General features: G+C 41.0%; 8 protein-coding genes across 8 annotated transcripts in view; 4 read left to right on the forward strand and 4 right to left on the reverse strand.

Moving 5' to 3' along the window:
* Positions 1-1,095: 1,095 nt before the first annotated feature.
* sfrp2 (secreted frizzled-related protein 2) lies at positions 1,096-3,781 on the reverse strand. The gene is made up of 3 exons (XM_086297560.1): positions 3,196-3,781; positions 2,914-2,994; positions 1,096-2,706 (listed from the first exon to the last, which is right to left on the reverse strand). Exons 1-3 carry the CDS (start codon positions 3,695-3,697, stop codon positions 2,402-2,404), a joined length of 888 nt encoding a protein of 295 aa, XP_086153686.1. The 5' UTR covers positions 3,698-3,781; the 3' UTR covers positions 1,096-2,401.
* Positions 3,782-19,913: 16,132 nt separating this feature from the next.
* LOC147327572 (uncharacterized) lies at positions 19,914-61,414 on the forward strand. Its single transcript, XM_086295265.1, has 6 exons — positions 19,914-20,017; positions 22,899-23,032; positions 59,953-60,067; positions 60,169-60,369; positions 60,598-60,803; positions 61,241-61,414. The coding sequence occupies exons 4-6, from the start codon at positions 60,170-60,172 to the stop codon at positions 61,318-61,320; spliced, it is 486 nt and encodes a 161-aa protein (XP_086151391.1). The 5' UTR covers positions 19,914-20,017; positions 22,899-23,032; positions 59,953-60,067; position 60,169; the 3' UTR covers positions 61,321-61,414.
* On the reverse strand, positions 27,942-57,516 carry dchs2 (dachsous cadherin-related 2). Its single transcript, XM_086295262.1, has 20 exons — positions 55,531-57,516; positions 53,009-53,200; positions 52,690-52,921; positions 51,809-52,045; positions 49,032-50,054; positions 48,755-48,942; positions 47,739-47,838; positions 46,931-47,088; positions 45,773-46,616; positions 45,340-45,579; positions 42,957-43,091; positions 39,925-40,134; positions 38,522-39,382; positions 38,328-38,441; positions 37,544-37,755; positions 37,306-37,457; positions 34,934-35,064; positions 34,499-34,785; positions 34,015-34,156; positions 27,942-31,467 (listed from the first exon to the last, which is right to left on the reverse strand). The coding sequence occupies exons 1-20, from the start codon at positions 57,259-57,261 to the stop codon at positions 28,871-28,873; spliced, it is 9,786 nt and encodes a 3,261-aa protein (XP_086151388.1). The 5' UTR covers positions 57,262-57,516; the 3' UTR covers positions 27,942-28,870.
* An 8-nt stretch (positions 61,415-61,422) lies between the features above and the next one.
* plrg1 (pleiotropic regulator 1) lies at positions 61,423-67,288 on the reverse strand. The gene is made up of 15 exons (XM_086295264.1): positions 67,151-67,288; positions 66,839-66,945; positions 65,796-65,932; positions 65,524-65,577; positions 65,346-65,439; positions 65,118-65,208; positions 64,934-65,032; positions 64,730-64,822; positions 64,282-64,431; positions 63,886-63,987; positions 63,074-63,176; positions 62,851-62,959; positions 62,317-62,456; positions 62,024-62,217; positions 61,423-61,929 (listed from the first exon to the last, which is right to left on the reverse strand). Exons 1-15 carry the CDS (start codon positions 67,157-67,159, stop codon positions 61,870-61,872), a joined length of 1,542 nt encoding a protein of 513 aa, XP_086151390.1. The 5' UTR covers positions 67,160-67,288; the 3' UTR covers positions 61,423-61,869.
* An 11,756-nt stretch (positions 67,289-79,044) lies between these two features.
* Positions 79,045-82,394, reverse strand: fgg (fibrinogen gamma chain). The gene is made up of 9 exons (XM_086295266.1): positions 82,172-82,394; positions 82,040-82,087; positions 81,732-81,918; positions 81,526-81,610; positions 80,962-81,092; positions 80,554-80,687; positions 79,958-80,142; positions 79,515-79,792; positions 79,045-79,415 (listed from the first exon to the last, which is right to left on the reverse strand). The coding sequence occupies exons 1-9, from the start codon at positions 82,232-82,234 to the stop codon at positions 79,231-79,233; spliced, it is 1,296 nt and encodes a 431-aa protein (XP_086151392.1). The 5' UTR covers positions 82,235-82,394; the 3' UTR covers positions 79,045-79,230.
* A 6,116-nt stretch (positions 82,395-88,510) lies between these two features.
* Positions 88,511-89,723, forward strand: lrata (lecithin retinol acyltransferase a). The gene is made up of 2 exons (XM_086297561.1): positions 88,511-89,242; positions 89,348-89,723. The coding sequence occupies exons 1-2, from the start codon at positions 88,511-88,513 to the stop codon at positions 89,498-89,500; spliced, it is 885 nt and encodes a 294-aa protein (XP_086153687.1). The 3' UTR covers positions 89,501-89,723.
* An 863-nt stretch (positions 89,724-90,586) lies between these two features.
* On the forward strand, positions 90,587-93,755 carry LOC147327577 (lecithin retinol acyltransferase). The gene is made up of 2 exons (XM_086297562.1): positions 90,587-91,076; positions 92,684-93,755. Exons 1-2 carry the CDS (start codon positions 90,591-90,593, stop codon positions 92,837-92,839), a joined length of 642 nt encoding a protein of 213 aa, XP_086153688.1. The 5' UTR covers positions 90,587-90,590; the 3' UTR covers positions 92,840-93,755.
* Positions 93,756-112,876: 19,121 nt separating this feature from the next.
* npy2r (neuropeptide Y receptor Y2) overlaps positions 112,877-114,380 on the forward strand; it is a 2,208-nt gene continuing 704 nt past the window's right edge. Inside the window, exon 1 of the mRNA XM_086297563.1 lies at positions 112,877-114,380. This exon is cut by the window's right edge and continues 704 nt beyond it. Within this exon, the coding sequence (XP_086153689.1) occupies positions 112,877-113,986 (1,110 nt within the window). The 3' untranslated portion in view covers positions 113,987-114,380.

The following is a 114,380-nucleotide window of genomic DNA, read 5'->3' on the forward strand; positions in this document are numbered from 1 at the left end:
CATCGTTACACTTGCTGGTCACTGTATTAGGTACAGCTTGCTAGTATCTGGTTGGACCCCTTTTTGCCCCCAGAAATGCTTTAATTCTTCATGACGCGGATTCAACAAGGTGCTGGAAACATTCCTTAGAGATATCAGCCCATATTGACGTGATAGCATTGCTGCAGATTTGTCGGCTGCACACTGAGACTATGATCCGGTGACCGTGGAGACCATTTGAGTACAGTGTACAGTGTGAGAACATGACATTGTATGTGGCATAGTTATTCTGCTGGGAGCAGCCATCAAAAGATACTTAAGTAGGCTGTGGCCCAAAGTGTGCCAAGAAAATGCACACCACCACTACACAAGCAGCAGCCTCAACCATTGTTTTCATGCTTTCATTATGTTTATGCTAAATCTGGATCCTATCAGCCGAATGTTGCAAAGGAAATTAAAACTCATCATACCAGGCGACCTTTTTCCAGTCTTCTGTTGCCAGTTTTGGTGAGCCTGGTCAAATTGTAGTCTCAGTTTCCTGTTTTTAGTTGACAGAAGTGGTTCCCACTTCTGCTGATGCAGCCCACCACAGGTGTACATTTGATATGTTGTGCATTCAGAGATGTTCTTCTGTGTACTTTGGTTCTAACAAGTTGCTATTATTTTTGCTGGATATTTTCTCTTTTTTGGACCATTCTCTGTAAAACCCAGTGATGGCTGTTTTGGAAAACCCCAGCAGATCAGCAGCTTCTGAAATATTCACAAATGCCATGTTCAAACACGCTTAAATCACCTTTCTTCCTCATTCTGATGCTCGGTTTGAACTTCACCAGGTCATCTTGACCATGCCTATGTGCCTAAATACGCTAACGTGCTGCCACGTGATTGGCTGATGAGATGTTTGCATAGAGGAGAATCTGAACAGGTGTACCTAACAAAGTGGCCGGTGAGTGCATATCCAGTGATCTATGATCAGATTTTTAACAGTGAATTCCGCTAGATGGCAGTGTTAAATCAGTATGTTTCTCTATCCTATAGCTGTGGGATCAAGATTATTTTAAAGTAGGAAAACGACCTCTCTCCTGTGCACAGCAATGGACCGGCTCATTTCAAATATTAACTTTGTATCTTTTAATTGCTGCAAACTTTACACAAGAATAAATGACAGTATTTGATATTTACACTGTAATACATCCAAAATGACTTATGTTTCAAGCACACACACACAGACACACAGTTACTTGCATTTACCAAACTACCTGCTCATCAAAACCGTCCAATCATCAATACCAAGAAGCAGTTTGCGTCACTCAGAATGAAGATGCAAAGTTGAATGTTTACATGACACATGAGTGTCTAGGAGTAAAAAAATATTTTTATCATATGGTGGTAGAAAATTATGCAGTTGCTCAAGTACAAAACGTTTACCAAGAATTATTAAAATACTGAACGGGAAGAGAATATAGCCAGCTATCTCTCATTTGAGGAAATGGTAGGAATACAAAACTACAAATATTTGCTGTATGCTTCGCGCTAGGCACCCCTGGATCACAGCTTTAATCGCTGGGCACTGTGTAAAATGAATCCGCGTTAGCATCTGAGGCAGAAGTGACTTTCTATAAGATGAGAATACATTGTTAACTTAATCCAAGCAGTACATCACCAGATCTGTTGCTGCAGATCTCAAAGCTGTCCAGGTCTGCGTGTTGTTGTTGATTTTAAATGGGGCTTTTATAGAAATGACGGCTAAAAAAACCAATAATGTTAAAAGATTTAACACCTGATTTGACCTCCTGGAAAAGATGAGAAAAACGCCCTAAAAGTCTGACGAGCTCACTCTGTGAGCTTTACCAGGATGACACATCTGCCAGTGATAAGTAGAGTCAGTCATTTTCAAATCCTGGACTCAAAGCTTTGCTAGTTTTCACTCTCTCCGTGTAAGTTGTGATTGCTCTGGACCTTGGACAGCAGCTGAGTGCAATTAACTGTAACTGATGGGGCCGCAGCAAAGACCATTCGCTGGGGAGGGACGCACAGTTTGAAATTGGCAGCTAGGGGGCACCAATGTTACCGGTGCGTACAAACTGAATGGAAGTCTGTCTGGAAGTCTGATTTTCACAATAAAAACCACAGTTATAGTTTTAGAGTCAAATAAAAGATTTTTGGTTTATTCAAGCGTGTTTATCTATACTTTATACCCCATTTCAACTTCTTCTTCTTTTTAAACATTATCTGTATTCAATGATAAACCAATGAGAGAAACAGTAAGCTGTGCGTCCTCTGGGGCCAGGCAAACGTCTTTGCTGCGCTCTAGAGCAGAAAAACCAGAACTGCGACCACAAAAGAAGGACTCCCTCAACAAAACTTGACCTTCAACCTTAACATGCAGGTACCCACCCCACCTCTTCCTCCCCCCTCTTCCCTAGCACTGTAACTTGCGGACGCTGCGTGAAATCCTTTTAAACTCGCGCTGTCCCTTCTGCCAGCGCTTCAGAGAGGTGATGACCAGATGGCCATCCATCTTCTGGCCCATGACGAGGTATGCGGCGTTGATGTCGTCCATCTCCTCGCAGATACACTGCAGCCCGTCCTTCAGCCACAGCGCCGTCTTCCTGAGGTCTCGCTCCGTCACGCCGTTCACCATGTAGATTGCCTTGCTCTTCGTGTCCGGCACTATTTTGGTGTCGCCGTTGATGTAGGCGATCTCCTTCACTTTGATTTTCAGAGCTTTAGTGCATGCAGAACGAAGAAAGAGAGCGAGAGATGAAGGAAATGCTCACTTATGAAAGACGTGGGAAATCCATGCAGGGGTGGAGGCCTAACTGATTCTCCTCTTCATGCTGCCCTGAGACAACTCGGCGAGCTCTCAGGGGCCCCTAAGCTATGCTGACCTTGATGTACTAATGCTCTGATGCATGGGTTGGGGAGACTTACCAAAGTCATTTTTGCAGAGGTTCTCAACAATTTCGTTGTCATTTTCATCAGTTTCCTTGCAAGCATCGCACACCCTGGGCGCTGAAACGGGAATCAAATGAGGCAAATATTAAAAAATGATTTGTGCATTTACTAAATATACATGACTAGAACACATGCGTCGATTTTAATTTTTTTGTTTAACTTTTTTTTTTTTAATGAAGCTGCAAATATGTGTGAATTTTGAGCCAGTGTGCCTCAAAGTGAATTTGGGATTCATGCAGAATGTTTGCGCCTGGTTACCCTCTTTGGTGGCTGGCGCAAAGCTGTCGATGCTTGCAGGCGGTATGCACAGGTCATTGTCGAGTGGGAAGCGCTCGCAGTCCAGCATCTTTGGCCACGGAAAGCCAAAGGCGGACATCACGGGCGCGCAGCCGCGCTTGACGTTTTCACAGAGAGACCTGCACGGCTGTATGGGCTCGTCCAAATCGTCCAGACAGACCGGAGCGAAAAGAGAGCAGAGGAACTTTCTCGTGTCCGGGTGACACTGTTTCTGGACCAGCGGGATCCAAGACGACGCTTGCTGCAGTACTTCGTTCATGGTTTCGTGTCCGAGCAGGTTCGGGAGGCGCATCTCCGTGTACTCTATATCGTGGCAAAGCAGGAGATTTGCAGGGATTGCCTTGCAGTTGTTCTTCTTGTAGAATAGTTCATGCTGGCCGAAGTTATACAGTCCGTGGATTGCTTGCAGGCAGGGCATTGTTATCACCCACAGCACCGCCACGGTCGGAGTCAAAGCTCTCATGCTGTCTGGTGTATGTGAAAGTTTCAGGCTTTGGACGGAGCTTCTGTCAGTGGCAGGCTTCTACTGTGACAGGAGGTTTTCTTCCCGGCATGTCTGGGAGGAGTCTGTATAATATGCGCAAAGACCTCTTCATTCAGCACATTTGGTTTTCCTCCTATCAGGTGAACCATGTGGACAAATTTGTCTTCTCGGTCAAAGATCCCCCCTCCCCGCGAAATTCTTACTCCTTTGGGGCGTAGAGGCATTTTTGATTTCTAATTATGGCTCGTAGTATTTTATCACCAGTCGCTTTCTTGACAGCTTCCCTCCCCCGAGTTAATCTCTGGCTCTCCGTGGAAATTAAAACAAATGCGTCTGACAGGTTCCCCTCATTACGCCCAAATCAACAGACATTCATCCTGAGTGATCCCCCGTTTTCTTTTCTTTTTCTTTTTTTTGCAAATAGTTTAGAAATGTCAGTAGGGGCATTTAGCTCAGTTCACTGGAGCGTTAATTTTCCATCATTAGGAGTGGTGAAATCCTCCGGGCAGGTCTGCAGGTTCCATACCACATGGTGAAATATTGTTTGCCCTGGTGTGAGAAGCAGACCTGCACAAAGCACACCCAGGGGTGAAACCAAATCTGCCTCCTCCGGCACTGCAGCTCTGGCTCATGTCCACTCGCAGGCCCCCATGAGCTACAGTCACGTCTGCAGAGAGCAGCGTGGTTATTCTCAGGCTTGAACTTCCTCTTCACATTCACTTGAATGGAGCTGAAATGAATTAGGACTTTGGCCTTTGGATCAGTTCAGCAAAATCACAGAAACATATTTTCCTCCTTAGGCTACTCCCCCGTGGAGATATGCACATGCTTTTGGCTTTTACTTACCCAAATCCAGATATCTGTTGTGAGATGCCTGCTGCCTGAGAGCCCTGCAGCAACGTGGCTTTTGTTTCCAGTGGCGAAGACCTGAGGAGCATTAATTAAGTGCCACACACTGATTCCTGTGTTGTCAGTGCTCCTTTATATTCCTTCGATCATTCCAAAAGGTTATGAGTCACTTGTTCTAAGTAATAGTCAAAAAGGTATTTGAACTGAAAACAGTTGTAGTTTATTTGCTCTGAATTAAACATGTCATTAAAGTTTATGGGTCCACGTGTGCCAGTTTTGAAAGGGCTCGCTTTGCTGTTTTTCTTTCCATAAGAAAACAAGACAGAATATATAAATGATTTGGTGAACCTGGCACATCTAAAGAGTATCTTAAGAACAGTTTTGCACACTTACATGAAGTGTTAAACCGTTTACCTCCTGCAGATACAGCCGCAGTTATTTCCAAGAATCGTTAGAGGACAGCAGCAGTGGTAGCGAATTCATGTCCCAATGGTGTATTTCCTGTATTTGAAATAAAATAATTTTCTTTATAATAATTATAGAAAAAAATAGAACAGGGTTGCAATGTTGCATGCCCTCAAAATTAAAGGTGAAATCTAAGGATTTATGTTTTTCTTATTTGGAATAAATCTCCTCCCAAGCCACACTGAAATTCCTCCACTAGTAAGTGTTGCTTAGTAGCTTATGTCACAAAGTGCCATAGACGTCCACTGTTGTCCAGAACTAAGAAAAAACTTTGCGATGCGTCCAGCAGATAACTGAAGCATTCATTCAAAAGTGGAGAGAAGCATCAGCATGATAGTTCCTCTGGGGTGATGAACTTTTCATTATCCATTTGAATTTTCAGCATCATGTCATTTGCTTCTTAGGAAACAGCTGTTTCACTATGCTGGTTAATTTCTTTTTTTACATCTTGATTTATGCTTTTGATTAAAAGTAAGTCAAACAATTTCTGCAATTTCAACACTCTTTTTTTAAAACAATGAAACAAAACCTTTGCAGTGGCACATGTTACATATTGCCTCCGTGGCCCAATGACAGCTGCAGCTGCGCAGTGCTGTGGGGGTTGAGGATTACACTTTCACCAGTTTAATAGCACTATGATGGATACATTTAACATTCATCCAGTGCCTGTTTGTTCTCATGCAATTCACCTATTCTTCATAGACAATATCCCACTTAGAGTAAGTGACCTAAATGCTATGTCATTTTTGTAATTTGGTTGAACTAACAAAGCAGGGAGACTTTTGACTTTGAAATTGAACACGATTATTAGCATAAATTCCAGAGACTTGTTTCGTAACCTGTTTCAGATTCTTCTATTTTTAATTTTCTCTTATCACCAGCAAATTCAATTCAATTCCAGTTTATGTATATATCAAATCGCAACAAGAGTCACCTCAAGGCGCTTTATATTGTAAGGTAAAGACTACAATAATGCAGTAATAATACAGCCCCGCCATGCACAGACACCCCCTTCAGCAAGCACTTTGCAAAAGTGGGAAGGAAAAACTCCCTTTTAACAGGAAGTGACCTATGGAAACACATTAACTTAAAGCCCAAGTGTGATAAGTATGGGTTTGCCCTGTGCTGATAGTAAATTTCAGTTGCAGACGTTAGTAAATCAGTTTGTGCACTTGATTTAAAATTTCTCCTCCCTTTTATTGCACCTTGGGAAAGGAACTCCCAGAAACACATATGCATCAGGGTCAGTTGTAGTTCCCAGCTCTTATACACACTCTTGTCACTGCGCTCTCTTTGTAAGTATTGACAGCACTTTTTTTTCACCAAAGTGCAGTTTGCGATGGCGCAACGCGTTACTAAATCTACCCCCAGGGCCACTAAACAAGATCAGATTTAAGCAGGCCTCATATGCAAACCGTTATGGGAGATATGCTGCAGAATCGCATATGTAAAATATGTGGGCGAACAGACAGAGGAGTGCATCGTCAGGGCTTCATCTCAGCTTTGGAAATTACAAGAACCAAAGTCTTAAATCAAAGATTAACCAGATCCAAAGGGTGGGGGATGGCCTGGATCAAGTCTAACAGTGTTTAAGGGTTTATCTCTCCAAACACAAAGCCTCTATTACAAATGCACTTTCACAGACATTTAAGTTTGGGGGCTCAGCGGAGACGTGAGCTGAGCGTTACCCCAGCAGGTTCTCATTACAACTCTGTGTAAAATCGAGAAGCAGCTCGTCATCCCATCTTTAGCTCAGTAACCTCGCCCCCATGCTTTGACTGTTTTTACTTAACAATGCTCCTCTCATTTCTTTCATTCTTTTTCTTTCATAAAGACTCAAACTACTGACAGATATGATCACAGACTGGGGCAAAGCTCAAAACAAAGTTGGACCCTAGGGGCAAATGTTTCGAGACATCAATTTATTGACTGTTTATAAGACTTGTCTTAGTGTGAGGAGCATCAGCAAACTATGATGCAAACGCAGGCCTGCTGTTTTTCATTTGGTATGTTTTGTTTTACCATTTCCACGCAGACAGGCTCATACAGCTTCATACATTAGCTTTCAGTAAATGAAAGGACAGGTCTGCTAATCATTTATATATTTTTGATTGTCAACAAATCTCATTAAAAAGCCATAAACAAAAACAAATTGATCCAAGAATGAAATTTGCAGCCAAAGGCAAATCAAGTTTCCTTCACTGTGTCACTGACATCCATTACTGTCAGTCTGAAACAGGAAACACATGAATGAGGCACAGCGCTGCACCAGGTGACATGTTTTTCATTATAATGAACAGTGGCTCCATGGTGTAAGTCTCCCCCACATATCCAGCTATAGTCAATGCTCACTGATACACCAACTGTGTGTTGAGTTGAGGAAAAAAGTAGTCCATGTCATGCACGCACGCACGCACGCACGCACGCACGCACACACACACACACACACACACACACACGCTCCTGCCTTTATAGCAGAGCTACTGTGACCTTATAACAGCAATCTGATCTTCTGATTAGGGGCTCCTAACTGTTCCACTCTCATTTTTTAAAACCAAAGGCAACAACGCTTTTGAGGTTGGAGCACTTAAACTTTCAAACTTCCTCAGCCTATCAGATCAGCTCAATCTGTATGTTTTTATTTAATGACTGCAGAAAACTCATTTTTATAGTTTAGTGTTTCTTTGATCTTTCTCCTGTTAATTTTGACCATAATCTGTATCTAATGTGTGTAAGTTGTGCTGCACTGCATGTGTCTGTATTTAATGTGTGGCTTTTTTTTTTTGCTTTTTTTTTTGTGATGCACTTTGTAACCACGGGATTTAAAAAGTACTATACAAATAAAGTTATTATTAATAATAATGATAATGAATAATTTTGCAAGCTGGAGTCAAAATTCTTTACTCATTTTTACCGAGATGGTTTTACTTGGTGTTAACTGTGAAACTACAAAATATGCTTAGTCCACTACAAAGCCTTGACTGATAACCTTTACTTATATTCAGAGGCACCAAACTGAGAATCAACTGTACGGCTCTGAACATTGTCTTGAAATGCACTAATGAGCGTGTCAACTTGAATCACTCTTTTTCTACACAAACATTTGGGAAGGTATTCATCCCATCCAAGAGGAATTAATCTCGTTAGAGCCCCTTGAGTTATATAGATCGTGCCTGCTTGGCGTAATTGATGTTCCTATTGTACAGGTCTAATTGACTCAGTATGGGGTTTCAGTGCAGCAGCTGGGACACAAATACCAGGCTTTGGCATAACCAAATCCATATTACAGATGCATGCATTGCACAGAGAAATGGGCAAATACGTGGAGGGTAAGAATATTCATTTGTATTTGTGTGATTTGACCAGTCGTTGTAGGGTGATTAAAGACAGCAATAACTCCACCATTTATGGAAATACATCTGTTTTTATCACAATGTCAAATTAGTGTGTATGTGTATCCTACTCTTATGTCTGTAGAGTATCACCCAGCAACAGGTGTTAGCTGAGTTCAGCTAACCATAAGCTCTGTTCAAAGGTTCAGAGTCTAAAAGCTTGAGGTTGAAGCTGTTGATTAGGAGCAGTACCTTGAAATAGCAAAAAAAAAAAAAAAAGGAATTACTACCATAGTCGTTGTTATTCCTTTACAGATTAAATAATCTAAATTTAAAAAAAGTTGCTTTCAGCTGTTTCTTTATTCATAAGGCATCAACCACAGCAGGTAGCAACACATGCTATATTTGTCAGATTCTTATGCCAGATGTGTGGCCTTCCTGACGCAACCTCACAAATGAGTGAAATGTCAAAATGTTTAACTACTGCTCTACTGAGGACTAGTATAGAGTCATGTAATTAGTACTACTCACATGCTGGGTAAGAAATAATAACAGTAATAACAACAAAATGTTTATTTTTTACAACCAAAAGCACACAAAATATATATTTCTGGATCAGCACGGAGAGCAGGTCTATCTGTAGGGTCTCTCTCTTTGACCGCTGACTCATACTGAAACTGGAAGACTCACACCGTGAAGGGCTCTGATGGAATATTTACAACTTTGCGGTGACAGAACTGCAGTCACTAAAGTGCTTTCTAAATTACATGTACAGAATTTCCATCCATATGGTGGAAAGCATCATAAAGTCCTGCCACTCTCCAAATCACTCATTCCACAAAAGTTAAACCCCCTCAAAACTTCACTTTTTTACTCACAAAACTTGAGTGCAAAATAATTTTTTTCTTATCTTATCTTATCAAAAGCCACCATTTACTTGTCAAATCGGTTACAACGACAAAAGAAAGGAATGAGGTAATTTTAAATAGTGGAAATAATAATGCTTATTATTTTGTCCTTCACAGTTTGAGTCAAATAAGAAATACATCAGCAGCTGACTTTTTTGGGTCTAGCTTCCTAAAGCACCTTGCATAAGAATAATACTGTATTGCAGCTTTTTCTGAAATCGAGGCCTTTAAATTGTCATTGTGCTATTGTAGAAAGAAATCGCCTCCAAACAAGTGGTGACCACAGGGCATAGTGTTGCAGAAATGAGTGATAGCCTTCTTTGTTCAGCATCTTTTATGCAATGATGTTTTAAATCTTCAGCACTTTCTCTCTGCACTTCACAAAGTTCATTTTAATTTCCCGTGACCGTGCTTTTTAAAAATCTTAGCACATTTAGCTCGCTCTTCAGTACTGTGCCCCAACCTGACTCTAGGTAGCCGCCTGTTGCTTGATAAAAACATCTCAATGAAGAACTTTTTTGTTCCTTAGCTTTTTATTGTGAGCACTTTTTTAAATATGTAAAGTGTTTCCGAATGCATATATGTTTAATTGAATTCAATATTTTGATAAAATTACATAATTATAGGATGTTAAGTTGCTTCCTACAGTTCTCCAGTACACAAACTAATTAGTATGCTGGTACAAGTCACTGATCATTTGCCATTTGACAGTTTGGGTTGTAAAATATAACCTCACATACATTCATCACAGGACTTTGAGAGGCGGAAAACAGACATTTTAGTGATGGTGGCAGTAGGTTAGCAGCTGACCCACACTGACCTCCGGAATACCAGACATGGGCTCAAGTGTAAATAAAGGTATGGCATTCATTCACAGTTGTGACACCACAACAAGGACACATTTCATAGCTGAGAAAAATGAGATTTTACCCAGAATGAGCCTCAGCAGGACTTAAAAATAGCACCTTCTTAGATCTTAAGGATTAGAGAAAGTAAGAAGCAGGCAGAGGCTGCTAATGAAACACTCTTGATTAGCTGATCATCAGTGACTGTGAACACCTTTATAAAAGTATTCAGCGAGTATTCAAACCCTCCTAGAATGAAAAAGACTGTTAACAACATACAAGACAGCTGCCATGGTCTTCCCAGGAGAACTTCAGTCAACATGTTAAACTTGATAAACATTAAAATTCATGACAGTACGAAAAAAAAAAGTATGGTTTGTTTGGAAGGGTTGCCAGGAGAAAGCCTCTTGTCTTTAAAAAGAACATGGCAGCAGAGCTTAAATTTGCAATGATTTATCTGAACAAACCACAAGACTTTTGGAACAATGTCTTTTAGACAGATAAAAAAAATGGAGATGTTTGGCCATAATGCAACAAATACAGCATAGCAGCAAGCACAGAGTCAAGCACAGTGGTAGAGGTGAGTCACTGAATCAACTTTTCTGTATACCAAAGTATTCTGGAGTCAAATGTACGGCCATTTGTCTGAAAGCTAATCTACAACAGAATAGCTGAAAAAGTATCAAGGTTTTTGCAATGGTCCAGTCCAGACCTCAACCTGATTGAAATGCTGTAGTGGGACCTCGAGAGAGCTGTGCATTAATGAATGCCTGCAAACCTCAATGAACTGAAGCAACGCTGTAAAGAAGAGTGGGTCAAAAGTCTTCCACAATGACGTGAGAGACTGATAAATTGATTACTTTAAGTTCTTACATCTAAAGGTAGTTCTACAAGCTACTGAGCTACTCTGTGTACACACCGCTTCTACACTTTAGATTCATTTTTGTTAAATGAATAGTGATACGGTGGAACATGACATGTGCTGTTATTCATCTCAGTATTTAAGTAATTTTCAAACTTGGTAATGACCAGATGTCCTTTTTATTTTGTCCTGATACATAAAACATTACAAGTAAAAAGAGGGTTTACTTTCTTTTTCACGTAACTGTATTTTAATAGTTTTAAAACAAATAAAAGATTAAATATGTTAAATATGTCTATTTTTAAGCTTATGTATCAGCGATCCTCTATGCCTAAAAGTGGCTCAAAACCATGAAACAGGATTGGACTTGCTATTTGCTCTTGCAGTTTGAATACAGGGACAAAACCATTAAATTATAAAGATGTGTTAGAAAAACATACATTGTGCCAACATCCGCCCAACTTTTTTTCCCTGCCAAAAACTACAGGGAGTATAAACAAATGATATACATACGAATGTGCTGTAGAATAACAATTAAAAGCAAAACCACGTGAAGCACTTTGGCTGATATTGGTTTGTTTAGTTGATTTTTTAAATTAGTTTTAATATCGACATAATATTCAAACAAACTGTTACTAGAAGTGTGATGGAAAAGTGACTCGGTAACTCAGGTATGTTGGAAAATAAAGGTACCACCTGTAACGCTTTTATTCTATGAATATGTAAGTGCTGTATAAATGGGAAATGGTTCGCAAGACATTTTACACAACACATAAAATAGTATCAGTGAAAAATGTGACAAAGTAATGGCAGGTTTAACAGTGACGCTATGGCACAAGCATCAGGGAAGCAGTCATGCATTGTGTCTGTTTTCTTAATAAATGAAGATTTAGATAAGGAGCTTTTCCCTCCTTTGGCATCCAGGTTTTTAAATTATACATTGTAGCCCTCAGTTTCAATGATGGTAGAAAAAATGTAAACATAAAGACCATAAATAGAGAATGAAGAATGCAAACAGAACTTAACAACCTAAATATCTTATGTTAACAATTCATTTCGATTTTAACCATGTTTTCCTCAATTCCACCAACAGTAGACAAATTAAAAAAAAAAAAGTAATAATGAGTTAAGCAACTGAAAAATGTAAGAGTAAATACACTTAAAATAAAAAAATAAAGAAAATTAATATACATAAAAAGGCCAGTAGAGGCTAACTAACCTTATTAGTGTGACGCACATGTACTGTGTGTGAAATACTGATCAACTGCTCAATAATTATGTGTCTGCGTGTAGTTTAATAATTACATTGAATGGCTTTTTTTTATTTATTTATTTTTACTTTTATTGCCAAAAATAACAAGGCAATTCACATCAACAACATGACCTGAGACCAAATCTGCAGCATATAATGGTGAGGGTTATTCAAAAACTTAATTTAAAAGAAAAAACATATATACACATATACATAAACATACATACCAATACCTAAGCACAGACGTTAAGGCTTGAGTGTCCTTTCAAGATATTCTATAATTAGTCTCCATTTTTTCTCAAAGGTTGGCACTTTTAGTTGTAGTTGAGCTGTTATCCGTTCCATCGTATAGACATGTCTAGTTTTCAGAAGCCACTGGGCAACCATGGGTGTTTCTGGTTTGAGCCAGTGAATTGTTATCATTTTTCTTGCAGTCATGAGGAGGAGATGCAGGAGAAAGTGCTGCTCATAGGAGAAACCATCAGGAAAGATATCCAACAAAAAGATCAGAGGATCCTTTGGGAGGTTGACTGACAATATGTTTTGTATAATGTTCTTGACATCCATCCAGTACTTTTGTATGTAAACACACACATATGCGTCTGGTCCCCCACAAACCCACACCCTCTCCAACATTTATCACTGACACTACTTTTGGATAGAAAGGTTTTCAGTGGAGTTCAAAAAAATCTTAATTTAGTAGTCAAATTCCTTCCACATTTGACTACCCACCCCTCTATGGCAGCCACAACAGACACTCTCCCGTGTGACATCATCCAACATTATATTGAGCTCCATTTCCCATTGTTGTTTTATATGATAGGTATTATCAGACATGTCAATCAGTAGTTTCTGGCAGATCAAAGACACTTGGTTTTTCAATGTCCCTGACTTTTCAAGCAGTTTTATAAAATGGTTTTCCAACCCGATTGGTTCTCTTCTAATATTGTCCCAGTCTTTATGCCCTTAACTGTAAGTATCTATAATGGTCCCCTGGGGATAAAGCATATTTAGCCCTTAGCTGGGCAAAACTTTTAAGAGTATTCTTTTCAAACAGCTGATTGACTGCAATCAATCCTTTCTCCGCCCACCTCTCAAAACTCCGATCTGACAACGATGGAAGGAACTCAACACTTCCATTTATGGGAACCGCTCGAGACATCGTCAAATTCCCTTTTAACATTTTTAACACTTGGTTCCAAATCTTTACGGTGACCCATGGGTTAGTTATTTTAATCTTTTTCCGTGATTGTGGGTTGAGAAATGGGAGACTCCGAAGGGAGATACCTGGTAATGAATACTCTTCCATAGATACTGCATTTCTGAATCATGAATAATCCAGGCAGCCATTGATTTTAATTGAACTGCCCAATAGTACATTCTGAAGTTAGGCAACTTGTGGCCCCCTTTTTCCTTTCCAGACATTAGCATTTTGAGTCTGACCCTTGGTCGTTTATTCTGCCAGATAAATTTAGATGTAGAATGGCTTTTTTTTAAAACTGAAAATGTTAGCCTATCCTCAGAGGTCAGCTGTTTTATATTTCCATCTCCTGGTAATTGTTCATGGTTAATAGCCTCAAAGTGACCATGTCCATTTCACATTTTGGAGAGACAAATCATGAAATGGACATGGTGGACAGGGGTCTATTACACGTTTTGCCGTGGTACCGGGTTGGGATACCAAATGACTCCAGTAGAGTTTTGATCGTATCTTAATATTAAAACAATAATCTACTAAAAATAGTTTATTTTTGAAAATCGAATATCTTTATAAAACAGTTAAATATATCTCATATGTGTCTGACGGAGGTGCACTGAATACTCACAAGGTCACAACACAGCAGCTACACTACTATATCAGCTGCTAACCAAGCTACGACAGCTGAAACTTGTGATCACATCCATATAATGCCGTCTTCTAATTTACAAACATGTCTAAGCAATTATTAAAGTGTAGATGGATGTAAAATTTTTGGTTTTCTGGGTTTTTTTTTGGTTTTTTATCGTTGTTTTTTTAAATCGTTTTTATCGTTAACTCTGTTTCCCCGGGTCTTTCCTTGTGTGTTATGAGTAAATCTTCTTGTTTTGGTACCGCCACTGGTTTTATTTTGTTCTATTTATCCGCGACACCTTAAAGGCTAGTCCGTGAAAATATTGTTGGACATAAACTGGTCCGTGGCGCTAAAAAGGTTGGGGACCGCTGCACTAGGACACATAGCCAGAGAAAGACTGGATGAACTTCATTATGCATTTAATAATTTAATAGCTCATGTTAAAGGTTTTCTATCAAATAAAGTCTAGTGCTCTTATTTTACAGTTCTGCAAGTTTATTTTGGAGACCCTTTCCAAAAGTAGACGTTTTCTCCTATATGGACGTAATCTGTAAAAGTCCCAGTCTTGAGTAGTCCAACAGACCCACCAGACAGAATCACCAGGCTGTTTATTTTTCCTCAGTGCACTCCCAGAAGAGAGCATGTTAGCCCTGACTTAGAGTAGCACCCCTACCTTGTGTCCATGTATGTGTGTGTGTTTCAGACTAATGGTGTAAGGAGGCAGATGGAACAAGCCTGAGGCGGTGCATAATAAACCTGCAGAGCCCTGCTGAGACGAAGAGGAAAAGACCCAGAGTTAGCCGAAAATGGGGAGACACACCACTGCACACATTTAAAGACTGGCCTCACATTTGCTAAATGATTGCACCCCTTTAAGGCTGAGGGCTTTTCCAACCTCAAACATCCAGTGAAACAGCCTCCTCATAAGTTCTGCTCCATTTGTTCGACATTCTGGTTGTTTTGTGTTTTCTGCAGTATCACCACTGCACCAAAAGATGCTACGTGACCAGAGAGAAACCATAGTCATTCCTGTTTTTCACTGTGATTTATACTTAAATGCTCTCCACATAATTTCTTGACAGTCCTGGCTAAATTATGGCAATGGCTTCCAGCGTTGCTGCCAAAACATTTCCTTGGCTCTGCCTCATTCTGCCAGAAGTTACGTATGCCCTATCAGATGACACATTCAGCCTATACAAGACTGAAAATAACATTTATTCTAATCTATTCCATGCATAATGTCTACAGCTAAAACTGCAAGCCAAAAGTGACAAACTTGCTCAGCATCAAGATAATAGTAGTGTTTTGATTGCCCCATTTCTGGAAATAAATGTTATTTTCTGTTGCTTCATCCAGGAATCAGAAAACAAGATATCCAACGGCTTAGGCTCTCCAAATATGCACAATTGCATACAAGTTCAAGTCTTTCAGCATTTAGGAAACCGCCATCTTTATGGACTGCACACAGTCGAATCTATCAGCCAGCATTAGTCTAGTATAATGGCTTGAAACAAAGAGAAACTACATTCACATTTTACTGAGATTTTAAACCTTGGCTTGAAATAATTCCTTCCACTATCAATTTAACTATCAAAAACCTCACTCTATGGCTGTGTTTTGTCAGGTCTGCTTTGCTTTTTTGCATCACTCCTGCATTAAAACAGTGCAACGGTGGAATAACAGATAATATCTTCGTTATTTCACTGTATACAGATAGATGAAAAAATGTGGCTGTTAATGAACACCGGCTACTGGAATAATTAACAACACTCACAAACACTCAAAATAAAAAATAGAGTTTTTACGCAGTCCTAATGCTCATCAAAAATATCTTCAGCTTAACTACATTAAATTATCTGCCCTTAAGCTAATTGTCTATGATATCTAAGACTTTTATTTGTAATTATTTGCTCTTTATTTAAAGGCGACTTGAGCAAAATTCCATCGTGGTTACAAATTTTGGCGACCGTTAAGTTATATAGAGGCAATTTACTTTGCACATAGCGTGTGAGACAGACTCAAACAGCGAATGTAACATCGCACTGTGATGAAGAAACAAATCCAATATACATTAAAAACAAGAGAATTGTAATTTAAAATCTTTTTAAACAAACATATATATATGTGAGGCAATGTGCGCACAAAGTTTCCTTGAGAGTGGCCGACCTGTTATGGAGGAGATGTATAAATCCTGTTTGGTTCCTATTCTTGCACTTTTGTACTACATCTTCCTTCTATGTAAAGGCTGCACACACACAGTACGTATGTCTTTGTTCGTGTGCTGTATACTAAAATAAAAACACACAGAGTCGCATTCCTTGTACATGCCAGTCAACTAAACATGTTTAACTGCACAGATGCATTATGCTTCTACACTCTCCGTATTATCCGCAAAGTAAAGGGATAAAATGAACTCCACATGGAACATTGTTCCTTCTCTTGTACAGCGCTGGCTACCCCAAAACTCCCACCCCTTCCCCCACCTCATCCACACACACACACACACACACACACACACACACACACACACACACACACACACACACACACACACATGTACTGATTCATTTCCTCTGTCTCACATATCTGTGTCTTTGGGTTTTATTATTTAATACCTCTGCCATTCAGACGTCTCTATGCGGCACAGACACTTATAAGCCCAACAACAAAAACTGACGGGGTCTCTGATTCAGTTATCCTGAGCTAACCAATGAGTAGTTCTGTAGTCAGAGAATGAACTCATGGTACTTACCACCTGTGTTTATTTCACATGTTTGTTGTGGCTGGATTGTGCGTGTGAGTGTGTATAGAGGATGGTAAAGTGACCCAGAAAACAACTTGGGTAATGCCCACCACAGGGTAAGAAAAAAATCTTTGGCTGTGTTTGTTCCAGTCCTTAATTTATGAACGCTCTGGAGGAAGGATATAGACAAAAAATCCCTCACATCGGCTATCCTTTTTTGAGCTCTACTGACATAAGAAAACAAAACTGGCACCACAAGAGATTGATGTTTGTGCCTGTGTCATTTGCTACCTGTATTATTTTTAAGTTTATCTTCATGTCACTGGGTGAAGGACACCCAGTGAAAAAAGAATATGGCCCAGTTGGAAAAAACTTGACCCTTAACATTGTTTGATCCCGTTCATCCTCTTGATGTCTGCAAAGACAAAAATGGACCGACTCTTTTTGGACAAGAAGGAAGGAAAGCTGTCATTGCCGCCTCGTCTACACACCGTCAGACACTGCCATTTGAACCTGAGGCTGGGACATAAATCTCCACCCTCGGGCCAACCTTGACATTCTTTTCCCAGATGGTGCCTCCCCTGCTGTGGACTCTGCTCCATAGGGTCCTGGCATCTCAGATAGATCCATCCATCACAGGACAACCAGACTCTTATACTGGGAACAGGGGCGCACCAGGGAGCACCTGCCCTTAGGTTTTCACCTTGTGGCTAAAACCACCCCCAACGGTCCCAGGCGTCCCCCTTCCCCCACTGTTTTCCTGAGAGGTTAGAGGTCATTTGAGGGTGTGAGACAACTTCGCATGTCCAGAGACACTCTTTTAATGTGACATTCACACTTAAGTCTGTGGCACAATTATGGGCACGTTAGAAGCTGAGATTTTATTAATGTTAACAGACGGCCACACAGGCTACAGAAGAAACAGAACCTGAAAGATAATCACTGCTGGAGTCAAACTGACTGCATGCAAGGAGACAAAAAACACACATGAATATAAAAAAAACAACATGGAAAAGCAGATAACATTTAATTAAATATAAAGGAAAGCTGAAAAGTGCAGGTCATTTTTCTTTAGAAAGAAAAAGAATGCTATTTTTTTTTCACTCCAAACAGCTTTTGCAACAAAAGAATCATACTCCCACTTTTTGTCCATCTGTTTTATATATCATAGCCAAAAAACATCACTGATTTGATTGGACCCAAATGTGACGCTTGAGGCTCCTTCATACATCCAAAGTCTGACCCTCCCAACAAAGCTCCTTTTCCCTCTCCCCACTGGTCTTGTTCAAGGGGCTCCAATCCTAAATCTGTGTGTGTGTGTGTGTGTGTGTGTGTGTGTGTGTGTGTGTGTGTGTGTGTGTGACACAACTTCTGTCACAACTCCTGCAGTGACAGCCTGTGCAATGTTAAAGTCATCCAAAAACTTCTGGTACTAGTTGCAAATACTCCTGAAAAGTTGGCTTTGAAAATCTTAGTCTAAGGTAGATTCACATATAGACATTTTATACACATTGCACCGAAAGAACAAAACTAGCAGTGGAGCCAAATAGCAAAACTCCATACTTACACTCTCTATGTTGAGTGCATTAATGTTTACACTCTATAGACACTCATCAAGCTACAACAAACAAGAGAAATAAACACAGGTGGTTAGTAGAATGACAAAAATCAGAAATCCAAACAGTTTTTTGATCTGTACTGACAAGAAGCTATATGCTTCAAGCTAACCTTTGTTTTCAGGCAGTGATGTTTACGTGCAGGAAACGGTTTTCACTGTTAACAGAATTATTGTGTGGGGATATTTTCAAAAAGCTGCAAATGATCACAACTAGCAGAGCAATTCTGATGGCTATAGATCCAAACGGGACACAAAAAAAAAAAAAAAAAAAAAAAAAAAAAAAATTGAAAAAAATTGTATTGTTCGATACATATGCGTACCGAACCGAAAGCACTGTATCGAACGGTTCAATATCGATACGAATATCGTTGCACCCCTAATATATATATATATATATATATATATATATTTAAATACACACACACACACACACACACACATACATATACATATATCACTAACTTTCAGCTTGTTGTGTTTGTGGATATATGACTGACTTTAATTATTAAACATTCGCACATAAATAAGTGACGTCATATTCAGTAGTTTTGACAGTTCACTCTTCGGCCGCTCCATCTTATTAGGGAAATTCCATATATATAAATGTAAATTTCAAAACTCAACCCCATCATTTAATTTGTTTTTGATTGAAATTGAATATTACTTAAACTCTCTTAAATTAATTTCCAATAAAAAAGGTTTATCATTGATTGAAGTTCATTCAGAAATGTTTAAGGTATGAGCTGTCACAGCTTTCAAGTACAAAGTTGTTATGAAGTCTGTCACATCCCCCCCCAAAATTATCCACACCCACCGCCGCGCTATGAATTGTGGGATATATGGGACACGAAGCGTGCACCGGACCACGCTTGATATTTGGGGAACTCGACGGCGCATTTGGAGTATGCATTTGAAGTACACTTCGCATTGGGACAGCCGTCGTCGTGTGGCGGTGACGTAACCGCACTTGAAATGCGTACTTCAAGCGTGCAGTCTCTTAATTGGGACACAGCTTCATTGTGGTGCTCAAGAAGTTTTGAAGATGATCGAACCTTTATGGCTTTTATGAATCAATGTAAACTAAATTTCTTTACCAAATGTCTTATGGACATTTCTATATATACTATTTTAGGCTGTAACTGGAAACAGACTGTACTAGAGAAGGTGATTGGAGTCCTCATAACAATCAATGCAAAGTGCAACATTTTCCTCTTAAATAGCATAGAGTAAAACTATCACTTATATTTGAATGGAGAATAGTGCTGCTGTTTGTAAGGAACCATTTCGTATATTTAAGAGATATGGATGTTTTCTCTAAATTAAGTTTACTCAGTTCTCCATGCAATCCTGTGGAAACTCCCTTCTTAACATGAATGTGCAGAACAGTTCTAGTCTGTTTCTGCAGTTCTGCAGCGTGAACCCCATTTTCAACCTCTTGTTCCTGGCTCTGCTCAGCTATCTCACATCATGTCTGTATGAATTTTCATCAGGAGCAGGCACAGCAAGGCACTCTGGTGTATATCGTCCCGCACACTTGTCAAACATCTGAAAAGCATCGAAAGGATGTTCCACATGTTTCCGATAAAAACTGAGGTAAATATGGGTACAGAGTGCAGCTTACTTGTTCTGTGATTAATCCTGTAGGTAAATAGCATTGCTATCATTTGTTAAGATTATAAATGTCTGTGGGTAAAGTCTCTGTATTATAAATAAATACTAAACGGCCCTCATTAATAATTAATCACGATGATTAACTTTTCTTTTGTCACCTATCAAATGCGTTGAAGCCTGTAAATTAATCACAGAACGTGCACTCAGTGTGACAATGTTTATATAATCTTTCAGCAGCACAGCATGGATGAGCTTATAGATTTGTGGAGAAATATATATTGTAGCTCTCTTCACGACAACACAGACACAGGTCGGTTCTTTGAAACGGGCGTTTATTACTTGGGCCTTCTCTCCTCAGCTTCACCATCACCAGTACGCCGATACGCCATTACGCCGTGAGAACTGGTCACGAGCGAACAGTACAAACCAATTGGCAACTTTACAGTACACATATTAAGTCCAAACACAAATAAAAAAAACATTTCTCAAATGACAAATACCTCGTTGGCTGCTTGTCCTGAAAAGAGGTCCTTAAGTCCTTGTATTGCCTTTTCTTTTAGCAAACTTTTAGCTTAAAATCGCTTCATGAGAGACATCTGCTCACTCGCAGTCCATGAAAAGTCTTGTGTACTCTCGTTAAGGGTATTCTCACGAGACACTAGCTCTTACACTTTACACATGTACATTTCAAATAAAGACATTTCAACACAAACTATATATATTCATGAAATTATGTAACTTATTATAAATCAGTCATCTACATCATGAAATCTACACAGAACATTTTAACAGCATTTACATATACAGTGGGGCAAAAAAGGATTTAGTCAGCCACCGATTGTGCAAGTTCCCCCACCTAAAATGATGACAGAGGTCAGTAATTTGCACCAGAGGTACACTTCAACTGTGAGAGACAGAATGTGAAAAAAAAAATCCATGAATTCACATGGTAGGATTTGTAAAGAATTTATTCGTAAATTAGGGTGGAAAATAAGTATTTGGTCACCTCAAATAAGGAAAATCTCTGGCTCTCACAGACCTGTAACGTCTTCTGTAAGAAGCTTTTCTGTCCCCCACTCGTTACCTGTATGAATGGCACCTGTTTGAACTCATCATCTGTATAAAAGACACCTGTCCACAGCCTCAAACAGTCAGACTCCAAACTCCGCCATGGCCAAGACCAAAGAGCTTTCGAAGGACACCAGGAAAAGTATTGTAGACCTGCACCAGACTGGGAAGAGTGAATCTACAATAGGCAAGCAGCTTGGTGTGAAAAAATCAACTGTGGGAGCAATCATCAGAAAATGGAAGACATACAAGACCACTGATAATCTCCCTCGATCTGGGGCTCCACGCAAGATCTCATCCCGTGGGGTCAAAATGATCATGAGAACGGTGAGCAAAGATCCCAGAACCACACGGGGGGACCTGGTGAATGACCTGCAGAGAGCTGGGACCAAAGTAACAAAGGTCACCATCAGTAACACACTACAACGGCAGGGAATCAAATCCCGCAGTGCCAGACGTGTCCCGCTGCTGAAGCCAGTGCATGTCCAGGCCCGTCTGAAGTTTGCCAGAGAGCACATGGATGATACAGCAGAGGATTGGGAGAATGTCATGTGGTCAGATGAAACCAAAGTAGAACTTTTTGGTATAAACTCAACTCGTCGTGTTTGGAGGAAGAAGAATACTGAGTTGCATCCCAAGAACACCATACCTACTGTGAAGCATGGGGGTGGAAACATCATGCTATGGGGCTGTTTTTCTGCCAAGGGGACAGGACGACTGATCCGTGTTAAGGACAGAATGAATGGGGCCATGTATCGTGAGATTTTGAGCCAAAACCTCCTTCCATCAGTGAGAACTTTGAAGATGAAACGAGGCTGGGTCTTCCAACATGACAATGATCCAAAACACACCGCCCGGGCAACAAAGGAGTGGCTCCGTAAGAAGCATTTGAAAGTCCTGGAGTGGCCTAGCCAGTCTCCAGACCTCAACCCCATAGAAAATCTGTGGCGGGAGTTGAAAGTCCGTGTTGCTCGGCGACAGCCCCAAAACATCACTGCTCTCGAGAAGATCTGCATGGAGGAATGGGGCAAAATACCAGCTACTGTGTGTGCAAACCTGGTAAAGACCTATAGTAAACGTTTGACCTCTGTTATTGCCAACAAAGGTTATGTTACAAAGTATTGAGTTGTATTTTTGTTATTGACCAAATACTTATTTTCCACCCTGATTTACGAATAAATTCTTTACAAATCCTACCATGTGAATTCATGGATTTTTTTTTCACATTCTGTCTCTCACAGTTGAAGTGTACCTCTGGTGCAAATTACTGACCTCTGTCATCATTTTAGGTGGGGGAACTTGCACAATCGGTGGCTGACTAAATACTTTTTTGCCCCACTGTATAATAGATGCTGCACACATGTTAATTGTCTGAATTTAGTGTCCCAGTGTGATTGATGATAGTGAGGACGATGATGTCTATTTTCTTTGGCACAATGTTGACAAAGTCCAAACAAAATCCATGACAAAAACACGTCCTCTCTGCTGCTTTGAGCTTATTATAGCTCCTAGTAACCAGCAGGGTCAACAATTATAACCATTCTGCAAAAAAAGTTTAATCAGTCCCTCCCCAAAGATTATAATACACTAGTGCATCTAGAAAAAAATAGAATATCGTGAAAACGTTTTTATTTTTCATTTTTTAACTGAAAAAGTAAACTTTCATATCCTCTATATAAATGTTTAGTGAAATATTTAAAGCCTTGGCTTTATTCTTGTAATAGCTTATGAAAATCACAAACAGCAGTTTGAGTTAAATATTATTTAAACAGTGTAAATATTGTGTGTCTCTCAGTCTAGTTCAGTACACAACTGCAGTCATGGGGAACACTGCTGACTTGACAGCTGGACAGATGACCATCACTGACATCCTCCACAAGGAGGCCATAGAAGGTCATCGCTGAAAAGGCTGGCTGTTTGGAGAGTACTGTAAGTCATATTAATGGAATTCTAACTGCAAGAAAAAGTGTGGTAGGAACAGTAACAAGCTTCACACGCAGTGCATTAAGACAGTTTCAGAAAACGGAGGTAACACCGTCACATCACAAATAGCACAGCAAAGCCACTCCAACAGCAGGAGCATCCTAGCTTGGTTAAAAGTGGACTAGTGGTCACGGGTCCAAAGCTTTCAGATGAAGATAAGTTTTGCATGCTAAAGCTGCCACCAAAGAAATCTGGGCATCAAGAACATCTTAGCCGTTCCCAATGAGCTGGCCACACATGCTCTCCATGCCACCCCACACTGTTCACCACGAGTGAACTTACTTTTATAAAGATTGATGTTTCTGCATTGTAGATAATTTTTGGATTAGTCTGTGAAAATACTCGAATAACTTTGTTAGTAGCTTTAAATTAGGAGGAAATTAAGAGATTTGGGGATAGCCAGAACAACAATATTTATTCATTCAAAATCTCCGTTTCATATGATATGACTGTGGCAAACAGGCACAAACTGGACGGGACTGTCGCAAATGCTGGAAAAAACACTGATAGACAACAAACCTTGTTCAGATAAACTGTATCATCGTGCCATGTATTGTGCTAATGGAGAACACTCTCTTTATTGTGATTTTGAGCTAATGCTCTCAGATTGATGTTACAGATGCTTCTCAGTAGTAAACACATGTATTAGGGATCATTTGTGCCAAGTGCAAGTAATGGATATAGTCTATATTTGTGTATTATAAAATTACTGTTTCACAATATGTACTAGTATCAGCAGGTGAACTAGCATTACAAACTTTGTATTTTTTTTCTTTAAATCCAATGTGTATGGCTAATAATATAAAGTATCAGAACCCTATGATTGCATTAAACTGGTCCTTGCTCAAACTTCCTGATTAGCTAAACACAAACACAAACATATGTGTGAGGTAAAACACACAAATATGCCTCGCAGCATCCTGTATAGTGTCCTATATACTTGTCCATTAAATCGTGATTGTTTTGCCAAAAGGAGAAAAAAAAACCCCTAACAGTCATCAACACCTTTAATGATGAGTATGTAAACAGTTTAATTATAACCTCAGCTGTATTCCTGATTGCTCCTCGACGTGAAACAGTTTCTCAGCCAAGTTGAAGTAACCTAAATTCTTTCAGTGCATCATAGGGCCTCAAGCCCCCTGTGATATGAGCCAGAAACCACAATGCAAAACTTGTTTAGAGGCCAGCATATATCTCAACAGAATGCAAAGAGAGATAAATATGAAATCCAATCCAGGAGGAGAACACAGCTGGGTTTTATTTGTCAGTGCCTCTTCTTCCAGTTGATCAGGCCGAACGAGCGTTTTTCTTCTTTTCTTCCTTTTTGGTAGGAAAACCTGGTTCAGGAGGAATAGTATTAGCTCGACCTGATCCGACAATAGAGGATCCAGTATAAGCTCATAGTCTTATATAAGTTGCCTTGCGTTGGTAGTTGTGGTGATGCATTTGTCAAAATATATAAACGACAAAAAAACCCTCTATATAATAAAAAACAAAGAGCTTTGTCTCAGGTCCTGAGCTCAAATAAAATTAACCGCACAAAAAGTTTCCTACCCAAAACACAGCTCAAGTTTCTCATAATCACGTATCCAGAGGAGCGCATCAGAATTAGGAACATTTTATGCCACCCTTAAATCATCTTGTAATGAGCAATAAAATGTACTGTGCTTTGCCTTCAGTCTCACCCAAAATACACAATAAACAGACTTTTCTCTTTGTGCACACCAGGAAACATGTCTGTTTCTGTAGCTGTTGGCAATATATATATATGTTGTTTTTACATGAGGCGATAGGCTTTTAATTTACACTTCAACCATCTGCACGTTACAGTAAAAATGAAAGAGTCACTCATTGAGCTGAATGCATACGTCTGACTTGTAAGAAGGTAAAGTTTGCAGAATTACCACCTTTGTTCAGGGAGCAATGCTCCTGGATCCCAAGACCCAAACATCCACCGTTCAAAACGTGTCAAACGGTGTGACGGGACAAGACGATCGGCTCTTTGAAGGCGAAACTGTTTAGTGCTGCTCTCAGTGACTATGCTTCAAGATGTGCTAAATGTTTGTTGCGAAGGAGTGAGCTCAGATGTGTACATAAGAGAAGTGTCTGAAGTGGTTGTGGAGTAGAAGAGAGGAGGAGGTTTTAGAGGCAGCTGTGGCTTTTCTTTGTTTAAAACAGACTGCCTTCGTTTCCAGACCTCTCGATGGCCGAATCTTTGGAATTTTCAAATAGATCGAGTACTGCGCTTAATGACGCACAGCAGGAAGAAGTCAAGAAGAATCTAATGGTTGTAAAACATATGGCTCTTAAATCAGCCTATAGCAAGTCTTCAATTAACATGTCAAAAGCTGACTTACTTGCCTGACAAACTGCTACTACAGCTTCTATGGGTTATGGTATAACAAAGTCTCCTCTCAAACATAAAACAATAGGTTATTGCACAGTCAGTCTGGCCTTTGAAGTTAAACAGAATGAGACTATCATTGCGTCAGAATCTGACTTTCAGGCTTCCAGTTCAGTAAGACGATGTCCCGTTTTCTATACTTTCTAAATTCTCGCTGTCATAACTAATGGCTGTGAAAATAGCAGCACTATTTATCACTGTCTTTTGCTGCTTACCATGACTATGGTAAATATGACATGAAGTGACACAGGGTGGCTGTAGCTCAGGGGATAGAGCGGGACATGCCAAAAATCCTTGGGAAAGATACTAACCCCAAGTTGCTCTCTCCTAACAAATCCATCGTTAGATAGAAAGCACTTACATAGAAAAAAAATGCTTGTATGAATGTGTGAATGAGGCGAGTTGTGTAAAGTGCCTTAAGTGCGCAGATAAAATAGAAACGTGCTGCATAAGGACCAGTTTACCCAAGTATCACAAAAAATGTGATGCTCAAAAAGAGTCGTAGTGACGTAAGCCCGCTGAAACTCAAAGAGTGTTACCAGACCGCACAGACGCTAGATAACAATAATAGCAGATAACATGATAAAAATAGACTTTGGCGTATGCTTATTGGAATGCTTTAGCGAGCGAGTTAAACCAAGTAGATTTGTCTTTCACATGCTGGACGCCAAACTTCTAGCCTGCAGTTTGTGAGATATTTCTGATTTTTTAGACCACCTTTTCAGCAGGACACCCCGCATTGTAGCACACAGTCATAGTCTATGTGCCTCACATTTACTTTGTTGGGATGTGGTCCCCCTGTGTCCACATAAACATTTATGTAATATTTTAGCACACGGTGGATAAACAATCTGAACAATCTGGTCATGCTGATGATTTAAGCCAGCCTAATATGACGTTAACATTTCTCAAGCATGTGTTCAACATTATTCACAAACCTCTCTTTCTTTCGTGTAAGTACTGAAACATTTTAGTGTGGTTGAGACTTCTTGACCCTTCTTTGTAAACGTACTCATACCTGACTGCCTGAGTGATGGGCAGCGTTTTATAAAGATCCACCGAATAACTCTTAACATTGGTGCAGGGACTGCTGAGCTATGTGCTGAGACACACAAGCTTGCTTTGCCAGATCACCTGATATAGTTAGAGATATCTTTCATCACTGTGGTCCTGAGGCCAGAGACCCACTGAAATCACAAATACAGAAGAGTGGAAAGCTTGTCAAAGCCCTGCGATGTGCAGTAGAGAAGCTGGCTAAGTCAATAAATACTTAAACATCTCTCAGTGGCTACATGCAGGGCACACTTGGCCAGTATAGTTCAAGGCTCGACTGTTTATTATCTTCTGTGAAACTATCTGATAAAGACTTTAGCTCTTCTGCTTCCTCGGCTCATATGTTGCCCAAAGGCAGCACACTTGGATTAACAGCAGACCACGTGGAGCCATGTTGAACCACTTTCAGATCATTTAAACAAGACAGGAGAGATGTGAGGTCTCGAAAACTTGAAATAAAAGGGGGAAACATAACAACAATAACTCATTATTAGGATTATAATCCATCAGTAAGTACTAGGTTGAAATATACTAGTGATGATATTGGCTTTCCTCTATTTTAATCAGTTTGTTTCATAACCTGAATTAATGTTCACATTAGAAAAGCCAGACTCTGATGTTTTGATGTTTAATTACCAGGCAAAGATTTGCTGCTGCTGTATATTTGTAAACCCTGGAAATGGTTGTGTGGACAATTGAAATACTAAAGGACTGGCAAAGTAACTTCAATCATCATTCTGATGCTCAGTTTGAACTCAGCAGGTCATCTTGACCATGTCTATGTGCCTAAATGGACTGATTTGCTGCCCTTTGATTGGCTGATAGACACATATTTGCATTAAAAAACACTTTAACAGGTGTACCTAACAAAGTGGTTCGAGAGTGTACACATATTATAGTGTTGGTCTATAAAAAGCATTTACACAGGATGTAAATGTTTACATCAGGATCCTAAAAGTGAAGAATAAGAACAGAATCTGTGATAGCGCTGCACACCACCACAAGTGTTCACATAGTTTGAAAAGCTTTATCCCATTTTTCTTATGTAAAGTATTATCAAAGAATTTAACCTCTTGTTGCTGTTCAGATGCAAAATATTGAAGCTGACCATGTGAAAGACCAGATTCATGAAAAGAAAACCGTCTGAAGCGTAAAATGCAATATCCTGGGAAAACACATCATAAAAGTTTAATGTATTTGTTGCAAAAATGCCTTTAAAGAGCTGTTTTATTATTGCCCCACCACAAGAATCCTGTCTTTATTACTGGTTCATGTCACTAATTCTCAGTTACAGTGACGAAAAAACATTTTTATCACTGGAAATGAGGAAATACGTACACATGCAAATCAAATTATCCTAAAGAAACTCGGTAGCACAAAAAAGCCCAAGAGAAACTTTTTTATTACAAATTATTTACTTACAAATGTTTTAGATTAGATTATACATTTCTCTGAAAATTATACCTAAAGTTCTGTTTATTAACAGGGTGGCCAAAGTTTACAGACAGCACACAGAAACAATCATGAATATATATCATGAGAAAATGACAAAAATCTGGAGCTGGTTCAGGAATAGAGACAGCAGAAACAGTACAATCTGTATAAACTTCGTACCAGTGAGGAATTCCTGAACTGCATTTTGGTTTTGAGAGATAGCTGCACTAACCCAGTCTTTCTTTTAGCTTCAAAAGTATTAAAGTATTAAATTGAAGGAATAAAATGTATTCTGTTTCTCACTGGGATTTATTGAGAGATTATATGAAAAGGGGAGGCAAAAAGGCCTGGATTCAAAATACCATTTTTTATTATTCCAGGAAGCAGCTAACATAGCTAACCGCAGAAAAATATTGCCTTTCTTTGGTTATTAAAGTTAAATCAACCATGAAAAAGTTTCCATTTAGAAGCTGCAACCAACTGCAATAACAAAGTGTTTCATTTTCTGCTCATATACATGTTTACAATAAAACATTCGGTAATTAATTGCTGACTAGAACATCTGCTCTTTTTCAGACATGTACATAACAAGGATATAATGCAAGACAGGTTTCAGTCCGGGTTTTCCAGATATTAATTTAGTATTTTTACTGAAGTGAGTTACGATTTCGCCCGGAATGCAAACCACTACAATAACTTCAATAGGATATTATTGTGTTGTATTACTGTATCACCCCTTAAAACCCTACAAGTGGACAATGAGACTATTATGGAAATGATACCAGGAATATATCTGAATATCAGCAAAATCACAACCAAACTGTGCAGTGTCTCCCAAAAAAATCTTCAAAAGGTGAATCGTAAATGAAAGTGATGTCACTTAAAATCTTTGGCTATACCTGTATTTCTGCCTCTAAAAGGCTAGCAGTGAGGGGTCCTGATTCAAGTCTGATCCCCCCAACTCCAGTGTCTGAGACAACTGGTGAGGCACTGGGGGTCCTTATAGTGAGCGAAGACAGTGATGGGGAGAAATTAGGTGTCATAGCTGAAGGGGTAAGTCCAGTGTTCCTGGCTAAGGGGGAATAAGCATATTTCCGGTAAGAGGGTCGTCTGACGATGCTTGGCACACGCCCTGGCTTTCGTGGAGGAACGGTCCTTATGCCCTGCTGTGCTACCCCTGTTATAAGAGGTGGTGGGTACATGAGACAACTCGATTCTGCTGCTAAGTCCTCACGGCCACCTTCAAGTTCCTCATCAGGGAGCATCCCAATATCAGTAAATACGGAGGCTAGAGTCTGGAAACGGGGTTCCCAGTCCAAAAGGTAGTCCCAGCAGTAGCTACCTTGCAACTCCTCGTCTAGAAACACCAGCGAGGAGAGAGAATCTGCAGAAGCCTGGGCTTCAGAAAGGGGGGCGAACCCTTTTATCCCCATGTTCTCCTTTAAATCTCTCATCCTGAGTATTCCAGGAAGTAGTCCCTCGCCGCCTCCTTCCTCTTTGAAGTGGTAGAGACTTTCTGTGCTGGCTATCCCTGAGACTAAACATTTATTGACTGATAAGATGTGCTCTGGTCCTACATCGATGGAACTGCAAGAGATATTATCTCCTAGTAAGGCAGAGTCTGGGATCTCTGTGGACTTCTGGGCAGATTCGTTTCTTTTACGGCAGGGGTATTCGTTGATCCACTTGATCTCCTGGTCCTCGGCTGTCTCGCCTTCCGCTGAACCTCGCCCGCTCGAGTCTGATGGATTATATGGCTTTGAGATGTCCATTTTAGTCACCATGATGCTTGGGCGTGTAATGTCATGCAAAGACATGGAACTTTGTGTTTGGTTATTATGTCTCGTGAGCGAGCTTGTGCCATGGCTCAAGTGCGTAGCAATGGCAGCAGCCTTTCTGATGGCTGCATCTTTGAGCTTACATCTGAGAACCAAGCTCACAAAAAGGATAAGCAGAAAGAGAAACATGATTAATGAAACAGTCAAACTGAGCATATGAGTATCCAGGGGGACTCCAGTTAGTGCTTCAGCTGAACTAGAGATATTGACAAAAACCAGGCAGGTTGTAGTCCTGGAGCCTAATCTAGGACTAGCTGCAGAAACAACCAGTTCTACCATGTCCTGGCTGCCTGCCCTATGATACACAGGACCAGAAACAAAGATAGCCCCAATTGTTCTGTTAATGGAGAAAAAAGGTGATGAATTCACAAGTGAGTACTCCACCACCCCGTCCACACCTCCATCATGGTCCATTGCCATCACGTAACCGACCGTATCACCAGGCTTGATGTTTTCTGGCAACAGAAAGTGATACTGCTTCTGGGTAAAGACCGGACTAAATTCATCCACTCCCTTGATATTTACTTGGACTCTCACTGTAGCAGCTTTGTCACCTTTATCTCTGGCTTCCACTATAAAACAGTACTCGCTTTCTCGTTCGTAGTCAAAGGTTTGTCTGGTGTGAATGTCGCCTGTCAGGGGATCGATGGCAAAGGCCTCCTTCCTCTCTGGGTTACCGCTGCCATAGTTCATGAAGCAGGAGGACATAACAGAGTAGGTGAGCTGCCCATAAGGGCCTAAGTCATTGTCAACAGCGTGAACAGAACATACATGGGTAAATGCAGGGAGGTTCTCCAGCACAGAACAGTTAACTGTAGGAAACATGAAATATGGGGTATTGTCATTCTCATCCAACACCGCGATGAAGACAATCGTAAATGCCACTTTATGGTTTTCAGATGATTTGCCACCATCCGATGCTCTGATGGTGAGGATGTATTTCGAGTCTTTTTCATAGTCGAGAGAGTTGTTGACTACTAAGAGGCCAGACTGAGGATCAAGCTTAAGGTGACCTTTACTGTTCCCAGAAATTATATCATACCGCACCAGGCCATTGGTTCCGAGGTCGGGATCGTGGGCACTGACCTGGACCAGTTTGGTACCTAACTGGCTGTTTTCACTTACTTGTGCATGGTACTCTGTGCTGGAAAACACAGGGACATTGTCATTGCAGTCTGTTACAGTCACCATGACGACGGTAGAGCTGTTCAGTGGAGGCATTCCTCGATCAGAAACGCTCACTGTTAATGCATAGCTCTCAGTAGTTTCACGGTCTAAAGCGTTGCAAAGAACAAGCTTTCCAACATTTTTAATCTGATTCTCAATCTGAACCATTTTTACTTCCAGACAGAATCTTTTCTCCTCATTTCCTCCGGTGATGGTATAGTCCAAATAGGTATTTTCAGGGCTCCAGTCTTGGTCCTCTGCAGAAAGAGTCAGCAGGGTAGTGTCTATAGGCGTGTCCTCCGGGACGGTGAGTGTGTATATGTCCTGGTAAAACGAAGGTTCGTGGTCGTTGGTGTCCAAAATCAGCACGTCTATGGAGGTAACGGTGGAGTGCATAGGATCTCCTCCATCTCTTGCTTCAACCAGAAGATGGATCAGGTTGCTGTTTGTGATGGCCTTTAAGGGCTTGTTAGTAAAAATAGACCCTGCAAAATAGAATATATTCCCATCAGTTAATGAGTTGCTTTAAAGGACCAGTTGATATTGTTGTATTGATAATGGTTCTAACATTCATGACTGTTACTAAAGGCAGTAACAGTCACAAACAGGACTATTAGCATATAATCATAGGCTTAAAATAAAGGCTAAATTAATATAAAGGCTTTATTCACATCTTTGTTTTTCAACAAGGGGAAATAATTTTTTTTTTTTTTTTTACAATACATGCCAAATATTGCAAAACTCTTTAACTCTTTGGAAGTTTAGCCCATAGTTTAGTACTTTGGTTTTGGTTTGGCCTGCAGTCTTCCCAGCTATGACCATCTATGACAGAAATACATTGCTGCATCTAATAATAAGTTTTAATATATATACTGGCAAGCACGGGAACAAAGATAAAACTTCAGGTAGTCAGTAACATGATTCAAAATGTTGTGGATCCGAATGTCTGAAACCACATGTAAAAACATGACCAACAAATCTGGTAATAATCAGATATTTTGACAACCCTTAAAACAGAACATAGTAAAACAAGAACACTGAGAGCACAACTCCACCGAAGGCCAGGGGCTAAACTAAAACTTAGATGTTTTTATTACAACATGCTGACGTCAGCCTGCTTTCATTACAATATGACGACATCAGCCTGTTACGGTGTCTTTGTGACATCATAAGGCGTTACATTGAAAACCTAAAGAGTAAGTTGTACAGCTCCCTCCATGCCCTTTCATACGATATATTACTCAAAATGGTTACTTGAAATTATTTTTCCAAGGTCAACTTTGATCTTTGGCGCTAACAACAAAGGTCAAATGTTTAGCCAACCAAGGCAGTCATGCCACCCGAGGTCTAATATGAGGTTGTGGAATTTGAAGACGATCTATAAAAAAATGTGGGTAAAATAAAGTTTTACTGACTTTAGTGTGACCATGAGTTGGAGCTGTTTTTGGTATCTACCCCTCCTCCTCTCGGTAGGGAGAACAATAGAATATTTTTGTAAAGCAAGATTTGTTAGACGAAAAGTAATCAGAAGATCACTACATCAAGCCCGACGGACAGAAAACTTCATCACAGATATAGAAATGACTAAATCAAGTGTAATCTGTAAAGCACCCATAGTGATTTCTAAACAAACTGTTCTTCTCTCAGCTTATGGTAGCAACCGAAATGTGTATACAAGAAAACAAAGACTAGAGATAATGACTCTGCCATGGAAGAAAAATCCACAGTGCAACATGCTGGTGGGAACTTTCAAGGGTTTTTTTTGGTTATTTTGGAGTTGGTCACTTTCCCTGAATGGACTTCATCTGACCCAGGAGGAGCAGCACAACACCAGATGCTTCATTTTTCTTTGTGAAGATGGATTAACAGACTCAATGCAGCAGAATAATGATCCCAATGCACACTGGATATTTCAAGAAGCACTCGGAGACTAAGAAAGGTGGACAATCCTGATATGAAAAGAAGCTCATATCAGGAAGCAAATAAATACATGGTTATATGGTCATTTAGACCAAAATATTCTTCACTGAATTCAAAGACCTGGCCTTCAGTTTAAGAAATATACAGTTGAAGGATTTGCTCCTCTTAAGATCAGTGTATTGTAACAATCTATCAATTTATTAAGGGTTAAATCAAAACTACCGTGGTCATTAGACACAGCATTGCAACATTATTTCCATGTGCTGACTGGAAGGGCAATTTTCTTGGTGAAATGCAACAAAGTGTCTGTTCATCTAATTTATTATTCCACTTCAGTGCCACTTAAGGTTTTCTACAGGACGATTGCATTCACTCTGAGGCTCTACTCTAACAGAGACACACCGTACCACAGAAAACACCATACTCGGCAACATTGCTGCAAATTTCCATTAGTGCATCTCACCACAAAACAGGGCAAATGCATTTCTCTGATATTAAATTTGGGGTTCAAACCTGGTAAAAGCCCATAAATTACTCTTAAGTGAAAGAGAACTGGCCAGAACTGAGGGGAGCTGGTTTGGTTTCAGCTATGTAGGATTTATCTTCTTTCTTGGGTTTAGGGATTCTTAAAAGGGAGATAATAACACAGGCACGGCTCATCCAAAGCACTCTATCTTGCTGACTTCTAATCGGCTTTTTTTCGCTCTTGTCCAAGAACCTCACTAGCACAAGACTTCAAAAATATATTTCCACATTGCTAAAATGCTACTGGCAGAAGAAAAAGTCCAAGTATCATTTCCTGCTGTATCCTGAGCTGCTCCCAGTCAGGTTTTCAGTGTGCCGTTGGTTAAGGCATGCATGACTTTAACTGTGCAAGTAAAGATACCTTCAATGTAGAGAGCAACTCCTAAATATAGAAATCATACCACTAGACAGTCATAACATTTGATATCAGTAGAGTATGAGTATAGAGTATAGTAACTCTGGTATACTTAGATACTGCATGTGCCATATACATGTGCGCAAAGAGTATAGAGTAATCGTTTGCTGTCAGTGTTCATACATCATGTATGGGAGCACTTTCCCTTTTCATGAGTTGCACCGTTCCTTACCATCCTCTGGCTGGATGTAAAAGCCTTGCAGGGGAGATGAAAGCAGTCTGTAGTTGATCTTGCCATTGAGTTCAGAATCTCTGTCGGTAGCTGACACGGACACGACAAACGTGTCTGCTGAGACCAGCTCTGATAACTCCACCTCCAAGAGAAAAACAAAGAGCAAATCACATCTGCAGAAAGTTTTCTGAATCTACTGAAAGTTTTTACTCTTTACATATTCCACCTCCTTTTCTAACTTTCATTCAATTAGGCCACGGGCTTTTAGGAAAATGATCCAATCCAAACTTTGATGAGTTATTATATATGTGGTGCTGGTATATGGTATATAAGGTGCTGTCCAGAAGAGCGCAGGCCTCTGCTAGAGGGGGGAATATTTATTTTATATCTATATATCTATATATATGGGGGAATATTTTGAGTACCACATAATTAAGATTATGAATGCTTTCAACCATCTGACTGAAAAATCGTGTATCTGCACCTGGTAGGAGTCCTGGGTGAACGCTGGAGCGTTGTCATTGACATCGAGCACTTGAACTTTAACCTCTCCATTGGTCTGGTGAATTGAGTCAGATGCCCAGACCGTCAGAGTGTACTCTGTCTGCTCCTCATAGTCCAGGGCTCGAGTCAGGGTAATGACGCCAGTATACCGGTCGATAGCAAAGGGAATATTGGTGCTGCTGTTGTCTGAGAAGCTGTAGGTGATAGTCGAGCTCAGGTCAACGTCATTTGCAGTCACTTGGGTCACCATGTATCCTGCTGGCAGATCTAGGCAGAGAATAGCAGATTGTAGTTTAAACTACAATGAACTTGGATTTAAATCTTGTCCTACAAAAACTGTAAGTATTGATGTACTGAAGAGATTCTGCCATTCAAAGAAATGGAAGAGCAGTGCATTGACAGGAGTTAGGCTTACTCTCAGTTATAAGTACAGGATCCATGGGGGGAATGGCAGGGCTGTTGTCGTTGACATCTACCACTTGGACCCTAACGGTGGCGGTGCTGCTCAGTGGAGGATTCCCCCTGTCTGCTGCCTGTAGAACCAGCCTGTAATATAGAAAGGTAGGAAATTAGCAAATAATACAACTGAGCTTTAGTCAAATTCTCAAATCCATTTTTCAGCTGAGCGGGCCTGTTGACTCAGAGTAAAACAGAGTTTCTTGGTTACACCCACAATCACAAAGATATAATCCTGTTTTATTGTAATGTGGAGGAGGAAAAGTTAGTCAAGTCTTATTCCATCCAAGGTATGGACATTGAGGCTGTGGACAGCTACAGGTACCTTGGTGTTCATCTGAACAATAGACTGGACTGGACTCATAACTCAGACGCCCTCTACAGGAAAGGGCAGAGCAGGCTGTACCTGCTGCGGAGACTCAGGTCGTTTGGAGTGGAGGGCCCACTCCTGAAGAAATTCTATGACTCTGTGGTGGCTTCTGCTATCTTTTATGGTGTGGTCTGCTGGGGCGGCAGCATCTCTGCTGGGGACAGGAAGAGACTGAACAGGGTGATCCGAAGGGCCAGCTCTGTTCTAGGATGCCCTCTGGACCCAGTGGAGGTGGTGAGTGACAGGAGAACGGCGGCTAAGCTGTCATCCCTGATGGACAACATCTCCCACCCCATGCAGCAGACTGTGACAGCACTGAGCAGCTCCTTCAGTGGGAGACTGCGGCACCCACGGTGTGGGACGGAGAGATTTCGCAGGTCTTTCCTCCCCACTGCTGTCAGACTCCATAATAAAGACTTTAACTGATCAAGCACACACATCCATACATATGCAATAATACTAAGTGCAATAATCCTTTCTGTCATCGTTGTATTTTTACTCAGTTGTATATAGTATTTGTATTCTATTTTTATCTTATTGTATATTTATTTTATTCTACTGTATATAGTATTTTATTTTATTCTATTCTGTACAGTTGTGTACTGTATTTATTCTTATTGTATTCTAATTTTTGCCTCATAACTTTTGCACTGTCCACTTCCTGCTGTGACAAAACAAATTTCCCACGTGTGGGACTAATAAAGGTTATCTTATCTTATTCCTTTCTGCCTTTCAAAGAAATGGAAGACCAGTGCAGTGAAGAGGGTTAGGCTTACTGTCAGTTGTAACTACAGGCTCCATGGGTGGCTTAATTCAGATTTATTACGTTGTCTTGGCCCCTTCTTGTAAAAGAGACAAATCAGTACTTTGTAAAAAAAAAACCCAAAAAACCCCCAAACTGCTGCTACCTTGAATCCTGAAAATCTTCACCTGTAGTCATGGTAGAAAAAAGTACGCCCTCTTTCAGTTCTAACATTTTACAAATAAAAATAAAATAAAAATAATCTGGTCCTTAGCAGGTCTTAAGATCAGATAAATACAACCTCAGATGAGCAACAACACATTACACCATATCATTAGTTATTTATCAAAACTAAGCCAAACAGTGTGTGAAAAACCTCAGCACACTCCATCATTCAGTAGCTTGTAGCACCAACTTTGGCAGCAACAACCTGAACTAATCGTTTTTGTATGACTTTATCAGCCTCTCACATGGTAGTGGAGGAAATTTGGCTCATTCTGCAATGTTTTTTCAGCTTATTGAGGTTTGAGGCACTTTGTTTGTGCACAGCTCTCTTAAGGTCCTGCCACAGCATTTCTATCAGTATGAGGTCTGGACTTTCACTGAGTCACTGCAACGCCTTCATTCTTTTCCCTTTTGTTTTGTAGATTTGCTGCTGTGCTTGGGATCTATTTCCTGTTACATGACCCAATTTCAGACTTCACCTGTCAGGCACATGGCCTCATATTTGAGTCTAGATGACTTGGTATACGAGGTGCCCAGGTCCCAAATCACCACACACTTGACTATTGCTAATATGCTGTGTGTGGTTTTCACCTAACAAGACATTTGATCTTATCTGTCCAGCAGACATTGTTCCAGAAGTTTTGCAGCTCAGGAGGCAGAGTGGGTGCAATATGCCCCGTTTTGTGATTTATCTGATATTGTATTTATCCGAGCTTAAGACCTGCTAAGAACCAGATCATTTTTATTATATCCTGATACGTAAAAGCTTAGAAATGAAAGAAGGTGTATCTTCTTTTCACCAGGACTGTAGGAAGATTGTAAAATGCCACCAAAATAATTGCTGTACTACGCCAGTTAAAATGCTTTAACATTTACGAAGAAGTGAAGTAGAAGAAACATGCAACTGTAGCTGATTCCATTTTGGAAGTAGAATCAATTTTATGTGTGCAATAAAGTTTTACTTAATATTTTTTATTGAGCAGTTTGAGCATACTTGTATGATGGAGTGATCTCGCGGTCCAGTAAAACATTGGTCGCAAGGATTCCTCGTACAGAGTCCAAAATGAAAGCTCCATTAAGGTTACCAGAGAGAATGGAGTATTCAATCTGGCCGTTCATGCCGCTGTCAGCATCGGAGGCAAACACCTGTTCAAAATATGAGAAGCGGTCAGTATTAGAGGGATCACTGCATGCATCTCACATCAATGAGGGCGTTATTACCGAAAGTTTACCTGCATAATGTAGGTATTGTGCACTTGGCCCTCCCAGACAGCTGTCCTGTAGCTGCTGTGTTCAAACTGGGGTGCGTTGTCATTGATGTCCACCAGAGTGATGGAGACCCTGCAGTGAGCTGTCTGCAGCCCACTGTCAGCCAGCACCACCAGCTGGATGTGGGGGTTCACCTCAAAGTCCAGAGAGTAATCCTTCTGCACTCGGATTTCACCTACATAAGACGGTAACATGAAGGTAAAAGCTGCACTCAAAAGGAAGTACAGCTCAGTTAATATCAAGCCAATAAGGTTTATTTTTAAAAACACAAATCATAATCTTAATTGACATCTTACTTCACGCCCTTCTGTGAACAGGGCCTTTTCCTCTTTGGCCTCTTTTCACCAAATAATAGAAAAGTCATGGTAAAGTAGTGGAAAGAAAAACACAGCTTTCAATCTGACAACAAAGGCGTCGACAGAAGTACTTTTAGGTTCAAGTTTTTGTGGTGAACGTTCAGTCCAACATCAGTATGAGATTGTGTATTTGACTTGGTGTGTCTGCACGGTTACTTTATGTAGACGTGAGTCAAAAAAAGGAATTTGGGGGAAAATATGATAAAATCATACATGGTTTTGAAATACGTATGTATTAAAAAATGCAGAAGGACCAGAAAAGCTGATTTTTTTTTTTTTTGAAAAGGGGTAATTTAGGGATAATACAAAAAACTAACAGAAAACCTAAATTGCGGGATTAGACGGTTTTATTGGTTAAAAAGTTGTATTTAGAAATTAACATTTTAATTACCAGTGTGACGGTTAATGGAGAAAACCTGGTTCTCGTTGCCGCTAAATATGGTGTATGTTATTCTTTGTCTGCTGCTGCTTTGGTCGTTGGCCTCCACCTTTGCAATCCAAGTGCCTTTAGAAAGAAAAAGACAAAAACAATGACTGAGCTGTTCAGTGGTATCGGTGAAAACAAGACAAACAGATACAACGTACCAGCTCTGCTGTTCTCCTTGACACTGGCGTTGTAGACTTTGCTTGTGAACTGCAGTCCTTCGTGTTCTCCCTTCAGATGGATAAAAACCAGGCAGGTAGAGGTCAGAGCAGGATGTCCTCTGTCTGAAACGACAACTTGCAGCTTCCTCCCAGAGAAACCCGCTCTCACTCGTCTTCTCAGCGAAATCTCTCCAGTCTCTGTGTTGATGTCAAACAGATTGTCCTCGTCTGATAACGCATAATGTATCGTCCCATTCTCACCCTGATCCCCATCTGCTGCTGTCACTGTGGTAACTATCTGGTTCGCCAGCGTCCTCATGGAAACCCACGCGTTGAAGGGAGTCTGCTCACAGACCGGCATGTTGTCGTTCACGTCCTCCACCTGTATGGTGACCGACGCCAAAGAGCTCAGCGGTCCCTGAGTGCATCCATCGGTAGCGACAGCTCTGAGGCTGTACTGAGCTCTGCTCTCTCGGTCCAGAGACCTGGTGGTGCGGATCGCTCCCGTGAAGGCGTCGATTAAAAAGGCCCCTTGGCTGTTATCATCTGTCAGGGAGTAGGTCACTTCCCCGTTAGACCCTTCGTCAGGATCCGACGCACTTACACGCAGGACTTCAGCTCCTGCGGGGAGGCCCTCGCTGATAGAGGCATGATAGTTCTTGCGGGTAAAGGAAGGGATGTTATCGTTCTGGTCCAGCAGCACCAGATGGAGCTGGGTGAAGGAGCTGAGTGGGGTGGGGCCATAGTCACGGGCCTGGATGGTGAGTGTGTAATTCTGCATTTCCTCCCGGTCAAGGACCTGTGTGGTGCTAATGGCTCCGGTGTGACTGTTGATGGTGAACCGACCTCTGTAGTCCTCACCTGCAGACAATCAGAGATGACATCAGTGGAAAGGAAATAAAGGATAATTCCACTTTAACTTTGGCCACTCGACTCAACAATGCACTTTTGATGTCTTGAAAGCAAGCAGTCAGACATTCATCCATTTAGAATTTTGCTTGCTTCATTTATCTGAAGGTCAGACTAAATGTATGCTGCTAATGGTCTCTCCAAGCAGAAACATTATATGCACACAGCTCAATATTGAACCAAGAAGTTAGTAGATAAGCTGTGCTTGTCCCTTCACTACAGACAGTTTGTGCAAGTCTTTAACTGTTAAATAAATGATATGCTCTAAAATACCCACAAGTTACGCACCTACAAGAGCTGCTCAGACTGCATCAGCACTCAACTAACCTGCTCTGCAACTTTGCCTGAGCTGCCACTTTATGCGAGCCAATAATGGACTTGTTGCAAAGGTGGCATCATTACAGTAGTAGCCTTGAATTCACTGAATGACGGCATGAAGTACAGGTAAAACTTTCAAGTTGCTTGAAATACAAAACAAGGTCTGATCTTCTCACCAACTATGGAGTAGTGAATGGTGCCATTTTCTCCATGATCTGGGTCAGAGGCCTGGGCGGTGTGGATGACCCCAGGAGGAAGGTTTTCCGGGATGCTGATGCGGAAGGATGACTGCATGAACTCTGGGGGGTTGTCGTTGTCATCCAGCACAGAGCACATCACCGTCGTCGTGCTCGAAAGTGGCCGAGCGCTGCTGTCACGAGCCTGGACTGGAGATAGGAACAGAAAGGAAGGACACAGAGGCTTCCTCACCAGTTCTTTTTTAATTATTTACTAAAATATTCAAATGCTTGACACCCACAGGCTTTATAATAAGTACTGATGTTTTAAACAACAAGTGCCTAATACTATTAGCATGTTCTTTAGACCCTTTTTTCTATTTTTCTTTGGCATGTTTTAAATAGCATCCAAATAGCACCAAAAGCAAAGTGTAGCTATTGTAAACCTGATGTCTTAATGTCTGAATGTCTCAGATATGTCACACGCTGTTATTTTAATAACTCATTCAACACTAGAGTATAATTTTAAAAAGCCATGCCGTACACATTATATGTAACAATTTTACTCAAGATTCTTTCTTACAACACAGCAATGAGGCAATTATTGGCTGTGTGTCTGGACACTGTGTGGCCAGATTGGATGTTTAATAGTCTTTTTCAGGCAATTTTTGTTTTTTGTTTTGTGTATTTTATGTTCAATATAGGTATTTGTTGTGCCTGAAAATGAATAAAAAATAGCAGTAAAAACTCCAAAATCAGTCAACGGAAAATAATGAGACACAGCTTTTAACACATGCTGACAAGAATTTTTTTATTTCTTTCCAATTCATTTCAGTGTTTCCCAATAAGCCGTGTGAGATTTTGGCGTGGCTTCTAAATATTCAGGCCTTCCTGTTATTATATTTAATTACTGGGACTTTATTTTTAATTATACTGGCAACTGTACAAATATTATGGTAAAACATGTGAAAACATTTCACCAAACGCTGGTGAATCTGTTGAATGTAATTACTGCACGCACCCATGTGAGAGCGAAAGCAAACTCTCGAAAAGACAGAAGGGTGTAGCGGTGCAGTCAGAAGAGGTTAGCTATACTGTAGCTCAGCCCTTTAACAGTCTTCTGTTTCCTTAACATAAATCAATCTGCTGAATAACGTCGCTTTAACGGAGAAAGTCGACCTTAAATTCTTTACGGCTTTGCCGGTGAAGCGTGACAAAGGAGAAGGTACAGAATGAAAGTATTTGTATAACCCTTCAGATGCAGGCTCTCACCCAATTATCGTTGTGAGTGTGTGGCTAAGCAAGCAAGGTCGTGATATGAAAGGAATCAAATTCCTCTGTTTACACAGCTGTTGTCACATTAGCTGGGATGTCTTTGAAACCAGTTTTCCTCAGGACATCTTGATCATAGCCATTAGTGATGCAATAACAGGGCAGCTCAACACAAACATCACCTCCATACAGACTGCCTCATCAGCAGATTGTATCTTCTGCCTGACAGGCTGTAATTGAACAATTACAGAAATTTGCACTGACTTTAAGTACTGTGCAAAAGCCTTGAGCCACCCCTTATTTCTTTATATTTTGTGTCTTGAGCAATAGTTCTCCAGGTCTTTCTGGAGGTTTTTCAAAGTCTTTTTGCTAAACATTGGCTGCTTTTTCACTCATTCTCAGTTTCATTTTCCCTTTGTTTCTAGCGCCCTGCCACAAAAACACATCTCATCGTTGGTTATATCCACAAAAAATACCAAACATAACACATTTGACAGGAATAGTAATGTATTTTTGCACCAACAAGATGATTCTTAAAGACCTGTTGGCTGAAAACTTAGTGTGCACCACGTTCTTATAAAATCTGAGGAAACTGGAGGAAAAAAGAAGAAATGGCAAGAGTAAGAAACTATCTGCAGGAGATGAACAGAATCTAAAAGTCATGTCCTTAACAAATCGGAAAACAATCCAGCAAAGACCTGACAAAGCACCTGAGAGATGTATCTGTCCCTTCAGTTGATCCATCTGCTGTTCACTAAAGCTTCATCAGAAATGGTCTTATTGGCTTTCAAGAAGCTATTCTTAAAGAATAGAAACAGGAGAAAAGGTTGAAGTTACAGAAAAACTAGAATGAAAATCAGGTCTTATGGAGTGATATGAAAATGAATTTGAAATCTTTGGCTCAAATCATCTTAATATGTGGGGAAGAAGTCAGAACAGAGATCCAACAGTGAGTGTCTACAGCCATCTGTAAAACACGGTGGAGCCTCAGTCATGGTCTGCGGCTGCATTCCAACCAGTTATGGACGTAGAAATGTACCGTCAGGTATTGTTCAACTATGCAATATTATCTGAAAAGTATCTGATTGACAATGATACCAAACAGACTGCCAATGCAGTCAAAGCATACCTGCATAGAAAAACACACCATTAAACACCATCAGTCTTGGATTGGCCTCCCCAGAGCCCGGACCTCAACATTACTGAAGCAGTGTGGTATCATCTTGACAGAGAACCGAAAAAAAGGCAGCCAACATCCAAGGAAGAGCTCTAGATGTCCTTCAACAAGCCTGGAGAATTATTCCTGAAGACTACTTAAAGCATTAGAAGAAAACTTTTTTACACGTTTCAACAAACTCCTCCACCTATTTCCCAAGACTTTTGCCCAATGCTGTACGACTGACTGGCGCGTTTGTCACGACACTTGACAAACACAAGATTTCCTTTTACCACTGTTGTTGTATTAGATTGCTCTGATTTATTACAGAAAAAAATCCATTTTGGTGATGAGTTACTTAGTTTCTGAGCATAATTCTGATGTCTTCAGTGTTATCATTCTGGAAGTCATTAAACATGTGACTTTTACTGCATTGTTTTGCACAACTGCCGATTTTCCCTTGAGTTTGTTAACCCTGAACTTATAATTAAACTTTCTCATTTTTGTTAATAGATACGTGCTTTACTTCTGGCTTTTATTGTTGAAAACTGTTATTTAAAATGTTATTGCTCAGGACTAACAGATGTTTGCTTATGTGTCCTACCTCTGAGAGTAAAATGCTGCTGCTGCTCTCTGTCCAGGTAGGAGGTGGTGGTAATCAGGCCGGTGTACGGGTTGATGCTGAAGAGCTCATAGCCGGGACCCGGCAGCAGACTGTACCACACCACAGCGTTCTCCTCTGAGGACATGAACACAGGAGGCGAATGTAAATGCTGTCACAGACCTCAAAACAAATGCTCAAGCAAAAAAAAAAAAAAGGAAAATCAAGGTTAATAGAAAAAAAAAATCAACTTGATCATATATCAGATGATGCTGCATAATTACAGAAATCCAGTGATTTACATTACAGATATGCTCCCCGACAAACGATACACGCTAGTTTCTCTACTGAAAAAAACATTTCCAGTTTCAAGTAGATATAAATGGCCTTAACACTGGTGAGACAAAAAATGTGGCTTCTCTAATGAGACTATGGATGTCAAAAACAACACAGTGCATTTTTATGCTCACGATCTCCAGAAAAACCGATACCTCTAGTCGTTGAATCGTTATCTACCTCACACATTCAACTTTAGTTCAAGTCCATTCATGTTTATTGCTGCTTCTGTTTCAGGCAGCGCTTATCTCAAGGAAAAGAGAACAATGTGGCCACTGAACTTCACAAGGCAGTTAAAACCTCAGCGAAAGCCTGCTGCTTGCAGCTTTTATGGTTCTTGTGATACGAAGCAAACGCAGAGTTCACTTCAACTTTACGTGCAAGCTGTGGTCTTGATGACCATCACAATGATGCACGTTTCACATCACGTTAGTTTCAGAAGATAGAACAAGGCGAGGAATGCGTATAGCATTTAAGGCTATGATTACTAAGATATCTTTTATGCTGATAGCAGTAAAACATTTGAATCACGGGGCATTTGCACGTTTTTGAAATTACGGTCTATTCACACACTTGTATGATGTTTTATAAGAGCATAACTCGATTACTAGACTTCTTCTGCTTAGCTTTGTTTGGTTCACTGATTTAATTTACATTGCTGTTAACTTGGTTTGCTTGGTAGGTGTCAAAACTACAAAACTCTGTCAATGTCTTCTTCATAACTCTTTTGGTGTAAACCGTGTCACTTTTGTCTCTTGTGCATAAACAACCACAAACAATTCCCACTCCGGGTACTAACAAACAAAAGTGTTCCATCAAAACATTTAAGTTTCAGCCAAAGTGCAACCCTGGCACAATGACCAAATCTTACCATCAAACCTCTTTGTAAATAATCAAACTCTTCTTTTGAACACAAAGACAGCACAGTTACTCTTTAAAAAAAAAAAATCCCTCCCAAAATCTCAACTCTTGCTTAACAAAGGGAAATCCAGAAGGCTCAGAAGTTTAGCTGTCACACTCATTCACATTGCAGCTCTTCTGTGATTGACTCCAGCACATGGAAACTTACATACATAGATCATCAGAGACACAAAACAATGGTCATCTCTGGTGAGAGTTTGCAGGGAAAAAAGCAGCACAAATGATAATCAAATAAGACTGGTGGGAGAGCAGGCCGGCCTGCCAGACGAGGCGATTTGAGGAGATGGATGAGAACACACAGCGCCTATTGGCACAGATGGCTTGGATTATGGAAATCATGATGAGAGAGGACCTTTCAGATTTCCCAGAGGAGCTGTCTGCTTGCTGTTCTTGGACAATTCTCACCCCCAAGAATGTTAGTTCACATTGAAACCCCTCCTGTACAGGTCCCCCTGCCGCACGCCCTCCATCTCCAGTATTTAAAAAGAATCCTACTGTCAACAATGAGGAGACGAAAAGGGATGTAGAAGGCCCCGTGCGCGATGTGTTAAAATAAACAGTGTCGATGTGTAGATTTGGGAATATGATTAAAGAGTCGGGTGAATGAGATTCGGTGGGATGTGCAATGAGCAGAGCAGACAAACCGAAAAGCATATGAGGAAAACAGCAGGGTGTGGTTTCAATTAAACTGTTAATGGAGTGAAAAAACAGCAGAGCTGAAGTTCGACAAGGAAGCTGAGCTGCATTACGGCACATGGTACGAGAAAAAAGTAATAAACATGGACTGTTGTACTTTGTCTTGCCAGGAAAAGCTGTAGTTTTGCAATTTGGCTCCTACTTTATTTTGATGCCTTCATCTTTTCATGGTTAGCGGATTTATGGTTTTAGGCTTCATGGACATGTGCTAGTGCTGCCATCTAGGTAGCTCACAGGGAAACTGCCGTCTCCACTTTAATATCAGGGCAATTTCAAACTAAATTTAAATGCTGTGAAATATAATCAAAAATTAGGAATTTTTAAATAGTTGGAGCTCAAAATTAAATGTACACTACCTCAGTATAAATGTCCCATTTCAGCCATTATTTGTTGGTATTACCTCTGACGTATCGCCAGTCAAATGAATTATTACCTGAATCCGCATCAGTGGCAGAGACCCTGATCACTGGTTCTCCAGGGTCTCTGTTCTCTGCCACAGTGGCGGTGTAAATGGTTTGACTAAACACAGGCGCCTGGTCATTCACATCCCCGACCTCCACTGTCAGAGTCTGGGTGGAGGAGAGTGAGGGCAGGCCTTGGTCCAGCGCACGGACGGTCAGACGGTGGAAACGTTCTGTCTCATAATCCAACGGGGCAGTGAGAAGCAAGAGGCCTGAAAAAGAAGGAAGGAAATAAAAGAAGAATTAATTTTCACATTTAAAAGTGAAATGTTTGATGTTTGAATTCACTGTGAATCAGCAGACGTTCATATGTCTGATATTCATGTGGTGAGTCTGATGAGTTTTTTTTTTAGGTAAAATTTTATTTAGAATAAATTTTTTCCGCTGTGCAAAAATCACAAATACCTGTCTTCTCCTCCAGTGTGAACAAGCCTTTCTTGTTTCCAGAAATAATAGAGAAGGAAACGATCCCATTTTCACCTTGATCTCCATCTATGGCCACAAAATGATGCAGCAGACTCCCCACCTCTGCGTCCTCCATCACCTGAGCTGTGTCTGCCGATACGAACACCGGCCGGTTATCGTTCACGTCCAGCAGGAAAAGCTGAGCCGTCACCGAAGCCTGTTTACGCTCATTCTTCTCCTTCGCCTGATCTGTGGCTGTTACAGTGAATGCGAAGCTGGGGGTGCTCTCGCGATCTAAAGGTGCTGCTACAGTCAGGCTCCCCGTGTAAGGGTCGATCCGAAAGGGGAAGGGTGATGATGACCCGCTGACTTCAGCGTCAAAGGCGAGCTCATAGCGGAGGGCACTGTTTGGAAAGGTCCCGTCAGCGTCTCTGGCATGAAAAGCGTACGCCAACGATCCGACTGCAGCGTCCTCCCTCAGACCAAACATCACCAGTTTATCAGGGAACCAGGGCGTGTGGTCGTTCACATCCTCCACTATCACGCAAATCAGAACAGACACATTCACGATGGGAATGAGGCTGGCGTCCTCAGCACGAACCACGAGGAAGTACTGCATGGCAGCCTCGTAATCCAGCGGCTGGTTGATGTATATGTCACCGAAGGAGCTGTCGATCCCAAAGTGAACACTCCCGTCCCCCTCAGTGATGGAATAGTGAAATCTCCCTTTATCTGAAACATGTGCAGAGCCAATAACAGTCGCAGGCTCCGTGTCCTCCCGCACCAAAATGCGTCTCACAATTTGGCGATCGGAGCGGCCGTACGGATCTTCTAATCCATGAATCTGAAAAGCACAAAAAAAGGACAAAGTTTTAGTTTGCTATAATTACCTTTTTTCCCTCCGTTTGGATTATGGGAGGAAAGCACTTGTCCAAACCCAGCTTTACTCTTTACGGTTATTAATTTAAAGTTAGCATGAAAAGATACAAACAATAAAGCAATAAAATACTGTACTGTATAAAAATGAGTGTAAACTTCCAAAACAGTTAATGCAGTATTTTTGTAAAATCTCTTGACTTAAAGCTGATCGTTCATACTGCAATTAAATAATATGTCACTGTTTTTAAAGGTGTGGCCTAACTGGAGCACAGCCCGTACCTGTACATGAATGACTGCAGTGTCCTCCTGAGAGATGACTCCGCTGTCCCTGGCGGTCACTTTCAGAGTGTAGTACGCTTTTGCATCTTGGTTGAAGAGCTCTGTTGTTGTGATATCTCCGGTTTCGCTGTCAATCTCAAAGTGCTCCAGATCATCATCTTCGAAAGCAGACAAAAAGAGATGCGAACAGAGCGAACTGTTAATAACACAGGTCTGCAACAAAAAAACGGCACGGGATTTTCTGACTGTTTCTTATAGATTTTTACTCACTGAAACTATGAAAAATATCTTTTAAATTCCATCCTCGTCAGGTTTGCTTCCACAACTCTTGTTTTTAGTCTAATTAAGCGTACGATGCCCCTTTTTAAACTGAAGTCTGGTATCCTATACTTGAGTCAAAAAAACATATCCAATAATAATTTCTTACATTAATTTAATATTTCTAAGAGTGAAACTCAAGAGAAATATAAATAGAAAATGTGAGGAATTGAGGACAGGGGGTGCGGTGGGCTTGGTGGCATGAGGAGCTCAGATGATCGTGTCCCAACAGGTTTATTTTGTTCATAGTGAAAGGTAAGGAATCTCAGAAACACTATGCATAGTTAATTGTAATAATAATATTTATTTTTTTCCATCGCTGTTTTTTATGTGAACTCACGTGATTACGTGATTGAGGGAAATGGAGATCATTTTTAGATTCAGCACCCTAAAAACCATAAAATTTACCAAAAACATCCCATGCAGCTAAAAAAAACTTTTTTTCAGACCAAGTCTGTATAGTCAGTCAGGACACACGTTTACAGCTCACCTGTGACCAGTGAATGAATAACTGTTCCATTCTCTCCTGCGTCCAAGTCTTTGGCAAACATGTTCGTGACCAAGGATCCTGACTGTAGACCAGCCCATATCTGAAGTGAACACGTAGAGCGCATGACTACATCTGACAACATAACAACACATACACTAAAGATATAGTGTAGAATTTGCACAACTGTATCTAATCTTAGACACTAAGTCATATTTATCTCGAGTTCATTTTTTCATGGCACATATATACGTTTATGTTCACAGTAAATTAGTGCTTGAAGTAATTTATGATATTTTGATATTTGCTCTCCTTAAACTTGCTTTTTAATGTGTGCTGATAATATGTTGTGTAGTGATCATACATGGTCCTTATTAGCGTATACACATGCTACAGTATTACTTAGATAAATTATCCCACTTAGATCATTTTTGCCTGGTACTAGGTCTTTGAGAGACAACACGATGACACCAAAATCTATAATATATCAATTTGTGTAGCATGTATTGATACATGTGGGGGATGTTGTGACGGTGTAATAATTTCTAATATTAAATAATGCTGGTATATGGGGAATATTGTCATGTTTTTTTGTATTAACTCGTCGACCTGTACTTAGTTTTCACGTAGTTTTTCTTTTCCATGTCTTTAACTGCCTGCTTCATGAGCTGCTCTGTGTCTGTCTTCACTATTTCTGTGTCTTCTTCTTATTTCTGTTTTTTCTTAGTGTAAAGGACTTTTTCCTGCCCTTGTGCTTGTCATTTTGGTTAGGTATTAATCAAAACAACATTAAAGTACCTTTACAGACTAACAATTTGTTTTTTGCCTAGATGTGAACTTCCTGAGTTTTACCGCTAAAGTGACAAATGCATTTCCTGATGCATCAAAAGGCAACAACAGCTAAATGTTATTGAGAAGCATGTGCAGTTTGGAGCGCAGATGTAACTGTAATTTATCAAGACTGCTTTTGATTGCATCAGTAGTTGCATCACGTTGTGATGAAGACGCATCGTTCTTACCAGCACATTCAGCTCTTTACTGGCTGGCAGGTAAGTGAACTGCGGTGCGTTGTCATTGATGTCGGCGATCAGGATGTGAACGATGGCGGTGGCATTGAGACGAGGGTGACCCTGATCTGTCACCATCACCTTCAGACTGTGCTGGCTGTACTGTTCCCGGTCCAGTGCCACCCAGTTGATGATTTCACCTGGCAGAAAATGGAGAAAGGTTAATGTCACATAGGTGACCATGGAGCACAAGGTAACTTTAAGGTGGTGTTACTTGATGTGTTTGTACCTGTTTTAGCATTGATTCGGAAGAATTTCCCATCTGAGAGCAGGAGATAGGACAACTGGCTGTTTTTCCCAGAATCCTTATCCACGGCCTTGACGGTTCCCACCAGACCTTGTGGCGACGACGCCTCCAACACAGTGAAGTAGTAAACGTCCCTGCTGAACACCGGGGCGTTGTCATTGATATCCAGCACCAGCACCGTCACTGTGGCCATAGCCGTGGTATTTGACAGTGAAGCCTCCGTAGCCAACACTCGAAAATGATACTTGGACTCTGTCTCATAGTCCAGGTTGGCTGAGAGATACAACCATCCCGTCTTTGGGTGAATCCGAAACGGAACCAGAGGGAAGCCAGGTTCTCCTTCCAAAGAGTAGATGATGCCGGAGTTTGAAATGTGGGCTCCACGGGTTCGGTGAGCCCTCGCTTGGATGACCCGAGCATCTTTCCTGTAGCCCTCCCCAATCTCCACGTGATAGATCAAGGTCTCAAATGCCAGGCTGTCTTCGGCAGTCGTTTGGTCTACGTTTACTGAGAGGGTCAGGGTGGAGCTCAGGGAAGGTTCTCCTTCATCTTTGGCCACAATCTCCAGCTTGTATCCCTGCTGATGATCCATCTCTAAACTCTCATTTAGCGTAACCGTCCCGAGATTGTGATCAATAACAAACACGCCATTTTCCCTGCTCTTCAGGTAATACTGCACCCGACCATTGGCACCGCTGTCATAGTCATGCGCGTGAGCGATGAACAACACGGTTCCCGGTCGAGTGTTTTGTGACACCGTGATGGTGTCACTATGTTTGGGGAAAATGGGGGCGTTGTCATTAACGTCAGCTACAGTGATGTTGACTTGGGTGGTGCTGTAAACGGGAGAGGCGTCGGTGTAGGACTGAAGAACCAGAAGAGCGTACGACTGAGACTCGTGATCCAGGGGCTTGAGGTTAGTGATCAGACCCAACTTTGGATGAACGGAGAACAAACTCTGAGGGTCTCCAGAAGAGATTCGATAAGATACAGATTCCATGGAGTCTGTAGAAAAAACAAAAAAAACACTTTCTTCCCTTTGAAATAGTCATAAAAATTTAAAGGGCTTACATAAATTAGACATTTAAAGACATTGTTCTAGATGTCTTGGGATTTAATCAGATGTAACTTTGAATGCACACACACACGCTAATACACTTTAAGTAATTAAAGCACAGGCCAGAAGATCCCATTAATCCCCTGCAAGTGTTTGTTGTGCTTCGACTGTAAACTAAAAACTCCTGAAACAAGCAGAGAGCTTAATGGTGCTTGACTCCTGTCAAACAGCCCCAATTCTGCTGTTTCTGCTTTAAGTCGAAGTGTTAATCTCTTAGGTGATTAGACAGCCTTGAATGACTGTCTAGTGCTGTTGGGGCGTTTAGCTGTTGAAGGCATTCGGTGGAAAAACAAGACTATGAGGAGATAATTATGAATCCCTTTACTCTTTGAAAACCATCTACGCAGAGGTTTTTTTAAGATACTGAGAATAAAATTATAAATGATATCCACTCTTCTATTACTTAAACTGTTGCCACCACAACCTGCTGTTATATTTAACAGAAAGCGCCCAATAAATAAGTTTAGAACAACAAGGAAGAAAACGAGCAGGTTGATCTGTAACAGGATTGTTTCTGATGTAGATGCAGTACACTGCACAGCTACTCTTTATTATCTGTCATGTGTTCGTGAGACTCAAAGGGATTAAAGATTAAACTTTAGCTTCTTCATGTCTGAAAGGAGATTTGAGCAACTTTTCTGTCGCAATCATCTGTTGGGATATTAATGCCTTTGTGTAACAGCCACCTATTCTGAATGTGTCTAAATCCAGTTATTATGTTTCAAGAGACCTATGAAGCACGATAATGTCAGTACCTACACTAATCCACCTCATATTAAACAGCTATATAGGTTTAAAAAATATATATTTCAAGATACAGATGTTAGCTTTGCTTGTTTAGCTTATCTTACCATAAAGCTGATAAAGTTTACGAACCATCCGAACTGAATTTCTTTGAACTGGAGGCCAAAAAGAAACTCAGTGATTTTCAGAGTTCTGCTCACACAAACGTAACTCTCAGCAGCACGTGATTACAGCAGGACGCTGGAGCAGGACTAGCTTGAAGCTTTTACTATAGCTTTATTATGCAAGAACACTTTTACGCTTTGTTCCTTTTGTTTGCACTCGTGACAAAAGCATAAAGAAGAGAGAAACTTATAAAATGTTCAAAATGTTTTTCAGCTTTAAAACTGATGTTTTATTTTGAGGGACTGATTCAGATCCTTTACTGAGAGTTTGAAGCTCTCAGAGTATAATTGGACTGACAAATTACACTATATGAACAAAAGTATTGGGACACACCTCTCTGTTATTGAACTCAGCTGCTTCAGTCCCATTGGAGTATAAAATTTTAGCATCATGGTGCCAAAATGGCTCAATGAATTTGAGAATGTTACTTCAACAATGCAACAAGTAAGTTTGTGGGATTTCGTCCCTCCAAGTGATTCCCTGATCACCTATTAGTGGGGTTACAGCCAAGAAGTGGCAGAGCAGGTGAAGTTACAGGTGACCCCAGTGCTTTTTTCCCCCATATGGTGTATGTTGTGTCCTCTACAGTAACTCAACAAAATCTTAGTTGTTAAACTTCTCCCGTTGCTGTAGTGATGTTCAGCAGAGGTAGAGTCTGGGACCTTGTGATGACTCTCTCCCAGCTGCTCTAACATCAGTTTGGATAATAAAGAGCAGATAATACACGTCTAACCTGTTGGGTTGATGGCCTGCACCGTCCCCACAGGTGTCCCTGGTGGTGCGTCCTCAGGCACTGTGAAAGCGTAACGTGACCTCTGGAACACAGCTGGAGCCTGAGCACTGCGTAAAACATTGATCGTGACCTCTGCAGGTCTGACTGAGATCGAGCCTCCTCCGTCCTGTGCTGTTATCAAGAGCTTTACATTAGCTGTGCCCAGGTGGGTCAGAGTGGAGGTCAGGAGAAGCATTCCTACAGAAGAAAAATACGACATAAAGAAATTAATTTAAAATGTTTTTATTTTTCCCCAGTTCCTTTCTGCTTTTCAAATGTGTGAAATGAGATTCACAACACTTCACATTTATTATATTGACAGATGGGAAGGACAGGGCTTGTTTTTGTAACCAAAATGCATCTTATAAGTGCAAGAGAATCAATATATGTCTATATAAACAAATGCAGGCAGAAAAGTGTCAGATTAAAGTTTTCTTTTCCTATAATTTATCCATTTCATGGTGTTAAATTTTGGCTGAGCACGAATCTTATCTTACCCCTTAGCCACCTGGGGATCTAAGCCTTTTGGGGCTTTCTGCATCACCCCTGCTGAGCTGTGACATTGACAATCATTTCATGGGGACTTACACAAAGTAAGCAGTCGTTTATCCCTGAATAATGGAGCCTGCCAGTCACACGGTTTACTTAAAGACTACTGATTGGATCAATGTGACAAATCAAGCTTAAGAAGTCAAAATGCTATCCTTTACCAAGACTGAAACCTACACAAAGCTTTATTTATTTCAGTATTGGAAAAGCAACAGTTGGTTCACTGGAAATTGTGTCCACACACTTATGTTCAGACTACAACAGAAAGTGTTCTCACATCTTTACGGCCCTACCTGTTTGTTTATCCAGCGAAAACAAAGTGGACATGTCGCCAGGAAGGAGGTCGTAGGTAACCTGGCCAAACCTGCCAGAATCTCTGTCAGTGGCAATAACGCTGACGATCTCTGTGCCAGGCTGCGCGTGGCTGCTGATGCTCACGGTGTACTCCTCAGGGCTGAACACTGGAGCGTTGTCGTTCAAGTCCTCGATCTCAATGTGCACATAGGTTTGAGCACTCAAGCCTCCCTGAGGGAGAGAATTTTATTAGGACCCAGAAATTAGGGACGAATTGTTTAAATGAAATCCACTGTTATATATCTGCGTGTCACTCACTGGATCCTCAGCCTTGATCAGGATGTCGTGGACTGTCTGTCCCGTATCTCGATCAATATCCTGGGAGACGCACAGCTCTCCGGTGTGGGGGTTTATTTGGAAGAGCGGATGTGTGGCCTGTTTGTCGAAGCCATCAGACAGAGAGTAGAGCAGCGTCCCAAACTCAGGGCTGTCTGCATCTGTAGCGACGACCTAAAGAGAAGAGAAATGCAGGCATGAAAACAGGAGGTGCAAAAATGAAAACATCTTAAATCATTTCGTTAACACAAAAGACAAATTCAATTAAAACCAGTGCTGCAGAATAACTGGGAACAATTTAGTGTAAAACTTATATATTCATATCTAAGGTCATATGTGGGAAAAAAAAACATTAAATAATTAATTTAAAACCTATCATCAGCCTATAATGTGCTATATGTGCTGCATATGGTGTAATTATGATCATCTAAGATGATTTTCTTCACAACTTTAACAGGTAACTGTTACCTTTCTGGTAAAAATGGTGCCCTGATCCTTTATTTTAATAAGCACGTGTTTAAAGGGGAAACCCTAAACAATTACACTGTAATGCTAAAAATAAAACAAAGGTAAAACATGTAATATGTTTAATAAAAATATAAAGATTTAAGAAAAACACTTTTGAAAAATGTCCACAGGTAGATTATTTGGTTTAGGTGAGCTTAGATTTTGTACCTGATACTGCTCGTTGAAAATGAAAATAATAACAAGGCCTTTATCAATAACTCAACAATATAACTGAACTTATATGATGATGATGAAGCGAGGAAGAACACCTCCTTAAATGGTAAATGGCCTGTATTTATATAGCGCTTTACTAGTCCCTAAGGACCCCAAAGCGCTTTACATATCCAGTCATCCACCCATTCACACACACATTCACACACTGGTGATGGCAAGCTACATTGTAGCCACAGCCGCCCTGGGGCGCACTGACAGAGGCGAGGCTGCCGGACACTGGCGCCACCGGGCCCTCTGACCACCACCAGTAGGCAACGGGTGAAGTGTCTCGCCCAAGGACACAACGATGAATTCATTCATGCTTTGTGTTTCAATTCATGTCCCTCATCTTATGAAGCTTGTGTGCACATAACTGCAATATATATATATATATATATATATATATATATATATATATATATATATATATATATATATATATATATACATGTATATAGTAAATTATGAAGTGCTCCTACTCAAATACTTTATGTAAAAATTAGCAGTTTTTGGTATGTTTAAGTGTTTATATATTAGAAGAAATATTCCTTGTAAAACAGCACTCCCATACTACAGTAACTGCCAGCTTTTAGATTAAGCTTTGTACTATGAATCATAATACGCGTCTTCCTTTGACAGTGAGAGTCAACATAATAAAAGCATAAAAAATCCCCACAATCAAAGGGCGAGGACCATCCCTGCAGTATAAAGATTATAGTAAAAACGCGCCTTATATCCTGTGCAGCTCCTTTCATGTCTGCCTGTGGCTGTGACTGCAGACATGTCTCACAGATAGAGCGCTCATTTTACAGTCATAAAGATGATATCACCTCCCAGTTTGTGAACTCTGATCAAAGGAAGTTTAAAGACACGGGTCAAGGTCTGGACAGTCACGCAAACCCAGTCAGTTTTTTGAAGCTTGCTTCTTAGAATAAAGCATATGTGCTGCGTTTGCAAAATCATGCGACAGAGGGGGGTTCCTTATAGACGACTTCCCAGATATTCTGGTTACCTCTGCTCCTGCTAGTTCTCGCATTTATTTTGGATGACATCTTCAGTATTCTGAAGCGTCGTAGCTAAAGTTCGAATTGGGAACTAAACAACTAAAAGTCAGCCAGATGTTTAGAAATTTTCAGTCCTTATATATTCATCAAATCTCTTGTTTGCAGAAAATGTGCCCTTAAACAAATGTTCCTTTGTGTTGGGATGCACTTTGTGCCAGCCTGCTGGAGTGTGGTACCAGGCAGCACATCTGTCATACTAAAGCCACAGAGCTAAGCTGGAAAGGGTGCATGTTGAGCATCTTTAGGAGGAACACTGACGGCTTTGTGCAAACAGACTGAAGGCTACTTTTGTCTTATAAGACGTAAGACAGACACAGCAAAAGAGCACAAGATGCTGGATATTTACTGTGAATCTTTCAGAACCTACAAAGATATCTTTATTTTTGTTTCTGTGAATCCATGTTAGCTGATATTTTACTGAGATGAGTGCCAAGTCAAGTGAAACGCTCCCCTGGTCTGTGTGTGGATGTGTTCTTGTAAAAAAATAAATAAATATGCATGTGATTTCATATGAGTGTCAGCTCCCCAAATTGTAAAAAAAAATATATATTTGTTGCCTTGTTAATAAGCTTTTCTGATTCAGTGCCAATTATTATTATCATTATTATCATCTTGTGGATCCTTCTTGGACAGAAAATGTAATTAGAACCATTCAGAAACAATAATGTGTTGTTCTTTTAGATAAGTCACCAAAATGATGCTGAATATCCTCCAACATACTTGTAAAAAGCAGCTTCCAACATCGCTCTGCTCTAGTATGGACACATTGTACAGCTGCTGCTCGAACACTGGCTCGTTGTCGTTGACGTCTTCCACGAGCACCGTGACTGTCGCTGTGGATGACAGAGCCGGTTCTCCTCCATCCGCTGCCACCACCAGGAACCATATCTCCATCTGCGTCTCTCTGTCCAGAGCTGCAGCTGTGGCGACCAGGCCTGACTCCGGGTCGATGTCGATCAGGCTGTCCTGGTTGGACTTCAGAATGGAGTATCGGACCTCTGAGTTTGCACCCTCATCTGCGTCTCGAGCCTGAAACTGGATGAGAGAACTCCCCTGAGGAGCATCTTCAGAAATACTTATGAGATACGCATCCTTCTCAAAGACTGGGTAACAGTCATTCATGTCCGACACCTTCAGGAGGAAAACCGTCTCACTGCTCAGGGGAGGGTTGCCAAAATCTGATGCCTGCACCTTCAGCTCATACAAATCCTTCTCCTCCCTGTCCAGCTCAGAGTTAACACACAGTGCATACAGAAAGTCATCTGTCTGCTTCAGGGTGAACTTCCCATCACCTCCCTCGAGTGTGACAGTGATTCTCTCCCCCTCGAGGTCGGGGTCCGACACTGAAATCCGGGCTACGTAGTCCCCGACTGCTGCTGATTCCGACACCACAGCATCTCCTGTGTCACTGAGAAACAGTACACTGATGGTGGGGCTGTTATCGTTGATGTTAAGCACTCTGACACCCACGAAAGTGCTGCTGTACTCAGGCTGAACCCCGTTGTCTCTCGCGCTGATGATCAACTCATGAAAAGCCTGAGTCTCAAAATCAAGCGGCTTGTTGAGATAGACCACCCCGGTGGTTTCATTGATGGAGAAAACCTCATTTGGGTCGCTCTGCCTCCTGTTGATCTCATATGTGAGTCTGCCATTGTCACCCAGGTCATAGTCAGTGGCCTGCACCTGACACACAGCAGACATGACTGGAGCATCCTCACGCACTGAGGTGTGATATTCAGTCTGGTTGAACACAGGCGGGTTGTCATTCTCATCCAGGACGTGGATGTTCACCTGAAGAGTCCCAGTCCTGGCTGGGATCCCCCCATCAAAGGCCTCGATTGTCAGCGTGTACAAGTCCTGCGCTTCTCTGTCTAGCTTATTGTTAAGAACTAGATCCAGGTTGAGGTGGTTCTCAGGTCCACTGCGATAATCCAGGTGGAATAAGTCACTCATCTCACTCTCTGTGATCCTGAATCCCTGAGTACCAAACTCGCCCTCATCCTGGTCTTTAGCACCTTCAATCTGAAACCGACTCCCCGGTGGGCTCAGTTCTGATATTTCCAGCTCAACCTGCTCGGAGGGGAACACGGGAGAATGGTCGTTCACATCTTTCACCTCTATTGTCACTTTTATCATCTCACCTGTGAGAGTGGCTGCCACAAATTCATACTTATCCCTGCTCTCTCTGTCCAGGACTACAGCTGTGGAGATGATGCCCGTGTCCACGTCTATTTCCAAGTCTCTGAAAACATACGAGTCTCTGCTTTCTGAGATGAAAAACCCAGTGCTCGGCCTGCTTAGTCCCGCTCCCAGATCTCCAACGATAGTTCTGGCCGGAAGACCCTCTTTAACAGACAGCGTGAGGTTGAAGACCTGTCCCAGCGACTGTGCGCACAGCAGGGACAGGACGAGCGTCTGAAGGAGCGAAGCTGAGGCATCCTTGCACCCCATTCCTCCTTTACGCGTGGCTTTGAGCTCTCGGTTTGTTGAGGTCGATGCCCGCCAGCATATTCTCGAGTCGAAGTCCTCAGTTTTGTCCTCACGTTTGAGCGCACTTTTCCGAACCGAAACGGACGAACGCGTTTTTGCGCGCAGGGCGACTGCGAGCGGTCATTCTCCTTCACCGTACTTCAGTAGCTTGTTGCGTGAACCGTTGCCTAACCAGCCATGGCACAGTGCAAATCCCCCTTTGGCTCCTTCACATAACTCGACACCTCTGACTGGCACCAACTGTGCGCCGTGAACACTCCTCCTGGCAGGCGGCGCGTCCCACGCTGGTCGGCTCCATCTGTGGCCCTGATTGCTTAAGATTTAATTAGGCTGAGAGATTACCTTCAGTGCCTCTTGCTGACACGTGGCCTAGTATAGCTGACCTGTGGAAGAAGTCAGGTGGAAAGTGGAATAAATACGGATATCACACCAGTTGAGCCAAAACGGTGTCCTAAAAGGCCCCTTTGTGGTAATGTGGTTAGTATGAGCTTGAAGTGATTTAATAAAGTGCTCCCGTCTAAGCAAAGGAACATATAAGTGTTAGGGTGGCTCACTCTGCTGGTAAAAAGCAGAAACTGTACCACTCTTTAAAAGGAAAAGAAAGGAAAAATCAAGGCTATCCGGTCACTTAGTCCTAGGGGGGTTGGGGTGACGATGTCTCCTCAGGTCTAAGGATTCTCAATGTAACATCCACACGAGCTTCTCAGCAAAATACTGAAGTTTATCAGGGCCGTTTCTAGCTTTTTGAGATTCTCTTTGGGGATCGCTGTTTATAACACGATAACTGGGAGGGTGGGGGTGGAGAGGTTAAATTCTTTAAGCTGATCCAATGATCCATGGTGATAATTATGTATCTCAAATTCAGATGAAAGACCTAAAAATTGGTGCAAGCAATTAAAATCTACATAAAAGTAAATAATGAAGCTTCTTCGCACAGTTTTCCTCCAAAATTTTCCAGGTGAACATAAAATTAATGAAACCGCTATTTCAAATCAAAACCTAACTGGCATCCACACCGGTGTGAAAATTACACCATAAGGTGAAAATAAAGTGAAATACCATATTAAAATACAAAGAAACTATAGCATCTATTTTAAAGTTCAAATAAGAAAAGCCCAACAACAATAAGAAGAGTAATACATCCTCTTCAACTTCAGCTTTCTGTTTTTGTTTTTATTTTTTTATTCAAATTCTGGCTCCTCCTCCACAGAAGCAAATATTTCCTTTATCATGGGCATATTTCTGTAGATTTCTTCTTCTTTTCTTAATTTTATGCTTAAAAAATAAACACATTTTGATGCAATCCGGGTTTCACTGCAGCCTGGGCCACCCTTATTCTCCTCGTGAAGATGTGAGGCTGTCAGTCATACATCATATGCAGACTTCATTCACAACAAGATATCCTAATGGTGATTTTTTTTTTTTTTAATGATCCACCACAGCTTCCCTGTCGTTGCAGCCAAGCTTTGGCAATATCCCACATTTCAGTTTTAACCACACAAGTGTTTCAGTAAACACACAGAAGAGAGCAGCTGGCTCCAAATGAAAACAGGTCATTTAAATATTTTCCCAAATATATGAGGCTGAGCTTGCAGCTTGGGGTCCCCCTAGTGGCTGTGTGGGGGTTGTGCATTTGCAAAGTCCATGAATAGCTGAGAACCAGCCTATTCATTTATGTCCTCTGTAATGGACATTTATTCTTGGTCTATATCTTTTGACTTATTTTAGCTATCCCAATAAGTCCTGCTGTACCAAATAGAGGACATCCTGGGCTTTACATTGATATCTCATGTTCAATGGGAAGATTCTTGCCACAGCTCTCAGGAGCATAAAGCAAGCAAGAGCTCTGAAATGTATAAAAGATGATTACTGCATGGGAGCTTGCTTCCTTCACTGGGGAAAAAAAAACAAAAACCTATTTTATATACAATTTTACAGTTTTACAATGATGATAGTTAATTTTTCCTGAATATTTCAATGTTTCTGCATAAAATATTTAAAACTTCACAAACAAGATACTTTTTTTTATGATTTTCTCTTTGAAACGGAAGCATAAAACTAACACAAGATGAAAGAAACCACCCTGATAATAACGACATGATTGCAGTTTGTTAGCAGCTGATACTAATGTACAAGGATTTCTGAATAAATGTAAATTTGTGTGTGCAGTTTGTGCTTCTTTAAAAACACTGTTGCATAAAAACCTAAACTAATTATATTTAAACCAGAAAAACATTACAATAATATCCGTCATAGCTAAAGTAAATGGTATCATAAACACAAATAGGGCGTTTCTTATTTCTTCATAACAGACTTCAGTCTGTCTGTTGTAAGTCTAAACTGTGCTCAGTATAAATAATAAATGGTAGGAATGGCTGGAAAATGCTGGTCTTACAGTTTACTGTCATTGCTGACCTCTCGTTTGTCCTGCAGCTTGTAGTTGCGATCATGGCCTGCTGCAGCCGCACAACAGGTGTAATCTGACCACAGTAAACAAGCAGCATAGCTAAGGGGCTCATTGTCTGGGTTAGTTTGCTCAGCAACTCAGAAACCACCCACTCCAAAGCATCACAGGACTTTTTCTTTCTCATAAATCTAAGTAAAATTTAAAAAACCAAAAAAATGCCGTCTCACATTTTGCTCTCCTACCAGTGGGATGATCAGCCTCTTGTCAAGAAGATATACGATCACCTGAAAGATGAGGGGCTCCCTGTGTGGATGGACACAGGGACATCGAAGGAGGGGTGACGGGCAACATCAACGACGCGTGAGTGCAAAGTGACGTGGATAACAGGTTTCATCTGTTCTAATCTCTGATGGGCTTCATCACTACTGTGTTGTGCATATTAAATCTGTGTGCGTTTTCAGCATGGCTGCAGGAGTGGAAGAGGCTGCTGTGATCTGTCCGTTTATGACTCCGGCTTACCAGGCATCACAGTGCTGTAAGAAGGAACTCAACTATGCCGAAAAACGGCAGGTCATCATTATGCCGGTGATGTTGACAAACAACTGGGAGGCCAGTGAGTGGCTGGGACTGATCACTGCAGGCCTGCTGTGGGTGGACTTCAGGTGAGGAGCACACGTTTTAAAACCTGAAATTTTAGCAGGACGGAAACTGCATTTGTTAGAAAGTGTCGTCCTTCAGTCACACGTGTCCTTGAATTTCCTGGAACAATGTCACCATTTCATGTTGTCTTGGAAAAAAATATCTTAGCTAAATAAAATATATTTTAGAGATCACAAGTGCACCTAACTGTAACATCTGAACTCTCAACCATCAATGCTGTCGTCTCCCAGAAATGCAGAGGAGGATGAAGAGCACTTTGACATGTGTCTCAGGTCTCTAGAAGAGGAGATCATGTATAATGCGGGCCACCTACTGACGGTTGAAGAACCTCCGAAGGAGGTGGAGGAGCAGCCAGAGCCAAGAAAAGCCCGTCTGAAGAAGAAACCTGGCCGAGCCTTCTGTCGTTCTCTCTCCAAGCTCTACATGCAGGACTTAGGTAGCCATGGAAACATTAACAAACAACACCATGTGCCAAAGGATGTCTCAAAAAGAGAAAATAACCAATGAGCAGTTCTCTAAGTGAAGATATTTTCAGAGGTCAGAAGAAATTTGCCAGACTGTTTCGTAGCTGAGCCACTTTTTCATAAAAAACTTAGTTGAACATCGTTACACAACAGGAATAATAAATCCCCCTCAATAGAAAGGTTGTCTGGTAAAAACTCGCTTTAATGAAAGCAATTCAATTCCTGTTACCTGGGAGAAAAATATGGAAAATTATTCATAGAATAATCCCGTTGTACACAGCATGAATACATATTAAGCATTACTAGGCCTTTCATTTCCCAAGTCTACTGATAGTCAGCCACTTAATTACAAAGTGGCAGCCACTTTAGATTCATCTAACATTTCTGCTGTTCCAACTTGACCTCACAGGTGAGCAGATAATGCAGAAACCTGCTGAAAGCAGAACCACAGTGGAGCTCAGCGAGTCCTGTGGAGATCAGTGCTACTGAGAGGAGATCAAGGGTGACGGCTGTAAGTACTACAGGAACGCCTTCACCCACGGATACCTCGGTGAGTACACAAAACCCACCTCAACTGAACAAACGCAGGCATGTGAAAAATGTGGTCTTTATTCAAATGGAGCATAATAAACTTTCCATGTCTGTACAAACACCAATTCTGCTGAAACAATACAAGTTTTTTCTTTCTTGGCTAAAACTTCCAAACACATTTCCTTTGAAGGGTTTGACTTGAGCAGGTCCACTCTGAAGTCTGTCCTTCTGAAGGTGAAGAGTGGCTTCTGTTGGTGGACGAGTCGGATCAGAGCTATCAGAGAGCCGTTATCATCAAGAACAAACGCTCGGGGAGGTTCCTGGCAGTCCGTAACGGCTGCTTTATCGGACTAACATCATACAACGAGGACTGCAAATGGTTTTTAGAATAAAGAGCATGCTTCTGAGAAAGCTGAGAGTTTGCCTGACAGAAAAAGCACAAGCAAACAAAAGTTGGTGGAAATATAATTCACTGCTGTTACTGTGGCAAGAAAAACAAATAAATCTTTAGAATCTTTTTCTCTTGAGGATTTCTGGTTTCCAGTTGACTGGGTGGCTTTCTTCTGTCTGCAGGAAAGAAAACATGGTTATTATTTATTTTATTTCCTGCTGCGTAAGAATCGGCACAGAAATACAAGTAGAGTGTAACAGTGTAGCGTACAGCGGTGTCATCCTCCTTGTAAACTTTAATGGTCTTGTCAGCCTCTGCCGTGATCAGTCGGCTTTCAGAGTGGTCGAACATGCAAGCGAAGATTCCCGACTCGCTGTCCAGAGATCCGGGCTGCACGGCTGCGTGGATACGCTGGAAATTGTATCCGGTCCTCCAGTCCCACATGTGGATAGTTCCATTGTCGGCTGTGTGTAATGAGGTCAACATTAGCCTCAATAAAATGATTTAAAACAAGCAAACAAAAAAGGCAGACAGTTAAAGACAGCACCGCAGCTCTTTATTACCTCCAGACACCAACACGCCATCAGAGTTAACAGCCAGAGTGTTGATGATGGCGTTGTGGCCCGACAGGTTCTGGATGAAGTTTCCATCTGGGAACATCCACTGCTTGATGTTATCGGCGGATCCAGAGGCAAAAGTATATCTGCAAAACAACAAATATGACATCGATATCTGAAGAACAACAACTCTTAATGAGTTCTTGCAATTAAAGTTATGAACAAATGTGCTCCTGTAATCCTAAATCATGACTCAAGCTTTAATTTATCTTCATTATCAATCAAAACTTTATTTCTTTTAAATTACAGGATTCACTTTGGCATCAAACAGGTAAACAAAGGTGTTACTAATCACATTAATTAGGCTTAAAACTAACTGATGCGATTAGTAACACCTGCATTTACCTGCCTCATGTCGAAGGAGCTTCTGTAAAAACATATTTATAACAACAAACCAATTTTGAATATGCATTGTTTGAGGAGTCTGCATGCTGCGTTTCCTCCACTCCAACCAACGCCACCATATAAAACACCACTTACTGTCTGGGGTGCAGGACCAGAGTTCGCACAGACTTCTTGTGGTTTGTAAGAGTTGCTCTGGTTTTCCCAGCAATCAGATCCCACAGCCTGATGGTTGAATCGTGGCTCCCTGCACAAACCAAGCACACATTAGGGGCAAGAGTGAAGAGAAACCACTTTAAAGCCTGTCTTACTGAGGGGTTTATACTGCTGTTGTGAGCGATTTGAAAAAACATAATTGTACCTGTGATAATTTGTGGTTCTGCTGCTTGACATCTCACCGTGGCCACAGTGTTTGTGTGACCGGTCAGTGTGTGCACATTTGCCTTCGTCCTGATGTCCCACACCTGCATGGACCGGGAGGACAAGCAGTTAGTGTCATCTCATAACCCACATCACATCTGAACACAGCCCTTTAGTGGAAGAGTCTGCCCCAGGGCAGCTGTGGCTACAACTGTAGCTTGCCTCCACCAGTGTGTGAATGTGAGAGTGAATAGTGGAACTGTAAAGAGCTTTGAGGGTCTCGAAAAGCGCTATATAAATGCAATCCATTATTATTATAATATAGTACTGTGCAAAAGGGTTGAGCCACCCCTCGTTTCTTCGTATTTTCTCTTCTCTCTTTGAGACAAGCTTTCTTGTAATTTTAAGTCTGGGCTTTGTGGTGGACAAACAAAGCTCTTCTTTGGATGTTGGCTGTCTTTGGTTCTCTCCTCTGTGAAGATGATCCCACACTTTGAGGTCTGAGCGCTGGAGGGGGCCGATCCATGACTGGTAAGTTTCTTTTCACTAGTACCTATGTGCCTTGACTCTACTCTGTTTCGGTCATTTTCCATTATGATTAACAACCACCTCAATATGTGAGGGGTCGTTATACCAACGCAGTTGAAAGTCCCATGATGAAACATCAACGGAGAACATTTAGATGACGGTATGCCTGCTGCTCAGTCTGTGGCTGTTTGTCACACAGTTTTCTGCACTGTACTGCTTAAACCTGATCCATTTAGGTCATTCCATCAATGTCATTCGCTGATTCAACACAAAGTAAGAGCTTACCCTCGCTGTGGCATCTCTGCTGCACGTCACGAGCACGTCGATGGTTGGATGCAGATCCAGATCATACACTGCGCTGAGGTGTCCGTGATAGTGCCTAATTACCTAAAATATAAACCAATATAGTCAAGAAACATCCACAACATTACAAGGAGAGAAAAAGAAGAAAATGAGCCACAACAGAAGCAAGTTAGCTAGTTTCAGTTGCACCTTTATTCACCAGGGCTGTGCCTGTTTTATTGGGAAAAGCTTTTATGCCAGATGCAGCCCCCAAAAAACATTTGTGTCACCTCCCAAAGGAACCTTCACAGGTGAATGTGTAAATCATTACAGCATAAAGCCGCTAAATAAACTGTTTTGAATGACACAAACCAATAACTCCCTTGTTTGAAAGTATACCTTGTTGTACTCCAGATCCCAACATTTGACCTGCTTGTCCTCCCCGCAAGAGAAAAGGTAAGGACTGCGGCTGCTGACCGCCACCCCACGCACTGTGCTGATGTGTCCAGTCAGAGAGAGTTTCAGTTTTCCACTGGCCAGGTCCCAGATCTGTCAAGACAGGCAGCCTTCAAGTCAAATTAAGATAATCTGAGATTAATTTAGAAACATAGTCAGTTTAATAGGTAAAAATTGGGCTTTTAGTATAACTTAATCATCTGTGAAGAGCAGGGTATTAAAGTTGCAAGCAGGCACTGTGGCATGTTGGAGCCTACAGAAAACAATCTATGAAACAAACACAGGTAACGATCCCGAGGAGAGATGACTCGGAGGAGAGCTAATTTAGTCAGTCCATGTCAGATGAGCCATTTTTAGTTTGTCGCTTACTGTTATTTCCTGCTTGACTCACCTTTATAGTCCTATCAGCAGAGCCTGTGACAAACCACTGATTCCCAGGCTCTACAGCAATGGACCTCACCCAGCCAAGGTGGCCGCTGATGACCTACCAGACAAAACAAACTACAGTTAAGCAAAACACAGAACCCAGACCTTACCCACTGTATCGTGTCGAGCAAAGCTTAAACTTAGAAAAGTTGAAATGATTTATAGTTACCCGAAACAGTTTCCATGGCGGATGCCACTGAGGTTTGGGCATTGTGGGCGCTCTCCTCATGAGGGCAGAATTTCTGGTCCCACCTCCCTCCAGGAGTGACTGAAAACACACGGATGATCAGTTTTGCACTTCTTTCTTTCAAACCGATAAGGCTGAGTAAAAGTAGGAATACACTGTGACCTACCACTGCAGATGACGGAGGGTGAGATCGCTCTGCTCCTCCTGCATGCCGGTGGATGTCAGCAATACTGGCTGCTGTGCGACTCGCGTCCTGCCTACAAATGACCCACAGAGTAAATGATGGTTTATGTGTGAGTAAGCATCATTTTGTTATTAGTGCTTTTATGCTAAATTACTACTGGTGACTGACTGCCTTTGTACTGTGTTTGTGTGTGTGAGGGCCAAAGTTTACCTAGCTTGCGATGGGGGTAAAACTAACGCCATGGAGTGTACTCCGGTGTCACTGGGATTCCTGTGCATCTTTGTGTCAGTGGTCAATGCCACCCCTGGCGAATAAAAAAATACTGGTTATAAACGCTCCAATTGGATGATGAAATTAAATTAAAAAGTCACAAATTGAGAGTATTTACCTGGTCCAGACGGGTAGGCATGTGTCCCAGTGATCAGGTATTCTGGGTCCTCACCTAAAACATAAATAATATTCCCAAAATGTCTTTAAATCATGTAGTTTTGAAATAAAAGGTTTCAGAATAACAAAGAAAAGCTAAATTTAAAGACAAACGGAGCTTTTTGACAGCAAAACATAATAAAAAAAATATCTACATTTCCACATATTTGTTAATAATAAATTGTTGGCACACTTAAGAGTGACTCTGACATGCAGTGACACTTTCATCCTCACCTGGCTGAGCGTAGTTCTGGTGGCCTTCCATGCTGCCCGAAAGGTGTGAGGCTCTGTCTTTCCCTTCCCTCAGGATGGGCAGGTGTAACACTGCACCGTAGTCTGCTTTCAGTTTAACCCCCATCTTCAACTTGTGGCTGCAAGCAGATGACATAATGATGCATTTCCCCTTAAAACATCTAATATGTTTGATTAAATTAGCATAATGATATTGAAACACATGAACAACACACAGTAAATATCCTGAAGTTTTTACTGGTGTATTAAAGTAGATATAATTTACATTCTGGGGTTCAGCAGCAGAGATTTCTGTTTCTTGGAGCAGGAAATTGATAGCGCTTTAACTTCCTACTTATTACCATAATGTCAGTATAAATTTACAGACAAAAAGAGTTGTTGGTAAACTGAAAATAAACTCCTGACAAATTGATGCTCTTTAGTGTTGCATCTACAAATCCTTCTTTTTTGACTGTTCCCCAACAACAGCAGAACATATGTCTCCTTCTCACCCTATCCTGAACATCGTCCTGTGTCAAACACTCTGCATGTCCTCCTTTGTCTTTCTCTCCTGCTTGGGAGGTCAATCTTAAACACCCTTTGTCCAAACCCTCCTCTGCACATGTCCAAAACATCTCCGCCTTGTTTCTCTACATCCAGCTCTCTGTCTTCAAAGTACTCGACCTGAGATCTCCCTGCAATATACTCATTTTTATCCACCCCAGTCACGCCCAATGAAAAGATTCTTCAGCTCTGCCACCACCAGCATCAGCTCCTGTTTTTTGTCATTGCCAATCTCTCCAAACCATAAATGATAGTAGGTCTCACTACTGGCAAAGATTTTTTTATTTACATGAGATGCCCTTCCTGAGGCAACCCTCCTCATTTATCTGGACTAGCGAGCAATATTAATACAAAGCGCTAGTACAAAATTGTTCAATCGAACCTCTACAACAATTTCACATGACATTAGAGCTTGCTATGTGAATTTAATTTACCCCAAAACACAACTTCAAATCATTAGAAGGTAACACTGTGACGTTTACCTTTCATCATCCAGCGCGATGGACTTGGCGTGATCAGACACAAACATATCATGAGTCCTTTTAAGAGATCTGAAGACCAGAGTGTGGACTGAGTGCTTCTGAACATCCTGTAGATGATAATAAATTGTAAAACGTGGGTTTTAAACGAGTGCAACCACGGCAAACTTTGGGAGTAATTACTTTTTACTATGTGTAATGCAAACAAAACCATAAGCGTGTGGTTGCAGTTATTAGCCGAGCGTGGCTATGTGTCTGCCGGGCGGGCGGAAGCACAAAAAAGACAAAAAAAACGGACTTCAAATATCTTCTTACCTCAGTCATTGTGGCGGTAAAAATAAAGCAGTATTATAAAGAAGCGGAAAATATCCCTTTTTTCAGTAAACAAAGCACGCTCCCCGAAAAGTATCACGGACACAAAAACATGACTACCGCGACGCTCCAACGACCGAATACCCCGGAAGTAAAGAGGTAAAAGGACAGCTAGCAGCTTATTAGCGCCACCTATAGGCCAGGAGGTAAGTTGAAATGGAAAAAAGCCAAATCTTTAACCTCTACTCTTCCGAATCTCGTTATAATTCCTGCGTGAAGCGAGAACACAGCATGTCCTTCTTTTCTTGACACTAATAATAATAATAATAATAATTTGTGCTCTCCAAGTTGCTTTAACCAGTTCAGTCTGCGCTCTACTGCTCCTTTCTTTCTTACCACTCCTGCTAATTGTAGAAATAATGCCCTATTTCCATTGCTGTGGCCACGATTTTTTTGTTTTTGCACTTAAAAGGTTTATCATTAATAGCTGCTTGTTCTGGATTAGCATTGTTTCTTTACATCCACAGGGATCAAATCTAGTGGTGTCCAGCCATTTCCTGACATAGTCCAAAAGAAAAAAAAATGCATGGGTTTATCAGTGCTTCTAAATTGCGAGAATGATTGTCTGTCTGTTCAGTGTACTGCCTCTCGCCCCACAGCACAGGCTACAGCTACCTGTGTGACTCTGAACTGGACAGTTAGCTTCCATTGGTATTAGTCATACCCCACTTACCTGGTTTACCTCCTATCTCTCAGACCGCACTCAGTTTATCCAACTTAAATCCCATTCTTCAGCTCTCTATCCTGTTTCTGCTGGTGTGCCCCAGGGTTCAGTATTGGGGCCTCTTTTATTCATTATTTATATGCTTCCTCTTGGTTATATATTCCGAAAATATAATCTAAATTTTCACTGTTATGCCGATGACACCCAGCTCTACCTTTCTTCTAAACCCAATTCATCCCTCTCACCTACCTCCCTCTCAGACTGTCTTATTGAGATTAGATCCTGGTTCTCCTCCAATTTCCTCAAACTTAACAGTAATAAAACTGAAGTTTTACTTGTTGGTACACCATCTATGTTAACCAAATCCCACAGCTTTTCCATTAACGTTGAAAATTCTCCCACCCTTCCCTCCCCTCAGGTTAAGAGTTTGGGTGTCATACTTGATAATACTCTTTCATTCCAGTCTCACATTAATTACATAACACGGTCTGCTTACTTCCATTTACGTAATATTCACCGACTCCGTCCCTTCCTTACTCCCCATGCTGCTGCCATCCTTGTCCATAGTCTTATTACATCCCGTATTGATTACTGTAATTCCCTCGTATTTGGTCTCCCTAAAAGGTCCCTTCATAAACTCCAACTTCTTCAAAATTCTGCAGCTCGGGTCATAACTTGCACTCCGTTAAGTGCTCATATTACCCCAGTTCTTCAGCAGCTTCACTGGTTGCCCATAGAAGCCAGGATAAATTTTAAAATCTTACTTCTTGCATACAAGTGTATCCATAAATCTGCTCCTTCATATTTGTGTGACCTGCTCCATATCACCACTGTTTCCCGCACTCTCAGATCATCATCTGCTATTCATCTTACTGTTCCGTCCTCACACCTTATCACTATGGGGAACAGAGCTTTCAGTCGCTCTGTCTGTCGGCTCTGGAACTCTCTTCCTCCTGCACTAAGAAATATTGACTCCCTCTCCGTATTTAAGACACAGCTCAAAACACATCTGTTTAAACTGGCTTATTCGCTTTAATGCTGATTTTATCTGTTGTCACGCTCTGTTTTGTAATTTTAACTTATTTTATGTATTTTATCACTATTGTTCCTTTTATTAATTGTGTTTTTTGTAAGGTGACCTTGGGTTTCTGAAAGGCGCCCTCAAATAAAATGTATTATTATTATTATTATTATTATAAATGGTTCTGTCTGTTTACTTCTGATCACCTTGACTGCTTATTTCTGGACTGACTAACCTCTAACTGATGAATAGTAGCTCATAATATACAAGGTCTTGGTGATTCCCAGAGGGTCCTATTTTAATGGATGGCGACAGTCAAATTATTGTCATGTTTAATGTTCAGTAGATGAACAAAGAACTGTTGGGACATAACCATATTACACAAACTTTCATTTGCTCTAGTCCTCGCCTAGTTAGCAGTGAACTGTTTCTTATGGAGTCAAAGTGGCATTTCTTCAGCTTCCACTCAGAATGTGTGAGCTGGAACTGTTTTCATTGTCCCTAATGAAATCCTCAATATAAGAGCCTGAACAAATCCACATTGGCAACATTGGGTTGGCTGGAAGACTGTTTACTTAGCCTAGCAGGGCGAAGGACACTGTCTCAGCTGAACTCTGGACACGCACACACATACTCTGTCAGTGCGCCCCAGGGTGGCTGTGGCTACAATGTAGCTTGCCATCACCAGTGTGTGAATGTGTGTGTGAATGGGTGGATGACTGGATATGTAAAGCGCTTTGGGGTCCTTAGGGACTAGTAAAGCGCTATATAAATACAGGCCATTTACCATTTATACATATACACTGATATGCACACACTCATCTCTCCTCCCTTTCCAAACGCCTTCGATGCTTGTTCCCTCCTGGGAACACAGCGGGTCTGAGCCCGCACTGGAATGGTAGCGCTGGGCAGGATGGCTGCTGTGTTTGCTTCGGATTACTCCTCACCCCCCACCCGACCCTGTGGCTTGTCACGTGTTCCATAATGTTGTGCTGTGGAAATTTTATTGCTTTTTTGTGCAGAGGAGTTTTTTTGTTTCCTGTTCTCATGCTTTCCTCCCAGGAGCCCAGCATGAGTAGAGGTCTCTTTTTTTCCTCTTGTACTTTTCCATTGTAGTGTATATTTCAGTGGTTTTTTTTCTGTAATGCTACAGATCTCCGACCTGTATCCCCATGTAATGTCTGTGTTGTGTCTGTAAGGTGGGGGTGGGGGGGGGGGTGTCCTATTTCACTGCAGGGCAACCTGCACGTGGCGAATAAAGCCTTGATTGATTGATTGATTGATTGTTTCTATGCCACACAGTCATAAAGCTTACTGAGTTCAGGGCTGTATGTATATTTCAACGACACTTTTCTTCATCATTTTCTTGATTTCCTGATTTGGTGTGCTTGAGATTTGGTGAGAGGACAGGGCCAAATTTGGTTTTGCTTCCTTCTGTGCCAGATCATGTTTGCCCAGCAGAGTACATCTATTAATGGTTATCCATTTCGAATTTGAACCTAAATGGTGCAGTGTGTGTGTGTTGCGTTATTGTGGCAGAGTAAATTTAAACAGTCATGTTTATATCAGTGTTTTTCAAAAATTTCTGAGGCCAATTTAATAAAAAAACAAACTAACTGGCTTTTGAAAGAGTCACTGGCTGTACTAACATAATGTTGTCCTGTTAAGAAGCTTTAGAAATCTGCGCATTGTTCGGCAAAATCACATGCCAATAGCTGGGCAGAATTTGGATTATCGATGTGAGTCTGGTGATGCACGGGGACATGTACTACAAGTTCAATGCAAAGTAAATAAACTGTGGCTCAAAATAAACAATTCAACTGAGATGCTCTGAAAGCTCTGCAACAATGTGACAAAATGGTTTTCTGTCCTCAAAGATTTAATTTCACAGTTTGTTCAGTTAGGCATTTTTTTTAAAGATAGTTTATCTGGGCGACCACAGGAAAAGAAGATAATATTTATTAAAAGTCAAAATTTCTGCAAACTAAAATCTAAAAGTCACAAGTAATATAAGTAAAAAGTAATAAAATGATTAAAAGACTGATTATCCAAAGCAAATTATTATAATCATTTAATAAAACAAAGTCAGGGGCCATGGATGGCATCAAGAATATCCTTACTAAGCTGCTACATCCAGAATCCGGTACAACAACGCTGAGTTACTGTAACTGGAGAGTGATCTAGTTACATATCTTGTATCCATACAGGACTGTTTCTAGTGTGTCATTTATATCACAGTGCTTTCAGGGTCACTGGCGATGCTAATTAATTACAATTAATTTTATGAAAAAGAAAGTATTGATGAAGTATGTTTCTAAGGAAGGCATGCTGAACGTTGGCATGACAGTTGACAACTGCTCTCTCTAAAGAGAGTGTTTTAATGATTTCTGGAAATGTTCCTGAGCCCATGCAGTGATTCCATGGCTGAATCATGCCTGTTTTTAATGCAGTGCTACCCGAGGGCCTGAAGATCACCAGCATACAACGCTGATTTTCGGCTTTGTCTCTTACAAACAGAGATTTCTCTAGATTCCCTGTGTACTGCAGATGATGATGAAATATTAAAAGTCTTCCATATTTTACACTGAGGAACATTATTCTGAAATTGTTCCACAATTTGTAGCCTCAGTTTTTTGCAGATTGATGAACCGCTGCCCATCTTTACTTCTGATAACTCTGCCTCTCTGAGATGCTGATTTTTTATACTGACCTGCTGTCAGCTAACCTAATTAGTTGAAAATGCTCCTTCGGTTGCATTTTCTTGTCAGTTTACTTGTCAGTACCACTTACTTCAGTACCAGCACCACTTATGTTCAACCTTTTGTTATCCTGGTCCCAGTGTTTAAATTCAAATTCATACAGAGTTAACATCTTTCAAGAGGAGCCGGGTTGCAAGGGCAGCAGCTTAAGCAGAGGCGCCCAGAGCTCCATGGCCGTGGCCACCTCCTCCAGCTTGTCCAGGGAAACACAAAGGTAATCCCAGGCCAGCCGAAAGATATAATCCCTCCAGCGTATCCTGGGTCTGTCCTGGAGCTGGAGCCTCCTCTCAGTGGTAAGTGCCTGAAACACCTCACCGAGGAGGCATCAGCAGGTAGCCTTGTCAGATGCCCGAACCAGCTCAACTGGATCCTATAGATATGGAGGAGTTTTACTGTGAGCCACTTCCGGATGGCCGAACTCCTTACACTGCCTTGTCCCTTACGAACAGAGGGAGGGGCCAACTACCCTTCGGAGCTCATTTCAGCCGCTTGTATTCGAGATCTCATTCTTTCGGTCTCTACCCAAAGCTTGTGACCATAGCTGAGGGTGGGGATGTAGATCAACCGGTAAATCAAGAGCTTCGCTTTTACACTCAGCTCTCTCTTCACCATGATGGATTGGTACAGTGTCCGCATCGCTGCAGCACAAATCCATCTGTTGATCTCCCGCTCCACTTTCTCCTCACTTGCAAACAAGACCCCAAGATACTTAAACTACTCCACTTAAACTTGTCCCGGACCAGTAGTGAGCTCTCCATCCTTTTCCGGTCAAGGATCATGGCCTCTGATTTGGAGGTTCTGATTCTTATTCCCGCCACTTCACACATGACTGCGAACTGCTTCATTGTGAACAGTGAGATTGATCATTGAGAGGAAAAAGGTCTGGTCCAGTGTTGCATGACTGAAATGAAAACCACATTGTTCCATCTGTATCAGAGGTTCAACTAACGGTCAGATTCTCCTTTCTGTTTGGAGCTCTGGGCGCCTCCATTCAGATTCTCCATCGGTTCCAGTTCCATCAGTTGACAGCTCAGCACCTCCGAGTGCCCAGAACATATGGCCACAGATCTAATTATACGATTACAAAATTGATCATCGACCTGAGGCCTAGGGTCTCCTGTTGCCACATGCAGTTATGGACACCCGCAGGTGCTTGTTATGGACAAACTGTGGTTTGCTTCAGTAACAAGTCCAGTAACAAAACACCACTTAGATTCAGATCTGGCCCAATCAAACCCCTCCAGGGCTCACTGTTATTGCCCACATGAGCGTTACAGTTTCCCAGTAAGATGACAGAGTCCCTAGGTGGAGCACCCTCAAGCACCCCACCCAGGGAATCAAAGAAACCTGGTACTCTGAACTGTTGTTCGGCGCAAAGATGCAAATGACAGTAAGGACCTGTTTCCTGACCCGAATCCTGCCATCTATGTTGGAAAACTCCACCCCCTCTCCAGGAAACTAGTTCTAGAGCCCAAGATGTGCATTGAGGTGAGCCCAATTATATCTAGCCAGTACCTCTCGACCTTATGCACTAGCTCAGGCTACTTCCCCACCAGAGAGGTCATGTTCCATGTTCCAGTTGCTAGTCTTGGTTGTCGGGGATCGGTCTGCCAGGGTCTCTGCCCCTGAGCGCAGCCAGCACACATTGCACCTGACCCCCAACGGGAAATCCTGAGGGTGGTGGGCCTACAGGAGGGTGGGCCCACGTCCCTTATATGGGCTGTGCTCGGCCAGGCCCCATGCACTAAAGCCCGGCCACCAGGTGTTTGCCCTCGGTCACCCTCCCTGGGCCTGACTTTAGGGCAGGGCCCAAGTAACTCTATATCAGGCAGGGTGAACTGCTCCCTGGATCATCTTTTCATAAGGGTTTTTGAACAGCTCTTTGTCAGGTCCTTCACCCAGGACAGCTTTGACATGGGAGACCATAGCAGGGGACAAAAGCCCACCAATAACATAGCCCCTGTCACGGTTCTGGGTCAGTTTGACCCAGTATTTTGAGTTGTTGTGTTTTGGTGTGTTTTTGCATTATGGGTTATTTTCTTATTCTCTTGTAGTGCTTGTGTTGGTGATGATGATGATGATTATTATTAATCTATGTTTCAGTTATTCTTGTTTAGGGATTAGTTCTTAGGTTTTGTGTTCTCATGTTTATTGCAGGTTTAGTTCAGTGTCTAGTCTATCTCTCTCTATTCAGTCCGTGTCTTAGGTTAGTGTGTATTGTTTCCTGTTTTATTTTGAAGGATTGTGTCTTATGTCAGTGTGTCCAGCTTTGCTCCTCCTGTCTCGTTAGCCCCAATGTCTCCCAGCTGTGTCTCCCGTCTGTTTTCCATTCCCTGATTACTTCCTTGTGTATATTAGCCCAGTGTTTGCCCTTGCTCAGTGTCGTGTCGTACCGTCAGAGTCTACCTGTGTGTTCCCAGTTCTGGTTCATTGTTCTGTTCATTGCCAGCAATAAAACTGTGATTTTCTGTTGAAACTTGGCTTCACGAGTCCTATCTAAGGAGTTTTCAGAGCTGTTAGTGAGAGCATTAAAAATGTCTCTCTTTTAAGCATCTCAAGTCCACCAAACTGTTTAACTCCAGCCTGCTGTCCTCCTGCTGTGATGCGGCTGAGGGGAATGAGCTTCATGGTGGTCTCTTTCAGGGAGTACCAGCGGTTGTGCCACGTGACCCAAAGGATGCTGTTGTTGAAGCCATATTCACCAGCATCCTTTTCAGTGTACCTGCCACCTGCATAAAGATAATGCAAACAGTTTAGACCTCACATTAATTAGTACTTTTGTCTCTGTCACAGAATTGTGGATCTAAAGTTAGTTTTTGGTGACAACTGTTGAGTCATTTTTCTTCTTCTTATAAGTTAACCTCGCTACTAGAGCAGTCGTGTTTGTCTTGTCCACAATTCCTGTCTTACATAATCTGTTATCGTGTGTGTGAGTTTGTGTGTGTGTGCCTTTTGTTGCCCTCTCAGTCAACAAGCTGTATCCTGAGCACAACTTGGAAGTTAGAGCTAGTAGTGAGCAGGTAAACCCTCTCATTGCTTAACCAGAACTCTGTGGTGAGAGATAACCGAAGCCCTCCTTGTACTGGGCCCAGTTCTTGTGGAAGTACAGACTGCCATCACGTCAGGCATTAAGAAATGAGCAGAGACAAGAACCATTTGTTAAATTCTGACAGATTTTTCATCAAAAACTGACGACAGAGGGAATTTATGAAAAATTATTATCGAAGATCAGAAAACAAATGTTTTTACACCTGGGACAGGCTCCAGTCTCACAATAGGTCAGGAATTGCTCTGTTTCTTTTAATGGTTTTACATAGTAAAGACCACTTTTGGTGGCTCTCTTATTTGCTCTGTCTTGGCAGTGTAAGGAAAACCAAAATAAAAAAAATCAAGTAAAAACCATGCAGAAATTAAGGCATTAGATGTAAGTCACGTAATAATTTGCCTTGTGTGCTCCAGTAGGTTCATTATGATCAATTGACCTATGCTACTGCAACTCAGGGGGACAATTAGCTTCCCTTTTCTGTAGAGAAACAGTGGTGTTGTATTATTACAATATGGGTAAATTACTCTCCAAGTGCATATTTTTAGAGGCAGATCCATTAAAATCATCAGGATATAACTTCAACCACTTTTCATGTGGTTTTGTTTAGTTTTGATTCTGACAGCAATGTGTGGTATTTTGCATGATTTTGCATAATTGAAGGTAGTGGAATGGCACACTTTAACCCTAGACTTTAGTGCTTCCTAACATTTACTCACGTCCGCCCCCTGCTGGTTGACACATATCAGGCAGACAAGAAAGATTTTAGTTTATAGTGCTACAGCTAACTTTCAAATCTGCAAAGATGTGGGAAGAAAATAAACTTTACATGGACGGGCATGTGGTTCCTGGGACACTTACAAGGAGGGCAGAATTTTTTTTATAATAGCCAAAAAGAAGGAAAAAATTCAGGAGAGGGAAATGTAAGATGTAAGAAGAGAAATAGATCCTACAAGAGTAAACCGTGTAAAGACTTTCAGATAAGCAGAAATATTCTAAAAGTATGTTGTAAAACATGTTTTATGTTTTAGATTCTTCAACATAGACAACCTTTGCTTTGATTACTGCTTTGCACACTCTTGGTGTTCTCTCGATGAGCTTCATGAGGTCGTCACCTCCATCTCATCCCAAACCATCTCAATGGGATTTAGGTCAGGTGATTGTGGAGGCCAGGACATTGTTCCCCTTCTTGGTCAAACAGCTCTTACACCGCCTGGACGTCCAACTAAACATAAAACGGGTGGCATGTTGCTGCAGGATGCTGTGGTAGTCATGCTGGTTCAGTGTGCCTTCAATTTTGAATAAATCCCCAACAGTGTCACCGGCAAAGCACCCCCACACCATCACACCTCCTCCTCCATGCTTCACAGTGGGAACCATGCATGTAGAGACCATCTGTTCACATTTTCTGCGTCGTGGAAAGACACAGCGTGTGGAACCAAAGATCTCAGATTTGGACTCATCAGACCAAAGCGCAGATCTCCACTCATCTAATGTCCTTGTGTTTCTTGGCCCAAACGAATCTCTTGTGTTTGTTGCTTTTCCTTAGTCGTTGTTTCTTAGCAGCTATTTGACCATAAAGACCTGATTCGCATAGTGTCCTCTGAACAGTTGATGTAGAGATGTGTCTGCTACTGGAACTAAAATAAACTGTGGCATTTATCTGGGCTCTAATCTGAGGTGCTGTTATCTTCAGCGGTAGAGGGGACTCTTGGTCTTCCTTTCGTGGAGAGGTCCTCATGTGAGCCAGTTTCGTCGTAGTTCTTGATGGTTTTTGCAACTTCACTTGAGGACACATTTAAAGTTTTAGCAAGTTTCTGGACTGACTGACCTTCAGTTCAGTTCTTAAAGTAATGATGGACTGTCATTTCTCTTTACTTAGCTGATTGTTTCTTGTCATAATATGAAGTCTAACAGTTGTCATATAGGGCTGTCAGCTGTGTACCAACATGACTTCTGCACAACACAACTGATGGTCCCAACCCCATTAAGAGGGCAAGAAACTCACAAATGAACCCTGAACCAAATAACATGAGAACTCAACATTGATGCAATTTAACAGAAGAAAGACAAAAATACAAAATAAACTCAAAACGCTGGGTCACAGACCCAGCCCCTAACACTTAATGACAACAAAGCAAGTTCCCAATAACAATTACTCATTTTTTGCATTGAGGAGATGATGAAATTGTTAGATTTGGATTTGCAACTCAAACCGAGTCTCTTTTGTAACATACTTTATTTACCTCGATAATTGTTCGAAATAACTCAAACAAAAGTAAAAGTTGACTACAAACTACAGCATTCGACTACGATGTAAACATAACCAAAAAAATCATTACATGGGAACATAATTTCAATCGAGGAGTAAAATACAAAATATCAATACATATTATTATAAGTCTGACTCTCTTACTGCAGAAAACACCGAATGATTTATACTTTTACACAGTAATCATCACAGAAATGTCAGAATTTAAAAAAAAATTTTTTATAAAATGAGAATGTTATTTGTTAATTTGGGGTGGGGGGGGTGTCACGGGCCATAGTTTGGTTATCCCTCCTCTTGTACCTGACTATGTTTGCCCAGAAGAGAACATCTATCAAAGGTTATCCAGTCTAAACTTTAACCTAGCTGTGTGTGGGCGATGCCTGTGCCGTGGGATGGCAAATTCAAACAATCTAGTTTAAGATAAATATTTTACTGACATTATTGTGAGATTAGTTAAAAAAACTAATAAAAAAAACCCCCTAAAACAGAACAAAAATATCACCGACTGTCTTTGGTCAGTGTTCATAGCAGTTCATGTGTCATTTGGCATAATTATGTACAAAGGATCTGGTGGAATTTGAACTCCATGAGATATTGATGTGAGTCTGATGATGCGTCTGGACAAGAACAACCAGTACAATACAAAATAAATAAATGGTGTTGGTGTGGTTCAAAAGAAACACGGCAGTGATTTTCCAATAACTCTGCAACAATACGACAAATGGCTTTAGGTCAGACAAGCACACAACACGGTTTGTTCAGTTAGCAACATGCTGAGATCACACAGTAACTAATTCATTAGACCACCTGCCATAAAAACAGGAAAACACAAATACTTTGTAAATCTCTCAAGAAATTGTTTTAAACCAAAATTATATCGTTAATGACGATAACAAAAATTATGTTGCTATTTTTTAAATTTCAATTTCTAATAGACAAATTTGATCTGGCACACTGAACTTCTCACAAATTAATGGAATAATTCTTTCAGTAAATGTATTTATTATTCAAGTAAATGAATAACTATTTTTTTAAAGCTGCATTTTTTTCTGCTTTTTGAAAAACAGTAAATGTGAAAATTCATGAATAACAAAAATAACTATATTGTGGCATTAAAAATATTATGTTTAAAGAGCTTGCACATAAAAAATAATAAAGAATTGCTAGTCAGTATTTTTAGTACTTTTACTTGCTTTTACACAGCTATGGCATAAACCTCCCTTGCATTGGGTGGGGATCTAATTAATTTGTGAAAAACTGTGAAAAACTGTATCCATATATATATATATATATATATATATATATATATATATATATATATATATAAAATATATATATATATATATACATATACATATATTCGTGCTGTCAGCGTTAATCTCGTTAAAATGGCGTTAACTCGTTGATTGTGTCCAGGGGGGCAAAGATGGAGATGGAGATCTGGAGGGGGGCGGGGGGCAAATATGGAGATTTGACGTGTTAATGCGGTTATGGCGTTAATGTTATTCTAACGACATTAACGCTGACAGCAAATTGAATGAATTCTTCGATAATAAAAAGGTTGAAGGTATAAGGGGCATGCTTATTAAGCTCCTACCTTACGTTTCATTACTGTAATGAAGATATTCTCTGAAGAACCCTTTATGTACTCGTACTGAAGTGTTTCCAGCTTTTTGGTGTTGTGCTTTGATGGTCGCTGGCAATGCTGATATTTTACAACTGCTCATTTTATGAAAGAGAAAAAATCATGGCCTAGTTTCCGTGTTTTGTTGCTTTTAGAGTAAACTCAGTTGGCAATAAGTTCTGTAAGAGGGCTTTGATGTGGCATTCAGTTTGTGGGGTTTATTACAGCAAATAAAGTGGACACAACATAAGTATTTAAGGTGGCATTTATGTCAGGGCATGTCTTCACACACAGGTGTATATAACTGACTGTTCATTATACCTTAAGACAGATTTTTGTTTCATTTAAACATATTTTTTGTTGGTTTTATAATTCAGCAGCTAGCCAAACTGACTTTACATTAATGTATATCTGAGCTGACAACAACTTGATCCATATAAATATTGACCACCCATTTCTAGAGAAGCAAAGAGCTTTATTTAAAGATGTGAAAAACAGTGAAGAGGAAAAAGGAACTCAGATATTCTGGAGACATTACAGAAAAACAAAAAGTCAGTAAGTTTCTATGGAGGCATTTTATTTAGTCTAAGGAGTTTTCAGGGCTGTTAGTGAGAGCATAACAAAAACCTGGTCCCTTTTTTTAAGCATCTCCAAGTCCACCAAACTGTTTAACTCCAGCCTGCTGTCCTCCTGTTGTGATGCGGCTGAGGGGAATGAGTTTCATGGTGGTCTCTTTCAGGGAGTACCAGCGGTTGTGCCACGTGACCCAAATGATGCCATTGTCGAAGCCATATTCACCAGCATCCTTTTCAGTGTACCTGCCACCTGCATAAAGATAATGCAAACAGTTTAGATCTCACATTAATTAGTGCATTTGTCTCTGTTTATGCTAACTATGGCTGCTCTTAGCCAGGAGGGTTTTACCCTGGTAGTATTTTCCATTCAAATGTGCAGCATGACATCTGTTCATCCACCAGCCAGAGCCATCCTGCTGAGCACAGTTTCCGTCGTACTTGTCGTTGTCCTTGTCAAAGGTGCTGAACTGCATGCCATTGTGTGCTGTGTAGAACTTGTCGCTGGGGTCCTCTCCAAAGTCAAAACCATCAAATGCATCTCCTGCATCTCCACCAAAGTAGAAACCGTAGGTCATCCGGTACATGTCGATCTCTGGTCCCACTCTGAACATGTTATAGTCGGCATACCTGGAGAAATACGGCCACCGAGAATCATGGATCTAAAGTTAGTTTTTGGTAACAATTGTTGAATCATCTCTTTTCTTCTTCTAAGCTAACATCGCTACTAGAGCGGTCATGTTTGCCTTGTCCACAAGTCCCTTTCTTACATAATCTGTTATCGTGTGTGTGTACCTTTTGTTGCCGTCCCAGTCGACAAGCTCTATCCTGAGCACAGTGGGGAAATTGGTGCTGGTAGTGAGCGCGTGAATCTTCTCGTTACCTAACCAGAACTCTGTGGTGTCATCTGGTGAGAGATAACCGAAGCCCTCCTTGTACTGGACCCAGTTCTTGTGGAAGTCCAGACTGCCATCACGTCTCTGTAGGCAGGAAGGCGTGATCAGATTCATCAGTTTATTGGGTGGTTTCTCCACTTACTTAACAAAACATTAATGATTTAATGCCTTCATGGCTTAATGAAAATTGTAGTGAATATTTAATTTTACATAAATTTAGAGATTAATTAAAATAGATCACAAACGTTTCATTTTATGATTTCTGTTATTAAATCACTGTCGTGATTTCTAAAGTCAAAGGGACGGTCCAAAGAAATGCTAATGACACAGAAGAGGACTTGTTTTTAAAGCCAAAGCCTCGATTTTTGGTTACTCTTAGGTTTCACGTGTACGTGACTTTTGTCTGACTCTTATTATTCATTTCCATCCCAAAATAAATACACAGGAATCACTTAATGTAAGATCAAGATACTTATGGCCTCAGATGATACGTACCCTTTGAATTACTGTGAAGCCACGTCCAAAGCTGTCAATCTCACAATAGACCAGGAACTGCTCCGTTGATTTTATTGGCTTCACATAGTAAAGACCGCTGGTGGTGGCGCCCTTGTTTGCAACGTCCTGGCAGTCTGATTAGAAAAACGCATTTTAAAAAATGAGCAGCCTATTATGAAACACAAAAACCTGAATATTTTCTAAGTTGGGTAAATAATTATGTAATCACATCCACTAGAAAAGGTCACAGGACATTACATCTAGGATAAATGTTTGCTCTGCTCTGAAGCAGCATATTGATTTAGCCTGTGACTAAACGCTGAAAGAGAACAAATGTTGTTTGGATGAGACAAGATTGAGAAACTTGTTGTGAAACGGACCTAGAGGTCTGTTTCTTCTTTTTTTTACCTGTTCCTGTGGTGGGTTGGATCCCAACTGTGTCTCTGCAGGGCTCATTGCATTTCTGCTGCAGCTGATTCGAGAGCTGTTTCAAGTCTGCCATTCTTCTGTCATTGGAGGAGATTACGTTCTGAAGTTCACTGGAAGGGAGGATTACAGTCTATGACATGTACCTTGGTTTTATACATAGATAAAAAGCTGAGATGAATCCTGAGTATGAACCCAAACTTATACAAAGATCTAATATAACGTATAAGATCAAAGATTTTTAGGGACATAGGGTGGGTAACAAATGTCTCCTGAGTGCATTGAACTGTGGGAATAGGTGGACACTGATGCTGCTATGTATCGAGATTCAGTTTCAAGCTTCCTTTAGAGTTTTGTGTTTTGCACATTGAGAACGTGACAGAAGTTCATGTTTATTCAGCAACAACACATTATATTAACAAAAAGAATCATTTATATGTTGTTGATTTAAAAAAAATCAATCAACAGATGAGCATTGTAACCAAATGCAGTGGAGTAACTAACTGTTATAAGAGTATAAATTGAACTTTTGGTAAGGTAACTTACAATATTTGCCGTTCTTGAGCAGTTATGGTCTTCTGAAACCGAACAACATCATCCAGGATACTTGTTGACTTTTTGAAATGCACGTCTGAAATGGAAAAAATGAGCCGGTTTGACCGTATTCTCGATTTCGCATCAATATGCTGCTCAACCTGATCGCATCAATGTAAGTGTTAAGATGATTAGATGTCACAAAATAACTGCGTTACCCGGGTCAGAGCTCTTTTGATGTGCCACAGCTGTATCTTTCATGTAGGTAATTGTTTCTTCAGCCCCTCGAGTCAAATTGGCAATTGTTTCCAGTTCCCTTAGCAAGCTGTCCAAATCCCGGTCCACCGTTTCTGTATATGTTTGCATGTAATCAGCAACTCCACATGTGGTTGGACAGTATTTTCCCTAAACACAGATGGAGCATGTCAACAAAACAAACAAAACTCTTTACGATAGTGTGCTTTTATAGAAATATAATCCATCCCGAAAGAACATTTAAAGCTTTGACTTAAAGCTGCGCACTTACAAAGCCATCATTGAGCCTGCATTCTTGTATGTTGTCTCCTCGGATTTGCTGCACAAAAAAGGAACAATCAATACAATTTTTATGCTCAATAAAACTACATCAGCAAAAGTGCAACAGTGCTCAGTGACTTACTGCTGACGAGAAAGAGAAAAGTAATAAAAGTCCCCCTGCTGTTGTAAGAAGTGATGGAGCCATGTTTCTTTGGTTGCCAGTTGTGGTTTCGTCTCGTTGGAGAATGAAGAGCAGCTCGACTCTGTTGGTTATTTATCTGAACAAGGTCCTCAGTCCAGACTTTGATAAGGGGTTCATAGGTAAACAATCCCACTCACTTTGTTGTGAAAATCCTGTGACTCAAATGTCCAACAGCCATCATTGTCAGGAGCTGACGTGGTCTGAAACTCATAGCTGTGGTAAAGGACACTTGTATGAGATCGCCATGTACTGTACGTCTTTGTAAACTCTGGTGATGGTAAGGCTGTCAGCAAGTTTGAAGAAATCGTGACTCATCTTGCACTTTAAGACCTGACAGTATTATTGAATTTGGAAACCAGCGTAATTGAGCTCGTTCTAGCCAAGAGTTCAGATTGTAACATAGTTTATTTACCTTTCTTAATCTTTGCTTGATAAAACAAACAACAAGCAATCCTTGTAAAAATGCCATAATATGTTCCTGTGAACAAAAACTGGATTTTATATTTTAGACTGATTAAAAATTACAATTATTAACAACACAAAAGATAGTGTTAAGTGTCCATACTGACAATAACCAAAATTACACATTAATAAATTATTCTGGCTTGCTTAATTTACACTTGCATGAATGAGACTTTTCTCCCTACAACAGTAATTTTATTTAATGATCACTTTGATTCTCAGTCAGCCGGTTAAAATTATTACTATTCTTTACTATCCTAACAAGGGTCCCCCAACCCTAGCAAAGTAGTTATCTGTGGTTTCTGACATGTGATGATATGGTCATGGTATAAATCAGGAAAGGCCTTCATCATAACTACAACGGGCAGCCTACTTGTAAAGCCTTTAAAACCTTTCTGTAGTGAATCCACCAAGCCTTATAATGTCGCTAAAATATGTTTACTAGATAAACTGTTTTACAATAACAGGGCAGGCTGTGATGCTTTGAAACTTTTATTTTGAAAGTTGACTGCACGGGCATGTAAAACCAACCACTAGTGGCTGTGGAATCACAATAGACCCCACAAGACACATACTGTATACACAGGACACCAAACACACCACCAAACTGATGCAGTGAACTGACTTTTAAATGGTTATTTTTTGTTGTTGTTGAGCGAGAACAGACAACCCTAACACCATTTTCAGAACTATCTAAATCTTTGAAAATAAGCTACATAAGCAGCACTGAAGTGCACCAAAGTAAGCTTTGCCTTACTGAAGTTTCATGAAAACAAGTTTCTGTTACAAAGTGTCTGTGAACAAAATGCTGTTGGAAATAATCATAGTGGAATAATCCCTGTGGACTTTGCAGTCTGTATGTATGCAGGGGAACACTAACGATCCTCTTCCTTAATTCTGCAGGAAAAATCTACTTTTCTAGGAAAACAAAGCAGCTAAGTTACAGGCTTAATTTATAAGGAGCACATGTGCTGCTGCGTTATTGTTGTCTGAGCTGGAGTCAAACTGAAGCAAATACAGACCAACGTGAAAGAGCAAAGAAAACCCCCAAACTGTGGCGTGTGGTCAAAGAAAGCTCAGATATGATTAATGAGTAACTGCAGCACTCTTTGTCAGTGGCTAATTCCAATTTCATGGACACATCAGTGTAACTAACAACAGCTTTGTTGTGGATGAATCCATTTTAAAACATTTTATAAAGTTGCTTTATTTTAGAGGGACATATAGTCCCATTCAGGCCATCTGAAGTAATCTCATCATCAATGCACATTTAATCTGCATGCAGGGTGAGTGTTAGCAGATTACATTTTTTAGACAATACTGTGTTTCTGAGGGAATTTACATTTTTATTGCATTTACCAATAGTACTTAGTTGTTTAATACCCATAAGACAATACATGAACACATATTCAGATTTACTCCACAGTGTCCGCAGACCCAGATGGCTTTTGACCTTTATTATGGTGTTGGGAAATAACAGCTAACTGAGTTAATGAACCCAGTGCATTTGAGCCCTGAGCCTTCTTGCTACATAAAAATACACATACTGATACATGCATACATCATGAGGAATTTTATACTAGCCTTTATACTACTCTATCACATGAATTTCACCCTTGGGGTTCCCTGTTGACAAATCAGTCAACAAATCAGCTAATATATGCCATCACACAATGCTCTGGGAACGTGACTGTAATCCCTGCTCATATACGTCAAATGATCAGGTGGGTATTAAATCACTTACATCAAGTGCTGTGGGGGCAGAGAAGCACCTAAAAACCTAAAACAAGCAGTTTCAAGGACCAGAGTTTAGAAACCAAACATTATTGTAATGCAACTGCATAATGTTGTAGGAAATGACCTACAACAATGCTGTTTTGGTAAATGAATTAAATTAAAGTGTGTCTTACTTCTTTAAATACTTTAATATTTTAAAAAAAAAATATTTCTGTACATGCATATTTTTAATATGTTTTTTTCAATTTAAAGAGATAAAGGAGACACTAGTCTTAACAGCAGCTGACATTACGTCCAATCCGGATTTGGCTCCTTGAAGGATTGCTTCATCCCCGGGTCAAAGGTCAAACTCTCTTCTGTGCCTCATTTTACTGAATAGTGTTCTGCCATTCTTTTTTTTTTTTTAATTAAATTTTAAGGATCAGTTGGATGGATCATGCCGTGGAGGGTTAAGCTAACCCCCACCAACATACTGCGAGACAATACAGTTAGCATTAAACTAAACTACAGGTAAAAATGCAGGCACTAATGCAATTTTGTGTGTGTATCCCAGTAAAAGCACCAATTGAGCTCATCACAAGGCTCCAGTTTCATGCTGCTCTGCTTGTTTGAGTCACAGTTACAGGAAACATGCTCTCGTGAGGCAGATGAGTTTGAAAGTACCTCTGCTGTCTTTTTATGAAAGAATTGACTTTTAATTCTACTGCAAATTGTTTGCAGACTTCACTGCTATAATATTGCAGTATGGTGGAAAAATCAAATAAACTGGCACAACTAAGTAAACAGATCCTTCCAAAGATGCTGTGTAGTTTTAAAAAGGTGTAGCTGCTGAAAATAGTTTTTTCTGTGGCCATCTCTGCAAGGTGCTGTGAGCAAACACACCTCTTGTTATTACAACAGAACAAACAGTAAAGATACATGTGACTTAATATAGCTTAATAATGGTTGATCTGTGGGCCCCATGTTGACATTAAATGATAAACCTTTGTGTGACCAAGTTTTATTATGTGGAAAAAAAACAAGCCCAGGATGGATATAAAGCCTCGCTGACCTGAGAATGAACTGCCAGGCCCATGAACCTAAACAGTGTTGAACTTTTGCTGAACTTTCTAGAGACACCAGATGGAAAGTGCCTCTTTCTTTCTCTAAGTGCCATGAAGACACAGGCACGCTCTCTAAACACCGGGTTCAGGATGTTTAGATGTGTTTTGGGCCATTGTCGATGTGTTCACATGCTCATGCCCGACTGACATTCTTACACTGTTCGCGCGTTATCAGGATGCAAAGCAACCAAAAAAGCAAGTTTTTAGTTTTCTTTACAAAGACTGTGCATACTCTGGAAATAGGTCACAAGAATATTATGCAGAATAAATGCAGTTTTCTTTAAAATGAAAACATCCACATTCCACATCTTAGGAAAATACGTCCTTATGTCAGTAATCAACTTAAGCACCAAAGCTGAAAAACAAAGTCAGCATAGTTCACAGGTCATCTGACCAGGAATTAAATTTAAAGAGCCTTGTTTGGATGCTTCAGCGGTCACAACTATAATTCTGGAGCTGTTTGACTGTGGCGTAAATCTCCCCAGGATGGAGGGCAAAGGTTTGCGGTTTGGCCACATTCGGGTTCAACCTGCGGTCACGTTAAGTCGCCTCAGCTGAAGGTCGTGTGATCTGCAGTAACACATGCGGGGACATTGACACTTTGTTGTCCACATATCACAAACTAATGAGTAAAAAGTACATTATCATCATCAGTAATTCTTCTAATATCAGGATGTAATGTAACAGATTTGTAGTCAGCTTAAGTCACACAGACTTTATTTGTTTCTGCTGGTGTGTTTTTGTGGAAATAAACTTTTTATGTTAATAATGCAACTACCTGTGTTTGTCTGCTGTATATGCACATTCATGTGTTAATAAGAAATACATCAGATCGAACCTTTGTGGAATGCATAACAATAACAATGTTCTGTGCACTGTTTGTGGCCCTCGCACTCATCAGATACAAAGTCCTGAACAGCCTAACATTACTCATGATTTCCTTAAAACTGGACCACGAAGCAGTTTTTATGAAACATTACTTCATCTAGAGCATTTACTTGGCAAGCAAAAGGTCGCTGGTTCCAGCTGGAGACACAAATCCCTTTTGGGATTGTGTCAGAAAAAGCCTCTGGTGCAAATCTCTACAAAATCAAAAATTTGGAGTCACCCACTGTGGGGAGCAGCTGAAAGTGGCTTCTTCTTCATTATCATCCACAGGTGAATTCACAGCTGTGCGTGCTACTTGTTGCCCGTTGATGTTTTTTCGACATTAGATGTCAGCTACACAGAGAAATAACCCCCAGCTAAGAGCCAAATATCTCGTTGTTTGCTACTGCTAACAACCATTGCTGCCGTGAGAGACTGATATCAGTTTTTCAACTGATTGCAACCCATTGCTTTTTACTTGGGTCCTTCATTCATCACAATTAGAGTTTTTAATGAACTCTCATTGTAAATATTGTTTTAGACACTGAATTATAAATCAGAGAATCACTTTACCTTTAGGTCTAGATGCAATACCTACACATTGTAGGTTTTCCCTTAAGCAGATATTGGCATTTTTAGACTTCATCTATCCAATAATACTAATAATAAAAGACAAACATGTCTTACTAATACTAATTTACGCTGAAATTAAAGTGATTAATCTTAATTAATCATAATCATAGCTTAAATTAGGACACCTCCAGCACAAATATTGATATGAGACTTTGATCCTCATCTTTGCTTATAATTTATGAGTGTAACTCAAGTTTTATAGTGAGCTGTATAGCTTATTGCTTTTTATGGTCATTAATCAAACACACACCTCATTAAACCGGCTTTCTCACAGACACAGTCAAATACCAGCAACGATTTATCCTTTTCTGAAAGGATTTTGCAGAATCGAGGTCAGCAGACAAATGTGCAACAAATGATCCAAAGACAAGCACAAAACGAAACAAGCTGTTGTGTTTCTCAAAGTATTTGTATCTGGGTTAAAGATGAGCGTGTAAGTGAAGCCTGAAGGATTAAGGTAATCTCATCATATGGTTCCTCTGGGAAAGTGTAGGCCATCCAACTTATTTTGGTAGACTGATCCTGGATTGATGATGGAAAAGGACGGATTGTGAGTCAACAAAATCCACGGCCCAGAAATGCCTGTTTGGGTGATAATCAGCTTAATTGTCCAATTTGAAAACACAAATAAAAAAACAGTTTGCATGACAATAATTAGCTTGACAGAAAAAAGCTCCAATGAGAACAAAGTTTTCATTTAACTTTATTTTTTTTAAATACTCTTTTATATTATTCTAGTTGTTTTATGTACAGGTATCTAACACCATCGAACTCGGTTGGAGCAGTTGGAGCAAACTCAGTTGGAGCAAAGTGGTGAGCTGGTTAGAACCATCTCCTGACAGCAAGACACCCCTGGCTTTGAAACCCATGCAGATGTGGTTGAACCCACATCTGCATGGGTTCTTTCCACAGCTTCCTCCCACAGTTCAAATACATGGATATTAGGTTAACTGTTGATTTTAAATTGGCCACATGTATGTGACTGAATGATTTTGTTCATGCAAATGTTCTTTTTCTTAAGCTTGTGCTTTTAAAAACGTATTGATACTGAATATCCAGAAATCTGTCATTTACTAAGTAAATAAATAAAAAAAGGCTTTGCTGACATGATGCAAAATACAGAAAAACACAACTTAAAAAGAGATTTTCCTTTGTAGTTATAACTTTGCTTTTGTTTGTCTCCTCCACTTTTAAACACAATAAAGGCTGGAGCACAAGTGGCTATCAGAGCAGTACAGTTGTTATGAATAGAGTTTATAGAGTTTATACAGCCTCTGTGAAAGAGGACTTCCCTTAACTTACAGTGTATTCAAAAACTTTTGATGCATATCATGATGAGTTCATCTTGTTTAACATTTCAAATCTGCAGTCTGAACGCAGACGTACTCTGCCGTTCCTCGTTGAACTAATATTTCACACGAGTTCGTTTTGCGCTCAGTGAGACAGATTAAAGCGGTTTAGCGGAAAACAATTGCACATGTGTGCACCGCAGAAAACAACTAAAGGCAAGATGCTAAAGAGACGAACTACGAAGAATGCGCACGTGCGCAAAGTTACTCCTGGCCAATCGTGCCCTTGGGATTTTCTGGACGGTCTTTCTCCTCCTCGTGCGAGGAAGGATAAAAAGGCCATTCCACACACGCACGCTGGTGTACTTCCTCCGCATATGTTCACGATGCTGCAGCTGCTGACATTCTTGGTGGAGAAGGTCTCCCTTCTTTTCAAGTTCAAACTCTTTGAGTCCAGCTGGTTAGAAAGCCGGCAGCGGGAGCGCGCTGAGCGACGCACTCCATCGCCACCCCTTCGCAGGGGAGACGTGCTAGAGGTTCCCAGATCCCTCTTCACTCACTTCGGCATCTATTTAGGCGACAACAAAGTAGCCCACCTGATTCCAGACATCCTCCCCGTGCTCACGAGCAACGACAAGCTCATCAGCTCTGTCATCACAAACGAGAGGCTCATCCTCGGCTGCATATACAGGTGTGCTACGGTGCGCGTAGACACGCTGGAGGACTTCGCGTATGGCGCCAGCATCCTCGTGAACCATGCTGATAAGATGATGAAGACGCCACCTCTGCCCGACGACACCGTCGCCAAGAGAGCTGAAAAGCTCATAGGAGCCTTTCCGTACAGTTTACTGTGGAGTAACTGTGAACACTTCGTGACGTACTGCAGGTACGGAGCAGCAAGGAGCCGGCAAACAGAGCAGGTAAACATCCCGAATTGCCTGGGGCCATGTCTAAAGTATGCCGAGACTTTTAAGAAATGTTACAATGATAAATAACTTTTTTTTCCTGTTTTCTTCCCTCCGCAGTTCTGTGAGGTCCTAAAATCAATCATCAGGGACCAGCGCACTGTTATCGTTTCCGGGCTGCTTGGAATTATCTCTGTTGTTTACTTTGGTATGGCACCTTTAACTACATTACCCACAATTCTGATTCCCTTCACTCTCTGGATGGCTGGTTAAAAGAGCTCAAGGCAAGAAGCCAATAAAGAAGATGAACTTTTACTTGGCAAAACCTCCCTGAACACTGAACTCCAGCTTCATGCTTTGTCACAGTTCTCTGATTTCACTGGCCAACAGTGTTTGATGTATTATGTTGTTACTGCATCATTAGTTTCTTATTTTACTCTCAAAATGTGGGGACTAAACTGATTTCTTTATTAGAAGAATACAGTGAGTTATTTTTGCTAACATTGGACTAAATCAATAATAATGTTGTATGTAAATAAAGGTTATGAATATGACAGTTGTTTAATAAACAATGCATTTTTACATGTTTGCCTCGTGTGAATCTGACTCTTCTTACATCGCCACATGAATGCCAGTGGAAGAAGAGGCCTGCATCACCCATGCTAATGGCAGATAACTGGTCATAGGGTCAGCTGTGGAACAGGCTGCGTGAGAAAGCCTCCAAAACAATAGTTGACAAACAGATAGAGAGCAAGTGATGGATTATCGCAAACCTTTATACTTTTATATCAAGAAAGAGTCAAACCCATCACAGGACTACATTTGGCTTTAAGGGTATTTGACATGAAATTATAAGAACCTATCTCAGCTGAGAGTCGGGGTACATCCTACACAGGCTGCCAATCTGCTGCTGGACAACCAGCAACCACTCACACCCAGACCTACGATAAATACAGATCACAGATATCTATCTAATATATTTCTCTCAATATTCAACAAATCACTGAATAATAATGAGACTGGTTTGAACACTTGGAGGCCGATCTAGTCTGCAACAAAGAAACTAACAAAAGGTGCTTCTTTGGGTGTAATGGCTCAATAACTGTGACCTTTAAATTGGAATTGAACTTGTTGCCCAATTAGCCTTCCTGATGGGGGCGCTTCACCTTAATACCCCACAAATAGGCCTGAATTTCAAAATCCAACCACACAGAAAAGGGATTAAAGAAAGCTCCTTTGTTTTCCTGTGAAATTCACACTAAAACATTGAGCAACATTTAATCCTCCTCGGCAGACTCGGCCCTCCCATTTCTGTTATAAATAAAACGGTCAGGTGTCAGCCTGTGTGCTGCACACTGCCATCATGTTTCTCTACCAACTGCTCAGCTTTTTCTTTGTAGTTTCTAAAAAGGAAGAGAAGCCCAAATATGATTTATCTCTGTACAAGCGCGGCGACTTGCTTGAGGTACCCAGGACATTATTCACACATTTCGGGATTTACCTGGGGGACGATCGTGTGGCTCATCTCATTCCGGACATCCTGCCTGCGATCACCAAAAACAAATCTGCGATTGCAAAGATGGTAACAAATAACCGCCTTATCCTGGGGGCCATCACCAAAGAAGCAAGCGTCAGAGTGGACTCTGTGGCAGATTTTGCTTATGGCTCCGAGATCCTGATCAACCACGTGGATAAAGTGTGCGCACAGCCTCCCTTAGATGGAGACGAGGTGGCTCGGAGGGCAGAGAAACTCCTGGGCTCAGTCACCTACAGCCTGCTGTGGTACAACTGTGAACACTACGTCATGTACTGCAGATATGGAATGGCCATCAGCTACCAGACATACCAGGTAAACTCCACACAGAAAGGCCTCCCAGCAGCAAGACTAAAGGATGAAGTTCACTTTTTTCCAAGTCTGACTTCAAACAAGACTAAATAGGTTGTTTGTCACTGCGTTTAAACCTCGTGTCTATTCTTGTTGTAGAAACATAATTTTTGAATACCTTGCCACACACAGAATAAATGCATTTAAGGAAGTTAGACTGCTACAAAATATTTGTTTGATTGAATTTTGCAAAGTATTTTTTTTAATAAAAAACCTATAGAAGACAGTAGATTTTGCTATTCACTTTATTTTGAAAACCATATTAGAAAGAAATCTACTGGTATCTATTGCAGACGGGAAATATAATTAAAGCAGCCAGGACCATATATATTGTACCAGACATTTTATATATAAATTTTTTACATAGGTGTTATTTTAGAAAGGAAAAACATTTACGGAGGTGGGGTGCCCCCGGCCTCTCGGCCTGGGGCTCGGTCACTCAGGCGCAGCTGGCTGCCGGCGGAGCTCACGGGCGCGTCACTGCAACTCCCCCTGGCTTCTGCTCCGCGGCTGCTGAGTGAGCCCTCATCTGGGACTCTCCTCAGCTCTTTCCGGGACAGTGGCGCAGCTGCCCCTCTGTTGGTCTTCCTTGGTCTCTTGTGTTCTGGGGGCCTCTGGATGTCTGGAGTTTTGATCTCCTCCACACCTGCTTCACGCCCTGGAGGACGGGGCTGTGGCCCCCCCCACACCCTCTAGCAGATTATTACATGAAGGAACCTTTTAAAAAAACAAAAAACAAGCGCGTCCATGCTCACAGGTGTACACACGGGTGATCACACCCACAAACTACACCCTTTTTGGCTCCTACCTCAAAGCACACTGTGTTCTGTTGATCTTATGTGCTGCACAATAATGTTTAACATTTAGTATTTACTGTCATATTCCCATATATCATTGTGATGTTGTTTATTCTATTACTCTTGTTCTCTTCTGCTTGCTTTCTTTTTTCTTTCTCAGCAGGTGATCCAGGTGATTGATATATGCATTTTTTTTCTCTGCCCGTTCTGTTGGTTTTTGTTTTTTGCCCTTCTCCCCCGTCCCTCTTCTCAGCTGTTTCTCTTTCCCTCTTTCTTTCTCCCCTTCTTTCCCCCAGTCAAGTCTGTCCCGTATTCAGTAAGTGAAAATAAAATAAACAATAAAAGGTGAATCAAATGGACAAAAAAAAAAAAAAAAAGAAAAAAAAAAGAAAAAAAAGAAAGGAAAAACATTAATTTAGACTTTTCCTCAAATAGGGTGGACTTTTTATAATTACCTCACTAAACTGTGTGTAAAAATGGTTTATTAGTACTTTTTAGGGATTTATATTGAAACAAAGACTTGCTTTTTAAAGGTTATGTTTATTTATTTATTTATTTATTTTGGGGGGGGGGGGGGGGGGGTTAAGTTTTCCTGCATTTGTTATTTTGAACTTAACTATTTCCTGAGGCGAGCAGCTCCATCTAGTGTTACTTTGTGTCCACATTGTTGTCATTAAGACTTTCCCTTTTCAGAACAAACATCTTCTACTTTTCTAAATTTATCTCACACACTTTGTCATTTATCACAGCCTAATGTTGACATTTTCCCCCCAGTTCTGCACTACGATACGGAAGATCGTGTTCAGCAGACTGAGCGCCCTTTTGACTGCACTGTGTGGCGTGTGCACTGCGCTGTATGTAGGCTGCGTGACGCCGCTGATGTTTGTACTCATCCTGCTCGTCTCATTCACCATCTGGATGGCTGCCTAATGACCCCTGGAGAGACCGACCTGAGAGAAAGGACTCTGGCCCTGTTTTTGCTGTGTTACTGAAAACACTGGAAACAAGGTTTCTAGGTTGTTGTTTCAACTTCTTATATATGGCTGTTTTAATTTCTTTCTTTTTTCTTGTAGTTTTCTGAACTGTTAAGTAAGCTGTGATATTACTGTAGTTTAGCAGGTTTATTTAGCACAAATGTATTATGACTTAGGTGCAAAACTTTAAAGACTTTGAATAAAGCTCAAAGACATTTAAATAAAATAATGACTGAGATATATGATAGAGTACAGGGATGAGCTGTGCAGTAAGTGTGATAGATGGGTTCAAGGTGGGGGTGGAATTACATCAGGGATCAGCTCTGAGCCCGTTCTTGGTTGCAGTGGTGATGGACAGGTTAGCAGATGAGGTCAGGCATGTCTTCAGATGACATTGTGATCTTCAGTGAGGGAGTACCTGAAAGGATGGAGTTGTGCTCTGAAGAGGAATGAAAGTTCAAGATGTTAAGATTTTAATAGGGAATGAAGATTATATATCAGAGGGACAGCTCAGGTTTCACAGTGAGAGAGGAAAAGTTGAGATGGTTTGGACATGTGATTATGATGGACATTCCCCCCCAAGCAGCAGGAAAAGAGAAAGGAAAGGTTCGTGCATGTATTGAAGCAGGACACGCAGCGGGTTGATGTGACAGAAAAGACCGCTAAGGATCGGGTGAGATGGTGGCAGGTGATCTACTGTGGTGACGCCTAAAGGGAGAAAGATGATGAAGAAGAAGACGAATACAATATATGTCAGTGTGATGGTGTATGCAAATTGTATTGTGATAAGACTCACAGAAATGACACAACTTGTTACTTTTGTATGTTGTAGAATAAATTACTGTTTGTACCATGTGGACAAAAGCGCAATAAATTCCTTCTATTGTAATTAGTTTTTGTTATTCTGTTAAACAATTTGAATTTCCCTTCATGTTGCATTACTTTTTTGGCTCATAGGTCATATCATTACATTATTATCTGCTGCTATTTCAATCGTTTTTGACAACGCCTTGTCTGGGAAAAATAGGCGGAGACAACAATGCTCAGAATGAAATGTTTTTGCTGCTTACTGCAGAGACTGTTGTTAATCTTCTCCCATTTCAACAGTAACAAGGAAAGTGATATATGCAGTACAATGTTGTGAAATCATCTTAATAAATTCTCTGTAAATATTCAGTATATGGCTATGCAAACACACAGTTCAACTTAGACTTAGACTTCGAGCTTTTTATTGTCATTGTGCAGTTTCTTGCACAGCGAAATTGGGTAGCTGAACCACAAAGGTGCTAAAGTAAGAAGAAGAGAAACCAATATACAACAAAGGCGGAAAATAAATAAATAATTAAATAAATAGAATAAAATAAAAAACAGTGTATATGTATACATATGTGAGTGGAACTATATACATGGTGTGGACCAAAATAATTGCACATGAGCCAAAAATATTGCACAGAACATGGAAAGACTGAGATATTGCACATAGATGATCAACAGCAGTGTCAGGGTGGATGTGTTGGGGAAGTCTTTACACACTCTTAGTTTGCATTAAGAGTTCTGACAGCCCACGGGAAGAAGCTGTTCTTTAGTCTGTTGGTTTTGCACCTGATGGATCTGAGCCTTTTTCCAGAGGGCAGGATGTTGAAGAGGTGGTGGTTAGGATGGAGGTGGTCCTTTATAATTGCCCTGGCTCTGGAGAGACATCTTGAGCTGGCAATTAAGTTCAGGGAGGGGAGTGGACAGCCGATCACCTTCTCTGCAGTTCTGATGACCCTCTGTAGTCTCTTCTTGTCAGCTGTTGTGCAACCAGCGTACCACACAGGATGGCGTGCACCAGCACACTCTCGATAGTGGCACGGTAGAAGGACACTAGGAGTTCAGTCTGCAGCCTGTTCCATCTCAGAACCCTCAAGAAATGGAGGCGCTGCTGGGCTTTCTTTACTAGGGCTGATGTGTTTGTGGACCAGCATAGGTCCTCGGATATGTGGGTGCCGAGGAACTTAAAGGAGGACACCCCTATCCATAAAAGGTGATGATAAAAACAACAACAACAGCAATGATAAAAAAAACAAAAAAAAAACAACGTCAGTACCCACAAATCTTTATTGTGATTTTTTTTGACACATCTGTGTTTGCCTGCAAAGCGTTTAGATGTGTGCAGGTCTTTGAAACAGAAATAACAGATTTCAAACTGACCTAAACTGACTAATACATTCAGGGGTTCCTTTGCAGAAGTATCAAAACTGAGAAAAAAGTTTTGCAAAAAAAGTAAAGAGAAACATCCTTTTTTAAAGAGGAGAATATTATCTGATTGACTCAGAGAAGAGGGCGTTTAATTCCAGGATTTATAGATAGAACTAGTGAGATGAAAGCAGACTTTACGCCAGGCAAGCGGTCAGAACAAATCCAGGAAAACAGATGCTAGAAAGAACAACAGGAAATGTGAAACACTGAGCAGGTATATATGTGTAATGTAGAGCTTATGAGGGGAAAAATATAAAATATAAATTTATATTTGTCATGATGTAAACACAAGATGAGACACTTATCAGAATTTCACAGCATCAGATGCAAAGACTCTAAATGTTCAGCCTGGCCAGAGCGCTCTAATAACTATAACTGAGCCCGCCTCTGTGACAACCTATCCGGTTGTTAAGTCTGATGTCACTAGCCGTGTCTGGGCCTAAACTCTGCTGCAGGTCCATATATCAAACAATCACTATGGCATTACTGAGAGTTGAAAAACTGTCTAAAGTCTTTCATCTTTTTTTTTTTTTAATGTATTTATTTATGCAAGTTTCAAATTTTTTTTACACATTCACAAACAGCGGGACAGAAGAACACAGACAATAAAGACAATAACAACCAAAAAAACAAAAAAAACACAAAAAAAAAAACAGAGCAACAAACCACACAACAGGGTACAAGGCCAGCACTTGTTAAAAACAGCAGAGAAGCAAACAAAGCAACTGGTATACATGTCAAACAACTCACAATCTAGTGAGTCCAATCCACAAGATCAAATCCAAAGATCGCTAGGAGGAGCTGATAACAATCATGCAAAAACAGTTATGGGCAAAAGCTCAGAATGAAAGCAGTTAAAACAATGTGGTCAGGACCCAGGGCGTGGACTGTCCTTCTTAATATGGTCTATAAAGGGCCCCCATATCTTCCTGAACTTCTCCATGGAATCAGACGTAGAGAACCGAATTTCTTCCAGGTATAGACAGGAGACCATCTCCTCGAGCCACCTCTTGAAGCAGGGAGGGGAGGCAGATTTCCACTCCCCCAGAATCAGACGTTTGGCAATCACCATACCAAACATGAGGGCCTGTTGAACAGCAAAGGGAAGTGCCAAGGAGTCGCCGGAGCAGCCCAGGATCACCATAAGACAGTCAGGATACAGTTGCCTATCATAAACAGTGCTATAGAAACTAAAAATACTAGTCCAAAAGGCTGTAAGCGTAGAACAGGACCAAAAAAGATGGCCAAGAGTACCGTCCACAAGTTTACATTTATCACATTTGGGGGAAACGTTAGGAAAAATCTTGTTCAATTTGGTTTTGGAATAGTGCAGTCTATGGACAACCTTAAATTGAATTAACTGAAGCCGGGCGTTAACAGAGGATAGTTTTATCCGACTTAACACTTCAGCCCATAGATCGTCAGAGATAACCAAACCAGTGTCCCTTGTCCAAGCCTCTTTAATATGGCAAGAGGGGGCTGCCGAAAAAAAAAGGTTGACAAGCCGAGAAATTAAGTGTTTTGAGGTGGGAGGTTCGTTCATCATATTGTAAAAGACATGCTGTATGGGGATGGTATCTAAATTTGAGAATGCTTGCTTGACATAATTCCTAATTTGTAAGTACCGAAAAAAATGACTTGTAGGGAGATTGTACTTTGTCTGAAGCTGAGCAAAAGAGGCAAAATGATTGTCAATATAAAGATCCTTTATAGCAATTAACCCTTTGACAGGCCATTGTTTGAAAGCAGCATCCATTGTACTAGGCGTAAAGCTAGGATTGTGGCAGATCGGGGCAAAAGTTGACACTACCGGGAGGTTCAAGATTCTCTTAATTTGATTCAATATTTTTATGGAGTTGCAAAGAATAAAGTCATCACATGCACTTTTAATAACCGATTTTGAAAATAAGATAGCTGGCAAGGATGCTCCAGTGTGCTCGATAGCAGTGCTAAGCTCCAATTCGAGCCATTTAGGGCTGGACCTGCATCCCACAGCATCACCAACTATAGGCAGATTCCAGAAGACCCAGGCTCTGGCATTACAGGCCCAGTAATAATGTCTGAAAACTGGAAGGCCCAGACCACCCTCGTCCGAGGGCTTTTGCAAGTGAGACTTCGAGATGCGGGGGGGCTTGTAGGCCCAAACAAAAGGCATGATAATGGCATCCAACGCTTTGAAAAAGGAAGACCTGAGAAAAATAGGAACGTTCTGGAATAGGTACATGAATTTAGGGAGCACAACCATTTTGATTATATTGATACGGCCAATCATTGAAAGTGGGAGAAGTTTCCACCTATCTATCATACACTTGAGCTCATCAGTTAGAACCGAATAATTAAGCCTGAAGAGGAGTTTTGAGTTCCTAGGGATGTTACCCAGGTATGAAAAATAATCCTGGGAGACCTTAAAGGGCAAACTAGACAGGAAATCAGGGCCCAGACCAGACGACAGCGGCATAAGAACAGACTTCTTCCAATTTATGGTGAACCCTGATAGGCGGCCAAAGCTGTCAATCAGCTTAAGAAGTGGAGGAAGGGAGATCTTTAAATCTGAAAGAGCCAATATGATATCATCTGCATACAGACCGATGGTGTACTCTGATGTGCCACAATTTATACCAGAGATATGGGAATTGGCTCTGATGGCAATGGCCAACGGCTCAAGAGCTAAAGCAAAAAGCATTGGAGAGAGGCAACAACCCTGCCTTGTCCCACGGTGTAAGAGGAACGGGAGCGACCTCTCATGGTTGGTAAGGACCGAGGAACGAGGGCAAGCGTAAAGCAACTTAATCATATTCAAAAAATTCGACCCAAAACCAAATTTTTCAAGAGTAGCAAACAAATAACTCCATTCCACCTGGTCGAAAGCCTGCTGGGCATCGAGTGAAATCACCGCAGAATTGGGCAGTGTCGTTGAGTACATCGCATTTAAGAGACATCTAGTATTAGAAAAAGAGAATCTATTGGGGATAAAACCCGATTGGTCAGGATGAATTATAGAGCCTATATGCTTATTTAACCGGTTGGTTAGGACTTTAGCAATTATCTTTTGGTCTGAGTTGAGAAGACTTAGGGGACGATAGGAAGAAACATTAGTTTCGTCTCTGTCTTTTTTCAGGAGGAGACATATATGGGCATCGTAGAAAGAATGAGGGAATGAGCCGTTTAACACTGCGCAATTTACCATCCGAAGTAGCAGGGGAGCGATAACGTCAATATGTGTCTTATAAAGCTCTATCCCGAAACCGTCCGGACCACAAGCTTTTCCATTAGGAAAGGAGCAGATTGCATTTCTAATTTCCTCCAGCGTAAAGTCTGCATCGAGTAAGCCCCGTGCAGCCTCAGGAAGAGTCGGGATGTCTAAAGCATTAAGAAAATTAGTGATTTCAGCAACTGTGGCCATGGTACTAGATGTGTATAACTGACAATAAAAACTGCGAAATCTGTCATTTATCTGCTTGTGATCAGACAGCAACTGGCCAGTTGCAGAGAGAATTCTGTGTATCGCCCTTTCAGCTTGAATGCCCTTCAGCTGTCTGGAAAGCACCTTGTCAGCCTTTTCACCAAGCTCAAAATGCTTCTGTTTTAATCGACAAATACAATTCATGACCTGCTCCCCCAACATGTGGTTGTAGTCATATTTCAATTTGAGAATGGTATTAAGTGTGTCAGCAGCCCCGGTATCGTGATACTTCTCCTCCAACACAGCCAGCTCTGCCTCAATATTAGTACGCAGCCTGAGTTTGTCCCTCTTCTGAGAAGCTTGATAAGCAATAATATGACCTCTAATAACGACTTTAAAGGACTCCCACAAAACAGAGTCTGAAACTACACCATTATCATTAAATTGTAAAAATTCTGCGATTTTAGTAGATAGGTAAACCGTAAAAGAGTCATTTAGATATAAAGAGGGGTTAAATTTCCAATTGTATTGGGGGGTATATAGGTTGAAGTCAATTACCGTTGAGAGAGGTGCGTGGTCCGAAACTATAATACTGTGATAAGTGGAACTAACCACCTTCGAAATAAGCCTGGAATCAATAAGAAAATAGTCAATTCTACTGAAGCTGCCATGGACAGGGGAGAAGAAAGAGTATTGCTTTTCTAACGGATGCTGGTGCCTCCAAATGTCAACCAAGTCCAAAGATTTAGTAAGAGTATTGAGTACAGAAACAGCTCTCAAGGTTGGGGCCAGGGACGCAGAAGACCTATCCAACAATGGATCGAAATAACAATTAAAATCACCACCGATAATGATATTATGGTCATTGTATTGTGAAACAAGATTGAATATTTTACTAAAGAAGTCAGGGTTGTCAAAATTAGGGGCATAGATGTTCAAGAGGACTACAGGGGTGGAGTTGACTGTACCTGTAACAAGTATGAACCTCCCACCTGGATCACATATCTGAGTTTTGAATATAAAAGGAATAGTTCTGCGAACAAGAATGGCAACCCCTCTCGCCCTGGAAGAAAAGGCGGACTGGTACACCTGTGACACCCATACCGATCTTAATCGCCTCTGCTCTGAAGGTTGGATATGGGTCTCCTGTAAAAAAATTATATCAGAAGACAGAGATTTTAAATGCGAAAATACTTTACCACGTTTAAGAGCTTTGCCCATACCCCGACAATTCCAGGTTGTAAAAGTGATGTGGCTCATCCCCATCTTAAGTGAGTGGATGGTGTACGACGATGTGGAAGGACAAAATGAAGGCTTTGAGGTTTGACAAATAAAGAGCTGGCACTTACATCAAAAAACAAAAACGACACATATTTAGAAACAAGTAGACCCCCCCCCCTCCCACCCCCACCCACCCCACAAACCGCAGAAAAAAAGATAGCGGAACACCCCCTATATCCAACAGGGAGGCAGCCGGGAACCAGGGCCAGCCTGACTGAACGCTAATACTCAAAAAAAAAATACCGTGGAGCCCCGTGCGCCCCACATATAATCTATTTAACAAACATGAAAAACAAAATTGTGCACCAAGTACGAAAGATCCAACTCAAATATCTAGATGGATATAAAACTTTAACCGTTGCAACAAAACTGCAAATATGCAGAAATGAGACAGAGCATACAGAAACATGTGCATATCCCCAATATCACAACGTAACACAAATACTGCAGAAGCAAAACCCAATAGGCAAAATAGGCACTGTACACCGTTTCAGTGCGGGAAAGAGATGAACTCTACAGTATGTAAATCACAGTATGCAAACCAAAAAAACCTTTATATTGCGCATTGATCAGCTGAGGACAAAGATGTTGGATCAAAACATTCAACATAGCTGGGTAGAGAACATTACTGCAGAAAATGCGCGAATATGTACACATGTCGTGAAATTAGTAAGTCACTTGTGAATTATTATTCATTTGCAGAGCCAATGGAGTCAGCAAACCGTGCAGCTTCCTCCGGCGACATAAAAGTCTTCGATGTGTTGTTATATTCGACATGGAGCTTTGCGGGAAAGCGAAGAGAGCACTTAGCACCGGCGTCGATCAGCCGCTTCCTCACACCACCAAAGGCCTGCCGCTGCGCCGAGACCTCCGCAGTGTAATCAGGAAAAATGGAAACTCTGTCTCCGCGGTACAGCAAAGGAGACCTTTGCCTGCTGAGTCGTAGTATGTCAAACACATCCCGGTCGTTGTGGACTTTAGCGATGATGACACGTGGCCGTTCATTGGGCTGTGGCTTCGGTCTCAGGCTACGGTGGGCTCGGTCTATTTTTATCGGCCTGCTGAAGTTCTCACGACCCAAAAGCTCTGGAAGTAGGTTAGCAACGAAGTCGGTAGGGCTGCCTTTCTCATCCCCTTCCTTAACTCCCGCAATCCTCACGTTGAGTCGGCGAGAGCGCCCCTCCAGATCGTTGACTTTAGCTTTGAGGAGAGTGTTAACCACCTGTAGCTCTTTGCACGATGCTTCCAGCGCTGCTAATCGGCTATCGTTAGCGGACATAGCTTCATCAAGGTCTTCAAACCGGCGCTCAGACTCATGATATTTCTTCTGGAGAGAAGTTAGCGTTGCATCAATTGCATCGAGACGGCCCTCAACCGACTTCTTCAACCCGTCCACGAGCGAGGTTATTTTGGAAAGCTCAGCTCCATGGTTAGCGATAGCCGCTAATATGGCATCATTACCTGCCGCCGACTGACTCGCCTTGGACGTATCCCTCTGGCTCTCATCTTTCTTCGGCATGATGACAAAAGATCGGCTCCGACAGTCCACGAAACAGATTTTAAAACTACCCAGCTAGAAATAAACTTAAAGTGCAACTTTATGAGTGAGAAGGCACGGAGAGCACAGAAAACACGTCTACTCCATAGCTGCACACGAGCGCCCCCTAAAGTCTTTCATCTTTAATAAAATGATCAGTGTTCTGCTCTACCAGGTGTAACAATTGAGTTTAACATCAAGGCATCCATGAAAACGGAATTTATGACATTTAACGGAGTTAGAAGTTAGCAGGAAGTTAGCTCGCTAGCTTCTATCTAAATACAATATAGCATGTCCTGACTGCGGGGTTTTGGAAACAAATTAAAACGTGCAGCTTTGTTATCACTTCCAACATAAATGAAGACAGAAAACTAAACAGCAGTGACGTTTGTAGGGTTACTGAAGTTGGGCTAGCTGATATATAATGATGTGCTACGTGACCGCTAGCGACACAGCTATGTTAGCATAATATAAACAAGCTAACTTTTTTTTCCCGCTCGATAAAAGTTAACGTGAGTGTTCTCGGTGGTCAGGAACAAATGTAATCGCATGGCAGGATGCTGTAAAAGGACCAAACTTCAGCCAGGAGAACAACTGAGATAATCCATCCACAATACGAGGTTAGTCATTCATATACTGCTGCATGGGCTGGGCTGTAGTTACATCCTAAAGTTTTAAAAACTGAGCTTAAATAAATGATTAGCGGTAATAAAAGCCGAGGGAGGTCAACAGTGATCACTGACTGTTTTAGTAGACTGTTTAAATAGAAGAAAATACAAAACATTAAACATGTTAACAACACAAAAGCCATATTAAACGCAGACTACTTTAGGCCCGGAAGTAGGATTCGTCGTGTCATCACTGAACAACCGGATTAAGTAGATCATGAATTAAGATTAAGATCGTGGGCAGTCCCCACTGGTGGGGTGAGGAACCAACACATGTGAGCATGAATGGGTATGTCTCTCCTGCCTTTATCAAATTAAAATTCATTGTGGTCACTGTTTTTTTATTGTTAAAAATAAGAATAAATGATAAAAACACTGATATGTGAAGTCAAGTGAACTTTATTCATTTTTTTTAACATACAAACACATTCAACAACAATAGTGGAGCAGAGAAAAGCAATACAAGCACACTAACACTTAAAATGACATAAAAATGTATGTGGGGCATGAAAAAACTGCACAACCACATATAACGTCTTCTGCATAAGTCAAACTAAGTCCAAGATCCAACTCTTGATGTTTCCATCTGGACATCTACAATGTGAACATTTAACGAGTCATTAAATGAGTTTATAGGAGTCATTCTATAGGTGCAAGTGTATGTCTGTCTTTCGTCTGAGTATCAAAGGCAGACCAAGACCAGAGTTAAAGAAGGATAATTGCCTTACCATTACACTTAAGCACTAATCCCGCAGAGAAGCACTACATATTGATTTAAGATAGGTTGATGTAATGGGCTGAACCCCACAGGTTCTAATAAAAGGAGTGCAGGTGCACAGACCCTGCTGAGATGGAAGTGTAACTGGGTTTTGTCGCCTCTAAAATTGACGATTTCCAGGGCTAAGTTGGATTCACTAAGAGAAATCTAATTTTCATTTCTATAATCTCACACGGTGTCAGATGTCTCCCTTATTCAGCTTCTATTAAATACCTCGAGACATATTTCACATGGCAGCTTTAAGAAAAAAAAGGTCTGTGTCTATGAGAAGAAAGTGGGCTAAATCTATTTTAAGAGCCCAAAAGCTAAAGCAGGAGTACACTGTGCGTAAACACTGTTATATTTCATTATAATCATTTTTTAATATTTATAATACACACAAACTGATAATATTTGAATGACTTTTTTACAGTTGAGACATTGAGCTGTAGGTGCCTTGAGCTTTATTATTGCTGTCACCAGTTTTCCCTACCCTAACTGTCAAACGTGGTCCAAACATTAACATTAGTGGCTATAGTTACTCAACTAAATGTCTGGAATTGTCCTTTTAAAATATTTCCAGGGCACTCAAACATTTCCTAGTTCTGTCACAAAATATATTTTGTATTTTTATGTATGCTCTGGACAACTTTTTTCCCATAAAAATCAGAGTCTGCTTCCACTGGAGGTCTCTTCCTGTTAAAGGGGAGTTCATTGCTGCCACTGTGGCTAAATGTTGCTGATTGGGGATTGTTCACATCCGTTATAATACAAAGTGCCACGAGGCAACAGTTGTTGTGAACTGGTGCTATATAAATAAAAATAAAAATAGTGGTAGCTGCCAGTGCCACGCCTCAGCGTCTTAGTGCATGCACACGTGGTATAAATTTTTATCATAGGTGACTTCCATGTTCAGTTATTGCATTCACAAGATATTCAGAATGTGACCTTTGACTTCGACCTCGGGATCAAGGTTCACTGATATTTGAATTTGTCCAAGGTTTTCAGTAGATGCACATATGGCATCAATTTCAAAACCCCGCATCACCTCCTTCTCCAGTTATTCATTCACAATCTTGGGTGTCCATGCTGTCCACCTGCCTGCCTGGTGGGGTGATGACAATAACCCATCAGCCTTTTGCAACTGAGGGGTAAAAAGTGAATTTCGCTTTCTTCTTAAGAACATTTTAAATTATGTAAATCAGAAATCTAAAGATATTAAATGCATGGTGGTGCTGTGGTCAGTGCTGTTCCCTCACAGCAAGAAGGTCCTGAGTTTGACTCCAACCTTGTTTCTGTGTGGAGTTTGCATGGGTTCTCTCCAGGTACTCCAGCTTCCTCCAACAGTCCACAGACATGCAGTTAATGATGTGTTAATTGGTGAGTCTAAACTGAGTTGTGAGTGTTGCTGGTTGTCTGTCTCTCTGTGTTAGTCCTGCATCAGACTGGTGACCTGTCCAGGGTGTACCCTGCCTCTCACCTATGATAACTCCAGCAAACCTGATAAGGATAAGCGGAAGAGAAAGGATGAATGGGTGCAATTTTACAAACAGTGTTTATAAATGTATTTAAACTCTATCACAGCGGTCCCCAAACCCCCGGGCCACGGACTGGTCCGTGAGTCATTTGGTACCGGGCCGCGAGAGTGAGACTCGGGTGTGAAATGTATGGTTTTCAGGGTTTTTATCGGTTTTTATCGTTATTTTGTTATCGTTTTTTTCGTTAACTCGGTTTCCCTGGGTCTTTTCACGTGTGTTATGAATAAATCTTATTTTTTTTCCGGTACCGGTACTAGTTTTATTTTGTTGTATTTATCCGCGACACCTTAAAGGCCGGTCCGTGAAAATATTGTCGGGCACAAACCGGTCCGTGGCGCAAAAAAGGTTGGGGACCTCTGCTCTATCAAAATCCTTTTGTAATACCACCAAAGTTTAACGTGGTTCTCTTCAGGACACTGACTGTACCACCAGAACATGATTTGGAAAATAACTAATCTATGAACATAATTTCTGTGACAGAGATTTGTAATTGTGGTATAGGAAGTTACTACTACTTATCAGAGGGTTTATGGTTTGATCCGCAGTTCTTTCAAGCCTCGTGTGTATTATTGTGGTGTGGAATTAGCTTTTGGACGGATAAAAAATGTGTAGGATAAAAGCGCTATACAAATGTGCGTGAAATGGTAAAAGTGGTTTGCGGTGCAAAAGTGCTTCAGGTGTTTGATAAGACTGGAAAAAGGCTTCAAAGGCTTCAAAATACAGTAGCCAATAAAGTGATAAGTGGGGTGAAGATGGCAAGAAATATGCTCTTCTGGAGAGTGGATGTGCACTGAAGGACGGAATTGAACAGCAGTGCATCCTGATGCGCTGATGTGCTTGAAATTACAGTGACGCACATCGTGACTCCACCAGTGTGAGGCTATAAAATATTTGCTGCACAAACTGCTTGAGTGAGTTTACCTAAACTCTCTTTCTTACAGATTTAAACAGACCAAACGCAGCTACTGTAAATGAGCCAAAACTGAAATTTCTGTCTTTGTTTATATAAAAATCTCATCTTTCAAGTGTTTTTCAAAGTTCATTTATACAATATAATAAGCATATTATCAAGGTAAGTTTGCTGTTAGCCAAATTTATATCTTTCTAGCGATTCGTTTTTAATAACAATAGCCAAATTTTTGGTAATGGTAACTGAATGGTCAGACATGTCATTGGTCAGCTGCAATGCTGATCCTGGATCAACTTTATTATGATGATATAGGAACAACAACATGAGCATGGGGATATCAGTGCGTACTCACATATGCAAATGACGCCCACGTTTACATGCAAATAAAGTCCAAGAACTACTCCGATGTCAAATCTGGAAGCTTTTGTAAGTAAACCAAACTACCCAAACGACTGTATCAGCCTGCAATGATGTGAAAATAGATAGTGTCACTGTATACAACACTGTTATTTGCTCTGAACAGCATGTTCCTCAGATCCATTTCATCGCTTTTACTGAGCTTTTTAGCTCATTTTTCTGCATGTTAAACAAGTGTTTTGAACACACTGTCCATAAATGCTATCTTTTGATTGAGTTCTATGAATTTATTATTGTTGGCCACAATATCTTCCTGTTCCTGTTCTCCCTTATTTATTTATTTGTTTATTTTTGTTGCTTGCATATTACAGCTTTATTAGTTACTAGGAGTAAATATGACACAGCAGCAACTGCAGTAATTATGATAAATACTGAGGCAGAAAATTAGTCAACCAGAAGGCAGCGCGGCTATTAGCCCTGGCTGTGCGAGAGCAGTGTGGCAATGCTAATTTTAATTGACTACACTGGAAGCCCTGCATGTGTCTTGCTGTGCACAATGAAAATGTGCAGCAGCCATGAGTGAAGAGACTCATGATCACCTTTTGAGATACAGTGACGTAAACACACCAAGCAAGCTGGCTTTAAGTAAGAACTCAGTTTCACCGATAACAAAAACACTTGCAAACGTTAGTGTAGCATTTTTCATGCCATTCTTCCTGTTTTTGTGTCATCTCTCTTCAAAATAAAGTAAAAATAATATTTAAAGTACAAATAATAATCATGTCAGAGGTTTACATTTCATTTGGACATCCACAAAGAATTGACCATGTGAGACAAAACTGATGTGGATTTGTCTACATGTTTCAGTTTTAACTCCATTAGTACTGACTGAAGGTAACACGTTTAACAGCATACAGCAAAATGTCCCCTGCATAATCACTTTAACTACAAACTGACATCTGGTCTTTGGATCTTAATATGATATCAGGTTCTGCAGCACTGACCAAGCAACGTTTGGTTTATCACTGTCTTTAATCGGTTAACGTCAGCTTCCACTGAAAAAGAGACGTTGCTCTAGCTGTCAGCTTTTACAGTCAGAATTGTGATCTGAATGCACTGTGGTGCTAAACTCAGTTTGCTTTTACAAGAACAGCTACATAGAGTCTCTACAGGCTCCTCTTGTTCATGTGAATCTTTTATCTGTTGATTTATTTATTTCTATTTCTGAGTATTTCAGTTATTACATTATATGTGGTACAGTATGAGCGCCTAGCACTCATAAGAAGCGGGGGGTGGGGAAATATTGGGCAAATATAATAAAAGAATAGAGTACGAATGGAAATGCAGAATGTATCGCCAACTGCTGCTCCTTTAAGAAAAACACAAACATGCAGCACACACAAAAATGAAAAATACACAGATACATAAATCAACAATTTTCTTGTAGCGTTAATGAGTGTGTCAGAGAGAGTGTGTTACAATGCCTGTGTCTTTGTCACAAATGTAATTGCTAATTAGGGTGGGAAGCCACAATAATGCCTCCCATGAGCCAGAAGCAGACAGAGATGGAACCAGAGATGGACAACTGCGCTATCTGCAGCCCCCAAGAGTACCTTAGACCTGTGGCCACACATCTCGGTGACAACCGCACACCCATCCCAGCAGGAGAAGGATTGAGGCCTCAGATGGGATGCCCACGACCAAAGGGTGAGAGTCTCAGAGTCAACCCTGCCAGAGGCTGGCCACCCTGGTGCAAGCTGAGAAGAGAAGAGTTGAGGGTCCCAGGCAGCCTAGAACTATCCCGCACCTGCCAGAGCCTGCTGACAAAGAGGAGGTCTAAGCCACGCCCAGCCTCCAAGGGAGCGGGCCAAAGTCCACACCAGAACATCCAGCCATGTACCCCAGAACCAACAAGCAACCTCATCCCAAGGAGGGGCAGAAGGGTCCAGCAGGGCGCAGGACCATGTTCCACAGGGGAAAAGGCATACAGTCCCCTGCATAATCACTTTAAGTACAAACTGACATCTGGTCTTTGGATCTTAATATGGCATCAGGTTCTGCAGCACTGACCACTGTCTTTATTTGGTTAACATTTGGTTTCTTTGCAACAGAGACGTTTCTCTGTGTATTTTATCATATCAAACACTTTGTTGTTCAGAATGATATATGTCGTGTCATCCTCTACAGACACACAGCAAGCAAAATTCTGCAGGTATTTAGGTTTGCTTCAGTTGTTTTTGATGTCTCCAGTGCACAATTCAATGATGTCTATGTAAATGCTGTCATGTTCAATTACCTGCTCGCTGCCAGTTGAGTGCATCAAATAAGTCTAATTTCTAAGATGTGAGCTGAGACAATGAATAACAAAATTGTACTGTAAAAAAAAGAAAAAGGTTATCCATGCACCCATGCATCCATTCTATTAATCGCTTCTCCAAGTCAGGGTCACAGGAGGCTGCAGCCTGTGAGGGTAGGAGGCTAAATAGGATGAATAAAACATGAAATAAGAGGCAAATAAATTCTGATTCATTTACATATTTATCCCTGCACTAGCTATTTAGTGAAACAGATACAATTTAAGAATTGTATAATAGAAAAAAACATTTTATTCTGACATAGAGTACACACACACACACACACACACACACACACACACACACACACACACACACACACACACACACACACATAATCTATGTGGACCTCTTACTAATACAGAAATGTTCTTTTTTTCCTTGACCAGGAGCTGAAGCCTTAAATCACAGTGTGAGGCATCTGCAATGACAAATGAAGAATCATTTCTTGCTACCATATTAAAGAAGATCATTTACACTCTGCTCAGCCTGCTGCAATCTTCCTGAAAGCCTTGCCCAGGTTTCCTGTTTTTCTTTCCTCATTATTTCACCATCTGTGTTGTAGCTCTATGGGCAAGTTTGGTAGGCGTTTGCCAAGGAGACAGTTCTACAGTAACTCAGTTCCTAATGGCCACATGGTGACTTGGTTTATAACAGCGGTAATCAAATGATTGCAATTATAAGCCGCAGGCTTAACAATTTGAAATGGACCTGCTTCACTGAACTAGACCTTAAGCTGGAACCTGCGCTGTTATTCACCAGAATATAAAAAGTGAGGTCTCTAATGATGAGTTTGTGGGGAAAAAAGACGTTTCAGAGGATGCTGATTGATGGCATCAGTGAAAAAAAGCGGCAGAGACTCACGGACGCTCATATAACTGAAACTGATATTGTTTCATGTAACAACGTAATTTAACAATGCAAACATACTAATAAACAATCAAAAAGAAAACAACATCAATTACATACAACTTTAATTACATACACTATACAGTGGCGTGTCTAGAAAATTTTTGTTGGGGGGCCAGGTAGGGGCACAGATTTGGAGAAGGGTGGCAGATATAATTGGCAGATATTGTTAAAAACAATTCTACCAACCGTTAACCATAATTCAATAACCCTGTAAACCTAATAACCGAATGCGCTTTTAACTCTTATTAGAATGAGATTTTAACCACTACGGTGCAAAGTTTTTAGATACTGCGTTGATAAAGTAGAAGAGATACAATCAGTCAGTGTTTACTCAGCATTCAAGGACATCAATATTTGCATAGTATTTTTACTGACATGTAGTGCACATATGTTTTGGGCAAAAACATTTTTGAATATTAAAATACGAACATTTTTAACATACAATTGGCAAATTAGCCAATGCCAATGCAAAACCAATGCCTGTTAAAAAAAAGAAGATAATCTTCTCACAAACTGGTGTTTGATTTTGAAACAGGAAAAAAGTGGGGAAACAAATGAAAAGACTAACATTTGAATAAAACCTGAAAGCAAGTAAATACTTTCTATGCTGCCTTATGGTAAACTTTGGTAATATTGATGTATAAATAACAGCATTGGCTGATAATGAAATACAGTCAGCTGGCATGGTGACACTGCCAGTATTAACCTGCAGGGCTGGACTGGGACAAAAAATTGGGCATTTTGACTAGAGACCGGCCCACCAGGTATTAAAGCCATAAAGACTTTGAATGAAAACAAATGCTGTTGTGACAGTGATGTACAGTCTTTTTGGTATATGTATGATTTCTATGCATTTTACGTCAGATAAAAACTTTGTTCGCAAGATTCAGATAATTATTTAATAAAAGCTAGATATTTGAATTGAGAATAAAAAAGAAAAGTATTTCTTTGTGCCCCCCTCTCCCTGTTAATGCCCTACCTGGCCCCCTGGCAACACTTTCCTAGACCCGCCCCTGCACAGTTACCAGCTGTCAGCTACGTAAAAAAGGATCCTGGTGTTATTTGTCTCTCAGAAACAGTTCATAACTTCCCTTCAACTCATTCATGTGACCTAAAAGGTAAACCTGTTTCTCCATCACAGCTCTGATGATCCAGTAAGGACGTCTCCTGGTTTCATCTTCATGTTTCCCTCTCACCACATATCCAAACCGACATCATGACCAGCAGCTTTACAGCTGTGGCTCCAGCAAACATCAGCTGATACTAGAAATTAATGTTAAATAAATTCTAACAACAGCTGATCAAGCTTAAACGTGCTGCTGTTGTTTAGCGTGACATCCGCTGGTTTCCTGTTTCTGGCACAAAGTGGGCGATAAATAAACAAGAGAGAAAAGCTGATCAGCTGATCAGTTTCATGATTGAAGTAGCAATAGAAGAGGCAGCTGTAAAGACAGAATAACTCCAGCTGTGTGTCTTTTTTCCATTATAGCTAAAGTTCGGGACAAACTGCGTCTCTTCTCAGCTCAATACGAAACGTGTAATATTTTCTCTGAATGAGGGACCATTCCATTTTTTAAGGAGCTGTTGGCAACTCTACTAACTAACCTTATGAATAAAATAAAGTTCACTATCAGTAACATCATAGCAACCGAACAGCTGTATAGAAACTCTGTCATGCTAGCTCACGCAGTACGAGGTATTGTAACTGACTGTAAAAAGTCAGCATAACAAAAATAAACTGCACCTAAACTTGGTTTATATCTGACCCAGATAGACTGCAGGTCATAACTTCTTACCTGAAGTTCAGTTCACCTGACACTTGGACCGGCGGCCGCCTCGGGTCTCTCCTCCTGCCTCACCTTCCCTCATCCACCTGTTGCCTCTGTGGAAGCTCCGCCATAGCCACCACCAAACAACTGAGTTATTTTTACACATTGGCCAGCATCTGGCCAATCCACCACCTCTCATTGTTCATGCCGTTACAAAAAAAATAAAAAAAATAAGTCATCAGCCCACCATGCAAACGTCCAATGGCTAGTCCAGCTATGTTAACTTGTTAATCTTTCGCAGAAAAAATGTTTTCTGCGGTGCCGTCTTTTGTGCTTGGCTCTCCTACCTTTGCTAACATGATGCTCATAGTGCAGAAGCCGGTGCTGCATTCACTTACCCTCGGATATCTGAGCTTCACTGTGAAACCATAATCGTACATTTGATATTTCATTAAATTTTATTGTTTTAGCTTCGGAGTGGCACCTGGGGTGGCCAGTCTGGTTGGGGGTGGTGGCCTGTGCCCCAGGCCCCCGCTGGACACGCCACTGTTCAGCTCCTAAGTGTCCAGAGATAATTAACGCGTGGGTGGTAAATTTATCAGCTCCTAAGTGTCCAGAGACAATTAACGCGTGGGTGGTAAATTTATGTCACATTTGACTCACTGCTTACAAAGTTGAGAAGATGCTAAATATGCTCTAGCTTGTGACTTGATTTTAAGTCACGGTAAATTTTGTTGTTGCAAGTAGCATTTCGAGGACATGTTGGAGTCACGTCCTAGCTGCACCTTGACGCATTTGGAGGAATCTGTTTAGAGTTTTTAATACCATACAATAGTGTTTATGTTCTAGGCGCAGTTATTAAACTGCAAATACTAATTATGAAAAACCTCAAAAGATAAAAGAAAAAGCTGCTACCGGTGCTGCGTAACAGTCTGCGGAGGCACACCCAGACTTCATCAGCGGAGTCCCTGTAATACGCAGATGCTGCAAGCACGTTGTCGCCAAGCTTATTTTTTTTTATTTTCTACATAAAACATTTTTATAATTGACTTTATAGTCTCATCTTCTCACAGTCTTTACACTTTGCTATTGCTCAAATGCTCCATATAAAGCACGCTACGCATCTGCACTTTTAGGTTTTCCTATTGTTGGCGCACATTTATTACATTTTGTACTCTCACAGGATGAAGACCCCCAAAAGACCGCGTTCTCGTTTCTTCTCTGTTACTTAACCCGCCTCGTTTTTCTCTATCGCTCAGTCTCACAGAGCAGTTAATGAACCCTCGACGCCAAACGGACCGCAGTGCGCACTGGCAAACTGTTGCGCGCTTTGCTGCTGCTGCTGTTTCTCAGAATAAGGACACTTTTTCTTCCCCCCCGCTGGTGTTTAAATGGGTTTGCTCATCTGGACATGACAGGAACGAGAAGAAAAGCACCAAAACTTTACTAGCGGCACAAACGATGAGCGGAATCTAACAATCTCACTCTGCAGATTGAGGTGAGTGGATCTTGATCAGAGTAGCTGTCTCATTTATACTCAAACTGTCACGTGTTTTTTCTTGATAAATAGCCATCACAAATTGCCACATGACTTAATAACTGTTGCATTTGCAATTTTTTACAAGCCCCCCACAAAAGCGCGGTGCATCCTATAGGGCATGTAAATGTTAATTTAAGATTTTCACAACCCAGCAGCTGAGAAGGGGGTTAGTATTCTCAGCTAGTGACAGATTTGTGTTTGCCGCACTGAAAGATAATTGCGGCACTGCTCGTTACAGTATGTGGCTCTGGTTCCTGCGTTCATTGTATTCCAAGACCTCTTAAAAGGAAATCCACCCCATCAGAAGCGCATTGTGCTCTTGGATAGAAGCCAAGCCTTCGGAGTCAATATCTGCAATCACCCAAAGCAAACCTATGTGCCACCAACAAGTGTTCTGTCAAAACTCCGGTGTAACTGTGAGGTTTTTGGTAACTGGCTGATATTTAACATAAATGGTGGACTTTTCAAAGTTAAACCACATAAAAAAAAAAACTTTCAATGTATGAATTAATTAAAATGAGGGCTGTCCCTCAGTGACTTCTCACGTGTAGATTTGCATTTTACAGAGCTTACTTGTGATTTTGACTAATGCAGACTTAATACTAATACTACTAATAGAGCACGCAATATAAACTACTGGCTAATGGTTAATAGACTATTACATGAGCCACAACTAATGTCCATATCTACTTTTCGTTCCACAGATTTACTCTGGTTCTTTTAGTCATGAACACAGCAGAACAATTAAACATGACTCAAGTAGAAGATTATCAGCTTCAACCTTCTAACTGCTGCTCAACCGCGTACACAGTGTATGGTGAGAACTTTCTCATGGAGGATGACAGCACAAGGCTGGTTGCAGTTCAAGTTATCCTCATCCTTGCTTACAGCACAATCATCCTGTTTGGAGTCACTGGGAACTCCTTAGTGATATATGTCGTCTACAAGTTCAAAAATCTGCGGACCGTGACCAATTTCTTTATCGTAAACTTGGCTGTTGCTGACTTGCTCGTAAACACGCTGTGCTTACCTTCCACCCTTGTCAACACCCTCTATGGCAAATGGATGTTTGGTCAGGTGTTGTGCTTCATGCTACCCTGTGCTCAAGGCATGGCTGTGCACGTGTCCACCATCACTCTGAATATCATTGCTCTGGACCGCCACAGGAACATTGTCTACCACATGGAGACTAAGATGTCCAAAGACATGTGTGCTGTTGTTATCGTCATCACGTGGGCCGTCAGTGCCCTGTTGGCTAGTCCCCTTGCCATTTTCAGGGAGTACGAGATGCTTGATCTGTCGCCGGCCGAGACTCTTCACGTGTGTGCGGAGAAGTGGCCGGGAAGCAGCATGAATGGAGCCATCTACAGTACATCGATGCTTCTGATTCAGTACTGTTTGCCTTTAATAATCAACTCTGTCGCTTACATTCGCATCTGGAATAAACTGAAGAATCACATGGCTCATCGAAACGATCGAAATGACCGTAATCAGCGAAGGAAGAAGACCACCAAGATGCTCCTGACCATGGTGGTGGTCTTTGCCGTCAGCTGGTTGCCTTTCCACGCCTTCCAGTTGGCCGTTGACATCGACAGCAGCGTGCCGTACATGAAGGACTTCAAGCTGCTTTTCACTGTGTTCCATATCATAGCAATGTGCTCAACATTCGTCAACCCCATCCTGTACGGCTGGATGAACAACAACTACAGGATGGCTTTTATGTCTGTGTTTAAGTGTTTCCCGCTTTCCAGCGTGACCGCAAGATGCTCCAAAGCCAGAGAGACACAGAAAGACGAAGATGGGGTTTGTACTGATTGTAAATCAACAAATGTCTAAAGTTGCACAATTTAAGGGAATGGACTGATAATTAGTTGTTCAAATGTGAAGTGTGTATTTTATGTTTATTTTGGGCATTTTGACCACACATAATAATGGATGATTAAAATGACTTTTTAAATGTTTTAAAGGGCTTAAACTTTAAAATAGCTAACTTCTAACATCAAATAGAGCAACAAAGGGGGGCATCATTAACACACCTGTGAAACTGTACTCACGGCTTCGTAACATACATGTATACGTCTTTAATCTTAATCATTTAAAATACGGCGGATCCAATCTGCCATCCGCAATATACTGGTGTTATCTACATTTTTGCAGTCAGAAAAATAACTGACAAATACCCGCTGCAATAATGAACTTCTTCTCAATTTTGATTTCTGTTCAGCAACGC

The sequence above is a fragment of the Aulonocara sp. 'chitande type north' Nkhata Bay genome, linkage group LG6, assembly GCF_057382095.1.
Source record: "Aulonocara sp. 'chitande type north' Nkhata Bay isolate Kocher_YH1m ecotype deep benthic linkage group LG6, A_spYH_male_GT1.1, whole genome shotgun sequence".
NCBI classification, from domain to species: domain Eukaryota; kingdom Metazoa; phylum Chordata; class Actinopteri; order Cichliformes; family Cichlidae; genus Aulonocara; species Aulonocara sp. 'chitande type north' Nkhata Bay.

What these genes read in the sequence shown, in the direction of transcription:
- sfrp2 (XM_086297560.1), bottom strand. Translation starts at nt 3,697, where the DNA reads ATGAGAGCTTTGACTCCGACCGTGGCGGTGCTGTGGGTGATAACAATG. An exon ending in TGCGCCAGCCACCAAAGAGG is followed by an intron (nt 2,995 to 3,195) that starts GTAACCAGGCGC and finishes TTCCCGTTTCAG; the next exon opens with CGCCCAGGGTGTGCGATGCT. An exon ending in CCTCTGCAAAAATGACTTTG is followed by an intron (nt 2,707 to 2,913) that starts GTAAGTCTCCCC and finishes CATGCACTAAAG; the next exon opens with CTCTGAAAATCAAAGTGAAG.
- dchs2 (XM_086295262.1), bottom strand. Translation starts at nt 57,261, where the DNA reads ATGGGGTGCAAGGATGCCTCAGCTTCGCTCCTTCAGACGCTCGTCCTG. An exon ending in CACACTGGAGGAGAAGACAG is followed by an intron (nt 45,580 to 45,772) that starts GTATTTGTGATT and finishes CTTCTTTTTCAG; the next exon opens with GCCTCTTGCTTCTCACTGCC. An exon ending in TCACCCAGGACTCCTACCAG is followed by an intron (nt 34,157 to 34,498) that starts GTGCAGATACAC and finishes TTTCTCTTGGAG; the next exon opens with GTGGAGTTATCAGAGCTGGT.
- LOC147327572 (XM_086295265.1), top strand. Translation starts at nt 60,170, where the DNA reads ATGGCTGCAGGAGTGGAAGAGGCTGCTGTGATCTGTCCGTTTATGACT. An exon ending in CTGCTGTGGGTGGACTTCAG is followed by an intron (nt 60,370 to 60,597) that starts GTGAGGAGCACA and finishes GTCGTCTCCCAG; the next exon opens with AAATGCAGAGGAGGATGAAG. An exon ending in GCTCTACATGCAGGACTTAG is followed by an intron (nt 60,804 to 61,240) that starts GTAGCCATGGAA and finishes TTGACCTCACAG; the next exon opens with GTGAGCAGATAATGCAGAAA.
- plrg1 (XM_086295264.1), bottom strand. An exon ending in TTACCCCCATCGCAAGCTAG is followed by an intron (nt 65,209 to 65,345) that starts GTAAACTTTGGC and finishes GGTCATTTGTAG; the next exon opens with GCAGGACGCGAGTCGCACAG. An exon ending in ACAAGGAGGATGACACCGCT is followed by an intron (nt 61,930 to 62,023) that starts GTACGCTACACT and finishes TCTTTCCTGCAG; the next exon opens with ACAGAAGAAAGCCACCCAGT.
- fgg (XM_086295266.1), bottom strand. Translation starts at nt 82,234, where the DNA reads ATGGCTCCATCACTTCTTACAACAGCAGGGGGACTTTTATTACTTTTC. An exon ending in TTTTCTCTTTCTCGTCAGCA is followed by an intron (nt 82,088 to 82,171) that starts GTAAGTCACTGA and finishes TTTTTTGTGCAG; the next exon opens with CAAATCCGAGGAGACAACAT. An exon ending in GCTCAAGAACGGCAAATATT is followed by an intron (nt 81,093 to 81,525) that starts GTAAGTTACCTT and finishes CCTCCCTTCCAG; the next exon opens with TGAACTTCAGAACGTAATCT.
- lrata (XM_086297561.1), top strand. Translation starts at nt 88,511, where the DNA reads ATGTGTGCACCGCAGAAAACAACTAAAGGCAAGATGCTAAAGAGACGA. An exon ending in GGAGCCGGCAAACAGAGCAG is followed by an intron (nt 89,243 to 89,347) that starts GTAAACATCCCG and finishes TTCCCTCCGCAG; the next exon opens with TTCTGTGAGGTCCTAAAATC.
- LOC147327577 (XM_086297562.1), top strand. Translation starts at nt 90,591, where the DNA reads ATGTTTCTCTACCAACTGCTCAGCTTTTTCTTTGTAGTTTCTAAAAAG. An exon ending in TCAGCTACCAGACATACCAG is followed by an intron (nt 91,077 to 92,683) that starts GTAAACTCCACA and finishes TTTTCCCCCCAG; the next exon opens with TTCTGCACTACGATACGGAA.